This window comes from Mytilus trossulus, chromosome 5 (assembly GCF_036588685.1).
Source record: "Mytilus trossulus isolate FHL-02 chromosome 5, PNRI_Mtr1.1.1.hap1, whole genome shotgun sequence".
In the NCBI taxonomy this organism is placed as follows: Eukaryota; Metazoa; Mollusca; class Bivalvia; order Mytilida; family Mytilidae; genus Mytilus; species Mytilus trossulus.
Window position 1 is genome coordinate 21,486,362 of NC_086377.1, and position 144,179 is coordinate 21,630,540.

The 144,179-nt window shown below is 34.8% G+C and overlaps 1 protein-coding gene across 1 annotated transcript; it reads left to right on the top strand.

Annotated features, from left to right (window-relative positions):
* The first annotated feature begins 14,522 nt into the window (after positions 1-14,522).
* Positions 14,523-62,862, top strand: LOC134717740 (uncharacterized PE-PGRS family protein PE_PGRS54-like). The gene is made up of 25 exons (XM_063580234.1): positions 14,523-14,712; positions 23,862-24,009; positions 25,643-25,861; positions 26,639-26,842; positions 30,168-30,371; positions 31,149-31,367; positions 34,683-34,901; positions 35,679-35,897; positions 39,213-39,431; positions 40,209-40,427; positions 43,739-43,957; positions 44,735-44,953; positions 48,268-48,486; positions 49,263-49,481; positions 50,257-50,490; positions 51,265-51,483; positions 52,259-52,569; positions 53,256-53,439; positions 54,213-54,431; positions 55,207-55,425; positions 56,199-56,417; positions 57,191-57,409; positions 58,188-58,331; positions 59,191-59,425; positions 62,809-62,862. Exons 1-25 carry the CDS (start codon positions 14,523-14,525, stop codon positions 62,860-62,862), a joined length of 5,193 nt encoding a protein of 1,730 aa, XP_063436304.1.
* The last annotated feature ends 81,317 nt before the right edge of the window (positions 62,863-144,179 follow it).

The window sequence follows — 144,179 nt, forward strand, 5'->3', positions numbered from 1 at the left end:
TGTCTTTTGGCCAGTTACTCGAGTAAGGTCTACTTTTCTCTCCTCTCTCTCTATATATAGCCGAGATTTTGTCAGCGACTACGTTTGATTAAATATTGTTCCCCTTCTATTAAAGTAGACTGGTTAAGTATAAAATATAAATGTAGAATTTTATTAGGTAAAACTTTTCAATCTTTCACCGCAGTGTGTTCTTCTGATTCTAGATTTATTTAATAATTTTGCGATGTTAATTTATAAAGAGATTAGCCATATTCATTCAAGTGTCGCGGAGCACTCGACTTTCCATAGAAAGGGTGTTCCGATATTTCAACACTGATATTTAGATAGCTACACTTCTCTTCATATAAATTCAATTTAAAGATTTGCAAATTTTGTTTTTCGGTGCTCTTTTTTAGTTGTAAACAAAGTACCGATTTATTGAAGTTAAATTGAAGAAAACTGTTTATAGTTCTTTGCCTTTTTTTTACCCCCAAGGGCGACTGGGGTATAGAAATATGGTAACTTGGTCTTCTCCCGACCGGCAGTAAAACGCTTGCCGAAGTGGGGCGTCCGTTTGGCTGTGCGGGATGTATCAAGTTCGTAGTCACGTCCGGTCAGAAGGGGACGTTAAATCCGATGCCTCGTGTAAAGAGAGAGCCACACTTTTTGCACGTTAAGAACCCTTGCAACAACTCTTTGAGGGGTCCGTAGGTGGCCTGTTGCAAGGCAAAATTTCTGTCCTTATCCAATAAACCCTCCATTTTCGGTGGCAGTCCAAACTTCCCCGACCATCATCCCAGATGGCCTCTATTGTATCAACCTACCTATTTTATTTATTGTGAACTTGTTCTCGTCCTAAATATGCATGAAATATTTGCCAATGGACGTTAAGCAACCAACTATCAATCAATCAATCAATCTTTGCCTTTTTGATATAATAATATTTATTTTGGATCTCGTTTACATTTATATTTCTTTTCGTTTTGAGATTTCTTTCTATTTCTGTTGCGCAATACTGAGTAATTCGGTTTTCGGACTTTATATACTGTTTTACGCACCCTTTTCAAAATATCCATGCTTTTTGATGATGTTGACAAACAGGTGACAATCCTTAAACCTCAGCATCAAAACATGATTACCTACCATATTTTCACAACAACACTGACCAATTGAGAATTAAAATTTGACAATTATACGAAATTTATGCAAAAAAATGATAAAATCGTGCATAGAAGACTTAAGTTTAGGATGTTTATATGCCTTGATTCAAGAATTTTGTGGTATTTATATGTAACACATATGAAAAGGCCAGAATTATTCATTAAACTTCTTCAAGACAGTCATTTAGAATTATTTGTTTCTGTTTCAGTTACCTATGTGCAAAGAGTTCCATAATGCAGTATTGGAAGGAAGATGGAAATACACCCAGTAAGGATAGGGTTAGGGTGTCGACTTCCCGACTTCAGCCTATTGAACAGTTCTTAGCTGTGATGATGCGACTTCGTCTTGGATTGTATGTGAGGGATGTAGCGGATAGATTTTCAATTTCTGTTTCTTCTTATTCTAGTTATTTTACAACCTGGCTCAACCTTATTCATGCTGAACTTGAAATTATTAACGTTTTTCCACATAGAGATATCATTACCAGAACAATGCCAAATTCTTTTAAAGATCGATACCCATCTACCAGAGTGATCATTGATTGTACTGAAATTTTTATTCAGAAAGCTTCCAGTCTTTTAAATCAGAGTTTGACATATTCCAGCTACAAACACCATAACACTCTTAAATTTCTAGTTGGCATCACACCATCAGGTGTTATCTCATTTGTATCTGAAGGTTGGGGTGGAAGAGTATCAGACCGTGAAATAACAATTGAATGTGGTATACTTGATTTACTAGAGCCTGGCGATAGCGTTATGGCTGACAAAGGATTTACTATAAATGATTTACTTGTAAAACGTCAGTGTGCTTTAAATATTCCACCATTCAGAGGTATTAAGGACCAATTTACGACAGATGAAGTATTATAGACACAAGAAATTGCACAACTTCAAAAGCAGTCATCCGTCAACAGGAGAATATAACTATTACAAACAAGAATTGAAGATCGCCACCTTCGAACGAACGAAAGAGATGGTGGAAATGATAGAGGGTCGGGGCGTTTAGTTCATCCTCATCCACCCCGACCCCTATTCCTCTCCTGAAGAAGAGACTCGAAGGAGGGAGGAGGAGAAGACGAGGAAAAGTGAAGAAAAGAAAGAGAAGAATTTGCACCGCAAAAGAAGGGAGGCAGAGAGGCGGCTTCGAGGCAGGCCAGATCGCTCTGGCTCTGCCTGAGCCTCATTGTATAGCATGTACCGGACATTTTACATGAGTCTACCAATTACTGTGATTTTGTTTTCTTTTTAAGTTTATATTTTTTTACCAGTGTAGGTTTCTTTGGTTTATTATATGTATTTACATTTTTAAAATGTAAACAAATCGAAAGTGAAAGTAAAACAATGTTGATTGATTGATTGTTGGTTGCTTAACGTCCAGTGGCAAATATTTCATGCATATTCAGGACGAGAACAAGTAAACAATAAATACAATATGTAGGTTGTTGTAATAGAGGCCATCTAGGATGATGGTCGGGGAAATTTGGACTGCCACTGGAAAATGAGGGTATATTGGATAGGGACAGAAATTAAGCCTTGCAACAGGTCACCTACGAACCCCTCAAAGAGCTGTCGCAAGGGTTCTTAACGTGCAAAGAGCGTGGCACTCTCATTACACGAGGCAACGGATTTAACGTCCCCTTCTGACCGGACGTGACTGCGAACTTGATACATCCCGCACAGCCAAACGGACGCCCCACTTCGGCAAGCGTTTTACTGCCGGTCGGGAGAAGACCAAGTGACCATATTTCTATTCCCCAGTCACCCTTGGGGATAAGTTAAACAATGTGTAAATAAATGAAGGGAATGAATGATATTTCCTTCTATTGGACTTGACAATTGGATTATAAAATAAGCAAGAACCAGGTAAATTTGCAAATTCATCACATATGTTCATAATGGTCTGTCTCCATTATTCATTATTTCTGTAGTTTAGATACAATTGATGTTTGAAATTGTCGTACAAAAATGGCTACAGAAGGGTACAGAAACCTTAAAGATGAACCACTTTGCCGCAATGTATAATACAAAACAAAACAAATCACTGATCTCCGCAACAAGAAGATCATACATACGATTAGTGAATTTGTTAGCTCATCAGATGGTGAATTTTATGTAGATAACACGTGCTACTGGAAAATGAGGGTATTATGGATAGGGACAGAAATTGTGCCTTGCAACAGGCCACCTATGGACCCATCAAAGAGGTGTTGTGATTTTACTTTTTACATTAATTTGTAGAATCCTTTACTACAGATAATTAAGCTGATCTGTAACAATAACATCTCCATGCCTTATATATCATGTACTGCAGTACGTCGCTAGATAAAAACTGACGAGGAAAGGTAACACACGGCCACTGAGAAAGCTTTATTATTGTAGAGCCCAGGTGGTCGTATGGTCTAGTAATAGTAATCAATGTAGTAGTGGTGATAGTAATGATGAAGGATGGGCAAGACTCAAACCTGGTGCAAAAAAGATGGTGAAAACAAAAGCCGATGGCATAAAAAACAGGAAGCAGTCTTTGCGAATGCAAAAACGTAGGGCGATCAGAACATTCAGAATTAAAGAACACACTTCAAACTCAACAATTGTACGAACCAGTAGAGGTTCTTTATGTGATTTATGAGAAAAAAACTAAAAAAATCAAATATGATAGTTCTGGCTTTCTTTTGAAAGCGTTTGCAAGTGGCAAGCCTTTATCTAAAGGAATTCCAAAGAAAAACCTAAAGCAGAGAAGAGCAGTTGTAGACTAAGACATGAGTTGAAGTAAAGAAAAAGGGGTTGTTTTTTAACCCCAGATAAGTACAAGTTTTCCTTTGCACTGGGTGAGGCCAGATCAGATGAAAGGGATGAAGGTGTAATAGAAATAGATTTAGAAAAACGGTCATTAACTGAGGACCAAAGGCTGGACCTAGCAGCAATATCTATAGGTGGAGATGAGAAACGCATCCAAATGAAGGTGCCAGCAAAGATAAGGTAATTGACTGTTATTTAGGAACATGGACATGAACTATGAACTATGTTCTATTTAGTTTTTTGATAATGCTTTAATTTTTTTATTTAAAAAGCAAATGTAGTATAGACTATAGGACAACAGTTGACACAAGTTATTTTGTTGTTTTATAAATATACTCTGATTTTCAGTCAAAACTTGATAAAAATAGAAAGATGTGGTACGAGTGCCAATGAGACAACTCTTCATCCAAGTCACAATTTATAAAAGTAAACCATTATAGGTCAAGGTACGGGCTCCAACAAGAAGCCTAGACTCACACTTAATAGCAAGCTATAAATTAAAGGGTTCCAAAAATTACTAGGAAAACCAACAGTGGCCCCGTTTTTAGTTTCTTGTGTACAATTTGAAAATTAGAATGGCGTTCATTATCACTGAACTAGTATATATTTGTTTAGGGGCCAGCTGAAGGACGCCTCCGGGTGCGGGAATTTCTCGCTACATTGAAGAACTGTTGGTGACCTTCTGCTGTTGTTTTTTTATTTGGTCGGGTTGTTGTCTCTTTGACACATTCCCGATTTCCATTCTCAAATTTATAGTGTAATCTATATAAAAAAGAGAACCACTTAGGAAATACGTGAACAGACAACCACTAAACATCAGATTTAATTTTGTATATCAATTACAATTACGAGGAGGAAGCTAGTGGTAGATACATCAAAAGGAAGAGGCAGAGGTAGAGGAGGAAAAGGCAGAGGGGGAAAGATATCATAAAAGTAAGATTTTGAAATACTCAAAGCAATTTATGAACAAGAAGTTTGCCATCTATCAGCTTCTGTAAGTATAAAGAAAATGGTAATATTAAGATATTGCGTAAAAAACAAAATAACACCTTTGCAGAATACAACAAAAAACATAGAAGAGCACCTTTTAACTTTTTGAAACTTTGTTATCTAAATTGCCCTTGAAGAGATTAAATCTGTGAATGAGATTGAGATTTGAAGTATAAGAACAGTTGAACAGCTGAAGTGTTGTGGATCCTCTATATCTATGCTCTTTTTTTCAGAAGATAGAGGAATGAGTCCTCGTCAGACTCATCTGACAACAGTATGAATGAGAGGTAAGTTTTAATGAAAGTTTGCATTCTGGTAAAGTCAAGTTTTACTGTTAGAGTATTGTCAAAGAACGTCAATTGCCATGTGTCAAAGAACGTCAATTGCAATGAATCAATTCGAAGCAGGAAAAAACAACTTTTACATGATTATGAAAATAAGAAGATGTGACACGTGTGGTATAATTGATAATGAGTAAACTACTTGTCAAAATGTAAGGGACAAATATTAGAAATTGTATATAATAAGCTGGCCTTTAATGTGAATATAAAAAAGAAGATGTGGTATGATTGCCTATGAGACAACTATCCACAAAAGACCAAAAATGACACAGACATTAACAACTATAGTTATCATTTACCACCATAACAAAATAATTTAAACGTATCATTGTGTCAATATTGTTTAAGGAAGCCTCAGACATTATGTTACAACTAACTAAAGATGGTTTCAGACACGTACAGATCCCCAGAATAGTTATTACAAATGTTCTGAACGTGCTAAGGGGGGACACTCTCATAGCTTGATATATCCAGTTTCACGCCCCCTTCATGACAAGACGTGGCTCTGTACTTGCCCATCACCAATATCTAACCCAGCTTATGTACAGTAAAGGAAGGGGTAGTGGGTCTCGGAGATACTATTCTAGAGGCGTGTTATTTTGTGGTAGATCTGGGCATCATAAAAATATCTTAAGAATTGAAAACCACAAAAGGAATCTTATCATAGACATTTTTTATAAATATTGAATATTCATTTTAGTTGTTGCCTGGAGAGATACCATTATGACAAAATCAAAAACAAAAGAACAAACAGAAATGAACTATAATATAACAATATCCATTTTCATTGCATAGTCTAGAGACTAAATAATATCAGACAGAAACACTTGCTTATGTTTGACAAATTTAAGGATATATACCATTTAAGTATTGCTACGGATCATAGAATATTCAACATCATACATATTCAAAACTTGCTGATGTGTGACAAGTGTAAGGACAGTGTCCATGTAGGATTGCTACAGCTCATAGAATATTCAACAGCATACATACGCACACACATTGCTGATGTGTGACAAATGTAAAGACAGTCTATGTAGGATTGCTACGGATCATAGGATACTCAACATCATACATACACACACACATTGCTGATGTGTGACAAGTGTAAGGACAGTGTCCATGTAGGATTGCTACGGATCATAGATAACTCAACATCACAAGAAAAACTTGCTTATGAGTGACAAATGTAAGGATATATACCATTTTAGTATCGCTAAGGATCATAGATTACTCATCATCACAAGAAAACTTGCTTATGTGTGACAAGTGTAAGGACAGTCCATGTAGGAACGCTTCTGGTCATATAATACTCAATCCCATACAGACACAAAACTTGCTTCCGTGTTGCAAGTGTAACGACAGATTCCTTTTACGGATCGCTTAGGATAACAGAATGCTCAACCATCATACAGACACAAAACTTGCTCATGTGCGACAAGTGTTAGGACAAATTCAATTTAAGGATTGCTACGGATCATAAAATACTCAACATAATAAAAAGAAACTTGCTTAGGTGCGACAAGTAGAAAGACAAGAGTCTATTAGAGGCTTGCTACGGATCATAGCATACTCAACATCATGCAGACACAAAAGTTGCTTATGTGCGACAAGTGTAAGGACAGAGTCTATCAAGGATCATAGAATACTTAACATTAATGACATTGGAAAACCTGAGGGGTTAGAGGAAACAATCACATTCAGTGACGTCAAGTGTGAGGAACAGTCTGAACAAGATTGTTGTCTTTATTGTAATACTTGCAAAAAAACTATCCGTTACAAATAGGGAGCAGCTTTTTAAATGAAATATTTGCATTGATTGTAGTTTTAAATGTTAGTTAATTTTATATTTAAGTACTAAATTACTCATTATGACCTACGCCCCCAAAAAGATAAGAATATGTTGCACGATTCTAAATGAAACAACTCTGCCAGAATCGGAATGAGGTAGAAAGGCCGTGCGGGATAAGTTTGCACTTCAAATAATTTGCAATTTTGACGTTATTCAAGAAATAAAAAAATGTATCCTGTTTTTTTTTATTGGTTTTTTTTAACAGCAACTGTATTTAAAAGTTGCCGATGAGAATGAAAAGACGCTGATCGCCTTGTGTAATTAATAATCAGTGTTTATAATATTAAATATCAATATAGACATTATTTGCAATACTTATTATGTTTGACCAACTATGTAATACCATGAGCCTTACCCATTTATTGTTGATGAATTTGAATATGAACAGAGGAGTGGTGCCTCAATATGGGTCACGTCGTTGTCCATCATACAAACAGGTGTATCCACTTAAAAATGTTCTTTGTTTAATATGGAATAAACACAACTACACGATTAACGACGCCTTTGTGTCGCATAACTGGCCGGAAAACGTGATATACAAGCCGGGATAAATCGCATCACGTAGGGTTTACACATTTCGTATCGAGCAAGAAGACCGAGTGTTGCCCCGTCATTGACGATATCAGAAGTATAAATACAACAATATTGACCGCACGGGAATACATACTTCAACATCACGTGAAGTCATGTACTTTGGTCTGTTTATTTAGACTGCAGGGCTAATGTTGACAACGAATGACACAAAGATATATTTTAATGAACAGTGACTCTAAAATAAAACATATTTTCACGACAGGATATAATCAAATACAACGAGACATCACCGACCTTTTACTTCCTTCAAATTTGAAAGTCATCTTATAAGTTATAATATTGATATAGATAGACGTATATATGTAACGAACAAGCTTTGAAGTATTTAATAATCAAAATCTTAATTTACGACAAGCACTGGTTGACAAAAATATTTTAATTAACATTCGTAATAGGAAATATCCCTGCGCAATAAATATAGAACACATGTGTTACATCAAATAATTATGACTATACATCATTTCGAAAACTCAAATATTATGAGTGAGCTATTTATCAAAGAAATACGTCTCTGGCTCTAACAAATCCGTTTCGTCACTTAAATATTCTTGTCATATTGCGTATAGAGAGAACATTGAAATATTCTTGTCATTTTGCGTACAGAGAGAACAATGATGAGTTTTAAATAATCTATAAAAACAACAGCTCCAAGCGACTGCGAAGTGATTGATGTACAAATTGAGATTGGCAGTTTACGTGATTCCATGCGAACATTTGATAAAAAATGTCAATCATTAATAAAAATTGAGCATATCTCTTGAAAAGCAAAGCCCTCCTTGTCTAAAGTTTCTGCTTGTAAAAACTTCTTATCCTTTGTCTGGAGTAATTTCTTTAACAGCTAAGCCTACCTTGTCTAAAGTTTCTGCTGGTAAACACAATATGACGTGGAAGTATTGAGGCAAGACACTGACGATATCGACCAGATACCCATGACATTTACAGAGAAAGGATTCGACGTTTTAGATAATGACATTTGGAAGTCTTCCGAAACATTTCTCTCCGAAAATCCACAGAGTAAATTTGGTCAGCAAAAATTCGTCAAAAGTCAACAGGCCCACGTACCAAGAGGGATACACCAAAAGATACAATCATAGCAAAAGCTCGATAGTATGGTTGGAATGGATGCTGAAAGAAGAAAATATGTCTATTCAACATGTCTTGAATCGAGGGGAGTTCAATATTCCAAAGTATGAAAAAACTGTCAAATTAGTTATAAATAACACAAAATCCAGCTAGATAATAACAATGGCACATATTTCAGCGTTTATTGAGTAGAACACAAATCTAGGGTGCTCGCATAAGGTAGCTTAACTGCCTACGCATTTTAGTCTAAAATGACAAATTGCAATAATATAATTATTTACGAATTTACAGTATATAGAATTAATATTCAAATAAAAGCTTATCAAAGTGTTCATTAACATGATTAAATAGCCTTTTTATTGTTGTTGTTTTCTCTTTTTATAATTTATTAGTTTTGTGTATTTGTAGGTCAGACATCTTGGTTTTCATGATCATCAACAGGTCAATACTGAAGACTAAACTTAAAGTTGAAATTTGTGTACATTGTGTGCTTTTAGTATCAATGTGAAATTGAATGTTTTTTTTTCTACAATAGAAATAGAAAATTTAAACAGCCCTATCATGGTTTCACAAGAGCATTATCGTGAAAATGCAACAACATAAATATCAATTGATTGTTGATTGCTTAACGTCCAGTGGCAAATATTTCATGCATATTCAGGACGAGAACAAGTTCACAATAAATACAATAGGTAGGTTGATATGACAAGAGGCCATCTGGGATGATGGTCGGAGAAATGTGGACTGCCACTAGAAAATGAGAGTATCTTGGATAGGGACAGAAATTTTGCCTTACACCAGGCCACCTACGGACCCCTCAAAAGAGTTGTTGCAAGGGTTCTTTACGTTCAAAGAGCGTAGCACTCTCTTTACACCAGGCATCGGATTTAACGTCCCCCATCTGACCGGACGTGACTGCGAACTTGATACATCCCGCACAGCCAAACGGACGCCCCACTTCGGCAAGCGTTTTACTGCCGGTCGGAAGAAGACCAAGTGACCATATTTCTATACCCCAGTCACCTTTGGGGGTAAGTATCAATTGAAAGAAGGTAAAAATAGGGAAAAAAGGTGTATTATGTTGTTGAAATAGACTTGCTGAGTCCACTCATTTTCATCTCTCTATCCAATAAAGATGTACAGAGGAAGATCTTTGAAGAACAAATTGCAACCAGATGCTCCGCAGGGCGTAGCTTTATACGACCGCAGAAGTTGAACCCTGAACGGTTGGGGCAAGTAAGGACACAACATTCAAGCTGGATTCCGCTCTAAATTTGGATTGTGATTAAATAGTTGACACAGCATAGGTTTCTGACACAGAATGAATGTATTCAAATGAACTTAAAATTTTTGTTTTCTCTTGAATAGAGCAATTCACTATGCTGTTGAATATTAATCCTCTCAAAAAAATGTTTGAAGAAATTTTCTTTTTATTTATGAAATTTCAAATGAGAAAAATTTAACCCAATTTTTTATTCACATCCCCCTTTCCCTTATTCCAAAACTAATTTCAATTAAAATATTCTAATGGAGTTTGCAACAATTACTACTCATTTAAATACATGATGTAAAAAAACTGCTTGTTATCACTGAATGGTAAAGATTATTTAAATTTATCAGTTGGTAGTAAAAAGTGAATATACATTGTATATTGTATATAACAAAGATTTAAGTTGATTCTGGACAAAGAAAGATAACTCCAATTAAAAAAAAATCTTGCAGATATTTCTTGCTTACTATACTGGACAAAGAAAGATAACTCTTAATTAAAAAAAAATTTGCTATTTCACAATATTGTGAAAATAGATATTTCTTGCCATTGCACAATACTGTGCAATTGAAAAGACTTGCTATTGCACAATACTTAATATAATAATTTTAGATCCTGATTTGGACCAACTTGAAAACTGGGCCCATAATCAAAAATCTAAGTACATGTTTAGATTCAGCATATCAAAGAGGCCCAAGAATTTAATTTTTGTTAAAATCAAACTTAGTTTAATTTTGGACCCTTTGCACTTTAATTTAGACCAATTTTAAAACTGGACCAAAAATTAAGAATCTACATACACAGTTAGATTTGGCATATCAAAGAACCCCAATTATTCAATTTTTGATGAAATCAAACAATGTTTAATTTTGGACCCCGATTTGGGCCAACTTGAAAACTGGGCCAAATATCAAAAATCTAAGTACATTTTTAGATTCAGCATATCAAAGAACCCCAAGGTTTCAATTTTTGTTAAAATCAAACTAAGTTTAATTTTGGACCCTTTGGACCTTAATGTAGACCAATTTGAAAACGGGACCAAAAATTAAGAATCTACATACACAGTTAGATTCGGCATATTAAAGAACCCCAATTATTCAATTTTGATGAAATCAAACAAAGTTTAATTTTGGACCCTTTGGGCCCCTTTTTCCTTAACTGTTGGGACCAAAACTTCCAAAATCAATACCAACCTTCCTTTTATAGTCATAAATCTTGTGTTTAAATTTCATAGATTTCTATTTACTTATACTAACGCTATGGTGCGAAAACCAAGAAAAAAGCTTATTGGGTCCCTTTTTGGCCCCTAATTACTAAACTGTTGGGACCGAAACTCCCAAAATCAATACCAACCTTCCTTTTGAGGTCATAAACATTGTGTTTAAATTTCATTGATTTCTATTTACTTTAACTGAAGTTATTGTGCAAAAACCAAGAATAATGCTTATTTGGGCCCTTTTTTGGCCCCTAATTCCTAAACTGTTGAAAATAAAACTCCCAAAATCAATCCCAACCTTTATTTTGTGGTTATAAACCTCGTGTCAAAATTTCATAGATTTCTATTAACTTAAACTAAAGTTATAGTGCGAAAACCAAGAAAATTCTTATTTGGGCCCTTTTTGGCCCCTAATTCCTAAAATGTTGGGACCAAAACTCCCAAAATCAATACCAGCCTTCCTTTTATGGTCATAAACCTTGTGTTTAAATTTCATAGATTTCTATCCACTTTTACTAAAGTTAGAGTGCGAAACTAAAAGTATTCGGACGACGACGACGACGCCAACGTGATAGCAATATACGACGAAAATTTTTTCAAAATTTGCGGTCGTATAAAAATGTTTTCTCTAAGAATTGTAGGAATAATTCTAGTGGATGGAATAATTTATTTACTTGACTCGATCTTATATAGTGGACTGAATAATTGTACACAGCAAGTTGAAACAAGAAAACAAAAACCTAACATGAAAAGTGTAAATTTTAATAAATTTGCAAATATGAACATAATATTATGAAAACCACAAATGGTGCAAAATAAAAATAGTTTGCATATTCGTGTATTACTATGAAACATGAACAAAGGAAATTATACATCACGAAAGAGTAAACTATAAACTGTGCTTTGTCAACATATTCAGTCGGAATAAATAATATTTTTCACCTATATTTTTTTATCATTATAAAATAAACAAGACAAATTTTCAAAATAATATTTGTTTTCTTTTATTTCCCGACAGGTCATCATTTTATGTTAATTTACATAGTTAAAGGATTATATTCGATTGACTTTAAATAGAATCCTTCAAATCTTAGTAACATAGTGACTAGCATTCACTATTATATATAAAACCGTTTTAATACTACCATACAGAATTCATTGCAACATTCACATTACTGTATAATTATAATTTGAATAATAAAGGCAACAGTAGTATACCCCTGTTCAAAACTCGTAAATCTGTGGACATACAACAAAATTGGGGTAACAAACTAAAATTGAGGGAAACGCATTAAAAATATAAGAGAATCCCATTGGATATTGAAAATCCAATGTTTTTCTAAATCAAATTGCAAAGTCTGTTTAATAATAACAGTAGCAAAGTAAGGAATTAATAAAATCCCATGGTATTCTGCACTTTGCGGTTATAAACATGACAAGGTAGCATTAAGGAGAGGCGGCTGCAGATTTGCAAATGAGGGTTTAGCAAATTAAAAGTGTCCAGTGTTTGTTCATAAAGAGATATAATTGTAAAAAAAAATGTTTTGCTGTTGATCCTCTGCATTGAAATTATAAATGTAATGAATATTTTACCTTTGATAGCTATTTACACCACTGGGTCGATGCCACTGCTGGTGGACGTTTCGTCCCCGAGGGTATCACCAGCCCAGTAGTCAGCACTACGGTGTTGACCTGAATATCAATTATATGGTCATTTTTATAAATTTTCTGTTTACAAAACTTTGAATTTTTCGAAAAACTAAGGATTTTCTTACCCCAGAAGTAGATTACCTTAGCCGTATTTGGCACAACTTTTTTGAATTTTTGGGTCCTCAATGCTCTTCAACCTTGTATTTGTTTGGCTTTTTATCTGTTTTGATCTGAGCGTCACTGATGAGTCTTATGTAAACGAAACGCGCGTCTGGCGTTTTAAATTATAATCCTGGTACCTTTGATAACCAATTAAGAGACATTCTCTGTAAGCTTCTTATTCTTTAAGAATAAGTTGACTGTTGAATGAAACTTTGAAAAATAAGTCTAGTTTTGTATAAATGTCTCCTTGGTTACCATAGCAACCACATCAACAGTTGGTATAACTCAAAACGAAAGTAGAACATTTTTTAATTTTTCGTGTTACATACATTTTGTACACATTGCATAACTTTTCACACACACATTATGGTTACAAACAATCACACATACAAGTGTATGCAAAATCAAATTATCTGTACATGTATTTTGTTTATTTAAATGTGTATCAATATACACATGGTTTATTGTGTATCCATCTACATATGATTAAACATGTATTAAAGTGTATCAATATACACATGGTTCAACGTGTATCAATATACACATTGTTAAACGTGTACCAATACGCACATGGTGTTGTAAGGATTATAATGATGAGATTTTATTGGTTGTTACATTTTTACCTACAATGTTGGTACATGTCAATATTTAAAAAAAAAATTAAAACAATCAATACAGATTTTATTATTTTATGTCATATGAATCATTTAAAAGGAATTTTATCCATATATACCTATTGTGATTGATTGATTGTTGGTTGCTTAACGTCCAGTGGCAAATATATCATGCATATTCAGGACGAGAACACGTTCGCAATAAATACTATAGGTAGGTTTTGAAATAATAGAGGCCATCTGGGAAGATGGTCGGGGAAATTTGAACTGCCACTGCAAAATGAGGGTATATTGGATAGGGACAGAAATTTTGCTTTGCAACAAGCCACCTACGGACCCCTCAACAGTTGTTGCAAGGGTTCTAAACGTGCAAAGAGCGTGGCACTTTCGTTACACCAGGCATCGGATTTAACGTCCCCAATCTGAACGGACGGGGGAACCAATTGTGAAAAAGGCCATATATTCTGGTTGTTTTATTTATAGATGCCAACTCAGAGATCTAGAGTCAGGTGAAGGGTGGCACCTACAGATCTGAGGGATGTTGACCCTGTTCCAGTCATCCCTGACACATTTGCACCAAAGTCAAGATGGCGAAAGCGTGCAAGGGCTGATACCACCCAAGTACCAGCTGAACGACCCGTTCCCCCTGTGCAGCAACCAGCAGAATCAATACCAGATTCCTGTTACGGATCCATCAGCAGACCAAATGGCGGCTGCAATGATTAATCATCTAAAAGATTCATGTGTTCAACTTACCGTCAACAGAGAACCAGTACCGGTAACAACAAACTTTCTGGCGAATTATCTAACAGATGGGCTTTCACATGAGAACACTGGGAGAAGGGACTTACACAATGCAGAACCAATACAAATTGCAGAAAGTCAACCAAATCCATGTATTGGCACCACCACCAGTAACTGATCCTGATGTGTTAGCTTACACAGGTCAAGACGCAGTTGAAGGTCTATCACATGCTTTAGGCATTGACAATTCTGCAATGGGTAAAACAGCTACATATATTTTAAAGAACACTTTACCTCTAGGTTTTAATGTAGATGAAAAAATAAGGAGAGACATTTGGTCAATTTAACCAAAACACTATGTTGAAAAATTAAACACCAGTGAGGCCCGACAAGTTGTTAAATTTTCTGACACAGTTCAGAGCCCTGGTGAAACAGACTTAGATCAAGGATGGGCTTAGCGGAAAAAACGAAAAACCACTCGCTTCAATGATAAGCAAAAGACATTTCTAGATGAGAGGTTTAAACAGGTAACCGTAACAGGAAACAAAGCTGATCCTACTGAAGTCGCTAATGAAATGAGACATAAAAACTAGCAAACGGAGACAGAATGTTTGAAATTAGTGAATTCCTTTCTTTGCAACAAATATATAGCTACTTTTCTAGGACATTCTGGAATTTATAAAGCAGTTCAGATCAGGATCAACTAGCAGCAGCTCAGTTTGAATAAAATCTTACAAATTTAAATACTTCAGTCTTGTGCAACCAATGAAGGGCATACAAAACAGATATAAATTTTGTAGATTTATTTCCTACATAATTTTGACAAACCTTTCTTTATGATTTGAAATCTAAATAAGCGTATAAAAATATACATGACTAACTTTCTTTAGATATTACCATTTGATTTGGAATGTTTGTTGTTAAAAGGTAAAGAAAAGAATACTTCAAATCTTTGCTGAAAAAAATCAAATATTTCAAAGAAAAGAAAAAAATTCTCAGTATTTGGTGCATAAGACAGCAACCATTTGATTTTTCTGGAGGGGGCGATGGATTTTTTTCTGGACAAACTTTTTTGTAGCCTTCGGCGAAGAACATTTTTTTTTTTTTTGGCGACGAAGTAGAAAACAATTTTTTTCTTTCAATGTTAGCATTACATATATATAGTGGCAGCTGAGAGTGAAACCAAACTTTTTTTCTCAGGGTCAAAAACAAATTATTTTTTTCTCCAAAAACTTCCATTGCGCCCCCCCCCCCCCTCTTCCCTAGAAAATGAAATGGTTGCTGCCTAAAGAGTTGAGAATTCTTTAAATAGGCTTTTAAGAAAGTTTCAAAGTTGCAAATATATGAACAAGTTATTAATTCCCAAATTATATGTAAATTTGTTTATATACATCTAAGACCATTTATTATTTCCTATGTTGTCATTTGACACGACTTTCGTCTGTCATTTGTCCGCTTACCTTTTTATATTTTGCCATCTTTTTATGAAACCTTTAAGTACACAAAATGAAATCCACAAGGCTACATTAATTTTTTTTCTTCCAACTATTTATTTTTTTCTGGAAAGGGGGTGGGGTCAGGAAGATTGCCATTGTTATATTATTGTTCGTTTCTGTGTGTGTTGCATTTTAATGTTGTGTCGTTTGTTGTTTATCCCAAATTCATGTATTTGGTTTAGATGTTATATTGGTTATTCTCGTGGGATTTTGTCCGATGCTTGGTCCGTTTCTGTGTGTGTTGCGTTTCGGTGTTGTGTCGTTGTTCTCTTATATTTAATGCGTTTCCCTCTGTTTTAGTTTGTTACCCCGATTTTGTTTTTTGTCCATGGATTTATGAGTTTTTAACAGCATTATACTACTGGTGCCTTTATTGAAACATGAAAGGAGATGTCCTCACTATGTCAGTATATTTTGCTAATCTTAATTGCACTTAAATTTCCCTTCTATCTGTATAAACTTAAATTTGACAACACTTCATATACACCATACGTTTTAATTGGTCCTTTAAGTATCTGCACTAAAGAGAGAAGGTGGAGAGAGGGGACTTTTAGTTATCCAAAACTAATCAAGGCATTTAAGAAAACAAGCAAATGTTAATAGAAAGAAAAAGTTATTCATTTAATGATTATTGTGATATAAGATTGTTTTTTTTTTCTTGAAAAAATTGTGGTTTTTAAGGAAAAGCATACACGAAAGTTTGTATTGTGTACGTTGGTGGTAAAACAAGTTCTCCTCAGAAGAGCAGATATATGTTTGTCTTGTTTTTTCTATGTAATACTGTTATTTTTTAAATAATGCTAATTAAATATGACACATTTTCACGAAAATAAGACATATTTTAGCTTACAACTTTTATATCCTACAATATAAAAAAAATATCAATGCATGAAATTTTATACTAATGTCCTTGAATTTTATTTTTTTTAAATTGCTTTCATTCATTCTAATTGCATACTGTTTTTAGCTACATAAGTTCCACAAAATAATAGTTTTGTATGTCAATCCTTACTGTAATTAAAGACAATAAATGGAGTATGAGAGATTAAATTTGACTGAATTTTCTCACATTTCATGAAAATTCAATTTTTTCAAATTTTTGTAAAAAAAAATCAGTAAATTTACTCATTCTAATTTTTTTTCATATAATTGTTAAATATCTTAATTTTTACTGGGTTATTAACAATGTGACTGGAAAAATCGCGAAATGATTAATTTTTATTTTTGAAAATGGGTTATTTTTGGAATTTGGAGGTTCTTTTTACTTGTATGCAAAATTCACTGAATAATTTCCCATTTATAGCTTTCCATATTTCTTGTTGTTTTGGCATATTTCAGCAGACCTTATCTTATCTTTGCATTTGCAAACAGTATATTAATATTTCAGATCAATAAAATATGATAATTTCATCACAAAAATACTAGTTTTTTACTTTTTGACCATTTCTAAGCAAGTTTAAAAGGCAAAATTTAAGACCATGCGTAACCATAGCAAGCAACCACATTGAATTTGTTCAAATTTTTTTTTTGTATGTTTAAGTTAAGACCAATATATAAAACAAAAATAACTTAAATCTGAAAATATGAGTGGCCACCATATTCTTTATCCTTTGATGCTTACAGAGAATGTCTCTTAAATGATGATATAGAGTTCCATGCACATTTGAAATGATCATAGAGAACCTGAACCAATTACCATTTTGGCATCAATGAGTATTAAGGCAAACACATTATTACCGAGTATGTTGAGAAGATGGAAATGGCGATCCTCCTTTGAAATGAACAGATCAGTGGTGCTTAAATGTCGGTCACTTCGTTGTCCAACGTACAAACAAGATTATCCACTTACATGTGTACTTTTGTTAAAAATAAGTTAAAAAGAAATACACAATTAAAATGGTGATATTCAGATGTTTTTGTGCCACAACAATAGCAGGTGTCAAATGAATCTTTCATTGGGTTTCGGGGGGAAAAAATTGTCGGTTTAAATGCCACTAGTTTGAATGTGTACTAATTATCAAAAGTTTTCCTTGATTTTTATTTACCTTGCTCATGCGACCCTCTCCGAGTTGAGAGTACTTTGTAATGTCCAAATTATGACCGAACGAAAAATGCGTACTTCAAAATCCCCGAATTGGATACCTCTCTTGGCATGGGGTTGGAGAGAATGAAGGACAGAAAGTCTCAGGACAAAGAGTCACAATTTAGTTTTGAAATTAAAGATACTACCGACAACGACAAATCTGTTCATATTTAGCCCTTTTTCTCGAAATGTCTTCTACTGGTAGGTTGAATACCAAAACTAATGACAAACGCGATGATTTGAATTTTCCTATAATTAACTTTTCATTTCTGTGTAGCAACATCCCAGCGGCACCAGCATATGGAGTATATGTGTCTCAATTGGTACGTTACTCTAGCGCTAGATCAAAGTACGTTGATTTTGTTAAACGAGGAATACTGCTCAAAAGTTGTTATATAAACCAATCAAATTAAGGTCATCATCAAGAAATTTTACGGTCGCCATCATGAGCTGAGTGCCCAAGATGACAAAAGTGTGTCAGAAATTATATCTGATATTCTCCCTCAGTTGTAAGAGCCTTCCATCATTACCGAACTGAACAAAGAAATAACACAACGGGTGCCGTATACGGTGCAAGAAATGCGTACCCTTACTGAACTCCTGTTTTCACTCCCGGTTTTAGTGGAGTTCGTGTTGTTTCTTAATTATTATTAATAACTGGTGATGTAAAAAATAACTGTTGATGTAAATGTTCTTTTGTTTAGCGAGTCTTTGTTAGCTCCTTGGTTTTGATTGTTATTTTTTTTTTATTATTTTTCTATGAAAAAAAAAAAATATTTAAGAATATTTATATTTTGTTTTTTCCTTATCATATTATATTTGAAGCAACTTTGTATTGAAATTTATTATATGAATATCAATAATCAAGTAATTGTTATGAAAACAAAATGTCAAAGTGGCTTGGTACTTATATGGCTTCATTGTGCCAACAAAACACCTTTGAATGATTAAATTTAATTGAACTTTTCCTTTTAAAGGCTTAAGTTTCGTCCCCGAGGGCATCACCAGCCCAGTAGTCAGCACTGAGGTGTTGACATGAATATCAATTATACGGTAATTTGTTTAAATTTTTTAAAAATTTCCTCTACAAAACTAATAATTTTTCGAAAAACTAAGGATGTTCTTATCCCAGGATTAGATTACCTTACCGGTATTTGGCACAACGTTTTGGATTTATGAGTACTAAATGCTCTTCGTCTTTGTATTTATTTGACTTTTAACTATTTTGAACTGAGCGTCACTGATGCGCACTAAATTATTATCCTGGTACATTTGATAACCATAATGCACAATTTCCTTAACTTAAAATGAAGATATGTCATAAAAAGAAAATATTGGGACTGGTTTTTTATAAAAAAGATTATTACGTTTTTGTGCAATGCCTGTACAATTTTTTTTAATTTGGTCTAATGACGAAGATATCACATTTAGGACGATAACCAATAACCAGTTCGACAAAGTAAAGGCATGGGCTAAGTGAGCTAAAAGCTAAAGCTAAACACAGCCACCGCAAATGAAATTCTAGAGCTTGGTTTCACAGCATGGAGGCTGTTGCGTTGATAGAGAAGGAAGATTTGGACAATTCGAGCATTCCTATTGGACAACGAAAGTTATTATTGCAAGCAGTGGCAAAAACGTTCAAGAAAGATGGCGGCGCCCATGAACATCTAAACAATAGCGGAATACAAACAAACACAGAGGATGCTTACGTTAATGCTGTGTTGCATTAGCTTACCGGACAGCAAACATAATATATACATTTTTCCGGCTTATATGATGGACGTCAAAACCAGAACATTGCGGACAATTCGAATAAAAGTGATGTTGATAAAGATTTTCTTTTGCAAGGCATAAAAGATGGGTTCAACATTGTCCAAGACAATTTGGCTTCATCAAACATTTCACCTTTGAGCAAATCCTACAAGCTTTTATATAAAAAAGCTCAACAGATTTTAATTGAAATTGAAAATTATGAATTTGCTAAGTCCACACCTAAAATTATTAGCCCCTTTTTTTTATTATTCCAAAATGTGACTTGGGGGGTAAGGATAATTCACGAATGCAGCAGACCACTTGGATCTGCTGTAAATGATTTGTCAAATATTAGTCAACACATTATTTGTGAATGTTTGTCCAATAAAAATTGTGACTCTCTGTCCGTTTATCGTTGGAGACTACCGGTCTGCGGAAGACAACGAATGACAAAAATATTTTTAACCATTCACCTGTATGTCACATTTTAGGACCGCGCGTCAATAATTACATCCAACACTAACCAACCTAATTCGTGCCTTATTCACCATCCAAACTATATTTCTTCTTGTACTTGCTTGACCTTTAAATCTAAACCATTTATTAATTAAATTGTGTTATAATCGTAATAAACATCACGGAGCAATAACCTTTTATCAAATATAATCAACTTTGACGTTAGTTGACAAAAATATTTTTGGACTGACAATTGCATTGAGTTTAACATATATCTCTGTTTATGAAATGTAGGTAAATTTGTGATATGTTTAAACGCACATTTAATTTAATTTAAAAAATAATAATTTATTGTGTACCTAAATCATATTATACAGAGACTCCTTCATGAAATGAATTATGGAATCCCGCACGTGAGCAGTAACATCCGTTTCGTCATTACAAATTTCCTTGACACATTGTGTAGAGAGAGAACAGTACATTTATTTTAAATTGTCTGTATAGACAACAGCACTGGAGGAACTTTGAATGGATTGATCGGACAAATAGGACTCACGTAATCAACTTGATGTCAGAACAGGCAATTAAAAAGTTTTCCAAGATTCTATGTACAGAATGTATAAATGAAGGCCAGTTCGACCCTTGTTAATGTCATGTCCATTTTGGGAACAGTGATTCCATCTGCTGACATTCAATTCCAGGTTTCTGGAAGACACATGGTGTTTACATTGGATACACTGAGATTTAGCATTGGTTGTGTTTCCATGGCATTGTATGATTTAATGTTCTGTGTACTTAAGGTTCATCATAAGGAATTGAAAAATATGGCCGTGTTTATACCTCAAAAATTACTATGAGTACAGACAAACTGGTACATCCAGGAAAGTTAAAAGGCATGGCATGAACTAGATATATAAAATTTATATGAAGTCTACGTTTCAGAAAATTAAAAACTTACCTGCATTTTGAGGTGCATTTTTTTCCAGTTTGCAGAAGATAGCAAAATAAACAAACACCCGAATTTCATTTGATACGGTCCACTCAGTTACACAGTTTAAACCTGTTAAATCACCTATTGTTTACAGGTGTCTATTGTCCATCTATTGTCCATTTAAATCAATACTACTCACAACATTGATAATATGAGGGGAGCTTCTCAATCGTTTTCACTACTTAGTAAATTTTTGCACCTTCTGCAGGAACGAAAAAAAAATGGATAGCAAAATCTAGAAAAGTTTATAATTTTCTAAAACATAAAATGCATTTAATATTTATATATCTAGTTCCTGCCATCCCTTAAAACTGTTGCCGGTGTATAGGTTAGTCTGTACTCAGAGTAAAATTTGGGGTGGAAATACGGCCATTTTAGCCAAAAGGTTATGATGAACCTTAATGGACATAAATTTTAAACATGATCTGCTAGATTGTTAAACTGCTCAGCGAGGTTATTGATTCGTTAATTAGACCTTAGATTAATTCGCTGTTGTCTGTGGTGTAGACCTAAAAAATTAACAGTTCATATAAATATCAAGTATTCTAAAATGTTCAATAAATATGTAATAAATTTTTACCACGAATACAAAAAAATATACATCAAATACCAACGTTTCCTTGAATTGATAACGGTCTTCATGACAGTCTTTTCATCAAAATTGAATATTGATATTCTGCTATATGTTGTTAATTTGTTCTTGTCATGTACAACACTAACTACGTCACTGGATGTGACGCGATTAACTGTATATTTGCACTTAATAAATTAGATTGACGAGATGATTTAAACCCTGTCTTAGTTGTGCATATTTATGTTCATCATTGTCTTCGATTTACTTTCTTATTTCTTAGTTGCTGTCTTTTTAAACTGAACGAAATTTCTGACTATAATAAGAAACTTGAAACGTGATAAATTTAACATTAAAATTCTTTTAAGAATAATTAGTTATTAAAAAAATAAATTGCACCTCAGAGTGTGTCGGTACTATGTAGGGGGCCCGGGGGGGGGGGGGAATTTTTCATTTTAGCTTCTTTATAATCATTAATCAAGCTAAAAGTTTACACATTTTAGATCTTTAAAATGGCAAATTATGTTCTGATATTCCACGCTACTGCATTTCGAATACATTTCATCTACTCCATATTCCGGTTCAATGGTTTCAACACATCTGGCATTTGTATATGAGGAAGAGGTAAAGGGTTCTATAGGATCATTCAAACTAGCCTGACAACTTGTAATGGCTGAAAAGGAATTAAAACAATCAACAGCACACAAAGCAGTTTAGAAAACCAAAATCTGAGCAACACACACAACCTAATGTTATATTATGCAACACTCATTTATCATCTGCTTTCTTATTACGTTATCCCCCCAAGGGTGACTGGGGAATAGAAATATGGTCACTTGGTCTTCTCCCGACCGGCAGTAAAACGCTTGCCGAAGTGGGGCGTCCGTTTGGCTGTGCGGGATGTATCAAGTTCGCAGTCACGTCCGGTCAGAAGGGGGACGTTAAATCCGATGCCTCGTGTAAAGAGAGTGCCACGCTCTTTGCACGTTAAGAACCCTTGCGACAACTCTTTGAGGGGTCCGTAGGTGGCCTGTTGCAAGGCAAAATTTATGTCCCTATCCAATATACCCTCATTTTCCAGTGGCAGTCCAAATTTCCCCGACCATCGTCCTAGATGGCCTTTATTACAACAACCTACCTATTGTATTTTTTGTTAACTTGTTCTCGTCCTGAATATGCATGAAATATTTGCCACTGGACGTTAAGCAACCAACAATCAATCAATCAATCTTATTACGTTAGGACGTTAAGCAATATCACAATAGAAGGAACAATCTGAAATATCAAAGCTTAGTTGGATGCCTGGTAATTCTGCACTCAAAAAATCGTTATCAACAAACATATCATTGTTTATCAGCTTTGATTTAACATGTGGAAGGCTTATCAATAATTTTAATTACTAGTATTTCAACCTGAGCAGATGGTGTTGCATTGAACTGCAGATCTATATTTTGAAAATATGTGTAATTTAGTTTAATTTTACCTCTAATTGTGTTATTTCCTTATTTGGTGATAGCTTTCACCTTCATGATGGAAACCTTTTAAATTCATCACACCACCCTTGTTTCCACGTATTTGTTGATAGGTGTCACCTTCATGATGGAAACTGTTTAAATACATCAGACAACCCTTGTTTCCACGTATTTGTTGATAGGTGTCACCTTCATGATGGAAACCGCTTAAATCCATCAGACCACCCTTGTTTCCACGTATTTGGTGATAGGTGTCACCTTCATGATGGAAACTGTTTAAATCGATAAGACAACCCTTGTTTCAACGTATTTGGTGATAGGTGTCACCTTCATGATGGAAACCGTTTAAATCGATAAGACCACCCTTGTTTCAACGTATTTGGTGATAGGTGTCACCTTCATGATGGAAACTGTTTAAATCGATAAGACAAACCTTGTTTCAACGTATTTGGTGATAGGTGTCACCTTCATGATGGAAACCGTTTATATCCATCAGACGTATATTTTCTATGCGTTTTTTGTTTTATTCCGTTCATTTTTCTTACTCAGCTCAGGTATGAACTACATCCATCTTTTTTATTATCAGTCTCATCTCCACTATTGCTTGGCAAAAATGTACCTTTCATGTCCCTTCTAAAAGCTAACATTGTCTTGCAATCCCTTGACAGTGAAACAAAACTTTCACCATTCAAACTCACTGTTACGAAAACAACATGGAGTCAGAGAATCTCAAAGTAAGAAAGCTTTGATACCCCATTTGGTCTTTTAAGTATTGTTTGATGCCTAATCTTCCTATAAAATGAACGATACCTATCAATATATACATTTTGAGCAGGATAATATTCCCTTTCAAACTTTTTCTTGTAAATAATTAAGATAAATGGTAAAGTTTTATTCAACCGGTCTGATAAATCGGCCAAGTCATCGTCACAAAAATGTGATTATCTACTTATTTTGAACATATCGACGATACTAAAATGTTTTAGAAAATCCTTGCAGAAAGCTTGGAAATAGCTGTGCGGGATTTACAAGTCAGCAGCTACGGCCAGAATAAGGATGTTAAATCCAATGCCGCGAGAGTGCAACGCTCTCCCACTTAAATAAGCCTTGCAAGTTATTGTTCATAACACAATGTGATTATCTAAGATAACTTTTTTCTCCAATTTATCTAATAGTATTTCATTTGATGTCATTTTATCTTTATTATAGACTAATATATAGCTACTAATTTGCATTTTTTTTTTAAACTAGAAAAAATATTAAAAACAAATATAATATTGGATAAAAAATCCTTTCTTTGTTCCTTTCATTCATTAGTTAATTTCACAATGTCATTATTGCATCTTGCATGTCCTAGATAATTAGTATGTTGTGTCTAGCCTATGAACACAAAATGGAGCAACAAACACCCTTTTATAACACTATTTATTTATCTTGTACTCAATATTATTTAGCCTTATAAGACCATCTATTAAAACAGATCAATCAACAAAATCCATAATATCAAATGGTTAAGAATGAAATATTGTCCCTCTTTCGTCTAGAATTATGCCTGTATTACTTTCAAGCTTCTGTAGGTGATCATGTGATATTTCTAACAATGTGAGGATTACCTCGGTTTTATTCACAATCATTCCAGGTAATGACAATCTCATTATTTCCGCAGGATTAAAAAAAAGCATGAAGATCAAGCAAATGGTCTCTAGCATGCTGACCGAGCACTCTTTTATTAAGAAATTCAATCCCATACGGTTTAAACAGAGATTTAATAACATTAACGGTACCAACTTTCCTGCACCACATGCGCATTTCGACAATACCTGTCTCTTCAGTGATGCTCGTGGCCAAAATATTTGAAATACAAAGCTTCTATAAAAGATGCAGAGCTATAATCCAAAAGGTAAAAAAGTAAAGTTGATTTACTAAATTTATTTTTAGCATTAATAAATATAATAAATTTAAAATACAAATTTATTTCAAATTGATTCAATTAAATACAATAAATAAATGCACTTTATGTACAAATATGCATACTCTCAACTCACAACACTAAACTGGAATGAAACATCTAAATTTCATTAATAATTGTTCTAAATGACCTATCCCTTCCCAAACTATCAAAATCTTTTACCCAACCCAAAATTGTTTTCCCAATTACTCTCCCTTAAATATAAATTTAACATAACTAATTTCTAAAAGGATATAATTGTCCGAATATAAAAAAAACCTCTTCTAATGATAAAAATTGAAAGTCCATGTACTCTTCTTCTAAAGGTTAAGATTAAAAAAAAAACGAATTGGCTCCATTTGCAGTAAATCTAGATTGTTGTCAATGACCACCATGTCTTCAAAGTCTACAACTTGAAGTACAGCTGGAGTTGGTGCTGGTGACAGTGCTGCTGGTGATAGTGCTGCTGGTGATAGTGCTGCTGACACTGCTGGTGATATGTCCCGATCTAATTCTTTCCTTACACAACCATATCCTGTTGGCGATACACTACCTGTATACTTACCCGTCTTCGTTGCATTCTCAGCTACTCAGCAACAGGCATATGGAGGCTTCATAGGAACACTGGACGCGGGAGGGTGGGGCCATAAATCCCTCTGCAGGACATACTTCATCCCCAATAGCAGGCAATTCCAAATGTCTACTATCTCCCATAATACAAGTAGCTGTGGTTGGTTGCTCCGATATCATTATGGTTCTTTTGTGAGCTTTTCCACCGCTTGTCTAGTAGGCGAGTCAAATAGATCAACTAGTATTTTCTAACTGGTGACAGGAGCTATAATCCAGATGCGCATTTCGACAATACCTGTCTCTTCAGTGATGCTCGTGGCCAAAATATTTGAAATCCAAAGCTTCTATATAAGACGAAGAGCTATAATCCAAAAGGTCCAAAAAGTAAAGTTGATTTACTAAATTTATTTTTAGCATTAATAAATATAATAAATTTAAAATACAAATTTATTTCAAATTGATTCAATTAAATACAATAAATATATGCACTTTATGTACAAATATGCATACTCTCAACTCACAACACTAAACTGGAATGAAACATCTAAATTTCATTAATACTTGTTCTAAATGACCTATCCCTTCCCAAACTATCAAAATCTTTTACCCAACCCAAAATTGTTTTCCTAATTACTCTCCCTTAAATATAAATTTTAACATAACAAATTTCTAAAAGGATATAATTGTCCGAATATTAAAAAAAAACTCTTCTAATGATAAAAATTGAAAGTCCATGTACTCTTCTTCTAAAGGTTAAGATTAAAAAAAAAACGAATTGGCTCCATTTGCAGTAAATCTAGATTGTTGTCAATGACCATCATGTCTTCAAAGTCTACAACTTGAAGTACAGCTGGAGTTGGTGCTGGTGACAGTGCTGCTGGTGATAGTGCTGCTGACACTGCTGGTGATATGTCCCGATCTAATTCTTTCCTTACACAACCATATCCTGTTGGCGATACACTACCTGTATACTTACCCGTCTTCGTTGCATTCTCAGCTTCTCAGCAACAGGCATATGGAGGCTTCATAGGAACACTGGAAGCGGGAGGGTGGGGACATAAATCCCTCTGCAGGACATACTTCATCCCCAATAGCAGGCAATTCCAAATGTCTACTATCTCCCATAATACAAGTAGCTGTGGTTGGTTGCTCCGATATCATTATGGTTCTTTTGTGAGCTTTTCCACCGCTTGTCTAGTAGGCGAGTCAAATAGATCAACTAGTTTTTGGAAAGTTTGCTATAGCTTGCTATTGCTGCTTTCCATAGCCATCGGCCTCAAACTTATGGTGACAGATTATCGCCATTTATTCTGATCCGAGATAATTTAGTACTATTACTAGTGTTTGAATTATGAGTCTTGGAAGGTTCTTTTAACATTTCGAGTAACTACTCATTTGACACAGCTTTAATAAAAAATAATTGAATATTCACCGACGATTCAGATGAATTTAACTTCATTTTGAAAATGAGAATCTCAACACTATTTCGCGGATCTGCCATACGATGAAGAGAAAATCACAAGAAATCTACGCCAGATTGCGTCAGTTTCATTCATGAAAATTTCATGAATTTCATGAATGAACATTTTCCGCTCTACTTTTACCTGTTTACTATGGACGTACGTAAACGTGGTAAAAGCCCGAGAGTATCGAAAAAATCGGGAATGACTGATTAAAATGCGAGAGCAAGTTGTCATTTTGACTGCCAAGCCGTCGGATAATTGACAAGTGATGATGTTTTGTTAAACAAAACACAGGTGATAGAATATAAAATACTCAATAATTATATGTCTAATGTCTCATTAAGGGACGAGTACAGGTAAATACGGTACCACCGGCTTTCATAAAAAAAATTAAAATTAAATGCATTGTTTTTATCGAAACATCGATCGAAATGATTTGATGCCAAAAATCATTTGAAAACTTTTAATTCCGTTATTTAAACACATTCCAATGTGGATATAAGGGCCTTCACTCGTTCAGCATGATAAAGTGGATCAAACTGACAGCAGAAAAACATCGACCAAACGTCAATCTTCTTCTTACATCATACCACCTCTGGTGTATTATCGCAAATTCGTATCATATAGCATCCGTATTAAAAGCAACCGAGTGTCAGCATCTACTTCTTAGAATAACATAGCTCAAGGTATGAAGACAAGTGCTGTAGAAATGATTAAGGTTCGTGAAATTATGATGATGTGTACCCTTTGACTTAAATGGCTGCATTTTCACCTCAAAATTTATATAGATTACAGACAAACATGTGCATAGCATGCCCTATTTAAATAGAAATTTAATTGCTTTGTCATCCAAACACAGAGGCAATGATTACCATCAAACGAATGGCTTACAAAAAAATTCTATGAATCTAGCGTATATAAACTTTTTATTCCTTTGTTATACTCCCACCGTATTGAGTTTTATCCTTGTTCTTCTCTGAAAGTATGTACATTCTTCCCTTACTTATGTACCTCTGTATATCCCAAAATTCGTTTCTGTTTTCTTACTTTAGTTTGCCTGAACCAAATTGTATGAAACTGATACGCAATGCTTATAACCACAATTCACAAGTCAAGTTTGAATTTAAGTTGCGTATTTTTTACCATTCTATAGCGTTTAATGCTACTTTCCAAAAAGAAAAGTTGCTGGAAATTTTAGTTTCTGTTCTCTAAGTATAGTTTGTCTTAACCAAATGTTATGAAACTTATACACAATTCTCATTACCACAAACACTGATCAAGTTTGAATTTTGGTGGATTTAGTTTTACTGCTCTAGGATTGTGCCTTGTTAAATGGAACCAGATGCTCCGCAGGGCACCGCTTTATACGACCGCAGAAGTCGAAACCTGAAGTTGAACAGTTGGGACAAGTATGGACACAACATTCAAGCTTGATACAGCTCTGAATTTGGATCGCGATCAAATTGTTGACATAACAAATAGGTTTCTGACAGAAAACAAATGTCAAGATCTTACAATTCTATTGCGCAATACTGTATAATTAGGATGAATACACAATCATGAATGTTTATTAACCCATAATTCAGATCAAGTAAAAATTTTGGTAGTGTCACATTTACAGTTCTTGAGTTTATAACGTTAATGCTATAGCGAGGGCATCATTTGAGTCCCATGGATATGTTCCCTATTTTTGATAAAAGCCTATAATATAAATTGACTTTTTTTGCAGTTGTATTGATTTAAGTTACTGTAACTATTTATAAGTAAGGATGCAGTATTTTTTGCAAAGAACCAATGCTATTCAAAAGAGTTCAAAGAATGAAAATGTATTAATAACTATAGGCCACAATAAAGGTTGTCAAAAATGAGAAATGTTTGTACCATATACATGTAGAAAGCTTTAAAAGGCCCCGCCGGATATGAAACATGTGGAACAATTCAAACAAACAAAAAACTTGCGTGTTAATTTACTAAAAACAAATATGAAGGACCTAAACCAATAGAAAAATACTAATTCACAGGCCCTTGAAGTTGACATGGTACTTAAAGAAATTAAAAGAGCTTTCTGAATGTATTTTTCATTATTTTAGATCTACAGCTTAAAGTTGTAATCATGAGAAAATATCAAAACTTTTTATGATAAACATAAAAAAAGTGATTTTTTTTATCCTTACTGATGAGACAATGGTTTAGTTTAAAACATCAAAGCTGTGATGAAATACATATTTGAAATAATACACGTCTATAACCTTTTTTGGAATAATACACAGCTACAGTTGCAAACTTTCCAGAGGTGCTATCCAGCACTTTGATTTCTAACTGGTGACAGGAGCTATAATCCAGATGCGCATTTCGACAATACCTGTCTCTTCAGTGATGCTCGTGGCCAAAATATTTGAAATCCAAAGCTTCTATATAAGATGAAGAGCTATAATCCAAAAGGTCCAAAAAGTAAAGTTGATTTACTAAATTTATTTTTAGCATTAATAAATATAATAAATTTAAAATACAAATTTATTTCAAATTGATTCAATTAAATACAATAAATAAATGCACTTTATGTACAAATATGCATACTCTCAACTCACAACACTAAACTGGAATGAAACATCTAAATTTCATTAATACTTGTTCTAAATGACCTATCCCTTCCCAAACTATCAAAATCTTTTACCCAACCCAAAATTGTTTTCCTAATTACTCTCCCTTAAATATAAATTTTAACATAACTAATTTCTAAAAGGATATAAATGTCCGAATATTAAAAAAAACCTCTTCTAATGATAAAAATTGAAAGTCCATGTACTCTTCTTCTAAAGGTTAAGATAAAAAAAAAACGAATTGGCTCCATTTGCAGTAAATCTAGATTGTTGTCAATGACCATCATGTCTTCAAAGTCTACAATTTGAAGTACAGCTGGAGTTGGTGCTGGTGACAGTGCTGCTGGTGATAGTGCTGCTGACACTGCTGGTGATATTTCCCGATCTAATTCATTCCTTACACAACCATATCCTGTTGGCGATACACTACCTGTATACTTACCCGTCTTCGTTGCTTTCTCAGCTACTCAGCAACAGGCATATGGAGGCTTCATAGGAACACTGGACGCGGGAGGGTGGGGCCATAAATCCCTCTGCAGGACATACTTCATCCCCAATAGCAGGCAATTCCAAATGTCTACTATCTCCCATAATACAAGTAGCTGTGGTTGGTTGCTCCGATATCATTATGGTTCTTTTGTGAGCTTTTCCACCGCTTGTCTAGTAGGCGAGTCAAATAGATCAACAAGTTTTTTCTAACTGGTGACAGGAGCTATAATCCAGATGCGCATTTCGACAATACCTGTCTCTTCAGTGATGCTCGTGGCCAAAATATTTGAAATCCAAAGCTTCTATATAAGATGAAGAGCTATAATCCAAAAGGTCCAAAAAGTAAAGTTGATTTACTAAATTTATTTTTAGCATTAATAAATATAATAAATTTAAAATACAAATTTATTTCAAATTGATTCAATTAAATACAATAAATAAATGCACTTTATGTACAAATATGCATTCTCTCAACTCACAACACTAAACTGGAATGAAACATCTAAATTTCATTAATACTTGTTCTAAATGACCTGTCCCTTCCCAAACTATCAAAATCTTTTACCCAACCCAAAATTGTTTTCCTAATTACTCTCCCTTAAATATAAATTTTAACATAACTAATTTCTAAAAGGATATAATTGTCCGAATATTAAAAAAAAACTCTTCTAATGATAAAAATTGAAAGTCCATGTACTCTTCTTCTAAAGGTTAAGATTAAAAAAAAAACGAATTGGCTCCATTTGCAGTAAATCTAGATTGTTGTCAATGACCATCATGTCTTCAAAGTCTACAACTTGAAGTACAGCTGGAGTTGGTGCTGGTGACAGTGCTACTGGTGACAGTGCTGCTGGTGATAGTGCTGCTGACACTGCTGGTGATATGTCCCGATCTAATTCTTTCCTTACACAACCATATCCTGTTGGCGATACACTACCTGTATACTTACCCGTCTTCGTTGCATTCTCAGCTACTCAGCAACAGGCATATGGAGGCTTCATAGGAACACTGGAAGCGGGAGGGTGGGGACATAAATCCCTCTGCAGGACATACTTCATCCCCAATAGCAGGCAATTCCAAATGTCTACTATCTCCCATAATACAAGTAGCTGTGGTTGGTTGCTCCGATATCATTATGGTTCTTTTGTGAGCTTTTCCACCGCTTGTCTAGTAGGCGAGTCAAATAAATCAACTAGTTTTTGGAAAGTTTGCTATAGCTTGCTATTGCTGCTTTCCATAGCCATCGGCCTCAAACTTATGGTGACAGATTATCGCCATTTATTCTGATCCGAGATAATTTAGTACTATTACTAGTGTTTGAATTATGAGTCTTGGAAGGTTCTTTTAACATTTCGAGTAACTACTCATTTGACACAGCTTTAATAAAAAATAATTGAATATTCACCGACGATTCAGATGAATTTAACTTCATTTTGAAAATGAGAATCTCAACACTATTTCGCGGATCTGCCATACGATGAAGAGAAAATCACAAGAAATCTACGCCAGATTGCGTCAGTTTCATTCATGAAAATTTCATGAATGAACATTTTCCGCTCTACTTTTACCTGTTTACTATGGACGTACGTAAACGTGGTAAAAGCCCGAGAGTATCGAAAAAATCGGGAATGACTGATTAAAATGCGAGAGCAAGTTGTCATTTTGACTGCCAAGCCGTCGGATAATTGACAAGTGATGATGTTTTGTTAAACAAAACACAGGTGATAGAATATAAAATACTCAATAATTATATGTCTAATGTCTCATTAAGGGACGAGTACAGGTAAATACGGTACCACCGGCTTTCATAAAAAAATTAAAATTAAATGCATTGTTTTTGTCGAAACATCGATCGAAATGATTTGATGCCAAAAATCATTTGAAAACTTTTAATTCCGTTATTTAAACACATTCCAATGTGGATATAAGGGCCTTCACTCGTTCAGCATGATAAAGTGGATCAAACTGACAGCAGAAAAACATCGACCAAACGTCAGTCTTCTTCTTACATCATACCACCTCTGGTGTATTATCGCAAATTCGTATCATATAGCATCCGTATTAAAAGCAACCGAGTGTCAGCATCTACTTCTTAGAATAACATAGCTCAAGGTATGAAGACAAGTGCTGTAGAAATGATTAAGGTTCGTGAAATTATGATGATGTGTACCCTTTGACTTAAATGGCTGCATTTTCACCTCAAAATTTATATAGATTACAGACAAACATGTGCATAGCATGCCCTATTTAAATAGAAATTTAATTGCTTTGTCATCCAAACACAGAGGCAATGATTACCATCAAACGAATGGCTTACAAAAAAATTCTATGAATCTAGCGTATATAAACTTTTTATTCCTTTGTTATACTCCCACCGTATTGAGTTTTATCCTTGTTCTTCTCTGAAAGTATGTACATTCTTCCCTTACTTATGTACCTCTGTATATCCCAAAATTCGTTTCTGTTTTCTTACTTTAGTTTGCCTGAACCAAATTGTATGAAACTGATACGCAATGCTTATAACCACAATTCACAAGTCAAGTTTGAATTTAAGTTGCGTATTTTTTACCATTCTATAGCGTTTAATGCTACTTTCCAAAAAGAAAAGTTGCTGGAAATTTTAGTTTCTGTTCTCTAAGTATAGTTTGTCTTAACCAAATGTTATGAAACTTATACACAATTCTCATTACCACAAACACTGATCAAGTTTGAATTTTGGTGGATTTAGTTTTACTGCTCTAGGATTGTGCCTTGTTAAATGGAACCAGATGCTCCGCAGGGCACCGCTTTATACGACCGCAGAAGTCGAAACCTGAAGTTGAACAGTTGGGACAAGTATGGACACAACATTCAAGCTTGATACAGCTCTGAATTTGGATCGCGATCAAATTGTTGACATAACAAATAGGTTTCTGACAGAAAACAAATGTCAAGATCTTACAATTCTATTGCGCAATACTGTATAATTAGGATGAATACACAATCATGAATGTTTATTAACCCATAATTCAGATCAAGTAAAAATTTTGGTAGTGTCACATTTACAGTTCTTGAGTTTATAACGTTAATGCTATAGCGAGGGCATCATTTGAGTCCCATGGATATGTTCCCTATTTTTGATAAAAGCCTATAATATAAATTGACTTTTTTTGCAGTTGTATTGATTTAAGTTACTGTAACTATTTATAAGTAAGGATGCAGTATTTTTTGCAAAGAACCAATGCTATTCAAAAGAGTTCAAAGAATGAAAATGTATTAATAACTATAGGCCACAATAAAGGTTGTCAAAAATGAGAAATGTTTGTACCATATACATGTAGAAAGCTTTAAAAGGCCCCGCCGGATATGAAACATGTGGAACAATTCAAACAAACAAAAAACTTGCGTGTTAATTTACTAAAAACAAATATGAAGGACCTAAACCAATAGAAAAATACTAATTCACAGGCCCTTGAAGTTGACATGGTACTTAAAGAAATTAAAAGAGCTTTCTGAATGTATTTTTCATTATTTTAGATCTACAGCTTAAAGTTGTAATCATGAGAAAATATCAAAACTTTTTATGATAAACATAAAAAAAGTGATTTTTTTTATCCTTACTGATGAGACAATGGTTTAGTTTAAAACATCAAAGCTGTGATGAAATACATATTTGAAATAATACACGTCTATAACCTTTTTGGAATAATACCCAGCTACAGTTGCAAACTTTCCAGAGGTGCTATCCAGCACTTTGATTTCTAACTGGTGACAGGAGCTATAATCCAGATGCGCATTTCGACAATACCTGTCTCTTCAGTGATGCTCGTGGCCAAAATATTTGAAATCCAAAGCTTCTATATAAGATGAAGAGCTATAATCCAAAAGGTCCAAAAAGTAAAGTTGATTTACTAAATTTATTTTTAGCATTAATAAATATAATAAATTTAAAATACAAATTTATTTCAAATTGATTCAATTAAATACAATAAATAAATGCACTTTATGTACAAATATGCATTCTCTCAACTCACAACACTAAACTGGAATGAAACATCTAAATTTCATTAATACTTGTTCTAAATGACCTATCCCTTCCCAAACTATCAAAATCTTTTACCCAACCCAAAATTGTTTTCCTAATTACTCTCCCTTAAATATAAATTTTAACATAACTAATTTCTAAAAGGATATAATTGCCCGAATATTAAAAAAAACCTCTTCTAATGATAAAAATTGAAAGTCCATGTACTCTTCTTCTAAAGGTTAAGATTAAAAAAAAAACGAATTGGCTCCATTTGCAGTAAATCTAGATTGTTGTCAATGACCACCATGTCTTCAAAGTCTACAACTTGAAGTACAGCTGGAGTTGGTGCTGGTGACAGTGCTACTGGTGACAGTGCTGCTGGTGATAGTGCTGCTGACACTGCTGGTGATATGTCCCGATCTAATTCTTTCCTTACACAACCATATCCTGTTGGCGATACACTACCTGTATACTTACCCGTCTTCGTTGCATTCTCAGCTACTCAGCAACAGGCATATGGAGGCTTCATAAGAACACTGGACGCGGGAGGGTGGGGCCATAAATCCCTCTGCAGGACATACTTCATCCCCAATAGCAGGCAATTCCAAATGTCTACTATCTCCCATAATACAAGTAGCTGTGGTTGGTTGCTCCGATATCATTATGGTTCTTTTGTGAGCTTTTCCACCGCTTGTCTAGTAGGCGAGTCAAATAGATCAACTAGTTTTTTCTAACTGGTGACAGGAGCTATAATCCAGATGCGCATTTCGACAATACCTGTCTCTTCAGTGATGCTCGTGGCCAAAATATTTGAAATCCAAAGCTTCTATATAAGATGAAGAGCTATAATCCAAAAGGTCCAAAAAGTAAAGTTGATTTACTAAATTTATTTTTAGCATTAATAAATATAATAAATTTAAAATACAAATTTATTTCAAATTGATTCAATTAAATACAATAAATAAATGCACTTTATGTACAAATATGCATTCTCTCAACTCACAACACTAAACTGGAATGAAACATCTAAATTTCATTAATACTTGTTCTAAATGACCTATCCCTTCCCAAACTATCAAAATCTTTTACCCAACCCAAAATTGTTTTCCTAATTACTCTCCCTTAAATATAAATTTTAACATAACTAATTTCTAAAAGGATATAATTGTCCGAATATTAAAAAAAAACTCTTCTAATGATAAAAATTGAAAGTCCATGTACTCTTCTTCTAAAGGTTAAGATTAAAAAAAAAACGAATTGGCTCCATTTGCAGTAAATCTAGATTGTTGTCAATGACCATCATGTCTTCAAAGTCTACAACTTGAAGTACAGCTGGAGTTGGTGCTGGTGACAGTGCTACTGGTGACAGTGCTGCTGGTGATAGTGCTGCTGACACTGCTGGTGATATGTCCCGATCTAATTCTTTCCTTACACAACCATATCCTGTTGGCGATACACTACCTGTATACTTACCCGTCTTCGTTGCATTCTCAGCTACTCAGCAACAGGCATATGGAGGCTTCATAGGAACACTGGAAGCGGGAGGGTGGGGACATAAATCCCTCTGCAGGACATACTTCATCCCCAATAGCAGGCAATTCCAAATGTCTACTATCTCCCATAATACAAGTAGCTGTGGTTGGTTGCTCCGATATCATTATGGTTCTTTTGTGAGCTTTTCCACCGCTTGTCTAGTAGGCGAGTCAAATAAATCAACTAGTTTTTGGAAAGTTTGCTATAGCTTGCTATTGCTGCTTTCCATAGCCATCGGCCTCAAACTTATGGTGACAGATTATCGCCATTTATTCTGATCCGAGATAATTTAGTACTATTACTAGTGTTTGAATTATGAGTCTTGGAAGGTTCTTTTAACATTTCGAGTAACTACTCATTTGACACAGCTTTAATAAAAAATAATTGAATATTCACCGACGATTCAGATGAATTTAACTTCATTTTGAAAATGAGAATCTCAACACTATTTCGCGGATCTGCCATACGATGAAGAGAAAATCACAAGAAATCTACGCCAGATTGCGTCAGTTTCATTCATGAAAATTTCATGAATGAACATTTTCCGCTCTACTTTTACCTGTTTACTATGGACGTACGTAAACGTGGTAAAAGCCCGAGAGTATCGAAAAAATCGGGAATGACTGATTAAAATGCGAGAGCAAGTTGTCATTTTGACTGCCAAGCCGTCGGATAATTGACAAGTGATGATGTTTTGTTAAACAAAACACAGGTGATAGAATATAAAATACTCAATAATTATATGTCTAATGTCTCATTAAGGGACGAGTACAGGTAAATACGGTACCACCGGCTTTCATAAAAAAATTAAAATTAAATGCATTGTTTTTGTCGAAACATCGATCGAAATGATTTGATGCCAAAAATCATTTGAAAACTTTTAATTCCGTTATTTAAACACATTCCAATGTGGATATAAGGGCCTTCACTCGTTCAGCATGATAAAGTGGATCAAACTGACAGCAGAAAAACATCGACCAAACGTCAGTCTTCTTCTTACATCATACCACCTCTGGTGTATTATCGCAAATTCGTATCATATAGCATCCGTATTAAAAGCAACCGAGTGTCAGCATCTACTTCTTAGAATAACATAGCTCAAGGTATGAAGACAAGTGCTGTAGAAATGATTAAGGTTCGTGAAATTATGATGATGTGTACCCTTTGACTTAAATGGCTGCATTTTCACCTCAAAATTTATATAGATTACAGACAAACATGTGCATAGCATGCCCTATTTAAATAGAAATTTAATTGCTTTGTCATCCAAACACAGAGGCAATGATTACCATCAAACGAATGGCTTACAAAAAAATTCTATGAATCTAGCGTATATAAACTTTTTATTCCTTTGTTATACTCCCACCGTATTGAGTTTTATCCTTGTTCTTCTCTGAAAGTATGTACATTCTTCCCTTACTTATGTACCTCTGTATATCCCAAAATTCGTTTCTGTTTTCTTACTTTAGTTTGCCTGAACCAAATTGTATGAAACTGATACGCAATGCTTATAACCACAATTCACAAGTCAAGTTTGAATTTAAGTTGCGTATTTTTTACCATTCTATAGCGTTTAATGCTACTTTCCAAAAAGAAAAGTTGCTGGAAATTTTAGTTTCTGTTCTCTAAGTATAGTTTGTCTTAACCAAATGTTATGAAACTTATACACAATTCTCATTACCACAAACACTGATCAAGTTTGAATTTTGGTGGATTTAGTTTTACTGCTCTAGGATTGTGCCTTGTTAAATGGAACCAGATGCTCCGCAGGGCACCGCTTTATACGACCGCAGAAGTCGAAACCTGAAGTTGAACAGTTGGGACAAGTATGGACACAACATTCAAGCTTGATACAGCTCTGAATTTGGATCGCGATCAAATTGTTGACATAACAAATAGGTTTCTGACAGAAAACAAATGTCAAGATCTTACAATTCTATTGCGCAATACTGTATAATTAGGATGAATACACAATCATGAATGTTTATTAACCCATAATTCAGATCAAGTAAAAATTTTGGTAGTGTCACATTTACAGTTCTTGAGTTTATAACGTTAATACTATAGCGAGGGCATCATTTGAGTCCCATGGATATGTTCCCTATTTTTGATAAAAGCCTATAATATAAATTGACTTTTTTTGCAGTTGTATTGATTTAAGTTACTGTAACTATTTATAAGTAAGGATGCAGTATTTTTTGCAAAGAACCAATGCTATTCAAAAGAGTTCAAAGAAGGAAAATGTATTAATAACTATAGGCCACAATAAAGGTTGTCAAAAATGAGAAATGTTTGTACCATATACATGTAGAAAGCTTTAAAAGGCCCCGCCGGATATGAAACATGTGGAACAATTCAAACAAACAAAAAACTTGCGTGTTAATTTACTAAAAACAAATATGAAGGACCTAAACCAATAGAAAAATACTAATTCACAGGCCCTTGAAGTTGACATGGTACTTAAAGAAATTAAAAGAGCTTTCTGAATGTATTTTTCATTATTTTAGATCTACAGCTTAAAGTTGTAATCATGAGAAAATATCAAAACTTTTTATGATAAACATAAAAAAAGTGATTTTTTTTATCCTTACTGATGAGACAATGGTTTAGTTTAAAACATCAAAGCTGTGATGAAATACATATTTGAAATAATACACGTCTATAACCTTTTTGGAATAATACCCAGCTACAGTTGCAAACTTTCCAGAGGTGCTATCCAGCACTTTGATTTCTAACTGGTGACAGGAGCTATAATCCAGATGCGCATTTCGACAATACCTGTCTCTTCAGTGATGCTCGTGGCCAAAATATTTGAAATCCAAAGCTTCTATATAAGATGAAGAGCTATAATCCAAAAGGTCCAAAAAGTAAAGTTGATTTACTAAATTTATTTTTAGCATTAATAAATATAATAAATTTAAAATACAAATTTATTTCAAATTGATTCAATTAAATACAATAAATAAATGCACTTTATGTACAAATATGCATTCTCTCAACTCACAACACTAAACTGGAATGAAACATCTAAATTTCATTAATACTTGTTCTAAATGACCTATCCCTTCCCAAACTATCAAAATCTTTTACCCAACCCAAAATTGTTTTCCTAATTACTCTCCCTTAAATATAAATTTTAACATAACTAATTTCTAAAAGGATATAATTGCCCGAATATTAAAAAAAACCTCTTCTAATGATAAAAATTGAAAGTCCATGTACTCTTCTTCTAAAGGTTAAGATTAAAAAAAAAACGAATTGGCTCCATTTGCAGTAAATCTAGATTGTTGTCAATGACCACCATGTCTTCAAAGTCTACAACTTGAAGTACAGCTGGAGTTGGTGCTGGTGACAGTGCTACTGGTGACAGTGCTGCTGGTGATAGTGCTGCTGACACTGCTGGTGATATGTCCCGATCTAATTCTTTCCTTACACAACCATATCCTGTTGGCGATACACTACCTGTATACTTACCCGTCTTCGTTGCATTCTCAGCTACTCAGCAACAGGCATATGGAGGCTTCATAAGAACACTGGACGCGGGAGGGTGGGGCCATAAATCCCTCTGCAGGACATACTTCATCCCCAATAGCAGGCAATTCCAAATGTCTACTATCTCCCATAATACAAGTAGCTGTGGTTGGTTGCTCCGATATCATTATGGTTCTTTTGTGAGCTTTTCCACCGCTTGTCTAGTAGGCGAGTCAAATAGATCAACTAGTTTTTTCTAACTGGTGACAGGAGCTATAATCCAGATGCGCATTTCGACAATACCTGTCTCTTCAGTGATGCTCGTGGCCAAAATATTTGAAATCCAAAGCTTCTATATAAGATGAAGAGCTATAATCCAAAAGGTCCAAAAAGTAAAGTTGATTTACTAAATTTATTTTTAGCATTAATAAATATAATAAATTTAAAATACAAATTTATTTCAAATTGATTCAATTAAATACAATAAATAAATGCACTTTATGTACAAATATGCATTCTCTCAACTCACAACACTAAACTGGAATGAAACATCTAAATTTCATTAATACTTGTTCTAAATGACCTATCCCTTCCCAAACTATCAAAATCTTTTACCCAACCCAAAATTGTTTTCCTAATTACTCTCCCTTAAATATAAATTTTAACATAACTAATTTCTAAAAGGATATAATTGTCCGAATATTAAAAAAAAACTCTTCTAATGATAAAAATTGAAAGTCCATGTACTCTTCTTCTAAAGGTTAAGATTAAAAAAAAAACGAATTGGCTCCATTTGCAGTAAATCTAGATTGTTGTCAATGACCATCATGTCTTCAAAGTCTACAACTTGAAGTACAGCTGGAGTTGGTGCTGGTGACAGTGCTACTGGTGACAGTGCTGCTGGTGATAGTGCTGCTGACACTGCTGGTGATATGTCCCGATCTAATTCTTTCCTTACACAACCATATCCTGTTGGCGATACACTACCTGTATACTTACCCGTCTTCGTTGCATTCTCAGCTACTCAGCAACAGGCATATGGAGGCTTCATAGGAACACTGGAAGCGGGAGGGTGGGGACATAAATCCCTCTGCAGGACATACTTCATCCCCAATAGCAGGCAATTCCAAATGTCTACTATCTCCCATAATACAAGTAGCTGTGGTTGGTTGCTCCGATATCATTATGGTTCTTTTGTGAGCTTTTCCACCGCTTGTCTAGTAGGCGAGTCAAATAAATCAACTAGTTTTTGGAAAGTTTGCTATAGCTTGCTATTGCTGCTTTCCATAGCCATCGGCCTCAAACTTATGGTGACAGATTATCGCCATTTATTCTGATCCGAGATAATTTAGTACTATTACTAGTGTTTGAATTATGAGTCTTGGAAGGTTCTTTTAACATTTCGAGTAACTACTCATTTGACACAGCTTTAATAAAAAATAATTGAATATTCACCGACGATTCAGATGAATTTAACTTCATTTTGAAAATGAGAATCTCAACACTATTTCGCGGATCTGCCATACGATGAAGAGAAAATCACAAGAAATCTACGCCAGATTGCGTCAGTTTCATTCATGAAAATTTCATGAATGAACATTTTCCGCTCTACTTTTACCTGTTTACTATGGACGTACGTAAACGTGGTAAAAGCCCGAGAGTATCGAAAAAATCGGGAATGACTGATTAAAATGCGAGAGCAAGTTGTCATTTTGACTGCCAAGCCGTCGGATAATTGACAAGTGATGATGTTTTGTTAAACAAAACACAGGTGATAGAATATAAAATACTCAATAATTATATGTCTAATGTCTCATTAAGGGACGAGTACAGGTAAATACGGTACCACCGGCTTTCATAAAAAAATTAAAATTAAATGCATTGTTTTTGTCGAAACATCGATCGAAATGATTTGATGCCAAAAATCATTTGAAAACTTTTAATTCCGTTATTTAAACACATTCCAATGTGGATATAAGGGCCTTCACTCGTTCAGCATGATAAAGTGGATCAAACTGACAGCAGAAAAACATCGACCAAACGTCAGTCTTCTTCTTACATCATACCACCTCTGGTGTATTATCGCAAATTCGTATCATATAGCATCCGTATTAAAAGCAACCGAGTGTCAGCATCTACTTCTTAGAATAACATAGCTCAAGGTATGAAGACAAGTGCTGTAGAAATGATTAAGGTTCGTGAAATTATGATGATGTGTACCCTTTGACTTAAATGGCTGCATTTTCACCTCAAAATTTATATAGATTACAGACAAACATGTGCATAGCATGCCCTATTTAAATAGAAATTTAATTGCTTTGTCATCCAAACACAGAGGCAATGATTACCATCAAACGAATGGCTTACAAAAAAATTCTATGAATCTAGCGTATATAAACTTTTTATTCCTTTGTTATACTCCCACCGTATTGAGTTTTATCCTTGTTCTCTGAAAGTATGTACATTCTTCCCTTACTTATGTACCTCTGTATATCCCAAAATTCGTTTCTGTTTTCTTACTTTAGTTTGCCTGAACCAAATTGTATGAAACTGATACGCAATGCTTATAACCACAATTCACAAGTCAAGTTTGAATTTAAGTTGCGTATTTTTTACCATTCTATAGCGTTTAATGCTACTTTCCAAAAAGAAAAGTTGCTGGAAATTTTAGTTTCTGTTCTCTAAGTATAGTTTGTCTTAACCAAATGTTATGAAACTTATACACAATTCTCATTACCACAAACACTGATCAAGTTTGAATTTTGGTGGATTTAGTTTTACTGCTCTAGGATTGTGCCTTGTTAAATGGAACCAGATGCTCCGCAGGGCACCGCTTTATACGACCGCAGAAGTCGAAACCTGAAGTTGAACAGTTGGGACAAGTATGGACACAACATTCAAGCTTGATACAGCTCTGAATTTGGATCGCGATCAAATTGTTGACATAACAAATAGGTTTCTGACAGAAAACAAATGTCAAGATCTTACAATTCTATTGCGCAATACTGTATAATTAGGATGAATACACAATCATGAATGTTTATTAACCCATAATTCAGATCAAGTAAAAATTTTGGTAGTGTCACATTTACAGTTCTTGAGTTTATAACGTTAATGCTATAGCGAGGGCATCATTTGAGTCCCATGGATATGTTCCCTATTTTTGATAAAAGCCTATAATATAAATTGACTTTTTTTGCAGTTGTATTGATTTAAGTTACTGTAACTATTTATAAGTAAGGATGCAGTATTTTTTGCAAAGAACCAATGCTATTCAAAAGAGTTCAAAGAAGGAAAATGTATTAATAACTATAGGCCACAATAAAGGTTGTCAAAAATGAGAAATGTTTGTACCATATACATGTAGAAAGCTTTAAAAGGCCCCGCCGGATATGAAACATGTGGAACAATTCAAACAAACAAAAAACTTGCGTGTTAATTTACTAAAAACAAATATGAAGGACCTAAACCAATAGAAAAATACTAATTCACAGGCCCTTGAAGTTGACATGGTACTTAAAGAAATTAAAAGAGCTTTCTGAATGTATTTTTCATTATTTTAGATCTACAGCTTAAAGTTGTAATCATGAGAAAATATCAAAACTTTTTATGATAAACATAAAAAAAGTGATTTTTTTTATCCTTACTGATGAGACAATGGTTTAGTTTAAAACATCAAAGCTGTGATGAAATACATATTTGAAATAATACACGTCTATAACCTTTTTGGAATAATACCCAGCTACAGTTGCAAACTTTCCAGAGGTGCTATCCAGCACTTTGATTTCTAACTGGTGACAGGAGCTATAATCCAGATGCGCATTTCGACAATACCTGTCTCTTCAGTGATGCTCGTGGCCAAAATATTTGAAATCCAAAGCTTCTATATAAGATGAAGAGCTATAATCCAAAAGGTCCAAAAAGTAAAGTTGATTTACTAAATTTATTTTTAGCATTAATAAATATAATAAATTTAAAATACAAATTTATTTCAAATTGATTCAATTAAATACAATAAATAAATGCACTTTATGTACAAATATGCATTCTCTCAACTCACAACACTAAACTGGAATGAAACATCTAAATTTCATTAATACTTGTTCTAAATGACCTATCCCTTCCCAAACTATCAAAATCTTTTACCCAACCCAAAATTGTTTTCCTAATTACTCTCCCTTAAATATAAATTTTAACATAACTAATTTCTAAAAGGATATAATTGCCCGAATATTAAAAAAAACCTCTTCTAATGATAAAAATTGAAAGTCCATGTACTCTTCTTCTAAAGGTTAAGATTAAAAAAAAACGAATTGGCTCCATTTGCAGTAAATCTAGATTGTTGTCAATGACCACCATGTCTTCAAAGTCTACAACTTGAAGTACAGCTGGAGTTGGTGCTGGTGACAGTGCTACTGGTGACAGTGCTGCTGGTGATAGTGCTGCTGACACTGCTGGTGATATGTCCCGATCTAATTCTTTCCTTACACAACCATATCCTGTTGGCGATACACTACCTGTATACTTACCCGTCTTCGTTGCATTCTCAGCTACTCAGCAACAGGCATATGGAGGCTTCATAAGAACACTGGACGCGGGAGGGTGGGGCCATAAATCCCTCTGCAGGACATACTTCATCCCCAATAGCAGGCAATTCCAAATGTCTACTATCTCCCATAATACAAGTAGCTGTGGTTGGTTGCTCCGATATCATTATGGTTCTTTTGTGAGCTTTTCCACCGCTTGTCTAGTAGGCGAGTCAAATAGATCAACTAGTTTTTTCTAACTGGTGACAGGAGCTATAATCCAGATGCGCATTTCGACAATACCTGTCTCTTCAGTGATGCTCGTGGCCAAAATATTTGAAATCCAAAGCTTCTATATAAGATGAAGAGCTATAATCCAAAAGGTCCAAAAAGTAAAGTTGATTTACTAAATTTATTTTTAGCATTAATAAATATAATAAATTTAAAATACAAATTTATTTCAAATTGATTCAATTAAATACAATAAATAAATGCACTTTATGTACAAATATGCATTCTCTCAACTCACAACACTAAACTGGAATGAAACATCTAAATTTCATTAATACTTGTTCTAAATGACCTATCCCTTCCCAAACTATCAAAATCTTTTACCCAACCCAAAATTGTTTTCCTAATTACTCTCCCTTAAATATAAATTTTAACATAACTAATTTCTAAAAGGATATAATTGTCCGAATATTAAAAAAAAACTCTTCTAATGATAAAAATTGAAAGTCCATGTACTCTTCTTCTAAAGGTTAAGATTAAAAAAAAAACGAATTGGCTCCATTTGCAGTAAATCTAGATTGTTGTCAATGACCATCATGTCTTCAAAGTCTACAACTTGAAGTACAGCTGGAGTTGGTGCTGGTGACAGTGCTACTGGTGACAGTGCTGCTGGTGATAGTGCTGCTGACACTGCTGGTGATATGTCCCGATCTAATTCTTTCCTTACACAACCATATCCTGTTGGCGATACACTACCTGTATACCTACCCGTCTTCGTTGCATTCTCAGCTACTCAGCAACAGGCATATGGAGGCTTCATAGGAACACTGGAAGCGGGAGGGTGGGGACATAAATCCCTCTGCAGGACATACTTCATCCCCAATAGCAGGCAATTCCAAATGTCTACTATCTCCCATAATACAAGTAGCTGTGGTTGGTTGCTCCGATATCATTATGGTTCTTTTGTGAGCTTTTCCACCGCTTGTCTAGTAGGCGAGTCAAATAAATCAACTAGTTTTTGGAAAGTTTGCTATAGCTTGCTATTGCTGCTTTCCATAGCCATCGGCCTCAAACTTATGGTGACAGATTATCGCCATTTATTCTGATCCGAGATAATTTAGTACTATTACTAGTGTTTGAATTATGAGTCTTGGAAGGTTCTTTTAACATTTCGAGTAACTACTCATTTGACACAGCTTTAATAAAAAATAATTGAATATTCACCGACGATTCAGATGAATTTAACTTCATTTTGAAAATGAGAATCTCAACACTATTTCGCGGATCTGCCATACGATGAAGAGAAAATCACAAGAAATCTACGCCAGATTGCGTCAGTTTCATTCATGAAAATTTCATGAATGAACATTTTCCGCTCTACTTTTACCTGTTTACTATGGACGTACGTAAACGTGGTAAAAGCCCGAGAGTATCGAAAAAATCGGGAATGACTGATTAAAATGCGAGAGCAAGTTGTCATTTTGACTGCCAAGCCGTCGGATAATTGACAAGTGATGATGTTTTGTTAAACAAAACACAGGTGATAGAATATAAAATACTCAATAATTATATGTCTAATGTCTCATTAAGGGACGAGTACAGGTAAATACGGTACCACCGGCTTTCATAAAAAAATTAAAATTAAATGCATTGTTTTTGTCGAAACATCGATCGAAATGATTTGATGCCAAAAATCATTTGAAAACTTTTAATTCCGTTATTTAAACACATTCCAATGTGGATATAAGGGCCTTCACTCGTTCAGCATGATAAAGTGGATCAAACTGACAGCAGAAAAACATCGACCAAACGTCAGTCTTCTTCTTACATCATACCACCTCTGGTGTATTATCGCAAATTCGTATCATATAGCATCCGTATTAAAAGCAACCGAGTGTCAGCATCTACTTCTTAGAATAACATAGCTCAAGGTATGAAGACAAGTGCTGTAGAAATGATTAAGGTTCGTGAAATTATGATGATGTGTACCCTTTGACTTAAATGGCTGCATTTTCACCTCAAAATTTATATAGATTACAGACAAACATGTGCATAGCATGCCCTATTTAAATAGAAATTTAATTGCTTTGTCATCCAAACACAGAGGCAATGATTACCATCAAACGAATGGCTTACAAAAAAATTCTATGAATCTAGCGTATATAAACTTTTTATTCCTTTGTTATACTCCCACCGTATTGAGTTTTATCCTTGTTCTTCTCTGAAAGTATGTACATTCTTCCCTTACTTATGTACCTCTGTATATCCCAAAATTCGTTTCTGTTTTCTTACTTTAGTTTGCCTGAACCAAATTGTATGAAACTGATACGCAATGCTTATAACCACAATTCACAAGTCAAGTTTGAATTTAAGTTGCGTATTTTTTACCATTCTATAGCGTTTAATGCTACTTTCCAAAAAGAAAAGTTGCTGGAAATTTTAGTTTCTGTTCTCTAAGTATAGTTTGTCTTAACCAAATGTTATGAAACTTATACACAATTCTCATTACCACAAACACTGATCAAGTTTGAATTTTGGTGGATTTAGTTTTACTGCTCTAGGATTGTGCCTTGTTAAATGGAACCAGATGCTCCGCAGGGCACCGCTTTATACGACCGCAGAAGTCGAAACCTGAAGTTGAACAGTTGGGACAAGTATGGACACAACATTCAAGCTTGATACAGCTCTGAATTTGGATCGCGATCAAATTGTTGACATAACAAATAGGTTTCTGACAGAAAACAAATGTCAAGATCTTACAATTCTATTGCGCAATACTGTATAATTAGGATGAATACACAATCATGAATGTTTATTAACCCATAATTCAGATCAAGTAAAAATTTTGGTAGTGTCACATTTACAGTTCTTGAGTTTATAACGTTAATGCTATAGCGAGGGCATCATTTGAGTCCCATGGATATGTTCCCTATTTTTGATAAAAGCCTATAATATAAATTGACTTTTTTTGCAGTTGTATTGATTTAAGTTACTGTAACTATTTATAAGTAAGGATGCAGTATTTTTTGCAAAGAACCAATGCTATTCAAAAGAGTTCAAAGAATGAAAATGTATTAATAACTATAGGCCACAATAAAGGTTGTCAAAAATGAGAAATGTTTGTACCATATACATGTAGAAAGCTTTAAAAGGCCCCGCCGGATATGAAACATGTGGAACAATTCAAACAAACAAAAAACTTGCGTGTTAATTTACTAAAAACAAATATGAAGGACCTAAACCAATAGAAAAATACTAATTCACAGGCCCTTGAAGTTGACATGGTACTTAAAGAAATTAAAAGAGCTTTCTGAATGTATTTTTCATTATTTTAGATCTACAGCTTAAAGTTGTAATCATGAGAAAATATCAAAACTTTTTATGATAAACATAAAAAAAGTGATTTTTTTTATCCTTACTGATGAGACAATGGTTTAGTTTAAAACATCAAAGCTGTGATGAAATACATATTTGAAATAATACACGTCTATAACCTTTTTGGAATAATACCCAGCTACAGTTGCAAACTTTCCAGAGGTGCTATCCAGCACTTTGATTTCTAACTGGTGACAGGAGCTATAATCCAGATACGCATTTCGACAATACCTGTCTCTTCAGTGATGCTCGTGGCCAAAATATTTGAAATCCAAAGCTTCTATATAAGATGAAGAGCTATAATCCAAAAGGTCCAAAAAGTAAAGTTGATTTACTAAATTTATTTTTAGCATTAATAAATATAATAAATTTAAAATACAAATTTATTTCAAATTGATTCAATTAAATACAATAAATAAATGCACTTTATGTACAAATATGCATTCTCTCAACTCACAACACTAAACTGGAATGAAACATCTAAATTTCATTAATACTTGTTCTAAATGACCTATCCCTTCCCAAACTATCAAAATCTTTTACCCAACCCAAAATTGTTTTCCTAATTACTCTCCCTTAAATATAAATTTTAACATAACTAATTTCTAAAAGGATATAATTGCCCGAATATTAAAAAAAACCTCTTCTAATGATAAAAATTGAAAGTCCATGTACTCTTCTTCTAAAGGTTAAGATTAAAAAAAAACGAATTGGCTCCATTTGCAGTAAATCTAGATTGTTGTCAATGACCACCATGTCTTCAAAGTCTACAACTTGAAGTACAGCTGGAGTTGGTGCTGGTGACAGTGCTACTGGTGACAGTGCTGCTGGTGATAGTGCTGCTGACACTGCTGGTGATATGTCCCGATCTAATTCTTTCCTTACACAACCATATCCTGTTGGCGATACACTACCTGTATACTTACCCGTCTTCGTTGCATTCTCAGCTACTCAGCAACAGGCATATGGAGGCTTCATAAGAACACTGGACGCGGGAGGGTGGGGCCATAAATCCCTCTGCAGGACATACTTCATCCCCAATAGCAGGCAATTCCAAATGTCTACTATCTCCCATAATACAAGTAGCTGTGGTTGGTTGCTCCGATATCATTATGGTTCTTTTGTGAGCTTTTCCACCGCTTGTCTAGTAGGCGAGTCAAATAGATCAACTAGTTTTTTCTAACTGGTGACAGGAGCTATAATCCAGATGCGCATTTCGACAATACCTGTCTCTTCAGTGATGCTCGTGGCCAAAATATTTGAAATCCAAAGCTTCTATATAAGATGAAGAGCTATAATCCAAAAGGTCCAAAAAGTAAAGTTGATTTACTAAATTTATTTTTAGCATTAATAAATATAATAAATTTAAAATACAAATTTATTTCAAATTGATTCAATTAAATACAATAAATAAATGCACTTTATGTACAAATATGCATTCTCTCAACTCACAACACTAAACTGGAATGAAACATCTAAATTTCATTAATACTTGTTCTAAATGACCTATCCCTTCCCAAACTATCAAAATCTTTTACCCAACCCAAAATTGTTTTCCTAATTACTCTCCCTTAAATATAAATTTTAACATAACTAATTTCTAAAAGGATATAATTGTCCGAATATTAAAAAAAACCTCTTCTAATGATAAAAATTGAAAGTCCATGTACTCTTCTTCTAAAGGTTAAGATTAAAAAAAAACGAATTGGCTCCATTTGCAGTAAATCTAGATTGTTGTCAATGACCACCATGTCTTCAAAGTCTACAACTTGAAGTACAGCTGGAGTTGGTGCTGGTGACAGTGCTACTGGTGACAGTGCTGCTGGTGATAGTGCTGCTGACACTGCTGGTGATATGTCCCGATCTAATTCTTTCCTTACACAACCATATCCTGTTGGCGATACACTACCTGTATACTTACCCGTCTTCGTTGCATTCTCAGCTACTCAGCAACAGGCATATGGAGGCGTCATAAGAACACTGGACGCGGGAGGGTGGGGCCATAAATCCCTCTGCAGGACATACTTCATCCCCAATAGCAGGCAATTCCAAATGTCTACTATCTCCCATAATACAAGTAGCTGTGGTTGGTTGCTCCGATATCATTATGGTTCTTTTGTGAGCTTTTCCACCGCTTGTCTAGTAGGCGAGTCAAATAGATCAACTAGTTTTTTCTAACTGGTGACAGGAGCTATAATCCAGATGCGCATTTCGACAATACCTGTCTCTTCAGTGATGCTCGTGGCCAAAATATTTGAAATCCAAAGCTTCTATATAAGATGAAGAGCTATAATCCAAAAGGTCCAAAAAGTAAAGTTGATTTACTAAATTTATTTTTAGCATTAATAAATATAATAAATTTAAAATACAAATTTATTTCAAATTGATTCAATTAAATACAATAAATAAATGCACTTTATGTACAAATATGCATACTCTCAACTCACAACACTAAACTGGAATGAAACATCTAAATTTCATTAATACTTGTTCTAAATGACCTATCCCTTCCCAAACTATCAAAATCTTTTACCCAACCCAAAATTTTTTTCCTAATTACTCTCCCTTAAATATAAATTTTAACATAACTAATTTCTAAAAGGATATAAATGTCCGAATATTAAAAAAAACCTCTTCTAATGATATAAATTGAAAGTCCATGTACTCTTCTTCTAAAGGTTAAGATTAAAAAAAACGAATTGGCTCCATTTGCAGTAAATCTAGATTGTTGTCAATGACCATCATGTCTTCAAAGTCTACAACTTGAAGTACAGCTGGAGTTGGTGCTGGTGACAGTGCTGCTGGTGACAGTGCTGCTGGTGATAGTGCTGCTGGTGATAGTGCTGCTGACACTGCTGGTGATCTGTCCCGATCTAATTCTTTCCTTACACAACCATATCCTGTTGGCGATACACTACCTGTATACTTACCCGTCTTCGTTGCATTCTCAGCTACTCAGCAACAGGCATATGGAGGCTTCATAGGAACACTGGAAGCGGGAGGGTGGGGCCATAAATCCCTCTGCAGGACATACTTCATCCCCAATAGCAGGCAATTCCAAATGTCTACTATCTCCCATAATACAAGTAGCTGTGGTTGGTTGCTCCGATATCATTATGGTTCTTTTGTGAGCTTTTCCACCGCTTGTCTAGTAGGCGAGTCAAATAGATCAACTAGTTTTTTTAACTGGTGACAGGAGCTTAAACCAGATGCGCATTTCGACAATACCTGTCTCTTCAGTGATGCTCGTGGCCAAAATATTTGAAATCCAAAGCTTCTATATAAGATGAAGAGCTATAATCCAAAAGGTCCAAAAAGTAAAGTTGATTAACTAAATTTATTTTTAGCATTAATAAATATAATAAATTTAAAATACAAATTTATTTCAAATTGATTCAATTAAATACAATAAATAAATGCACTTTATGTACAAATATGCATACTCTCAACTCACAACACTAAACTGGAATGAAACATCTAAATTTCATTAATACTTGTTCTAAATGACCTATCCCTTCCCAAACTATCAAAATCTTTTACCCAACCCAAAATTGTTTTCCTCATTACTCTCCCTTAAATATAAAATTTAACATAACTAATTTCTAAAAGGATATAATTGTCCGAATATTAAAAAAAAACTCTTCTAATGATATAAATTGAAAGTCCATGTACTCTTCTTCTAAAGGTTAAGATTAAAAAAAAACGAATTGGCTCCATTTGCAGTAAATCTAGATTGTTGTCAATGACCATCATGTCTTCAAAGTCTACAACTTGAAGTACAGCTGCAGTTGGTGCTGGTGACAGTGCTACTGGTGACAGTGCTGCTGGTGATAGTGCTGCTGACACTGCTGGTGATATGTCCCGATCTAATTCTTTCCTTACACAACCATATCCTGTTGGCGATACACTACCTGTATACTTACCCGTCTTCGTTGCATTCTCAGCTACTCAGCAACAGGCATATGGAGGCTTCATAGGAACACTGGAAGCGGGAGGGTGGGGCCATAAATCCCTCTGCAGGACATACTTCATCCCCAATAGCAGGCTATTCCAAATGTTTACTATCTCCCATAATACAAGTAGCTGTGGTTGGTTGCTCCGATACCATTATGGTTCTTTTGTGAGCTTTTCCACCGCTTGTCTAGTAGGCGAGTCAAATAGATCAACTAGTTTTTTCAACTGGTGACAGGAGCTATAATCCAGATGCGCATTTCGACAATACCTGTCTCTTCAGTGATGCTCGCGGCCAAAATATTTGAAATCCAAAGCTTCTATATAAGATGAAGAGCTATAATCCAAAAGGTCCAAAAAGTAAAGTTGATTTACTAAATTTATTTTTAGCATTAATAAATATAATAAATTTAAAATACAAATTTATTTCAAATTGATTCAATTAAATACAATAAATAAATGCACTTTATGTACAAATATGCATACTCTCAACTCACAACACTAAACTGGAATGAAACATCTAAATTTCATTAATACTTGTTCTAAATGACCTATCCCTTCCCAAACTATCAAAATCTTTTACCCAACCCAAAATTGTTTTCCTAATTACTCTCCCTTAAATATAAATTTTAACATAACTAATTTCTAAAAGGATATAATTGTCCGAATATTAAAAAAAAACTCTTCTAATGATAAAAATTGAAAGTCCATGTACTCTTCTTCTAAAGGTTAAGATTTAAAAAAAACGAATTGGCTCCATTTGCAGTAAATCTAGATTGTTGTCAATGACCATCATGTCTTCAAAGTCTACAATTTGAAGTACAGCTGGAGTTGGTGCTGGTGACAGTGCTACTGGTGACAGTGCTGCTGGTGATAGTGCTGCTGACACTGCTGGTGATATGTCCCGATCTAATTCTTTCCTTACACAACCATATCCTGTTGGCGATACACTACCTGTATACTTACCCGTCTTCGTTGCATTCTCAGCTACTCAGCAACAGGCATATGGAGGCTTCATAGGAACACTGGAAGCGGGAGGGTGGGGCCATAAATCCCTCTGCAGGACATACTTCATCCCCAATAGCAGGCAATTCCAAATGTCTACTATCTCCCATAATACAAGTAGCTGTGGTTGGTTGCTCCGATATCATTATGGTTCTTTTGTGAGCTTTTCCACCGCTTGTCTAGTAGGCGAGTCAAATAGATCAACTAGTTTTTTCAACTGGTGACAGGAGCTTAAACCAGATGCGCATTTCGACAATACCTGTCTCTTCAGTGATGCTCGCGGCCAAAATATTTGAAATCCAAAGCTTCTATATAAGATGAAGAGCTATAATCCAAAAGGTCCAAAAAGTAAAGTTGATTTACTAAATTTATTTTTAGCATTAATAAATATAATAAATTTAAAATACAAATTTATTTCAAATTGATTCAATTAAATACAATAAATAAATGCACTTTATGTACAAATATGCATACTCTCAACTCACAACACTAAACTGGAATGAAACATCTAAATTTCATTAATACTTGTTCTAAATGACCTATCCCTTCCCAAACTATCAAAATCTTTTACCCAACCCAAAATTTTTTCCTAATTACTCTCCCTTAAATATAAATTTTAACATAACTAATTTCTAAAAGGATATAATTGTCCGAATATTAAAAAAAAACTCTTCTAATGATAAAAATGGAAAGTCCATGTACTCTTCTTCTAAAGGTTAAGATTAAAAAAAAACGAATTGGCTCCATTTGCAGTAAATCTAGATTGTTGTCAATGACCATCATGTCTTCAAAGTCTACAACTTGAATTACAGCTGGAGTTGGTGCTGGTGACAGTGCTGCTGACACTGCTGGTGATATGTCCCGATCTAATTCTTTCCTTACACAACCATATCCTGTTGGCGATACACTACCTGTATACTTACCCGTCTTCGTTGCATTCTCAGCTACTCAGCAACAGGCATATGGAGGCTTCATAGGAACACTGGAAGCGGGAGGGTGGGGCCATAAATCCCTCTGCAGGACATACTTCATCCCCAATAGCAGGCAATTCCAAATGTCTACTATCTCCCATAATACAAGTAGCTGTGGTTGGTTGCTCCGATATCATTATGGTTCTTTTGTGAGCTTTTCCACCGCTTGTCTAGTAGGCGAGTCAAATAGATCAACTAGTTTTTTTAACTGGTGACAGGAGCTTAAACCAGATGCGCATTTCGACAATACCTGTCTCTTCAGTGATGCTCGTGGCCAAAATATTTGAAATCCAAAGCTTCTATATAAGATGAAGAGCTATAATCCAAAAGGTCCAAAAAGTAAAGTTGATTTACTAAATTTATTTTTAGCATTAATAAATATAATAAATTTAAAATACAAATTTATTTCAAATTGATTCAATTAAATACAATAAATAAATGCACTTTATGTACAAATATGCATACTCTCAACTCACAACACTAAACTGGAATGAAACATCTAAATTTCATTAATACTTGTTCTAAATGACCTATCCCTTCCCAAACTATCAAAATCTTTTACCCAACCCAAAATTGTTTTCCTAATTACTCTCCCTTAAATATAAAATTTAACATAACTAATTTCTAAAAGGATATAATTGTCCGAATATTAAAAAAAAACTCTTCCAATGATATAAATTGAAAGTCCATGTACTCTTCTTCTAAAGGTTAAGATTAAAAAAAACGAATTGGCTCCATTTGCAGTAAATCTAGATTGTTGTCAATGACCATCATGTCTTCAAAGTCTACAACTTGAAGTACAGCTGCAGTTGGTGCTGGTGACAGTGCTACTGGTGACAGTGCTGCTGGTGATAGTGCTGCTGACACTGCTGGTGATATGTCCCGATCTAATTCTTTCCTTACACAACCATATCCTGTTGGCGATACACTACCTGTATACTTACCCGTCTTCGTTGCATTCTCAGCTACTCAGCAACAGGCATATGGAGGCTTCATAGGAACACTGGAAGCGGGAGGGTGGGGCCATAAATCCCTCTGCAGGACATACTTCATCCCCAATAGCAGGCAATTCCAAATGTTTACTATCTCCCATAATATAAGTAGCTGTGGTTGGTTGCTCCGATATCATTATGGTTCTTTTGTGAGCTTTTCCACCGCTTGTCTAGTAGGCGAGTCAAATAGATCAACTAGTTTTTTCAACTGGTGACAGGAGCTATAATCCAGATGCGCATTTCGACAATACCTGTCTCTTCAGTGATGCTCGCGGCCAAAATATTTGAAATCCAAAGCTTCTATATAAGATGAAGAGCTATAATCCAAAAGGTCCAAAAAGTAAAGTTGATTTACTAAATTTATTTTTAGCATTAATAAATATAATAAATTAAAAATACAAATTTATTTCAAATTGATTCAATATAATACAATAAATAAATGCACTTTATGTACAAATATGCATACTCTCAACTCACAACACTAAACTGGAATGAAACATCTAAATTTCATTAATACTTGTTCTAAATGACCTATCCCTTCCCAAACTATCAAAATCTTTCACCCAACCCAAAATTGTTTTCCTAATTACTCTCCCTTAAATATAAATTTTAACATAACTAATTTCTAAAAGGATATAATTGTCCGAATATTAAAAAAAAACTCTTCTAATGATAAAAATTGAAAGTCCATGTACTCTTCTTCTAAAGGTTAAGATTAAAAAAAAACGAATTGGCTCCATTTGCAGTAAATCTAGATTGTTGTCAATGACCATCATGTCTTCAAAGTCTACAACTTGAAGTACAGCTGCAGTTGGTGCTGGTGACAGTGCTACTGGTGACAGTGCTGCTGGTGATAGTGCTGCTGACACTGCTGGTGATATGTCCCGATCTTATTCTTTCCTTACACAACCATATCCTGTTGGCGATACACTACCTGTATACTTACCCGTCTTCGTTGCATTCTCAGCTACTCAGCAACAGGCATATGGAGGCTTCATAGGAACACTGGAAGCGGGAGGGTGGGGCCATAAATCCCTCTGCAGGACATACTTCATCCCCAATAGCAGGCAATTCCAAATGTCTACTATCTCCCATAATACAAGTAGCTGTGGTTGGTTGTTCCGATATCATTATGGTTCTTTTGTGAGCTTTTCCACCGCTTGTCTAGTAGGCGAGTCAAATAGATCAACTAGTTTTTTTAACTGGTGACAGGAGCTTAAACCAGATGCGCATTTCGACAATACCTGTCTCTTCAGTGATGCTCGTGGCCAAAATATTTGAAATCCAAAGCTTCTATATAAGATGAAGAGCTATAATCCAAAAGGTCCAAAAAGTAAAGTTGATTAACTAAATTTATTTTTAGCATTAATAAATATAATAAATTTAAAATACAAATTTATTTCAAATTGATTCAATTAAATACAATAAATAAATGCACTTTATGTACAAATATGCATACTCTCAACTCACAACACTAAACTGGAATGAAACATCTAAATTTCATTAATACTTGTTCTAAATGACCTATCCCTTCCCAAACTATCAAAATCTTTTACCCAACCCAAAATTGTTTTCCTCATTACTCTCCCTTAAATATAAAATTTAACATAACTAATTTCTAAAAGGATATCATTGTCCGAATATTAAAAAAAAACTCTTCTAATGATATAAATTGAAAGTCCATGTACTCTTCTTCTAAAGGTTAAGATTAAAAAAAACGAATTGGCTCCATTTGCAGTAAATCTAGATTGTTGTCAATGACCATCATGTCTTCAAAGTCTACAACTTGAAGTACAGCTGCAGTTGGTGCTGGTGACAGTGCTACTGGTGACAGTGCTGCTGGTGATAGTGCTGCTGACACTGCTGGTGATATGTCCCGATCTAATTCTTTCCTTACACAACCATATCCTGTTGGCGATACACTACCTGTATACTTACCCGTCTTCGTTGCATTCTCAGCTACTCAGCAACAGGCATATGGAGGCTTCATAGGAACACTGGAAGCGGGAGGGTGGGGCCATAAATCCCTCTGCAGGACATACTTCATCCCCAATAGCAGGCAATTCCAAATGTCTACTATCTCCCATAATACAAGTAGCTGTGGTTGGTTGTTCCGATATCATTATGGTTCTTTTGTGAGCTTTTCCACCGCTTGTCTAGTAGGCGAGTCAAATAGATCAACTAGTTTTTTTAACTGGTGACAGGAGCTTAAACCAGATGCGCATTTCGACAATACCTGTCTCTTCAGTGATGCTCGTGGCCAAAATATTTGAAATCCAAAGCTTCTATATAAGATGAAGAGCTATAATCCAAAAGGTCCAAAAAGTAAAGTTGATAACCTAAATTTATTTTTAGCATTAATAAATATAATAAATTTAAAATACAAATTATTTCAAATTGATTCAATTAAATACAATAAATAAATGCACTTTATGTACAAATATGCATACTCTCAACTCACAACACTAAACTGGAATGAAACATCTAAATTTCATTAATACTTGTTCTAAATGACCTATCCCTTCCCAAACTATCAAAATCTTTTACCCAACCCAAAATTGTTTTCCTCATTACTCTCCCTTAAATATAAAATTTAACATAACTAATTTCTAAAAGGATATCATTGTCCGAATATTAAAAAAAACCTCTTCTAATGATATAAATTGAAAGTCCATGTACTCTTCTTCTAAAGGTTAAGATTAAAAAAAAACGAATTGGCTCCATTTGCAGTAAATCTAGATTGTTGTCAATGACCATCATGTCTTCAAAGTCTACAACTTGAAGTACAGCTGCAGTTGGTGCTGGTGACAGTGCTACTGGTGACAGTGCTGCTGGTGATAGTGCTGCTGACACTGCTGGTGATATGTCCCGATCTAATTCTTTCCTTACACAACCATATCCTGTTGGCGATACACTACCTGTATACTTACCCGTCTTCGTTGCATTCTCAGCTACTCAGCAACAGGCATATGGAGGCTTCATAGGAACACTGGAAGCGGGAGGGTGGGGCCATAAATCCCTCTGCAGGACATACTTCATCCCCAATAGCAGGCAATTCCAAATGTTTACTATCTCCCATAATACAAGTAGCTGTGGTTGGTTGCTCCGATATCATTATGGTTCTTTTGTGAGCTTTTCCACCGCTTGTCTAGTAGGCGAGTCAAATAGATCAACTAGTTTTTTTAACTGGTGACAGGAGCTATAATCCAGATGCGCATTTCGACAATACCTGTCTCTTCAGTGATGCTCGTTGCCAAAGTATTTGAAATCCAAAGCTTCTATATAAGATGAAGAGCTATAATCCAAAAGGTCCAAAAAGTAAAGTTGATTTATTAAATTTATTTTTAGCATTAATAAATATAATAAATTTAAAATACAAATTTATTTCAAATTGATTCAATTTAAATACAATAAATAAATGCACTTTATGTACAAATATGCATACTCTCAACTCACAACACTAAACTGGAATGAAACATCTAAATTTCATTAATACTTGTTCTGAATGACCTATCCCTTCCCAAACTATCAAAATCTTTTACCCAACCCAAAATTGTTTTCCTAATTACTCTCCCTTAAATATAAATTTTAACATAACTAATTTCTAAAAGGATATAATTGTCCGAATATTAAAAAAAAACTCTTCTAATGATAAAATTGAAAGTCCATGTACTCTTCTTCTAAAGGTTAAGATTAAAAAAAAAAAACGAATTGGCTCCATTTGCAGTAAATCTAGATTGTGGTCAATGACCATCATGTCTTCAAAGTCTACAACTTGAAGTACAGCTGGAGTTGGTGCTGGTGACAGTGCTGCTGGTGATAGTGCTGCTGACACTGCTGGTGATAGTGCTGCTGACACTGCTGGTGATCTGTCCCGATCTAATTCTTTCCTTACACAACCATATCTGTTGGCGATACACTCCCTGTATACTTACCTGTCTTCGTTGCATTCTCAGCTACTCAGCAACAGGCATATGGAGGCTTCATAGGAACACTGGAAGCGGGAGAGTGGGGCCATAAATCCCTCTGCAGGACATACTTCATCCCCAATAGCAGGCAATTCCAAATGTCTACTATCTCCCATAATACAAGTAGCTGTGGTTGGTTGTTCCGATATCATTATGGTTCTTTTGTGAGCTTTTCCACCGCTTGTCTAGAAGGCGAGTCAAAAAGATCAACTAGTTTTTTTAACTGGTGACAGGAGCTATAATCCAGATGCGCATTTCGACAATACCTGTCTCTTCAGTGATACTCGTGGCCAAAATATTTGAAATCCAAAGCTTCTATATAAGATGAAGAGCTATAATCCAAAAGGTCCAAAAAGTAAAGTTGATTTATTAAATTTATTTTTAGCATTAATAAATATAATAAATTTAAAATACAAATTTATTTCAAATTGATTCAATTTAAATACAATAAATAAATGCACTTTATGTACAAATATGCATACTCTCAACTCACAACACTAAACTGGAATAAAACATCTAAATTTCATTAATACTTGTTCTGAATGACCTATCCCTTCCCAAACTATCAAAATCTTTTACCCAACCCAAAATTGTTTTCCTAATTACTCTCCCTTAAATATAAATTTTAACATAACTAATTTCTAAAAGGATATAATTGTCCGAATATTAAAAAAAACTCTTCTAATGATAAAAATTGAAAGTCCATGTACTCTTCTTCTAAAGGTTAAGATTAAAAAAAAAACGAATTGGCTCCAGTTGCAGTAAATCTAGATTGTTGTCAATGACCATCATGTCTTCAAAGTCTACAACTTGAAGTACAGCTGGAGTTGGTGCTGGTGACAGTGCTACTGGTGACAGTGCTGCTGGTGATAGTGCTGCTGACACTGCTGGTGATATGTCCCGATCTAATTCTTTCCTTGCACAACCATATCCTGTTGGCGATACACTACCTGTATACTTACCCGTCTTCGTTGCATTCTCAGCTACTCAGCAACAGGCATATGGAGGCTTCATAGGAACACTGGAAGCGGGAGGGTGGGGCCAAAATTTAGTAAATGTTTTGACTAGTTTGTGATATCGAAAACCCTGGTGTAATAATTTTTCAGTAATACATAAATTTCTCTCGTTAAAATCTAAAACATTGTTACATACACGAGCGAATCGTCCAAGTTGAGATATATAAACACCGTAAGATGGTGACAAGGGAACGTCACCATCTAAAAACGGATAATTAACGATAGGAAATGAAAAACCATCCCTTTTATCATAAATTTTAGTATTCAGCTTTCCGTTAGTGATATCATAGATATCAAGATCGAGGAAAGGGCAGTGGTCATTATTAGTATTAGCTTTATTTAAAGTAAGTTCAACAGGATAAATTTCATTAATATACATACTGAAGTCGTCATTATTGAGAGCCAAAATATCATCCAAATATCTAAAAGTATTATTAAATTTGTTTATCAGATGTTGTTTTGATGGGTCTTTGCTTATTTTTGTCATAAATTGTAACTCATAACAATACAAAAAGAGGTCCGCAATAAGTGGTGCACAGTTAGTCCCCATTGGAATTCCGATAATCTGACGATATACGGAATCCCCAAAGCGAACAAAAATGTTATCTAGTAAAATTTCAAGGGCATATATAGTATCAAAGCATGTCCAATTAACATAGTTTTTTTTGTTTATTGCTACTAAAAAATGACCTAAAAGAGTTTGAACATATATATTCACATTCTGATTTTTTGAATGCCCATTTAATTAGGTGCGTGAATTTTTCTTAATGAGAATGTGAGGCAATGTGGTATACAGGGTAGAAAAATCAAAACTTTGAACAGATTCAAAATGACCAATATAAGCATGAAATTCATCAAGTACTTCCAACGAGTTCTTGACACTCCAAAAGTAATTTATTCCACTATTTTCGAAGGCCTTATTTGAACAATTTATTATAAGGTTTTTAATTGTACCAAGTGTGCTGGTAAGAAGAATAGACAATTTAGTGGTTGAACAAAGGCTTGAAGACGAAATAAATCTATATTTGTAAGGGTTTTTGTGTAGCTTCGGAAGCCAATACATAGTTGGGACTTTCATTGTATTTGGCTCTGCTTGTAAAGCGGTGGCTAAAAGTTTATGTTTGTTACATATTTCGTTTTCTGAAAATGGAGTCAGTTGGAATGTTGGTGAATTGGTAATTTCCTTTTTCAGAACATCAATGTAAAATTTACGTCAAACAATAATAATATTATTAGCAGCTTTATCGGCCGGGACTAAAACAAATTCCTTGGCTAGTTCTTTTAGTTTATGTTTGATACGAGAAATAGGTTTATTGTGGTTATTTTTAATAGTAAAATGTTCTTTAAAATGTTGAATACGTATATCAACTACCTTCATTACTGAATTAAAAAAAGAGTCCAAAGATTTTTTTGGCAGCTTTTTTCCCGTTTCATCCATTTCATACAGTAAGTATGGAGTGAGTCGTGGATGATATTACGACACTCATTCCAATTAATAATTGAAGGGGGACGATATTTAGGTCCTTTACTGAGGAATGATTTTAACTCTCAGTCTTGAACGATGTTAAGATCTCCTGTTATAACATGGGAAATGGATCCATAAATATATTCGGAATTACTGCAATTACATGAAGTAGGTGTATTTTCACTGATATTAACATCTTTACACAATTGACTATAATTAAACACAAATTTCCGGGTAGATTTCTTGTAAATATAACAAATAAGAGGTAGCTCAGTATTGTCAAAATATCCAGGAATTTGTTCTTTAACAGAATGGTCATTAAATATACCGGCAATATTTACAAAATCAAAGCCTTTATTGACATACTTAATTTTAATAAAATGTTTTTTATGATCTTCAGGGCGATCAATTTTGGGAAATAATTTAGAATAACAATATGCCATAATAATTTGAACAATTTCATACTTAGGACTGCTACATGAAATTGTGTTGCAATCCTCCAAAATTTTATTTAACTTATTAACCGGTAGCGAACAGAGTTTTGTTAACAGATAATGTCTGCCGTTGTTTTTTGAAATAGAAATTTGGTTCGAAATATTGGTATGATTGGCACGAAATTTTCTATGATTGCGATTTGTTCTCCGACCGTGAGAACGGTTTTTACGAACAGTTTTAGAAACTATATCCAAAATGTTAACGGAATTGGTTCTAGATATATTACCAATTCCCATGATATTATCATTTAGACCGAGAGGGTAAACTGTCTGTAATTTTTTAATCCAATTTAATTCAATTATTTTCCGTGATCGTACAAACTTCGAATGCGATTCACCAGGCTGCTTATTTACTACTTCTAAAGGTTGAACTGCTTAATATTTAAAAGGATGGTTGTGCTTCTTAAGGTGTTGGTAAATGATACTTTTGAATTTATTTGGTCTTTAAAAACGATACAGATGTTCTTGAGTGCGGTTAGATAAATATCGTCCAGTTTCTCCTACGTACTGAATACCACACCCCGGTTTGTTTCATGTGAGTAAATAAATAGTACTGTTTGTTTTTCAAGTTATATCAGTTTCAAAATTTAAAGAAAATGTGCGACCATTAAACGTGGACCTTACCGTATTGTTGGTGGAAAGACGGGGACATGTAAGTCATTTTTTGGCATGACACTTATCGATAGAAGGGTAACCACGATTTTTATTGTTAAAAATGTTAGCGATGGTAGTATTTTTAGATAACCGGTTTTGAAGATTGAGACGTGTAGATACCCTTTGAACAAGTTTAGTTTTTAGTATTTTTCCATTTCTAAGCTTCATAATTGTTTTGTTAGTGAATTACATAATAAAGGAGCAAAGATTGGCGTCCAGAATATGAACCAGCATACAATAATTTAAGTTATGTAAAATTGATAAATTTTTGTTCGGCTGAAAATGTCAAACGCTATCAGAATAAATTACCCGAAAATGATAGTGTATATCAGGGTAGGACTGATGGCTGACTAAATAGTAGAATGGGGCTGAATATTGAAATACTACTTTTTGATAAATATTTCCAAAATAATGAACTAGAGCAGTTCTCGCTCGGACACACACTCCATAATCTAGTATATTATAAGAGCATAAACCTGAAGCACGGGGAGGCACTCTACTCTAAGAATTCTTTATAAAAGAACTGACATGACTTGTTATTGTTTTTTATGAATTCAAATTTATCGTTAGATATGTGCGTAATTTTCTCTGAAGTTGTGATTAAATTTTTCCAGTCTTTTGGTATCATATGCAGCAAAGAGTGGTATTCCAAGAAATTAATATTAAGATTATATTTTTCGCAGAATTCCTTTAAAGTAAAAAATTTGCTGTTTTCATCAAGTAAATCACCTATAAAGAAAACTCCTGATTCAACCCACCTCTGGTAAAAGATAGTTGTATTATTAATTTACAAACTCTTGTTTAGCCATATGGATTGTTTCATGATCCCTTCAGCAGTGTCATTAGTGACAGTATTTAGGATATTCCAGTTTAGTAAAATATCTTTCCAGAAATTAAATGGTTTTAAATTTAACACGTCAAAAACGATCGGGATGCATTTTTGTAACAAAAGAAAATTGCATCTTGATCCAGAACTAACTTTGTACGGCAACCCAATTAAAATGGTTGATGAAACCAAATTTCTTGGTTTACTTTTCGATAAAAAGTTAACCTTTCTACCCCATATCAAAATGTTAAAAGCGAGATGTTTAAAAGCTTTAGATATTTAAAAAGTTGTCGGCAGCACTGACTGGGGTGCTGATCGCAACATTTTACTCAATTTATATAGATCTCTAGTTAGATCTAAACTAGATTATGGCTCTATAGTGTATGGCTCTGCAAGGAAGTCCTACATACAGATTCTCGATGCTGTGCATCACCAAGGTTTGCGTCTTTGTCTAGGCGCATTCAAAACCTCACCAGTTGAGAGTGTATGTAGAGGCTGGTGAGCACTCACTCTCTGACAGACGTTTGAAGCTTGGACTTCAATATGCTGTCAAAATAAAAGCCCATTCAGATAATCCTGCCTACAGCTGTGTTTTTAATCCGATTTATGAAGATATTTTTGCAAAACATGAAAACAAAATTCCACCGTTAGGTATACGTTTAAAACCACATTTAGCTTCTTTTGATTTAAAATCTGTTGCTCAAGTTAAAACTTGCAAATGTCCTCCATGGGAACTTCCCAAACCAAAAATGATGTTTGATCTCCGTGAAAACAATAAAAATAAAACAAATCCTCTTTTAATTCAGCAACAGTATGCTGAAATTAAAGCCGATTATCTAGATTTTTCAACTGTCTATACTGATGGATCAAAAGATGGTGATAGAGTTGCATCTGCTGCTGTCTTCAGGGACAGAGCTGCAACCCTCCGTTTGCCATCTGATGCATCCATCTTTACTGCTGAAGCAGAAGCAATAATTTTGGCTTTGAAATTTATTGCTTCTTCAGATAAATCCAAATTTATTATTGTTCGGATTCACTTTCATGCTTACAAGCTATACGAAATACTAAAATTAAAAACCCAACAATCCTGAAAATTTTATATGTAATGAGGAATTTAAAAATTCTTCTGAAAGAAATAATACTAGTATTTCTATGGGTTCCGAGTCATGTTGGAATCCTTGGAAACACAGCTGTAGACCTTGAGGCAAAGAATGCCCTGGGTGACCCTCTATCTAACTGTGATTTACCATATACTGATTTTAAATCTAATATTAGGGAATATGTTTTTAATATATTGAAAAATAAATGGAGTAAAAAAGATGATAATAAATTGCATGAAATTAAACCTAATTTAGGCAAACCTTTTAGTAATATTATGTGCAGAAAAGATCAGTGTGTTATTACTAGATGTCGTATTGGTCATACTAGAATAACACACGAGTATCTTTTAAAAAATGAAGATGAACCACAATGTGTTCCTTGCAACTGCAAGTATACTATTAAACATGTTTCAATTAATTGTATTGACCTTGCTGATATTCGTATGAAGCATTTCAATGTCAATAATATGTATGATTTATTTAATAATGTTCCATTTAAATTGGAATTTATTATAGAATATAAAAATGTTATATTTAAATCGATTTTAATTTTTATCACGTTATTTTACTGTTGATTTTTATTTGTGTATACTCAATTTGCTTTAGTCAAGAATTTTAGTATATTGAAGGACTTTTTGTCTTATTTTAAAAATATGCTTTAAATTGTAAAAATATTCGAATTAGCTCTCGCCGCGATATAGCCTTTTTGTGCTAATGCGGCGTAAAGCAACCAACAATCAATCAATCTATCAGAAATTATTAAAATTTGAAGAAATCTTTTGGTTACCATCAGGGGTCATCAACCATATTTTGTCTGCTCCTAATCTGTTGTATTGATCTATTAATGTTTTCCATGGGAATATATTCAAGGGGTCTAAACGTTTATTTATCCATGTCATCTTTCAACTTTTAGACCCCTTGAATTTATATATCCCCATGGAAAACATTGTTAATAGATCAATACAACAGATTAGGAGCAGACAAAATATGGTTGATGACCCCTGATGGTATCCAAAAGATCCAGTCAGCAGGTATTTGGCCATCGTGGAAATGAACACAAATGGGCAGAGACATTAAATTTCATAAAAATATAAATGAAGTAAAGATTAAAATAATTGTTTTAGAAGGATAATACTGTAAAAAACAAAGAAACTAAATATTTTAACTCTTCAGAAAATAACGGGTTTGTTGTATTTAAGAAATGAATTAAAGTGGACAAGAAAGGACCAGCAGGTAAAGCAAAATTCTTGCTGACTGTAGTGTAGTTTGTTATATTAGTATTAGTATATATTATGGTTGCCCATTTACCAATGAAGCTATACATACAACACAATACAGTGAAACCTGAATAAACCGAACCCACATACAACACAATACAGTGAAACCTGAATAAACCGAACCCTGAATAAACCGGAAACCTGTTTAAACCAAACTTGTTCCGAAGACCAATCATATCACATTTTATGCATTGTGAACCTGTTTAAACCGAATACCTACAAAACCGAACTTTTTCTCAAGTCCCGAAGAGGTTTGGTTTAGTCAGGTTTTACTGTACATGTCTTGCTATAATAATATAGTTACTATGCGATGTAATTCAATTATTGATGCTCATTCATGCAAAGTGTAGGTTTTTTATAATGAAGTAGAAAAGATATGGTGAACATGGCCCTGACAGAAAATCAAAACATACACATAACCAAAGTTGCAGCACAGGAACAGCGCTTTTATTATTTTTTTGTATCTTAAAAATTGCAGAGCTCTCAACACAGTTTATGAGGAAGTATCTGTTTGCCTCTTACGATAAAGCTCCTTGTCTAATTCAGTCACTACATACCACATGAGGCCAAAATGAAAAAAATATTTGTGTATTTAAAAGGATTTCCTGCAATAGAAAAATCGTGTATCTACCATGTCTAATAAGCTAGGATTTTTATTTCATTTCACATTTATTTTATTTGTGTACATGGGAACAACCGTAATTTTTTTCAAAATTTATTACCATAACCGGTTAAAGTGCCCATAAAAACTCTAAGAGTAGGAGTTTGAGGCATATAAAACAGCAGGTAGGGAAACTTAACAATTTTTGTTTCGTTTTGGTACAACATGCATGACATCAAATAGGCCAGTTGCCAATACAGATTTGTGCAGTGCTAGTGTCATTATATTAGTTAGTTTTGTTAATTGAAAATAAGATTAGTTAGTTTTGTTAATTGAAAATAAGATTAGTTAGTTTTGTTAATTGAAAATAAGATTAGTTAGTGTTGTTAATTGAAAATAAGATTAGTCAGTTTTGTTTATTGAAAATAAGATTAAGTGCAGAATATACAGGCCTTAAGCACACTTCTAAAGTACAATATAAATCTACATCTAACGTACCTTGAGTCGTCTTCGCTTAGCAAAAACTTGGGAGAGGACAAATGGTGAACTGGAAACCTTCTGTGCTGTAATTGAATAAATATACATGGGTCTTTTAAGGTTTCTACACATCCCCCCCCATTTTTATTAGGGCCCCGCCTTTAGGCGGGTCGCCTTATAGTGATCAGTCTGTCCGTCTGTCCGTAACACTTTCGTGTCCGCTCCATATCTAGAACCGTTATGATTTCATACTTAACATGATTATTAACCAACACCAGAGGGTGTGTCATGTTTAATGTACAACTTACTAGGTCAAAGGTCAAGGTCAAAAACTTTGTTTCAGTTGACAACCCCGTGTCCTGTGGTGAAGATCGTGTCCGCTCAATATCTAGATAACCGTTATGATTTCAAAGTTTATACTTGACATCCATTTTAACCACCAGAGGGCGTGTCATGATGTATGTACAACTTCCTAGGTCAAAGGTCAAGGTAAAAAACTTTGGTTTCAGTTGACAACCCCGTGTCCTGTGGTGAAGATCTTGTCCGCTCCATATCTAGATAACCATTATGATTTCAAAGTTTATACTTGACATCCATTTTAACCACCACCAGAGGGCGTGTCATGATGTATGTACATCTTAGGTCAAAGGTCACATCACAAGAACTTTGGTTTCAGTTGACAACCCTGTCCTGTGGTGAACATCGTGTCCGCTCTATATCTTGAGAACCGTTATGATTTCAAAGTTTATACTTGACAGCCATTTTAACCACCACCAGAGGGCGTGTCATGATGTATGTACATCTTAGGTCAAAGGTCACATCACAAGAACTTTGGTTTCAGTTGACAACCCTGTCCTGTGGTGAACATCGTGTCCGTTCTATATCTTGAGAACCGTTATGATTTCAAAGTTTATACTTGACATCCATTTTAACCAACACCAGAGGGTGTGTCGTGGTGTATGTACCACTTCCTAGGTCAAAGGTCTGTCTGTTGGTCTATCTATCGCTAACAAATTTGATCCACACTATATTTTGAGAGGACAGCTGTTATTATTTCATACTTTATACCTGACAAACATTTTCAACTTAAGATATATATTAACCAACACCAGAGAATGTGTCATAATGTATGCATCCTAGGTCAAAGGTCAGTCCATCGGTCTGTCCATCCGTTCGATGTTCTTAACAAATTATGTCAGCTCTACCTCCCGAGAACCGTTAATATTTCATACTTTATACTTGGTGGGTCATAATATATTGAAGGCATAATTCTAAAAATATGTGAAAAATATCAATTGGGCAGCACCTTTAAACATATTGTTCAAACATCAATCCATATATCCAGCAGTCACCTTAGAGTAGTCAACAACGAGTTCACATCATGCAGTCATATCCCTATTATACTATGAAAGTAAGTTGAGAATATTTATCAGTTTTAACTTAAAATCTTAGATTAAAATCACACATGAGACTATGTTATAACTTCAAATAATGCTTCATATCAGATTATCCATACAACTTATTTACCCCACGTTATTAACAGCGGGGGCCACAGAGATGGTTCCCATCTCAATGATATCTAGTATGAATTTATATATAATGGAAACTGATAATTTGCTAAGACTAGTTTGTTTTTGAATTCAAAATAAGGGTATGAACAACAAAATTATGTGAGATCTCATGTTAAAGCAAATGCACCTTCATAATCCTCCGAACTGTATCTACATGCTCTGAGCAAGTATTTTTTTTCAGCTTGTGGAAAAATTAATATTCTTTTACCTGGTGATGGACCTATAATATCTGAGTCACTTTCATCACTTATTTCCCAAACTGTAATATCACTATCACTATCCGCAGTGTCTGAGTTATCCATCTGTAAAGAAAATTGCCAATACTGTCACATAATTATGAATTTTCATACAAGGTCCCTCAAACGTGGAGTGTCAAAAGCCAAGGTTGCAAATTAAACAGTCGTCAAACAGGAAGTTGATGTTGATTTAGTACAAAAACGTATCCCACAATAAAGCAAACATATATGCGGCTTGTAACTAATATCAAGCACCTGTGATGAAAAGTTGCAGAAAAAAAAATGACGAAAAATGTTCATGATGTTGTTTAAATGGACAGACAGAGATAAGAACGGATAGAGAGACAAACACAGTGACACATACCCCTCCCCTTTAAAACAGAAGTATAATAACATGTCAGAACAGAAATTATTTATTGAATTTATATTGCTTATACAGACTACAGCTGGGTACTTGATCTCTGCTTTTTACTATGACAGCCTGAGTCTTGGGGAAACATCAATGTACAGATAAATTCTGACAGCTATGAAGTATTTATTAAATGTATTATCATACTATTGTGTTGTTCTTCATATCAAATAATAACACAAACTGTAAATGTAATAAGCTAAGTTACATGTGCTTGAAGTGATATACTGGTATCGATCGAAAATGCACTCTTCAAAGTAAGAGTTGTGTTTGGCGACATACCATTTAGCCAGCTTCAAAGTTCAAAAGTTTTATTTAGAGACGTAATTCTACACAAAACAACACCAAACATGTTGTATTATATCCCTTTAAACCTTTTAATTACTTATTTCTCTTAAAATATGATATTTGAATAAGAAACCGGAAAAATGTAATGGGCGATAACTCGAGCCAAAAATTATCCGAAAAAAGGGTGTCCAATATTTTATGGCTCAGCGCAAAAAAGCGCATACTCAAAAGTGGCCAAACTTAAATTCATTCAATACGTCATTAATTTAAGTTTTTAATGATGTCTTCATTGTATTTCGTTATTTACATATATGTAAGAAACGATTTCACTAAGTATCGTAACACCTGAAGCATAATTTTTGTGTTTTACTTACCTTTTTCCAACAAATATCGTCTGTTCATATGCCATTTTTTTATTTTCCATCGGAAACCAATGTCTTTTGTAACACGCAATCTGATTGGTTGATATTTTTAAAGATATTTTTGATCATATGATTCCAGTCCAGTACAAAATAGTGGACGCGTTGACAGGATATAGCTTGACACCATCCAAACGATTGCGATTTTCGACATTTTGTAGGCTTTTTCGGTCATTTTCCTATTAAAAACCCTCCAAATTATAAATATAGATAATATCGGAAGTACGAAAAACAGTTGCAATACTAATAAAAATAAAGAATATTGAGGCCGAAGTGGGTGATTTTACCATTGTGGCAGATACGAATTTTCAAAATGGCGGACTTCTGTCATGGCTAATTGAGTACCAAAATTCCTAAATAATGTTTTACCAAATACAGCTAAGGTAATCTATACATGAGGTAGAAAAGCCTTAATATTTTTGATAACAGTTAATTTATAAATATATTCATCTTAATGATAATTCATGTCAGAATAAAAAAAGATCCTCCAAAAATGAAAATATTATAAATATTGATGAAGAACAATTTTTGCCGTAAGATATAACTAGAGGCTCTAAAGAGCCTGTGTCGCTCACCTTGGTCTATGTGAATATTAAACAACGGACACAGATGGATTCATGACAAAATTGTGTTTTGGTGATAGTGATGTGTTTGTAGATCTTACTTTACTAAACATTCTTGCTGCTTACAATTATCTGTATCTATAATAAACTTGGTCAGGTTAGTTTCAGTGGAAAATGATGCTGAAAATTTGACTATAAAGGGCAATAACTCCTTAGGCGGTCAATTGACCATTTTGGTCATATTGACTTATTTGTAAATCTTACTCAGCTGAACAATATTGCTGTAAAAAGTTTATCTCTATCTATAATAATATTCAAGATATTAACCAAAAACAGCAAAATTTCCTTAAAATTACCAATTCAAGGGCAGCAACCTAACAACGGGTTGTCTGATTCATCTGAAAAATTTAGAGCAAATAGATCTTGACCTGAATAACAATTTTACCTCTTGTCAGATTTGCTTTAGATGCTTTGGTTTTTGAGTTATAAGCCAAAACTTCACTTTACCCCAATGTTCTATTTTTAGCCATGGCGGCCTTCTTGGATGGTTGGCCTGGTCATCGGACAAATTTTCAAACTAGATACCCCAATGATGATTGTGGCGAAGTTTAGTTAAATTTGGCCCAGTAGTTTCAGAGGAGAAGATTTTTCTAAAAGATTACTAAGATCTACGAAAAATGGTTAAAAATTGACTATAAAGGGCAATAACTCCTAAAGGGGTCAACTGACCATTTCGGTCAAGTTGTCTTATTTGTAAATTTTTTTTTGCTGAACATTATTGATGTTTCAGTTTATCTCTACAGTATCTATAATAATATTTAAGATAATTAACCAAAAATAGCAAAATTTCCTTAAAATTACCAATTCAGGGGCAGCAACATAACAACGGGCTGTCCGATTCATCTGAAAATTTCCCCATGTCAGATTTGCTCTAAATGCTTTGGTTTTTGAGTTATAAGCCAAAAACTGCATTTTACCCCTATGTTCTACTTTTAGCCATGGCGGCCATCTTGGATGGTTGGCCGGGTTGTCGGATACATTTTTAAAACTAGATACCCCAATGATGATTGTGGCCAAGTTTGGTTAAATTTGGCCAAGTAGTTTCAGGAGAAGATTTTTGTAAAAGTTAACGACGACAGACGACGGACGACGACGACGGACGGCGGACGCAAAGTGATGAGAAAAGCTCACTTGGCCCTTCGGGCCAGGTGAGCTAAAAAAGAAGATGTAGTATGATTGCCAATGAGACAACTATCCACAAAAGACCAAAATGACACAAGCATTAACAACTATAGGTCACCGTACGGCCTTCAACAATGACCAAAGCCCATACCGCATAGTCAGCTATAAAAGGCCCGATCATATCAATGAACTAGTATATATATTTGTTTAGGGGCAAACTGAAGGGCGCCTCTGGGTGCGGGAATTTCTCGCTGCATTGAAGACCTGTTGGTGACCTTCTGCTGTTGTCTGTTCTATAGTCCGGTTGTTGTCTCTTTGACAAATTCCCCATTTCCATTCTCAATTTTACTTAAGAAATAAGTTATATTACAGCAGTCTTTTCCTTTGTGGTCAATTTCTAACACGCATATTTTCAAGTCAGTTGTCAATGGCGGTGGACGCAGGAGAATCGGGTAGGTCTTTATTATCTAATTTAATCGTAAATATTCCGCCGGTTGATATTGTAGCATTGGTAAATATGTTCATATCTGATAGAGGATTCCTTGATGACGTTGTGCTGACATTCGAGACTTGGCAGGAGAGGCCCTTTAACAGAGATCCATTTATACTTGTGGTGGCTACGGGACCTTGTGAAGTTGATCAAAGGGCACGCCTTTGTGCATCTGACAATTGCTGTATTACATGGTGATTAAAATTAGTACTGGGTGACAATCTTTTTCCATTTGTAAAATGGATTGGAAACCTTGGTGGTATATTGGTAATTAAAGAATGGGGTTCGATTCCCTGATAGGGTCAATCCATTTTATCAGAAATATGAAACAATTTTGTCAATTCAGTACAACAGTAAATAATAACCTATACTATATTTTATATTTGATCGTCGGAACATGTTTCAATTAAATTATTATATACAATGACATGCCTTTTTTACAGGAGAGATGAAACATGTTTTTCAGAGGGAGGGGTTTTGAAGTAAGAACAGCCAACATGAACGTTGCGGTATCTAGGTCAAATATGTCAATTACGAATTGTAACACATTGTTGTCATTGTAAAGTATAAGTAACAAAATGTGTATCATTTTAGCGTTTGAAAGTGTTTTAATTGATGGAAATACATTAAATGCATACCAATTTGATGAAATTTATTTTTCTGCCGTAGTCAATATACGCATGTGCAAACTAATTTTATTGGATAATAAAGTATGATTTCTTTACAAAGCTAAAGAAGCACGTCCTGTTAGAATAAAATATAATCTATAATACAACTGAGTAGCTTTGAGAAAACACACCAACAATAATTAACTTGAAACACAAAACAAGATCAACAATCATAACATTTTGGCATGAATGGATCAACACAGAAATTTCTAAAAATTAACTCTTTATCTTCTCGACATTAACACAATGAATATTGGAGAAACTCGTGCAGTTTCGAACACAACTTTAAATTTGAAACAAAAAGGACAATAGTTAAAGCAAGATTTTTTACTGCTACTTGAGTGCCTCTAACAAAATTGCAAATAGAAAATACTAATTCAATCTGTCCTATTTGCAGAATTGTAGACGAAAACCTCATCCACTTCATCACAAGATGTTCTGTCCTTGACGGTATCCATGGAAAACATAATGGATTTATCAAGCAACAGAATGAAAACAAAATGGGAAACAAATGTTGGAATAGAAAGTTGGTGTCTTCTTCCAAAGTCGGCGAAAGTGAAGACATTGCGCTAAAATATTTCCTTTCAAAGATATCTAGATTTATTCAAACACGAGTGTATACATGTTCTTACAAATCATTTGTAAGCAATGCTTTGGATAGTCCGTTTAAAAAGCAGTTCCCGACACCTTTGACTGAAATCGATCATCTTGATTTTGAAATTTCATTTTTTTTGTAAAAGGAGACCATTCACGCAGTCAATAGTTATCAAACGTACCAACCATTCACGCAGTCAATAGTTATCAAACGTACCAACCATTCACGCAGTCAATAGTTATCAAACGTACCAACCATTCACGCAGTCAATAGTTATCAAACGTACCAACCATTCACGCAGTCAATATTTATCAAACGTACCAACCATTCACGCAGTCAATAGTTATCAAACGTACCAACCATTCACGCAGTCAATAGTTATCAAACGTACCAACCATTCACGCAGTCAATAGTTATCAAACGTACCAACCGTTCACGCAGTCAATATTTATCAAACGTACCAGGATTATAATTTAGTACGCCAGACTCATCAGTGACGCTCATTTCAAATTAGTTATAAACCAAACAAATACAAAGTTGAAGAGCATTGAGGATCCAAAATTCTAAAAAAGTTGTGCCAAATACGGCTAAGGTAATCAAGCCATTTCTGGTAAAATGGTGTTTTGGGTGGTCATGTGGCATTAACACTGCTTCTCGCTACGTAGAAAGTCCTACAGCTTTTTTTCAGGATTACAGCTCTATATCTATTAAAACCAAAGGCTGACTCGGGACTAGAAATATATTCATCGTAAGTCTTTGTCTAACCGGCAGTGAAACCATGTCAAAGTGGAGTAAACGTCTTGCCGTGCGGATCAAATTCGCCGTCACGTCCAGGTAGACTGGGTACGTAAAATCCATCGCCTCGTGGCAATTTTAATTAACGGTGCATATGCTGGTCGGCTTGTTTGTTAAATCTGCCTTTTGTTTTGTATTTTGAATGTATTCTCGTCGTGTATGTGAATGAAATAAATACCACTGAATTCAACCCAGCAACCACCAAGCAATATTTTGATCCCCAAATTAAGTACAGATTAGCGCAACACAAATTATCTGTTGATCAAAACGGCTCCTGTAGGATGATAAACACATCCCCAATAACACGAATAAATGAATTGAACACACTCGGAATTAAAAAATGCGTCGAATTCACTGTAAAGGGTGTTTGGAGTATGTCCCGGACCTACCATGTGATGAATGACATTACACTAAAATGTAATTGTATTACGCAGTGATAGAAACGAAATAAGCACACTGATGTTAATACTGTTATCAGTCCAGAAACAATAATATTAATACAAAACTTAAAACTTAAATACATTTTACAACGTATATTCATTAATACCTTGTCACATAAATATATGACTCTGAGTGTCTATACACATGGTCACGTCTTTTCAATATTGAGTTATAAATTATGAAGTTCAAGATTTGGGATTTTATCATTAGACTTATTCTTACCTGTATTCTTGAGCTATATTACACTTACAACTAGTATCGATAAAACTGTTGACACGGACGAAGGCAGATTACTGAACCGAAATGTTTGTCAACACGATTTTATTTAAATAAGCTTCTTCAATTTTTTGATTTTGTAATAGTGCCGTTGTATAATGTTTAGACATTGTAACAGGAGACGGTTTGACCTATGTATATTTTCTATGTGTGACCTTTTTTTATGACTTTTGATATCTGGCTGTTTACTTGGTAAAGTCTGTAATATTAGCTCAGTGCCTTAATCTACACGCGTTATCCCCATTGTACTGATGAACTTCTATTTTAAACATATATACTATCTACTCCAACTGTATGTATGCCTGCGACTCGAACACACCATTATCTACAAGTTCACCGACAAATCAATATTATAATAATACGTATCACGGACCTTTTAATCTCTATATATCTTAAGTTAAACGCAATTAAAGACCTACAATCGGACAATTATATTTAACCAAGCTAAACTGATTTTTTTGTTTCAACTTCATACATATTTTTAATCTGATCTTACAAGTTATGGTCCTAATTTAAAGTTTACGTACATTGCACAACTGTTAGGAGTTATTGTCACTCAACAGTATCTTCTTCCAGGTTTACCAAGGCCATAACTTGTTCGTCCATCACTGCTCGACGAAGTTTTGGTACCTGCAATTAGATGTTAATCTGATGTTAGTCGAGTCATTTAAGGTCCGATTAAAACGCTGTGTTTCTCGTTCCTTGTTCTTAATATTGGATGGATTCGCCCATTTGAATGGATTTACACTCGTAATTTTTGCGACCCTTTATAGCCTGCTGTTCGGTGCGGACAAAGTTTCCGTGGAGACTGTTCTTTGATCTATAATGGGCTTGCTTTTCTTAATTGTGATTTGGATTAAGACTTGTCTCTCATTGACAATAATTCCGAATCTTATCTACAATAACAACTATAATAAATAAAGACAAAATGAATGAATGGATACGTAACTGACATATTGGTTGAAACTTGTCTTTTGCTTTTCAGCTGCTTCAACTGTAATTGGGAAGGGGAAATGAAACTTTGGTGACACCTGACAGAGGTTATCGGTTTCCACCACCATGCGCTTTCCATCTACGTTGCGAATCGTTGACCGACAGAAAAACGTTTGCCAAAGATGGGCGTCCGTTTGGTTGTGCGGAATTTATCAAGTTCGCAGCAAAGTCCGTTCAGAATGGGGACGTTAAATCAAAGGTCTCGTGAAAAGAAAGCGCCACGACCTTTGCACGCTAATAACCCTTACAACTATATTAGGGGTCCGTAGGTGGCCTGTTGCAAGGCAAAATTGCTGTCCCTATCCAATATACCCTCATTTTACTGAGCAGTCCAAATTTCCCAGACCATCATCCCGGATGGCCTGTTTCATTACAAGAACTACCATAGTATTTATTGTTAACTTTGTTCTTGTCCTGAACATGCACGACATATTTTCCACTGGACGTTAAACTATCAATCAATCACTTGAACTTTATCCGACCGCCAGTAAAACGTTTGCCAAAGTGGGTCGTCCGTTAGGGTGTACAAGTTTGCAGCAACGTCCAGTCAGAACGCTGAATCCGATACCTCGTGGAAAGAGTTCCGCAATTTCCGCACGCTTAGAACCCTTGGAACAGCTCTTTGAAGGGTCCGTAGATAGTATATTACAATATCATTCTGAAATATATCCTCGTCTTCCAATCGCAGTTCAAATTTCCCCGGCTGCATCCCGGATGACCTCTATTACTAGACCCACCTATTTTATTTATTAATTCGTCATAAACATGCATGAAATATTTGCCACAGGACGTTAAGCAGGCAAAAATCAATAATTCGACGATGTCATCTTAATCGGCACGAGCTGCACCTGTTATATAGCAATCATCTTCGGGAGGACCACCCCACCAGGTTCCTTGAACAGTAGGTTTGGGCACAGTGAGGGTGATCATTTCTTCTAGTATCTATGATCCCACACAACGGACCGTTTGAAACCATTTTTGTACAAAATGGACATGCATGCTTAACATTGTATACTCTACAATGTGTTTTTCTTTTACCAGTTTTTGAGGTTGAGCTCTTCTCGACAAGCCTCAAGTTCATACTACCGTTTCCATTGGCGGACAAGCAACCAAAGCAACATGATGTCCTGTACTGCAGGATGCCACTGGACAAGGCATACCAATGAGCGGATAATTGGGCCTTGAAGTACTATTTATACAGACGTACAAAAGTCAAATATTGAGAAACACATTATTTTCTTGTCGCCCAAATACAAACCTGTGAGTACCTATATCCGCACACGATAGACGTTATATAGTTAAAATTATGATATTCAAGATTTCGGTTCGATTCACTAAGGATTTTTACCTGTACTGTCCAGCATTGAACCCTAACAATTGTAATGATAAACTTATTGACACTGACGAAGGCTAATTGTTCAACGGAACTATTGGAAATTGAAAATTCAATTTACAGGATTATGAGCATAGTAAGCACAATGATGTAAATTCAGTAATTACGTTATTAACGTCTGTCTCTTGGAGGCAGTTTTTGAGATCTGTGCCATCTTGGTGGATGGTGGATATTAAGAGTTGGGACTTGTATGCGTTCTCAAAATATAGTCAGCAAACTTTAAGCATCTGCTTTCTAACGGCAATTCATTTATAATGTTATCTACAAAGCATTCTTCAATCAGATACGGTATATATGGTAACCCAAAATGACGACAACCATTAAGCAATAGTGTTGGTCTTATCTTTTTGAAATTTTTATGTTGTGTTTCTGTTGTGTCGTAGTTCTCTTACATTTGATACGTTTCATTCAATGTTTGTTTAGCATTCTTGATTTTTGCTGGAAGCAATACATACACTAGTGGCACATAGTTTCCATTTTACATCACTTTAGTTTGTTCATTTGGAAAGATACAAAGGACAGGATTTTAAATTACTATTTACAAATACATGCATTTTGCACATGATTAGAAAGGTTGTGTTTCAATGTTTCAAAGGCTGTTTGACAATTTTATATTAATTCATTTTTGTGTCTTACTTCATGCAGTTACAGTAATTTTTTTTATTGTGTATGGATAATGATTTCTAAGGTTAATATCTAGAATATATCGCTGTAGTTAGGTGTGTTACTTAGGATGCTAAATTTATCACATCTGTATAAAACATAATTAAACATATGTCAGATAATGCATATGTTAAGGTTTTATTTTGTATGGTCGATCTTTCGTTTGATCAATCCTGACACGCCGTTGTGTGTTCTACAAACAAATCATTTAAATATGCATTGTCTATAACGAAAAATTAAATAAATTGGTATTGTATTTAATTTCAAATATTAAATATAAACATGTAAAAATACCTTGATAAAATAAATACAAAAAGATTAATACACATGCTATAATGATTAAAAACTATCTTTATTGTTAATTTATCTAGTATAAATTCTTGGTTAATGTGTACACCAAGTATATCTAAAACCTGTTTAGCTACATCACCAACTTGTTCAGTATCAATTAATGTTTGAACCTATATTATAACCATACACAATAAAAGTATACAATTATCATACTATGTGAGGCTGTTGAAACAAGTTGTAAATGATATCTGTTCATGTTGTTCTGTAGACATATTTTCCCTTTTACTCTGCCAAGGTTTTGGTTTAGACTCCTGAACGTTGATTCTGTGAATTCACATTTTTCTTGACACACCTGTTATAATATCTTTTCATTTACTGTTTTCTTTTGACAATCGTTTCTAGTAGCTGTGTGGTGACCTTTGCAATTGGCACATTTTGCCTTACGTTTGCATTATTTATCTTTGTTGTCTTCCCCACACCTTACATATTTTACTTTGTTGCTAATTCCCTCTGCATGTGTCCAAAGCCCTAACATTTTAAAAAAAGCGTTGGTTTTGGTACAAAGAATTTTGTTTTATGACTTAACCCAAGTCATACCCTAACAGGTAGCTGAACTGCATTGCAAAATAGCTTGAGAGTCTTTGATAGTATCATAGTGTTATATACTAGCTTTAAAAATATTTTGATATGAACGTCATTGATGAGTCTTATATTATTACTTTTGTCAAAATTAATAAGTCTCTGAAATCGAATTTCTTGTTTCTCTAGTTCTTCATGTAAATCTTATTCGTCTATCTCTAGCGAAACATTATCAATACAATCACCAGTAGTATTTAGTGATATAGGTTGAAGACAAGACATTGACCATTTTCCTAATTATTTAGTTCTGATAACTGAGTGAACTGGCGTTCAGCACGCTTTGTTCTAAATTAAGTGCCATTTACTTCGAAGGTTTAAAAAATCATCAAGGAACTTTTCTAAAGAATATCCGTCCGTCCTTTTTCCATTTCTTTTAAAACATCTGTAAGGAATGAGGCGTAAACAAGACATTGTATTTAATAGCTATGCATTTGCCCTCTCGAAATCAGTATTGGCATCATCAGCAAATAACACTAAGGTATTGTGGTATAATAAACTTATCATAGATACCAGGACTAAATTCAGTTTATACGCCAGACTCGCGTTTCGTCTACAAAAGACTCATCAGTGACGCTGAAATCCAAAAAAATTAGTCCAAATAAAATACGAAGTTGAAGAGCATTGAGGACCAAAATTCATAAAAGTTTTACCAAATACAGATAAGAAAATCTATGCCTTAGGTAGAAAAGCCTTGGTATTTCAAAAAGTTCAAAAAATTGTAAATTTTTCATATATATTTTTGAAATAAGTCATCATTTTTAGATATAACCGATTATTGATATTGGTTTGCTTTACCATTTGCCTTGCCATAGTCACGATTTAAAACTTAAGATAAACATTCACTAGAGCTCGCCAAAGAGAAAAGTCAAACCTGGGATTTATGATGAGTTAATTATGAATTAACCAATCTATTGATTTTATTTACATTTAAATACTGTTAAATAATCTTAATTAATCTTGATATTTTCTATTCGCCGAAGACTGTTAATTTTTTATTTAGGTTTTTCCCATTTTATTGACTATTATTATTGTTCAAATGAAATCTAAAATGATTATTGAAGGGTGCCACAACTCATTGTCATTAAGCATTAGACAAATGCATCGTGTGTCAGAAAATCAGCTTGCAAAAATCTCTGATCCGTGTGGAAGCGGAGGCAGTCATTGTAGCCATAATCAGAAAGACTTTCATTTGTCATAAGTACACGATAATTAAATTCAACTCGATATGCGGTAATTCTTCCTTTTTGGTGCAAAACGCCTTCTTAACATTTCTTTTATCAAAGAATAACTTTGTAATGTTTCATGTCGAGCATCAACTAACAACTTTAGAGCTGTGCCGCGAAGACTCGTGCAGAGTGTTGCACCATATTGACTTCACTCCACTGATTCCAAGGAGTCGTCTGTTGAAAATGAACAATGTAATCTTGCCAGTCTACATTTTCCCTATCAAATTTACCTGGCTCTTTTTATCTACACATGATTGAATTTTGTTTACGGAAAGAACTTAACTGAGTGGAGCCGTACTTAAATTTGTTATTGCTGGCTTACTTGTAATATTTTTTTAATAAAAATTAAAATGGCGTACTCCTAAAAGCCTTATCAAGCAAAGCCTATATGTAATTCCGAGAAACGACACACTCTCTAGATAACAGCAATTTACACACGAGAAGAATTTCTAAAACATTGTATGAAAATACAGCAAATTATGGCTGATAAGTTGTTTAAAAAGTAAATCTAAGGAACTCTCAATGTCCTGGTAACTTAATTTTCATAATGGGAAATTCAAAAATAAAAACAATAGGGTTTGATATTTTCATATATGTGTTTCATTAACAACTTGTTTGTGTTTTTTGTTCTAATGCAGTAAGTCAAATATAAAAATTGAGACTGTAACTTTTTATAATTTTATTTATAAAATAACAAAAAGAATACACAATGAATTACACGAATATATTACCAAAAAAATCAATATAAACCAGTCACGTTCATTAGGTCTGCAGCTGTAAGCAAGGTGATTCTCATCTGGTCAATTGTCTTTGTGTCCATTTCTGTATGCTGACGCATTATCCTTTTGTTCCATAGCTTTCCTTTTCTGTTTTCGTACTGTTTTTCATGTATGTGCCTTTTTCTATTTACGGTTTGGCCATCCCGTGGATTTTCTGTTGGTACCTGTAATGCTCTGCTTTTGTCATGTAGGTTGTACACGGAATAGGATGGAACCATTTGTAGTTTATTTGTTCCACACGTGGAACAAAGGACAAATACTTTTCAAATGTGTTAAATTAGCGTCTGAGGCCGTGTCCACACTGACCTAAATGCGGTGTTGTGTTAGTGTAACTCACACGTAAACAAAACATAATTGCGTTCCCATTGATAAAACTCAATGTTTACATGTAGTTTAAATCATGTTTTATCTACACACAGTCGATAGTCAATGTAGGCCTTATGTGGGTTTAGTGTACATAAAACAAGATATTTAAAACACGAATTGTAACATGCAGTCTATTTAAAGAAGAAACGTTTTCTTGATAAAAATATTATTTATATCAATTGTTGATAAAGTTCTTTACAAAATTATGTGTTTAAAGTTGATATTCTTTTGTTTTATATATAAAGGCTATTTATATATATATATAAACACTTTAAGCATCTTTATTAACCCCTTATCAAGACCCAAAGCATCATTATTGCCACATAATTCATTTGAAAATGTCTTCCCGAATTGACTGGACGTTTGCAGGAAGAAGCCAATTTGGGAAGACATATCAAAACAGTTAAAGATAAAGGGTATTGACAGAACGGGAAAGCAATGTGAAGTAAGAATTCACACAATGACTACAAAATACCGGAAAATTGTAAAGGCAAACGAGGAGAGTGGGGCTTCACCGAAATTCTGTCCCTTCTTTGAGCAACTGGATGAAGTGTTGGGAACAAAAGCCAGTACAGCTCCACCCTGCTTGATTGACTCAGGAATAAAAACATCTGGTAAGAACTTCACAATTTTACATTTACTAGTTTTATAAGTACATATAAGAAAATATGCGTGAAATATTTGCCACTGTTCTATATACCTAATCAACGATTCACGAATAAAAGCGTATTCGGTGATTTTTTTTTTTGTTTGGCTTGTCTTGCAGATTCCAGAAATTCTCTTACAAAAAAAAAGTCAGCAGTAATCTACATTGTATGAATTTTTTTAACATCATAATCATAGAGAAATTATTGGGTATGATTTCCAATGACACAGTTCTCCACGAGATATAAAAATGAGACAGAAATTAACAAGTATAGGTAACCGTACAGCCTTCAATAATGAGCAAAGCCCATACCGCATAGTCAGCTATAAAAGTCCCCGAAATTACCATGTAACATATTTCAAACGAGAAATAAATGTTTAGACGTATCTGCAAGGAAGTATCGGGACATTGCTCTTGGTTCTAACTCCTGATCGTTTTATTCAACCAAAAGTAATGGATTGAGAAAAACGCAAATAAGTTTCTCAAAATCATCAACTCGCTATAATATATATTTTGCTAAACTTGTATATGTGTATGCTAAGCATATTGTATAATCCTATATTTCCTTTTTTAGTTCCTGAAATGGTTGACGACAACAACAATGAAGTGCCTTGTGAGATGAATGCCGGTTCGGTAACTGTAGTTGACAAAAATGATAACGAAACAGATTGCCAGAAAACAGAAATCAGCCCAGAAAAAAATACAACAACCCAGGCCCAGGATGATAAAGGCAATACTGTATCCAATCCTCGCAGGTAAACTACTGAAAACTAAGCATGGCATTATAATTTTAAAGAGCATACTCTTGTCCGCATAAAAGACCTCTATTTCAATGGGGAACATTTTACGTAAAATTCAACAGCAAATAGGTGAGATATAGTTCTGTATTCTGCATTTGTGGCTAATCGCCATAAAGTAATTGCGACCCTTTTCCTTACAGTTATGCATTTCCTGAAGTTTGTGTTTCTTTTCTCGATGTGGATCTCAAGTTCCGTGCACCAAAAAAATAGAACGTTTGCTTTGATAGCCTGAAGTTTTCACGAAAGTCATTCTCCTTCCAGGACCCATTTACAACATGTTCCCACCAGTTGTCACTCCTTTGTCTTTGCCCAATACTCCTTGGAGGAGAAATGCCATTGGAAACAAACAAAAATGATAAAAATGCAGTTACCCTTCTTTGCTGCAATATCCTGAACATCTCTATTCTTCTTCTTTTTCTATAAGCCCGCTCCTGCAGCCTACGTTTTTTGTTGCGTAATTGAGAAATCTTTTGTATCTTTAAAGAACTGTATATCATCAAAATGGCTTTCATGACTGCTAGATAACTCGTCCGATAAATATTTATTGAACATTTAAATGACATATAGTTTACAAGTGTGAACAAATCTCATGTACAAGTAACTAAACAATGTGTATAGATGTGAACAAATGTAATGTGAAACTAGTGTACACTTCACTAAACTAATTGTAAACATGTTTACTCTACATAGCGTTTGGTGTGAACACGGCCTGAGGGTTTGATACATCCCTTTTCTTAGTTTTGCGTTTCACATCAAATTTCTGATTAGGCCAACCTCATGGTATTATGTAGTAACATATTACCATTCGTATACAACGAAATACGATACTGACTAGCGTCAGATTCTTTCTGTTCGTCGAGTGCACATTATTCAAAGAGCGTACAGCTATAGGGTTACAAATACTTTTAATATGTATCCCACTTTTTAATACAACAGAAATAAAAACATATGTATTGAATCACGTGTGGAAAGTCAAAAAATATATGACAGTGTTGAATTGAATGACATTGGTGGATATAACTATTGCTATAGGTCACTCACGATTTTCCTGTGGCTGCACGAGGTGTCAATCTCGTCAACGTTGCTCATTTCCTTGTCCTTGTCCTTGAATATGTTTTCTTTCAACAAACGTGGATTCGTTTTCAAGAAGCCACGGTGATTCAACAATGAGAGAGCATTAGGCACAACTCATAAAGGCAATAATAGATCATTATCGAGTATTGTTTCCCGACGAGTGCATATCACAAAACCTACGGGTCAATAAATCTGAAATATGTTAATTTACAAATTGAAAAGACATAACACAATTTTTATTCACGTTAACATAAACATTTATTTTAATGTGTAGTTCTTTCGTCACTTCCTGGTTTGTGTGCACATTACCGCGAATAATTTCACATGCGTCTCGTCGCATTGTCTCGCTTGTTCTTTTGTATTCCCTTGCAGCATCAAACCAGTGTTTAGTTACCTCTGAAATACTTTGTTCATCAATACCACATTCATACCACCGGGTTGCAGGTGTTTCACGAAATGAACGGTTTGATCTAAATTCACCGAGCCCTGGTTTTGTGTACTTTTTTACGACGGTTACTGCTAGTGAGTTTGTACCAATTGGTCATGTTGGTTGTGCTGTGTATCAAATGATTTCCTTTGGTTGAGTTGCTTATAAGTCATGTATTACAATATATATATTTGAAACGTAAATTCTACAACATATAATGATATTATTTTATCGACTTCTTCATAATACGCCAATTAATCCTTTCCATGTTTTCCAATCACTCCCTATATATATATATGAATGATAAATTATTTTGATTGATTGATTGGTGTTTAATTTTAGCACTATTTTCTTGTTCGTAAGTGGCAGAGGAAGCTGGAGTTCATGTAGGGAACCACCGACCTTTGTTAGGAAAACTGACAATTTTACTCAATAAAACATGCCAGGTGCGGGATTTTAAATAGGATAAGAAAGTTTCTTTACAAAATCAATACATAATTTGTTTTTAATGCTAGCAATGATTTCCGCAAATACTTTACTGAGTAAAACAAAATCAGCAACGTATATTTTAACTAAAAAAACATTATTATATTAACTAGAGGCTCTAAAGAGCCTGTGTCGCTCACCTTGGTCTATGTGCATATTAAACAAAGGACACAAATGGATTCATGACAAAATTGTATTTTGGTGATGGTGATGTGTTTGAAGTTCTTACTTTACTGAACGATTTTGCTTCTTACAATTATATCTATCATGAACTTTGCCCATTAGTAACAGAGAACTATATTTGGTAAAAATTTACATAAATTTACCAAATTAATGAAAATTGTTAAAAATTGACTATAAAGGGCAATAACTCCTTAAGGGGTCAATTGACCATTTAGGTCATGTTGACTTATTTGTAGATCTTACTTTGCTGAACATTATTGCTGTTTACAGTTTATCGCTATCTATAATAGTATTCAAGATAACCAAAAACGGCAAAATTTCTTTAAAAATTACCAATTGGAGGGCAGCAACCCAACAACCAGTTGTCCAATTCATCTGAAAAATTCAGGGCAGATAGATATTGACTTGATTAACAATGTAACTTCTTGTCAGATTTGCTCTTGATGCTTTGGTTTCATAGTTATAAGCAAAACACTGCATTTTACCCCTATGTTCTATTTTTAGCCGTGGCGGCCATCTTGGTTGAATGGCCAGGTCATCGGACACATTTTTCAAACTAGATACCCCAAAGATGATTGTGGCCTAGTAGTTTCAGTGGATATTTTGTAAAAGATTACTTAGATTTATGAAAAATGGTTAAAGATTGACTATAAAGGGCAATAACTCCTAAAGGGGTCAACTGACCATTTTGGTCATGTTGACTTATTTGTAGATCTTACTTTGCTGAACATTATTGCTGTTTACAATTTATCTCTATCTATAATAATATTCAAGATAATAACCAAAAACAGCAAAATTTCCTCAAAATTACCAATTCAGGGGCAGCAACCCAACAACCGATTGACCGATTCATCTGAAAATTTCAGGGCAGATAGTTCTTGACCTGAAAAACATTTTTCCCATGTCAGATTTCCTCAAAATGCTTTGGTTTTTGAGTTATAAGCCAAAAACTGCATTTTACCCCTATGTTCTATTTTTAGCGGTGGCGGCCATCTTGGTTGGTTGACCAGGTCACACCACACATTGTTTAAACTAGATACCCCAAAGATGATTGTGGCCAAGTTTGGATTAATTTGGCCAAGTAGTTTCAGAGGAGAAGATTTTTGTAAAAGATTACTTTAATTAACGAAAAATGGTTAAAAATTGACTATAAAGGGCAATAACTCCTAAACGGGTCAACTGACCATTTTGGTCATGTTGACTTATTTGTAGATCTTACTTTGCTGAACATTATTGCTGTCTACAGTTTATCTCTATCTATAATAATATTCAAGATAATAACCAAAAACAGCAAAATTTCTTCAAAATTACCAATTCAGGGGCAGCAACCCAACAACCGATTGACCGATTCATCTGAAAATTATAGGGCAGATAGATCTTGACCTGATTAACATTTTTATCCCATGTCAGATTTCCTCAAAATGCTTTGGTTTTTGAGTTATAAGCCAAAAACTGCATTTTACCCCTTTGTTCTATTTTTAGCCTTGGCGGCCATTTTGGTTGGTTGACCAGGTCACGCCACACATTTTTTAAACTAGATACCCCAAAGATGATTGTGGCCAAGTTTGGATTAATTTGGCCAAGTAGTTTCAGAGGAGAAGATTTTTGTAAAAGATTACTTTAATTAACGAAAAATGGTTAAAAATTGACTATAAAGGGCAATAACTCCTAAACAGGTCAACTGACCATTTTGGTCATGTTGACTTATTTGTAGATCTTACTTTGCTGAACATTATTGCTGTTTACAGTTTATCTCTAACTATAATAATATTCAAGATAATAACCAAAAACAGCAAAATTTCTTCAAAATTACCAATTCAGGGGCAGCAACCCAACAACCGATTGACCAATTCATCTGAAAATTTCAGGGCAGATAGATCTTGACCTGATAAACATTTTTACCCCATGTCAGATTTGCTCTAAATGCTTTGGTTTTTGAGTTATAAGCCAAAAACTGCATTTTACCCCTATGTTCTATTTTTAGCCGTGGCGGCCATCTTGGTTGGTTGACCGGGTCACGCCACACATTTTTTTAACTAGATACCCCAATGATGATTGTGGCCAAGTCTGGTTTGATTTGGCCCAGTAGTTTCAGAGGAGAAGATTTTTGTAAAAGTTAACGACGACGGACGCCAAGTGATGAGAAAAGCTCACTTGGCCCTTCGGGCCAGGTGAGCTAAAAATGTTCAAAATTACGGAAACTTTGAACATGTTAAGGTAAGTTTTTTCTTTAACGACTATGTCTTAATATCTATCTGTAGAATGATGTTTTCTTTTAAAATGTAAACTCTACAAATGTGTTGCTTACTGTTTTTACTGACTATACTATATATAAGTTAATACAAATGTTCAGGAAATCTTCAGAGAATATTGTTTTTTTAAAGGAGCTGGAATATATTATAAAATAGAAGAATGTTATTATATTTAAAACGAGTTTGATTTTTATCACGTTAAACATTCGAAGTAACTCTCGCCGCGATAAAGCCTCGTTGTGCTAATGCGGCGTAAAACAACAAACAATCCAGGCTCCATAGAAATATAGCAGTACAGACCATTTAAACTCAGTAGCATAGTAACACATTTATTTAACAATGATAATCTACCATCTCTTTCTTTTATACTAATTTTACAATGCCTTATGATTTCTAGTTCTCCAGCACAACTGATTCATAATTAGATGTCTAAACTCCACAGCCTTTATATTTGTTAACTCATATTTAAGCTCAGATAGAGGCCAGTTTATCTTAATTTTAACTTTATCATGTGGTCTATCTTTGATACCTTATCTAACCTTCTTTTTCTTATGCCTATTTGTCTTATGTGTAGTTTAACTATCAGAGTCAGAACTAGACAAACAATCTGACCCTTACTACTATAAGAACTTGAACTAACTCTCATAGAAGAATCAGACTCTGAAGTAGACTTCTATGGCTAGCATTTGTTTCATATGTATATCTACAATTATTTTAGTTTTTGTATCTTTTCTCAAATATTTACTACTTAAATAAGAAATTTCATCACCTTAGCTGTCTTTAATTGAGTCTTTGTCTTTAGCTGTACCATTACCTTTATCTTTGCCTGTATGTTGGTGTGACCTTTATCTTTGCCCTTTTTGGACTCCGTTATTTTTTTCTTTTTAGTTGTTTGAGCTCGGGCAGAGGTAAATGTTTTCAAGATAAGTTTCCTGAATGCAATAGAAAATTAAATTTTCTAAACTTGTAAGTTTACACAATCTGTATATCTATATCTTTATATAATATTAGCTGGAAAATAAATGACTGTAGTCACATTAAGTTATTAAGTTTAAAAATTAATAACTATCAGTGCTCAATAAATAAATGCATGTGGGTAACACCATTAGACTAACTACCAATGATAACTAATCTAACTGACTGATGTTTGGTTTTATCGTCCGGATAGATATTACGGACTACAATAACCTATTCTTGCAGTGTTGGATTAGTTATTATTTTTACCCTCATCTTGCTCCTACCGGTTGGTTGAGGTTGGTACGAAGTGCCCTGTCGCTCTTTAAGGCAAAGTTGCATGATCTCAATCGGTGACAACTACAGGAATTAACAATGGAATCCGTAAACTTGCTTTGAATAGTGTAGTGCAACATTTCCAGACTGATTGGATATATTCCAAATTTCCATAACCGATTGAATGTAGTAACAAATTATCATTTGTATACACCGAAATGCGATACAACCTAGAGAAAAATTGTGTCCGTTTTGAAAGTCAATTTTGAAATACCTACAAAAATGTGGATTTTTACTTCTAGCTTCTTAATACAATTATTTACGCATATTTAGATTTTATGATTTAATAAGGTTGTGTGTAAATGATATATAACCTGAATATAACAATCCCACACTTGTCATTTGGTCATCTATCTGGTCGTGGGGACTTCCGATTAGCAAAACAACTAGGTTACTAGCAGCTAGTCACATGCCAGCTCTAGACCTCAATCAAACCGATTGAAAAATGAGTCTTTTTCAATACCTTCACTTATGGTGAGCATTAAAGTCGCCGCACATAATCATTTTAAAACATATTCTGCTTCTGTAGAATCAGTCGCACTGTCATAAATATTAACTACAGTAATGGTTTTGTTATGTAATTTGATATCAATACTACTGGCTTTCAGTTTTGATTTTATGTTTCCCTTTGGTGTATTTAATATTATCTATACAGTTAATAGCGGTGCCACCACCTTTTGTGCTTCTTACTGAATATGATGCCAGCTTCTTGCCCTTTATTCGAGTGTGTTCTTCTGGTTTGCCATGTCTCTTGTAGACATATGATATAGGATAGTAAGTTTGATTTGCGCAATGGCCTTAAATATTCAGGAACATGAGCATTTAAAACTTTGCATTTCCAATGTATTATATTAATCCTGTTTGTCATTATTTAACTTAATTTTAAGATGCATGATGAATATAAATGTTTTATATCCAAGACTTCCCCTTCAAGTAATATCGTTCAGTCAATTTAAAATAAGTTTTTTTCAATACCTAAATGACTTCCATTCTTAGAGTGACAGAACTCCAGTATAAAAGGTTTTGATCCTCTGTAATGAATAATTTCTTTTCTCCTTTGTTACTTTTAATGCCAATATAATACATGTACCACTCTCGAAATTCTGGGTTCTCTTTTAATGCAATCAATAACTGTAAATATAAATGGAACAATCATCATTCATTTTTTAAAGTTCAAGTGATATTTTTTATATAAAAAAAGTTATTGGTATATTTGTGATATTATAACAGTTCCAGGAATATTTGTTATAGTACACAAAAATCCCCGGAATTTTTGTCATATTATAAAAGTAACATGCGTGCAGGGATGTTTGTTATATTTATAATTGTAATAAATAGATTAAATCCGAGATGAAATCATCGAAAGAAATGCAACCTACATACACTCGAGTGCCAAAAATGTATCAAATGGATAAAACCAGAGAGACTGTTCGACAGTCTGCTTAAAGTGAAGCATATTGTGAACGGACACCCTTCTCGAATTGAACTCGTCAACGGTGGTACCTCTTCACTTGGTGGTGGAAGGGAACTTAGTTGTCCAGGACAGTAGTCGTGGAAGACGTGGTACTTTCTGGTCGAAAAAAATCGATGATCGATAGTGAAAAAGCAAATGATTTTATACGGAAATTTAGCGGATTGAAAATTGTAAAACGTTCGTATTGGTTGAAATGTGTTTGACCAATCAGAGGTCGACCTTTTCTACGTGTTTCGATGGTCAAACTATTGACCATTCCATCCTTTTTTTTGTAAATGCAACTATAACTTAAAAATTAATATTTTAGAAATTAAAACATTTATTGCTATTTATTTTGAAAAAAAGAGACTTAAATGGAAAAAATCGGTCGACAAATAAAAAAGATAGAATTTATTCCATGTTGTACCGCGAGGAAAATTATTCCTTTTTTCATCTGACAAGGCATCGTTAATGTTATTGACCCATCAGAACAAGCTTGTTCGTATCTTTTTAAGACAGCAAACCGTTTGCATATATCTCTTATAATAATTTTAAAACTCCGGTATGTATTGTAATTCATACCGAAGGGGGTACCCCGGCCAAGGCGTTCATAACTTCTTCATCTGACCAGGTATCTTTGATAACCGATTGGCAATACGACGTGAAAGCATATATGGTGACTTCGAACCGACTTAACTCGAAGAATTGCACGCTTATGTCATTTTCTTCCATCTGTAACAGAATCGAAGAGGGCTGATAATGATCTAGAAGCTGGCAATTCTTCACATAAGCAAGCAACCTTTCCAGTATGGCCCCGGACTTTCAATGAAAACAAACGGATGTCTTACCATGACTCGGATAGGGTGCAGCGAACGGAAACGGATTTGACAGGTGGTGGATAAATTTGCAGCCAAGAACTAGGACGGTCTTCTTGTGGGGCGATGGACGTCTATGCCGGTTACGCAGCTGCGCTAGTAACAAACCGAAGGTGTTCTGTGGGTGACGGTGGTCACTGGAATTGAACCCCAAAACGAATCGGGAATGGGATGGTCGATGTAGCCAACGGTGGTCATGAGCTGGTGGCGGATGTTAACGCAGTTGTCAAACTTGTGGTCGAGGAGTTGGCGCATCATGGTCACTCTGTGGTTTTGCAAGGTTGCAGTGGGGACGATGTGTCGGGCAAGTTGTTTGGCTCTCGTGGCTGTCGGGGCATGCATTATCTGGTCTGCTGTGTGTGAGTCGTTGTGGTGTAACGCTTTCTGGTACTGGTAGATATGCTATGTGGAACGGAAGTGGAGACCGCTGTATACACAAGGCCATGGGTAGAAGTTAGACAGCACGCAGCCGGCACCTAGGACAGTGGTCGTGGAAGACATGGTACTTTCTGGTCGAAAAAAAATCGATGATATTTAAAAAGCTAATGACTTTATACGCAAATTTAGCGGATTGAATTTTTTAAAACGTTCGTATTGGTCGAAATGTGTTTGACCGATCAGAGGTCGACATTTTTCACGTGTTTCGATGGCCAAAACTATTGACCATTTCATTCTTTTTTTGTAAATGCATCTGTAACTTTAAAAATAATATTTTAGAAATTGAAACGTTAATTGCCATTTAATTTGGAAAAAAAAGAGAGACTAAAATGGAAAAAGATCGGTCGACAAATAAAAAAGATAGAATTTATTCCATGTTGTACCGCAAAGAAAAATTATTCCTTTTTCATCTGACAAGGCATCGTTGATGTTATTGACCCATCAGAACAAGCTATAGGCCGACCACGTACACACCTTTTATTCGCAAAAGTAAGGACCAACGCCGCTCACTGGCTTTAATTTTAATACAACTTTAATTCTTTTTGAAACAATTGGGTGGCCCTGCAAAGGGCCTTTCTAACTTTGCTGATCGATCTGCCATCAGTATTCTTCATTCGCCTGTTTGAATAATTTCTTTATCTTTTCTGTCAACCGTTGACGAAATCATGATTTACCATATCTAGTACCGTTTGTAAATGAGACCCCCCTCTGGAAACCGCCTCGTATCCCCTGTCATATGAAAGAAACTAACGGATAACCCACAAAGGGGACGGCACACCCGTAGAAACAAGCTGTCTTCACTCTCCGGTACAACACTACCGGGCACATCTTTATCGGCATATAGCTCATAAAAATTACTGGTGTCTGCAAATGTGGATCTTTGTGGCGGCCATCGTATCGATACCATCACATCTCCAGTTATGTATTTTCTCTTCATAACAAACATCTTCTTTCGTGTCCGGTACGATACCAATTGGCTGCCCGTATACACACCAGTGTTTTTTTTTATACCGGTCCTTCTCGTCGAGACAATCACATCGATTTCCATTGTAAAAAAAAATAGAATTTATTTTTTCATCTGACAAGGAATCGTTGTTATTGACCCATCAGAACGAATCTTTGTCGCGTCTTTTAAGGCGTCAAAACGTTTGCAGATATCTCTTTTAATGAAAAAATTATTAATCAAACTTCAGGGAATTTATTTTAAAACTCAGGTATGTATTGTAATTTATACCGAAGGGGGTGGCCAAGACACTAATTTTTTTCTTCATCTGACCAGGTGATCACTAGAAATGGTACCCCAAAACGAATCGGGAACGGGATGGTCGATGAACCCAACGGTGGTCATGAGCTGGTGACGGAAGGGAACGCAGTTGTCAAACTTGTGGTCGAGGAGTTGGCGCATCATAGTCACTCTGTGGTTTTGTCAGGTTGCAGTGGGAACGATGTGTCGGGCAAGTAGTTTGGCTGTCGGGGCATGCATTATCTGGTCTGCTTTGCGTGAGTCGTTGTGGTGTAACGCTTTTTGGTACTGGCAGAGATGCTCTGTGGAACGGAAGTGAAGACTGCTGTATACACAAGGCCATGTGTAGAAGTTAGACAGCACACAGGCAGTACCTAGGACAGTAGTCGTGGAAGAAATGGTACTTTCTGGTCGAAAAAAAATTCGATGATCGATAGTGAAAAAGCTAATGACTCTATACGCAAATTTAGCGGATTGAATTTGTTAAAACGTTCGTATTGGTCGCAATGTGTTTGACCAATCAGAGGTCGACCTTTTCCACGTGTTTCGATGGCCAAACTATTGACCATTCCATCCTTTGTTTTGTAAATGCATCTATAACTTTAAAAATAATATTTAAGAAATTGAAACGTTTATTGCCATTTAATTTGGAAAAAAGAGACTAAAATGGAAAAAAATCGGTCGACAAATACAAAAGATAGAATTTATTCCATATTGTACCGCAAAGAAAAATTATTCCTTTGTCATCTGACAAGGCATCGGTGATGTTATTGACCCATCAGAACGTGCTTGTTCGTATCTTTTTAAGGCAGCAAACCCTGGCATTGTTCATCTGACCTTGACCTCATTTTCATGGTTCACATTTCCAAACTCTCAGATCATGCAACAGATTTTGAAATCATAAAATTTACCAACCTTATCTCAAAAAGAAAGTTGTCGTTCGTAGTGTATAGTTTGTTCCAAAAACAGTTTTTTTACAGGTTTTTTTTATGAATTATAAAGTTATTTTAAATAAATGAAAAGGTTAGCTTCTGTGTGATTTTTTGAAAATTAGTAATTTTGTACATAACCCGCCCCCTATTCCATAAGGCACCTCTCTCTGGGACATTGAGGGGGTTATATATTCCCAGTAGCCTCTCTACAACTCTTGCTACTGTCCACATAGATCCATTGATATAAATTATGTTCCTTTGCGCTTCCATTTTTTGTCGAGCCTGCAACTTTTGTTGCAGAAAGCTCGACATAGGGATAGTGATCCGGCGGCGGCGGCGTCGTTAGCGTTAGCTAACTTCTTAAAAGCTTTATATTTTAGAAGGTATAAGACCTGGATGCTTCATACTTTGTATATAGATGCCTCATGTTACGAACTTTCCGTCAGTCACATGTCCAATGTCCTTGACCTCATTTTCATGGTTGTTACTACTTGAAAAAAAAGTTAAAATTTTTTGTAATGTTTAATTCTCTCTTACTATAAGTAATTGGATAACTATATTTGGTATGTGCGTACTTTGCAAGGTCCTCATTCCTGTCAGACAGTTTTCACTTGACCTCTACCTTAATTCATGGATCAGTATCAAGGTTAAGTTTTGGTGGTCAAGTCCATATCTCAGATACTATAAGCAATAGGTCTAGTATATTCGGTGTATGGAAGGACTAAGGTGTACATGTCCAACTGACAGGAGTCATCTGACCTTGACATCATTCATACCGAAGGGGGTACCCCGGCCAAGGCGTTCATAACTTCTTCATCTGACCAGGTATCTTTGATAACCGATTGGCAATACGACGTGAAAGCATCTATGGTGACTTCGAACCGACTTAACTCGAAGAATTGCATGCTTATGTCATTTTCTTCCATCTGTAACAGAATCGAAGAGGGCTGATAATGATATAGAAGCTGGCAATTCTTCACATAAGCAAGCAACCTTTCCAGTATGGCCCCGGACTTTCAATGAAAACAAACGGATGTCTTACCATGACTCGGATAGGGTGCAGCGAACGGAAACGGATTTGACAGGTGGTGGATAAATTTGCAGCCAAGAACTAGGACGGTCTTCTTGTGGGGCGATGGACGTCTATGCCGGTTACGCAGCTGCGCTAGTAACAAACCGAAGGTGTTCTGTGGGTGACGGTGGTCACTGGAATTGAACCCCAAAACGAATCGGGAATGGGATGGTCGATGTAGCCAACGGTGGTCATGAGCTGGTGGCGGATGTTAACGCAGTTGTCAAACTTGTGGTCGAGGAGTTGGCGCATCATGGTCACTCTGTGGTTTTGAATAGAATTTATTTTTTCATCTGACAAGGAATCGTTGTTATTGACCCATCAGAACGAATCTTTGTCGCGTCTTTTAAGGCGGCAAAACGTTTGCAGATATCTCTTTTAATGAAAAAATTATTAATCAAACTTCAGGGAATTTATTTTAAAACTCAGGTATGTATTGTAATTTATACCGAAGGGGGTGGCCAAGACACTAATTTTTTTCTTCATCTGACCAGGTGATCACTAGAAATGGTACCCCAAAACGAATCGGGAACGGGATGGTCGATGAACCCAACGGTGGTCATGAGCTGGTGACGGAAGGGAACGCAGTTGTCAAACTTGTGGTCGAGGAGTTGGCGCATCATAGTCACTCTGTGGTTTTGTCAGGTTGCAGTGGGAACGATGTGTCGGGCAAGTAGTTTGGCTGTCGGGGCATGCATTATCTGGTCTGCTTTGCGTGAGTCGTTGTGGTGTAACGCTTTTTGGTACTGGCAGAGATGCTCTGTGGAACGGAAGTGAAGACTGCTGTATACACAAGGCCATGTGTAGAAGTTAGACAGCACACAGGCAGTACCTAGGACAGTAGTCGTGGAAGAAATGGTACTTTCTGGTCGAAAAAAAATTCGATGATCGATAGTGAAAAAGCTAATGACTCTATACGCAAATTTAGCGGATTGAATTTGTTAAAACGTTCGTATTGGTCGCAATGTGTTTGACCAATCAGAGGTCGACCTTTTCCACGTGTTTCGATGGCCAAACTATTGACCATTCCATCCTTTGTTTTGTAAATGCATCTATAACTTTAAAAATAATATTTAAGAAATTGAAACGTTTATTGCCATTTAATTTGGAAAAAAGAGACTAAAATGGAAAAAAATCGGTCGACAAATACAAAAGATAGAATTTATTCCATATTGTACCGCAAAGAAAAATTATTCCTTTGTCATCTGACAAGGCATCGGTGATGTTATTGACCCATCAGAACGTGCTTGTTCGTATCTTTTTAAGGCAGCAAACCCTGGCATTGTTCATCTGACCTTGACCTCATTTTCATGGTTCACATTTCCAAACTCTCAGATCATGCAACAGATTTTGAAATCATAAAATTTACCAACCTTATCTCAAAAAGAAAGTTGTCGTTCGTAGTGTATAGTTTGTTCCAAAAACAGTTTTTTTACAGGTTTTTTTTATGAATTATAAAGTTATTTTAACTAAATGAAAAGGTTAGCTTCTGTGTTATTTTTTGAAAATTAGTAATTTTGTACATAACCCGCCCCCTATTCCATAAGGCACCTCTCTCTGGGACATTGAGGGGGTTATATATTCCCAGTAGCCTCTCTACAACTCTTGCTACTGTCCACATAGATCCATTGATATAAATTATGTTCCTTTGCGCTTCCATTTTTTGTCGAGCCTGCAACTTTTGTTGCAGAAAGCTCGACATAGGGATAGTGATCCGGCGGCGGCGGCGTCGTTAGCGTTAGCTAACTTCTTAAAAGCTTTATATTTTAGAAGGTATAAGACCTGGATGCTTCATACTTTGTATATAGATGCCTCATGTTACGAACTTTCCGTCAGTCACATGTCCAATGTCCTTGACCTCATTTTCATGGTTGTTACTACTTGAAAAAAAAGTTAAAATTTTTTGTAATGTTTAATTCTCTCTTACTATAAGTAATTGGATAACTATATTTGGTATGTGCGTACTTTGCAAGGTCCTCATTCCTGTCAGACAGTTTTCACTTGACCTCTACCTTAATTCATGGATCAGTATCAAGGTTAAGTTTTGGTGGTCAAGTCCATATCTCAGATACTATAAGCAATAGGTCTAGTATATTCGGTGTATGGAAGGACTAAGGTGTACATGTCCAACTGACAGGAGTCATCTGACCTTGACATCATTCATACCGAAGGGGGTACCCCGGCCAAGGCGTTCATAACTTCTTCATCTGACCAGGTATCTTTGATAACCGATTGGCAATACGACGTGAAAGCATCTATGGTGACTTCGAACCGACTTAACTCGAAGAATTGCATGCTTATGTCATTTTCTTCCATCTGTAACAGAATCGAAGAGGGCTGATAATGATCTAGAAGCTGGCAATTCTTCACATAAGCAAGCAACCTTTCCAGTATGGCCCCGGACTTTCAATGAAAACAAACGGATGTCTTACCATGACTCGGATAGGGTGCAGCGAACGGAAACGGATTTGACAGGTGGTGGATAAATTTGCAGCCAAGAACTAGGACGGTCTTCTTGTGGGGCGATGGACGTCTATGCCGGTTACGCAGCTGCGCTAGTAACAAACCGAAGGTGTTCTATGGGTGACGGTGGTCACTGGAATTGAACCCCAAAACGAATCGGGAATGGGATGGTCGATGTAGCCAACGGTGGTCATGAGCTGGTGGCGGATGTTAACGCAGTTGTCAAACTTGTGGTCGAGGAGTTGGCGCATCATGGTCACTCTGTGGTTTTGAATAGAATTTATTTTTTCATCTGACAAGGAATCGTTGTTATTGACCCATCAGAACGAATCTTTGTCGCGTCTTTTAAGGCGGCAAAACGTTTGCAGATATCTCTTTTAATGAAAAAAATATTAATCAAACTTCAGGGAATTTATTTTAAAACTCAGGTATGTATTGTAATTTATACCGAAGGGGGTGGCCAAGACACTAATTTTTTTCTTCATCTGACCAGGTGATCACTAGAAATGGTACCCCAAAACGAATCGGGAACGGGATGGTCGATGAACCCAACGGTGGTCATGAGCTGGTGACGGAAGGGAACGCAGTTGTCAAACTTGTGGTCGAGGAGTTGGCGCATCATAGTCACTCTGTGGTTTTGTCAGGTTGCAGTGGGAACGATGTGTCGGGCAAGTAGTTTGGCTGTCGGGGCATGCATTATCTGGTCTGCTTTGCGTGAGTCGTTGTGGTGTAACGCTTTTTGGTACTGGCAGAGATGCTCTGTGGAACGGAAGTGAAGACTGCTGTATACACAAGGCCATGTGCAGAAGTTAGACAGCACACAGGCAGTACCTAGGACAGTAGTCGTGGAAGAAATGGTACTTTCTGGTCGAAAAAAAATTCGATGATCGATAGTGAAAAAGCTAATGACTCTATACGCAAATTTAGCGGATTGAATTTGTTAAAACGTTCGTATTGGTCGCAATGTGTTTGACCAATCAGAGGTCGACCTTTTCCACGTGTTTCGATGGCCAAACTATTGACCATTCCATCCTTTGTTTTGTAAATGCATCTATAACTTTAAAAATAATATTTAAGAAATTGAAACGTTTATTGCCATTTAATTTGGAAAAAAGAGACTAAAATGGAAAAAAATCGGTCGACAAATACAAAAGATAGAATTTATTCCATATTGTACCGCAAAGAAAAATTATTCCTTTGTCATCTGACAAGGCATCGGTGATGTTATTGACCCATCAGAACGTGCTTGTTCGTATCTTTTTAAGGCAGCAAACCCTGGCATTGTTCATCTGACCTTGACCTCACTTTCATGGTTCACATTTCCAAACTCTCAGATCATGCAACAGATTTTGAAATCATAAAATTTACCAACCTTATCTCAAAAAGAAAGTTGTCGTTCGTAGTGTATAGTTTGTTCCAAAAACAGTTTTTTTACAGGTTTTTTTTATGAATTATAAAGTTATTTTAACTAAATGAAAAGGTTAGCTTCTGTGTTATTTTTTGAAAATTAGTAATTTTGTACATAACCCGCCCCCTATTCCATAAGGCACCTCTCTCTGGGACATTGAGGGGGTTATATATTCCCAGTAGCCTCTCTACAACTCTTGCTACTGTCCACATAGATCCATTGATATAAATTATGTTCCTTTGCGCTTCCATTTTTTGTCGAGCCTGCAACTTTTGTTGCAGAAAGCTCGACATAGGGATAGTGATCCGGCGGCGGCGGCGTCGTTAGCGTTAGCTAACTTCTTAAAAGCTTTATATTTTAGAAGGTATAAGACCTGGATGCTTCATACTTTGTATATAGATGCCTCATGTTACGAACTTTCCGTCAGTCACATGTCCAATGTCCTTGACCTCATTTTCATGGTTGTTACTACTTGAAAAAAAGTTAAAATTTTTTGTAATGTTTAATTCTCTCTTACTATAAGTAATTGGATAACTATATTTGGTATGTGCGTACTTTGCAAGGTCCTCATTCCTGTCAGACAGTTTTCACTTGACCTCTACCTTAATTCATGGATCAGTATCAAGGTTAAGTTTTGGTGGTCAAGTCCATATCTCAGATACTATAAGCAATAGGTCTAGTATATTCGGTGTATGGAAGGACTAAGGTGTACATGTCCAACTGACAGGAGTCATCTGACCTTGACATCATTCATACCGAAGGGGGTACCCCGGCCAAGGCGTTCATAACTTCTTCATCTGACCAGGTATCTTTGATAACCGATTGGCAATACGACGTGAAAGCATCTATGGTGACTTCGAACCGACTTAACTCGAAGAATTGCATGCTTATGTCATTTTCTTCCATCTGTAACAGAATCGAAGAGGGCTGATAATGATCTAGAAGCTGGCAATTCTTCACATAAGCAAGCAACCTTTCCAGTATGGCCCCGGACTTTCAATGAAAACAAACGGATGTCTTACCATGACTCGGATAGGGTGCAGCGAACGGAAACGGATTTGACAGGTGGTGGATAAATTTGCAGCCAAGAACTAGGACGGTCTTCTTGTGGGGCGATGGACGTCTATGCCGGTTACGCAGCTGCGCTAGTAACAAACCGAAGGTGTTCTGTGGGTGACGGTGGTCACTGGAATTGAACCCCAAAACGAATCGGGAATGGGATGGTCGATGTAGCCAACGGTGGTCATGAGCTGGTGGCGGATGTTAACGCAGTTGTCAAACTTGTGGTCGAGGAGTTGGCGCATCATGGTCACTCTGTGGTTTTGAATAGAATTTATTTTTTCATCTGACAAGGAATCGTTGTTATTGACCCATCAGAACGAATCTTTGTCGCGTCTTTTAAGGCGGCAAAACGTTTGCAGATATCTCTTTTAATGAAAAAATTATTAATCAAACTTCAGGGAATTTATTTTAAAACTCAGGTATGTATTGTAATTTATACCGAAGGGGGTGGCCAAGACACTAATTTTTTTCTTCATCTGACCAGGTGATCACTAGAAATGGTACCCCAAAACGAATCGGGAACGGGATGGTCGATGAACCCAACGGTGGTCATGAGCTGGTGACGGAAGGGAACGCAGTTGTCAAACTTGTGGTCGAGGAGTTGGCGCATCATAGTCACTCTGTGGTTTTGTCAGGTTGCAGTGGGAACGATGTGTCGGGCAAGTAGTTTGGCTGTCGGGGCATGCATTATCTGGTCTGCTTTGCGTGAGTCGTTGTGGTGTAACGCTTTTTGGTACTGGCAGAGATGCTCTGTGGAACGGAAGTGAAGACTGCTGTATACACAAGGCCATGTGTAGAAGTTAGACAGCACACAGGCAGTACCTATGACAGTAGTCGTGGAAGAAATGGTACTTTCTGGTCGAAAAAAAATTCGATGATCGATAGTGAAAAAGCTAATGACTCTATACGCAAATTTAGCGGATTGAATTTGTTAAAACGTTCGTATTGGTCGCAATGTGTTTGACCAATCAGAGGTCGACCTTTTCCACGTGTTTCGATGGCCAAACTATTGACCATTCCATCCTTTGTTTTGTAAATGCATCTATAACTTTAAAAATAATATTTAAGAAATTGAAACGTTTATTGCCATTTAATTTGGAAAAAAGAGACTAAAATGGAAAAAAATCGGTCGACAAATACAAAAGATAGAATTTATTCCATGATGAACCGCAAAGAAAAATTATTCCTTTTTTATCTGACAAGGCATCGTTGATGTTATTGACCCATCAGAACTAGCTTGTTCGTATCTTTTAAGACACTAAACCGTTTGCATATATCTCTTTTAATGAAATAATTATTAATGAAACCGCATGGAAATAATTTTAAAACTCCGGTATGTATTGTAATTCATACCAAAAGGGGGTAATTCATACCAAAGGGGGTACCCTGACCAGGTATCTTTTATAACCGATTGGCAATACGACGTGAAAGCATCTATGGCGACTTCGAACTGTCTTAACTCGAAGGATTGCATGCTTATGTCATTTTCTCCCATCTGTAACAGAATCGCAGAGGGCTGATAATGATCCAGAAGCTGGCAATTCTTCACATAAGCAAGCAGCCCATCCAGTGTGGCCCCGGACTTACATTGAAAACAAAAGGATGTCTAACCATGACGCTGATAGGGTGCAGCGAACGCAAACGGATTTGACAGGTGGTGGATGAAACTGCGGCCAAAAACAAGAACGGTCTTCTTGTGGGGCGATGGACGTCTATGCCGGTTACGCAGCTGCGCTAGTAACAAACAGAAGGTGTTCTGTGGATGACGGTGGTCACTGGAAATGCAACCCCAAAACGAATCGTGAACGGGATGGTCGATGTACCCAACGGTGGTCGTGAGCTGGTGGCGGAAGGGAACGCAGTTGTCAAACTTGTGGTCGAGGAGTTGGCTCATCATGATCACTCTGTGGTTTTCACAGGTTGCAGTGGGGACGATGTGTCGGGCAAGTAGTTTGGCTCTCATGGCTGTCGGGGCTGTCGGGTCATGCATTATCTGGTCTGTTGTGCGTGTGTCGTTGTGGTGTAACGCTTTCGTGTACTGGTAGAGATGCTCTGTGGAACGGGAGTGGAGACCACTGTATACACAAGGCCATGTGTAGAAGTTAGACAGCACACAGCCGGCACCTTGGACAGTAGTCGTGGAAGACCTGGTACTTTCTGGTCGAAAAAAAGTCGATGATCGATAGTGAAAAAGCTAATGACTTTATACGGAAATTTAGCGGATTGAAATTTTTAAAACGTTCGTATTGGTCGAAATGTGGTTGACAAATCAGAGGTCGACATTTTCCACGTGTTTCGATGCCCAAACTATTGAACATTTCATCCTTTTTTTGTAAATGCATCTATAACTTTAAAAATAAAAGTTTAGAAATTGAATTGTTTATTGCCATTTTATTTGGAAAAAAAGAGACTAAAATGGAAAAAATCGGTCGACAAATAAAAAAGATAGAATTTATTCCATGTTGTACCGCAAAGAAAAATTATTCCTTTTTCATCTGACAAGGCATCCTTGATGTAATTGACCCATCAGAACAAGCTATAGGCCGACCACGTACCCACCTTTTATTCGCAAAAGTCAGGACCAACGCTGCTCACTGGCTTTTATTTTATTACAACAACTTCAATTCATTTTGAAACAATTGGGTGGCCAAGAAAATGGTCTTTCTTACTTTGCTGATCGATCTGCCATCAGTTTTCTTCATTCATCTGTTTGAATAATTCCTTTATCGTTTCTGTCAACCGTTGACGAAAGCATGATTTACCATATCTCTGCAAGTGCCGTTTATAAATGAGACCCCCCTCTGGAAACCGCCTCGTATTCCCTGTCATATGAAAGTAACTAATGGATAACCCACAAGGAGTCGGCACACCCGTAGAAACATGCTATCTTCACTCTCCGGTACAACACCACCGGGCACATCTTTATCGGCATATAGCTCATAAAAATGACTGGTGTCTGCACATTTGGATCTTTGTGGCGGTCATCTTATCGACACCATCACATCTCCAGTTATGTATTTTATCTTCATAACAAACATCTTCTTTCGTGTCCGGTACGATACTTATTGGCTGCCCGTATACACACCGGTGTTTTTATGCCGTTCCCTCTCGTCGAGACAATCGCATCGCTTTCCAACGTAAAAAAAAATAGAATTTATTCAATGTTGTACCGCAAAAAAATCATTTTTATCTGACAAGGCATCGTTGATTTATTGACCCATCAGAACGAATCTTTGTCGTATCTTTTAAGGCAGCAAACCGTTTGCAGATATATCTTTTAATGAAATAATTATTAATAAAACCGCAGGGAATTAATTTTAAAACTCCGGTATGTATTGTAATTTATACCTAAGGGGGTGGCCAAGACACTCATTTCTTCTTCATCTGACTAGGTATCTTTGATTTTATTACGGCAGCGGAAAGATCGGGTTCAGATCTTTTTAAGGCAATAAACCGTTGGAAGCTGAAATAAATATTCAATATTAACAAATATATATATAAAAACATTCAAAAAAGTAGCAGGGAATAAAATAAAGACAAACATTTTTTTTAAACCGAACATGATAGCTATAAAAACATTGTACAGCTAAGTGGATGATAGTGTGCTTAAATTGAAACATAATGTGAACGGACTCCCTTCTCGAATTGTACTCGTCAACAGTAGTACCTCTGCACCGAAGTCGCTTCCAAATCCCCATGAGCATCATGTTGCATCCAACCGATTGGCAATACGACGTGAAGGCATTCTATGGTGACTTCGAACCGACTTAACTCGAAGGATTGCATGCTTATGTCATTACCTCCAATCTGTAACAGAATCACAGAGGGCTGATAATGATCCAGAAGCTGGCAATTCTTCACATAAGCAAGTAACCTATTTCTGGAACATATCTTGTAGAGTATATTGTTGACTGGGAATAAAACCTTCCGACATCCAGTAACAAATGAAAAGCAACATGTTCAGTAAATATTCCATCAGATGGATTTCAATACAGAAATGAAGTCTTCGTATCGCCCTATCTCTCTTAGTTTTGCTTAAATATTTGGCAAAAGTTTCATAAATATAAAATAAAAAACCTTCTGAAAAATAGTCAATACTTCAAAATCTAGTAAATGAATGATTATTAACTAAATATTCATTATAAAAAATATATACTGTGGACTCATTAATATTTGTTGGATACACCAAGATGTTATCTCCATTTAATGGATGCGCCAAGATGACTTAAATAGAAAGACAACAAAATAAGACAAGCATTTTTGTTTATCTATATCAAACAGAATAATTTTGGTAAAGTTTTCTGAATAGATTACAGGGTCTTAGTATTCACCTTTCTTCTTCATTTTTAAGTCTTTCTGCTTCATGGTTTTGTAGGTACATGTGAACCACGAAATTAAATTTGTTCATCTTTTGATTTTGATTTTTTTTTGTGTATGCTGCAATATTCTTTTCTTGGTTTAGTGGTCACGACATTCAAGAATAAGTACTCATGAAAACATTTTGTTTTTAATTAGAAATAATGTCTTTCATTTCTTAGACATGTTATATGATTAACCTTGAGTGTAAGCTAAAGAATTTAGAAAAAAATGATAATTTTGACAAAAGTATGGCTACAATCAGCGAATTATTCCCCAAATGTATAAAATAACAAATAACAGAAATAATGCACATTGTCAAGTGAACGTTTGCCAAGAGGAAATCAGTTTTACAATGTAATACGGTAAAAGTAGAGACGCCACTATTACTGACGACATTAACTCTCTCTAGCCTAACTTATATTGCTTTTATAAAAAAAAAAGATAAAGAGATGTAGGGTGATAGCCAATGAGACAACTATTAACCGAAGTACAAAAATAAAGTAGATGTAACAGTAAGCAATAATAGGTAACAGTGCAACCGTCAACAATGAGGAAAAACCAATACTGCTACATGTATAGAAGACAATGTCGTGTATCAATTAAAAAAAGAAAAAATAAGAAAAAATAAAAAATATATGTGCGGTTCCAGTTTCCCTACCTACTCTACCTTTTAGTCTTAATAACAGCCTATCCTAAAGTGTGTTTTTTTTTGTCATTTCTTATTACGCACTGTTAAAGTCTGAATGTTGTTTCCATAAGACAAACAACATAAAGTAAAAAAAGATATGGCTTACATACATTAACTGTTGTTTTAAATGTAACTGGAACCACACATACCATCTTATTTGGCCTAGCAGCTGAATTTATAACAAAGTAATTAAAGAAAAAAGTCACATTAACCAAGGACTTACACTGATCTCTAGACTCCTGAATTTGGACAGACACACTTAGAATGTGAAGGGAATAACCATGCTTGAAGCTGCAAAATCTCTCCAATAAAAGTGTTACAGTACAACATAAAGACAAACTATAAAAATCAGTTGAAAAGGCCTTAACTCATCGTGTAGATACAAAACATAAATAAACATCTAACAAAAACTTGATTGTTGTAAGCACAGTGTTTGTAGTCTGTCATCTATTTTCCTGTACTTGCTCCTTCTTGGAACACGCCTCCCGCCTGCTCTGTACTGGGTATATGTAAGAGCATAGAAGATTTGTTTTTGTCTCAACAACTTGGTTATACTGAAGATATTTGGTTGAGGTGCCTTTACTAACTTCTTCAGTTTACTACGCCAACCTTTTACGTGGTTTATTGTTCTATGATAGTCTGGTGCATAGTGGTTCCACAGGCTTTGGTTATTCTCAACACAGAAGTAGGTTTCAAAGTCTGTAAATGTAAGGATTGGTGAATCAGTATCTACCTTATTGATGTCCTCTAGTGCGTTAAACTAATCATCTTCAATTGCATTAAAGGTGACAGAACTGCAGCTATGTGAACAAGTTGTTGATTATCTCCCTTTTCATTGTATTCAGTCTGCGACCCATGCTTCTGTGCATTTCGCCAGTTACAATAAGTGTAGTGGAAAAACACACTTTCATGTTCAATCTTGGAATGTTGATGTGTGCATTTCTGATGATTATTTTGTGGTTGAGGATCATTTTGGCTGGTTGTAGAAGAATGTTGAATTGGTTACATAGATCTCGAATAACAGTGAGAAGCCTAGTGTACATCGGCTGATCTGTATTGGGTAGGAAACTGTAAACCAGTGGAAGCATAGTTCCATCTATTCTAGCGTGGAAAGTGAACATCTAGTAGAACTGTGTTGGGCAGACATAAAACATCACAATAGATTTTGTCTGCTGCTGCTATTGTCTGCTAGATGTTAGAGGTTCTCTTTGGTACTGAATACAAGCATTCGCCCGTTTGTGTTATCATCTGCAAATAGGAACGGTTGTCAAGTAGTAGTTTGACCCCATTCACCATCTACTGTTGTTGCTAGTGCTGGTAATAGCTTGTGTCCCTCGTTGTAAAGCTTGTTTTTGCATGAGTAGAAGGTTGATATGTGTTCAACTTGTTGGTGTGTGTTATCATTTCATTCCCGTACTCGTAGTTTTACCAATTATTCTCCAGAAATAGTAGGAACTGCGTTCTAATACATGGTCTATTCCGAGTTGCATTTTGTCTGAGTGTTGATTGTGATTAGCATCCACTTTGATTGATTTTGTTGTTTGTGTTGATATGCAGGGCAGCTATGAGCAGAGCGGTTCCAATAACATATGTCTCAATGGCTTGACTTTATTTGGAACTTGAAAATATCATTTAGGGCAAAACAATATTTTAACGAATAAATGAAATTAATTTGATTTATTATTAACTATTGTTCATTATAAAAAAAAATCTTACTTTGCATTAGCCATGATGAACTGAGAATCATCATCACATTATGATGTGTATGTTTTGCCGTCTGGATATTGCAGATTTACTTCTACGTATCGTGCGGTTATAGTTCTTATGACCGTGTTGCTTTTACTTTACATCGAGGAGTATGGTATGGTGTATCTGGCCGTTCCAAGATGATCGATAGTGCTTTTGTTACTGCCTCTGGATTATCTGGCGATGTATGTGATGGTTTCCAGAGTAACTCGTCGTAGTCAATTCGCCATCGCTTGCCTCTGTCGCTGTTTTGTTGAAGATAAAATTGGCGATGGCATGCCCTTCTGGGGTTAATCGGACTAATAACGATGTCTGTTTTGATAACGATGCACAAAAATAAATAATGACTAAGCATATGTACATTTAATACTAATTTCTACTAATGTTTATGTCTAGACCGGATGAGTTGCTGCTTTGCTGCTGGTCTCCTTAAATACTCGTTGCGTTTGGGTAAAAATGATGTCCTTTCATGCTCCTAGCTCTAATTTACCTGGATAAAAGTAAAGAATTTATCTTTGACAGACAGTCTTTCTCTCATACGAAAGCTCGGTCTTGTGACATTTGCCACCACCATGGAATGAATGGCGGAGCCTGTAATTATGGGAAGTGAATAGTTCTGGAAACAGACGTTTCCACAGTTAAGCAGCAACATGTACTGAGCATTTGATGTGGGTATCTATGTAGTTTAGGTCTGCCATTGTAATTATGTACACCTCTGGGATATGTAAAGCAGGTTGTTTCCGTATAACAATCAGATTTTGAACTAATATACATATAAGAATCAAACTCTGAAGTAGACTCTATTGCTAGCATTTGTTTCATATGTTTATCTACAATTAATTTAGTTTGTGTATCTTTTCTGAAATAGGTACTTCTTAAATTAGAAAGTTCATCACCTTTGCTGTCTTTAATTGAGGCTTTGTCTTTAGCTATACCATTACCTTTATCTTTGCCTGTATTTTGGTTTTACCTTTATCTTTGCCTGTATTTTGGTTTTACCTTTAGCTTTGCCTGTATTTTGGTTTTACCTTTATCTTTGCCTGTATTTTGGGTTTTACCTTTATCTTTGACCTTCTGGGACTGTTTTCTTCTTCTTAGAAGCCACTTTTAAAAGTTATTCGCTTTTGTGTCTTGATGGTTCATTTTGCCATCTGAAATGCAAATAACCCTATGGTAGGCAACGTTCCGGCAAACAATTTTTTTCTTTTTCCTCCGTCATTTTTTTCTTTTTTGTTGTTTGAGTTCTGGCAGAGGTATATGTTTTCAAGATATGTTTCCTGGCTGGGCATTTGTACTCTGGATTTTCAGAATTCCTTAAATGATGTAATGTTCAAGACTCGGCTGACCAATTTTATAGAAATTTATAAGGACATGATACACAGACCCCTCTGCATTTACGGCTGTATATAATTTCTTGAGACACCTATTTTCACCGAAGTCATTCTTAAAAACATTGCTTTCTGTAATTTTTTTTTTTTATTATGCAATTTTTCATTAGATTGACTAGAAGAGGACACAGAACTATTTTTTGGCTAATTGATTGTTCAATTATTATTTTTTTTGGAGCGATGCTCTGTGTGGAAGGAAGACTGCCATCGAATCCAACAATTCTGGAGCGGGGTTTTTAATCGACTGTTTAACATTAAGATTGATTTACAATTCGTGTGATTCATCCAGTCCAAGTTGTTGTCAGTTTCTCTGTGTAATTGTGGCAGAAAATCCACCAGCTTTCATCTGGGGAATGATAAGTGTAGGCATTGAAAGGATATAAAACAAATGTTTTGGATTTATTCTAAAATGACGATCGTATGCATGAAAAAAGATCTGTAGAAAGATTCCAACATGTGAAAAAGAAAGAAATGAGTTTTTCTAGTTTGTGCATTGCTGTAGAATTGTAAATAGGCCATCGAATTTTAAGAATATGCCAGTCACAAGGTAAAGGTAAGACCAACGAAAGTTCGTCTGCACATTCAATGTTAACCTGCAAGACAGATCATGATTTTTTCAAGCGTGTCTGATCGTGTCAATGTTATAACAAGGTGCATCAATAACATCAAGGTAGACACAATTGACATTCTCTGTGGTTGAAAAGCTGCCATATTAGATTTAAAATCTGGAATACTAATATCCCCATCATCAGATGCAAGCTTTAGGTACTGAAACCTCGATTTTTCAGTTTGTGACATGGCATCTCTTTCTGTCTCGGATAGTGAAAAGTTCAGAAGTTCAAATCCTTGTTCATTGCATTAGAACGAGACTTAACATCAATATTTTGAAATTTTGTAGTGTATAGACCAAATTTAAAGTTGTCTACAGCTACTATTGTGAAAGCGTTCAGGTTTACGTCATCGATAAATTTTGAGGATAATTTTTTGTTCACAATAACAAAAATATATTCGTTGGATGGTTTTTTTAGAACAGACAATACCAACTATATTGATCCGTTTAACTAGCTTAGTCGAGACACTGATGGAATCTAGAGAATCGGAAAAGCGTGTTGACATTCTCCGGCACTGGCTTGATATACATTGTGACAAATTGAAAATACCGTCCTCGAAGTTCTTTGATTTTTGTTATCATTCACCATGTCTTCTGGAAAAAAAACCATTTTAATATAGGTGAAGAGAGCTCATGGGTCTTCTTTCTCGACCTATTTGGGAGCTTATGAAACGAAAGTTCCAAATGAATGGGTCAACAAATTCAATTATGGAGTTGAAATCAAATTAAACTTGGGTCTATCTCTGTGAAATGAGATTGGAAATATGAAATTTGCTTTTGACATCTGTCATTTGAATCAATAATTACATTTTCATATATCAGGGGCAAATCTTGCTCGTGGGCAACAACAAAAGTTCGTCCCGTATCATAAAATAGGCAACACACTTCAGCATTTCATTTAATACAATTGATTCGATATTTGTAATTGTGTCTGAAGACATAAACGATTGGCCTCTTGAAAATCATCCAGCTTTGAGTTGAGAAAAGTATTGGTGTCTATATCCCTGTCACGATCGGAAATTAACAGAATCACCTATACTGTCTTCATCGATCTAAACTAGCTTTCAGTCTGAGCAGAATCATATAACGCTCTTCGCAAAAAGAACTTCTCGTCTTATTGAGAATATTGGTGTTCATTTGAATCTTCGAAAAAGTGTTTGACGAGGTACAAATGTTCTACTTGATCGGTTTTCACAACCCCGCATGTCGCATGTTGGATCATGGAACCTCACCACTCTCACGTCATCGACTACTAGTATAATATTGTCGAAACAAGTTTACAGTTATTTATTTTTTTGACATTTAAGAGAGATGTTAATGACTTGGATAGCCATTACTCTAAAAAATTACTGAGGATTTAAAATTTCGGCAACATTATCAGCTATATTATCTGGTGATTTACCATCAATCTGGAAGCTTGCAACCGTCGTGCCTATTCCAAAACCAAGTAAAGATCATACGGATCCTATTAATTATCGACCAATTGCTCTTACCAGTTGCGTCTGTAAAACACTCGAACGGATGGTCAATGATCGCCTTGTTTGGTTCCTGGAATCCAATGGGCTATTAGCCAATATCCAGTGTGGATTCCGACAGGGTCGCAGTACTCTTGATCATCTTGTTCGATTCGAATCATTTGTCCGTAATGGTTTTGCGAAAAATGAGCATGTGGTGTCGGTCTTTTTCGAACTTGAGAAGGCCTATGATACTGCATGGAAATATGGTATTTTAAAAGATCTATTTGATATGGGGTTGAAAGGCAATATGCCTAATTTTATTTCTAATTTTCTCTCTAACAGACAATTTAATGTTAGAGTTAATTCGACCATGTCTGATCTTTATGATCAAGAGATGGGTGTCCCTCAGGGCAGTATTTTATCTGTTACATTATTTAGTCTTAAAATCAACAGCCTTGTTGAAGTTTTAAAAAGTAATATTGAAGGTTCATTGTACGTTGATGATTTTTTAATATGTTACAGAGGCAAAAATATGAATAACATTGAAAGACAATTACAATTATGTCTTGGAAGAATTGAAAAATGGGCCTTGGAAAATGGTTTTAAATTTTCCACTTCAAAAACGGTCGGGATGCATTTTTGTAACAAAAGAAAATTGCATCTTGATCCAGAACTAACTTTGTACGGCAACCCAATTAAAATGGTTGATGAAACCAAATTTCTTGGTTTACTTTTCGATAAAAAGTTAACCTTTCTACCCCATATCAAAATGTTAAAAGCGAGATGTTTAAAAGCTTTAGATATTTTAAAAGTTGTCGGCAGCACTGACTGGGGTGCTGATCGCAACATTTTACTCAATTTATATAGATCTATTGTTAGATCTAAACTAGATTATGGCTCTGCAAGGAAGTCCTACATACAGATTCTCGATGCTGTGCATCACCAAGGTTTGCGTCTCTGTCTTGGCGCATTTAAAACCTCACCAGTTGAGAGTCTGTATGTAGAGGCTGATGAGCACTCACTCTCTGACAGACGTTTGAAGCTTGGACTTCAATATGCTGTCAAACTAAAAGCCCATTCAGATAATCCTGCCTACAGCTGTGTTTTTAATCCGATTTATGAAGATATTTTTGCAAAACATGAAAATAAAATTCCTCCGTTAGGTTTACGTTTAAAACCACATTTAGCTTCTTTTGATTTAAAATCTGTTGCTCAAGTTCAAACTTGCAAATGTCCTCCATGGGAACTTCCCAAACCAAAAATGATATTTGATCTCCGTGAACACAATAAAAATAAAACAAATCCTCTTTTAATTCAGCAACACTATGCTGAAATTAAAGCCGATTATCTAGATTTTTCAACTGTCTATACTGATGGATCAAAAGATGGTGATAGAGTTGCTTCTGCTGCTGTCTTCAGGGACAGAGCTGCAACCCTCCGTTTGCCATCTGATGCATCCATCTTTACTGCTGAAGCAGAAGCAATAATTTTGGCTTTAAAATTTATTGCTTCTTCAGATAAATCCAAATTTATTATATGTTCGGATTCACTTTCATGTTTACAAGCTATACGAAATACTAAAATTAAAAACCCAACAATCCTGAAAATTTTATATGTAATGAGGAATTTAAAAATTCTTCTGAAAGAAATAATATTTCTATGGGTTCCGAGTCATGTTGGAATCCTTGGAAACACAGCTGTAGACCTTGAGGCAAATAATGCCCTGGGTGACCCTCTATCGAACTGTGATATACCATATACTGATTTTAAATCTAATATTAGGGAATATGTTTTTAATATATTGAAAAATAAATGGAGTAAAAAAGATGATAATAAATTGCATGAAATTAAACCTAATTTAGGCAAACCTTTTAATAATATTATGTGCAGAAAAGATCAGTGTGTTATTACTAGATGCCGTATTGGTCATACTAGAATAACACACGAGTATCTTTTAAAAAATGAAGATGAACCACAATGTGTTCCTTGCAACTGCAAGTATACTATTAAACATGTTTTAATTAATTGTATTGACTTTGCTGATATTCGTAAGAAGCATTTCAATGTCAATAATATGTATGATTTATTTAATAATGTTCCATTTACAAATATTGTTGCTTTTTTAAAAGAAATTGGAATTTATTATAGAATATAAAATTGTTATTATATTTAAATCGATTTTAATTTTTATCACGTTATTTTACTTTTGATTTTTATTTGTATATACTCAATTTGCTTTAGTCAAGAATTTTAGTATATTGAAGGACCTTTTGTCTTATTTTAAAAATATGCTTTAAATTGTAAAAATAGTCGAATTAGCTCTCGCCGCGATATAGCCTTTTAGTGCTAATGCGGCGTAAAGCAACCAACAATCAATCAATCAATCAGGGCAGTATTCTATCTGTTACATTATTTAGTCTTAAAATCAACAGCCTTGTTGAAGTTTTAAAAAGTAATATTGAAGGTTCATTGTACGTTGATGAATTTTTAATATGTTACAGAGGCAAAAATATGAATAACATTGAAAGACAATTACAATTATGTCTTGGAAGAATTGAAAAATGGGCCTCGGAAAATGGTTTTAAATTTTCCACTTCAAAAACGGTCGGGATGCTTTTTTGTAACAAAAGAAAATTGCATCCTGATCCAGAACTAACTTTGTACGGCAACCCAATTAAACTGGTTGATGAAACCAAATTTCTTGGTTTACTTTTCGATAAAAAGTTAACCTTTCTACCCCATATCAAAATGTTAAAAGCGAGATGTTTAAAAGCTTTAGATATTTTAAAAGTTGTCGGCAGCACTGACTGGGGTGCTGATCGCAACATTTTACTCAATTTATATAGATCTCTTGTTAGATCTAAACTAGATTATGGCTCTATAGTGTATGGCTCTGCAAGGAAGTCCTACATACAGATTCTCGATGCTGTGCATCACCAAGGTTTGCGTCTCTGTCTTGGCGCATTTAAAACCTCAACAGTTGAGAGTCTGTATGTAGAGGCTGATGAGCACTCACTCACTGACAGACGTTTGAAGCTTGGACTTCAATATGCTGTCAAACTAAAAGCCCATTCAGATAATCCTGCCTACAGCTGTGTTTTTAATCCGATTTATGAAGATATTTTTGCAAAACATGAAAATAAAATTCCTCCGTTAGGTTTACGTTTAAAACCACATTTAGCTTCTTTTGATTTAAAATCTGTTGCTCAAGTTCAAACTTGCAAATGTCCTCCATGGGAACTTCCCAAACCAAAAATGATATTTGATCTCCGTGAACACAATAAAAATAAAACAAATCCTCTTTTAATTCAGCAACACTATGCTGAAATTAAAGCCGATTATCTAGATTTTTCAACTTTCTATACTGATGGATCAAAAGATGGTGATAGAGTTGCATCTGCTGCTGTCTTCAGGGACAGAGCTGCAACCCTCCGTTTGCCATCTGATGCATCCATCTTTACTGCTGAAGCAGAAGCAATAATTTTGGCTTTGAAATTTATTGCTTCTTCAGATAAATCCAAATTTATTATATGTTCGGATTCACTTTCATGTTTACAAGCTATACGAAATACTAAAATTAAAAACCCAACAATCCTGAAAATTTTATATGTAATGAGGAATTTAAAAATACTTCTGAAAGAAATAATATTTCTATGGGTTCCGAGTCATGTTGGAATCCTTGGAAATACAGCTGTAGACCTTGAGGCAAAGAATGCCCTGGGTGACCCTCTATCTAACTGTGATATACCATATACTGATTTTAAATCTAGTATTAGGGAATATGTTTTTAATATATTGAAAAATAAATTGAGTAAAAAAGATGATAATAAATTGCATGAAATTAAACCTAATTTAGGCAAACCTTTTAATAATATTATGTACAGAAAAGATCAGTGTGTTATTACTAGATGCCGTATTGGTCATACTAGAATAACACACGAGTATCTTTTAAAAAATGAAGATGAACCACAATGTGTTCCTTGCAACTGCAAGTATACTATTAAACATGTTTTAATTAATTGTATTGACTTTGCTGATATTCGTAAGAAGCATTTCAATGTCAATAATATGTATGATTTATTTAATAATGTTCCATATACAAATATTGTTGCTTTTTTAAAAGAAATTGGAATTTATTATAAAATATAAAAATGTTATTATATTTAAATCGATTTTAATTTTTATCACGTTATTTTACTGTTGATTTTTATTTGTATATAATCAATTTGCTTTAGTCAAGAATTTTAGTGTATTGAAGGACCTTTTGTCTTATTTTAAAAATATGCTTTAAATTGTAAAAATATTCGAATTAGCTCTCGCCGCGATATAGCCTTTTTGTGCTAATGCGGCGTAAAGCAACCAACAATCAATCAATCAATCAGCTATATTAGGACATATTTGTCAAGTGTCCGACCTTAGAAGATGGGAGTTTGCCATATGTTCTTTCTAAAGTAATATTACAACTTCGATAGTGACAGTCCAATAGTTTTAAGCTATGGTTGTCTTTTAACCAACAAAATAAACTCCGATGGCTTGTTATTATTTTATGGTACCAACTGTTTGCTTTTATTCATCATTTGGAACACTCTTGACTAATTTTTCCCCGATGAGCTGTTGGCTAGTTGAACCATTATAATCGTCTATTTAACTCTGAGTGATATAGTATAATCAGTTGGTGCTTGTATCCATATTGTGTCTCTTATGATTGTGTGAGAAGACCGGTCTATCGGTCTCTGTTTTATGCCCCCTTCGATACTCTATGAGATATCATCGGAATATCTTCGGCAATTCCCCCCGGTGGATCGCTATCCTTGCCGTGGTCGGAGGGCTTGCGTGTTTCAGTGACCCCAAGAACTATGCCAGCTGGAGCTTCGTCTCCTGGAAGGGTCACCCATGCTGGACAGGTCGAAGGGTAGAGACCAGACTAAAGTGATCCGAACATCGTGAGATGCCCGATGTTTTGAATAAAATAGGCTCTCCAACCCGTTTGCCGTGGGTTGCTACCCGTGTCGGTGGTTGACGAGATCCTTGTGGATGAGGGCTATAACCAGACTCCTTACGGTCAGAAAATACCCGGACGGACGAGACTATAGTTCAATAAGCTGCTTTGGCTTCGAAATCATCTAAACGGGAGGTCGGATGGACCCGGTTCGATCATTCGGCTGGTCATGTCGAGCCCTTCAGTTAATCCTCAACAATAAGCTTTCTTGTAACAATTTTCATAATATACACAAGTATTTTAAAATTAAGCTATTTATATTTCGGATAACTGAAGAAGGCGATGGCTCATGGGTCAATCACGTGGTACGCTTTCTTTTTCGATTGATGGATACGCTCTGCTTGAGTATACTATTCTTGGAACATCTGGTACTTTCCGCAGTGGATCTTGGGTTCTGATTTTGAGGACCAGCCACATTATATTTGGAGCTCGTTTTCAGCATTAGCACTTGATCCCGGTTCGCCCCGGAAACACAGCATCGCCCTTGTAGGCACTCCGAGGTGGGTGGATGACAAGAATGGTGAATCTTTCTCCTCTCATATGGCACAACAAAACAAACCCTCTAAATCAGCTTTCATACATAAAAAAAGAAAATGTGATGATTCAGAGCCCTGTCGGGAAGATGACAGTTGGCCCAGATTTATTGTAATAGATGGAACAGAAGAAAAACCAATTTCAAAAATATCGCCCTTTGTAATTCACAAACAAATTCAAAGCGTTGCTGGTACTGTTAAAAAAGTTTCAAAAATGAGAACTGGCAATTTGTTGGTTGAATGTTCCAACAAAAGTCGATCAACAAATTTACTTACAATGTCTACAATATCAAACTTTCCTGTTTCTCCCTCTCCTCATAACAGTTTGAACAGCTGTAAGGGGATCATTCGAGACAGAAGTCAATACCTTGGTGATCTTACCGTGGAAGAAATCGGTGAGGAACTTTCAAGCCAAGGTGTTACTGATGTTATTAGATTTCAAATTAAAAAGAATGGAAATATAAGTAAATTAAATACATACCTTTTGACCTCCAACTCCAATGCTTCAAGTGTTCTGACGAAGGACACGAGGGAACAAACTGTAACTCTTAATCTTTTAAATGTGTAAACTGTGGTGAATCCCATTTTTCATCGTCTAGGGACTGCCCTGTTTACCTTAAAGAAAAAAATATTATTAAAATTAAAACAGAAAGAAACATCAGTTACCCAGAAGCTAAACAGATAGCTTCTGTTTCGAATGTTTCGAATGGTCTCCTTGTTTCAAAAAGACCATCGTACGCCAGCAAAGTTTTCCGCTCCTTCAGTCATGAGAATACACAAACTCGCATGACGGCCAATTGATGCGGACAATTTTAAAATGCTGCCTGTTGAAACAGAACCTACCGATAAAATATTAATTCCAAGAAAATCTTCCAAAACCAGTACTCAGTCAACTCAATCTTCCCTACATAGCTCACTATCATCACACAAAAAAATGAGAAAAAGAAATCAAATAAAAAAGAAACAGTGGAAATTCACAATTGGAGCGGTGAATCTGTCTGGGATCTTCCTTGTGACATAGATGATTCTTCCACCCCCAATAGTCTTCCTTCAAGTTCATCTAAGAAGTTATCTTCTTCGTCCAGTACAAAGTCTTCTATAGCCCCATCTCCCCTTCGTTCTCCAGAAAAGAAGGATGTCCAAAAGAAGCCAGTAAATACATCCTATCAGAAGTCTTCTGATTCGAGGTCGCGGGGTAGAGGTCCAGGCGGAGTAAAACCAGCTGCGTGTGGTCCTGGAGATCGACGACTCTCCTCGCACAAGAGATTTTCAACACTTGTCGACGAAACTGAAATGGAAATCGAAAGTGTTCCGCCACCCGAAAGATCACGATCTCAGGGTGAACGAAATAAGAATGCTGGCAAACTCGACAGCATTCGCCCTTCTTTTATTAAATAATGACCAATATCATCCAATGGAATTGCCGAAGTCTTAAAATAAATCTTCTCGAGTTAACACTTCTAGTTCAGTTTTTTTTACCTATTGCATTTTGTCTTCTAGAAACTCATCTAAAAGAAAGTGACAATGTATCTTTAAAAGGATACAACATGTATAGCACATTTTCTAAGGTAGATGAACGTGCTACAGGCGGATCATCCATTTTTGTGAAGGACAACGTCATTCATAGCATAGTCCAACTCACAACGGTTCTGCAAGCAGTTGCGATTCGTTTATCATTAGACAAAACATTTAAATTATGTTCGATATATATTCCACCCAATTCAATTATCGATAAAGCAAAACTCAAAAACCTTACTGATCAATTACCCTCACAATTTATACTTATGGGCGACTTCAATGCCCACAATCCATTTTGGGGTAGCAAGACTCATAATGCCAAAGGTAAGATCATTGAGGACTTTGTCTCTCAAGAAGGATTATGCATTTTTAATGATGGATCTAATACGTATCTTCATCCTGGAAACGGGTCTTATTCTTCTATTGATATCACTATTTGCGATCCCTCTCTGCTTCTGGATTATTTATGGCGTGTTCATGATGATCCATGTGGAAGTGATCATTTTCCAATAGTACTTGAACATCTTTTTAATTCTGCCCAACAGAAAGTACCACGTTGGAAACTTGACAAGGCGGACTGGTCCTTGTTTGAGAATCTCTGCCAAGCGGAACTTCAGTCAAAGATGTTTGAGACTGTGCAAGATCCAATTTTAACTTTTAATACAGTTCTAACGTCAAATGCTGACAGAACTATTCCTAAGACCTCGGCAAATCCAAAACATCCCATTAAACCATGGTTTGATGACGCTTGTGATCAAGCCATAGATGACCGTCAAAAATCGGAAAGACGGTTCAATCAACAACCAACGACGGAAAACTTGAGTAATTTCCGTATTTTTCGCGCTAAGGCACGGCGGACTTGTAGGCAAGCCCGACGAACATCCTGGAAAAAATTTGTCTCGGGGATTACATCTCGCACTCCGATGACAAAAGTTTGGAATATGGTAAATAAAATAAAAGGTAAAAATTCTTTTAAAAGATCTAGAACTAACTTTGTACGGCAACCCAATTAAAATGGTTGATGAAACCAAATTTCTTGGTTTAATTTTCGATAAAAAAGTTTACTTTTCTACCCCATATCAAAATGTGTAAATCGAGATGTTTAAAAGCTTTAGATATTTTAAAAGTTGTCGGCAGCACTGACTGGGGTGCTGATCGCAACATTTTAATCAATTTATATAGATCTCTTGTTAGATCTAAACTAGATTATGGCTCTATAGTGTACGGCTCTGCAAGGAAGTACTACATACAGATTCTCGATGCTGTGCATCACCAAGGTTTGCGTCTCTGTCTAGGCGCATTTAAAACCTCACCAGTTGAGAGTATGTATGTAGAGGCTGATGAGCACTCACTCTCTGACAGACATTTGAAGCTTGGACTTCAATATGCTGTCAAACTAAAAGCCCATTCAGATAATCCTGCCTACAGCTGTGTTTTTAATCCGATTTATGAAGATATTTTTGCCAAACATGAAAATAAAATTCCTCCGTTAGGTATACGTTTAAAACCACATTTAGCTTCTTTTGATTTAAAATTTGTTCCTCAGGTTAAAACTTGCAAATGTCCTCCATGGGAACTTCCCAAACCAAAAATGATATTTGATCTCCGTGAACACAATAAAAATAAAACAAATCCTCTTCTAATTCCGCAACGCTATGTTGAAATCAAAGCCGATTATCTAGATTTTTCAACTGTCTATACTGATGGATCAAAGGATGGTGACAGTGTTGCATCTGCTGCTGTCTTCAGGGATAGAGCTGCAACCCTCCGTTTGCCATCTGATGCATCCATCTTTACTGCCGAAGCAGAAGCCATTATTTTGGCTTTGAAATTTATTGCTTCCTCAGATAAATCCAAATTTATTATATGTTCGGATTCACTTTCATGCTTACAAGCTATACGAAATACTAAAATTAAAAACCCAACAATTCTCAAAATCATGTTGGAATCCTTGAAAATTTTATATGTAATGAGGAATTTAAAAATTCTTCTGAAAGAAATAATATTTCTATGGGTTCCGAGTCATGTTGGAATCCTTGGAAACACAGCTGTAGACCTTGAGGCAAAAAATGCCCTGGGTGACCCTCTATTGAACTGTGATATACCATATACTGATTTTAAATCTAATATTAGGGAATATGTTTTTAATATATTGAAAAATAAATGGAGTAAAAAAGATGATAATAAATTGCATGAAATTAAACCTAATTTAGGCAAACCTTTTAATAATATTATGTGCAGAAAAGATCAGTGTGTTATTACTAGATGCCGTATTGGTCATACTAGAATAACACACGAGTATCTTTTAAAAAATGAAGATGAACCACAATGTGTTCCTTGCAACTGCAAGTATACTATTAAACATGTTTTAATTAATTGTATTGACTTTGCTGATATTCGTAAGAAGCATTTCAATGTCAATAATATGTATGATTTATTTAATAATGTTCCATTTACAAATATTGTTGCTTTTTTAAAAGAAATTGGAATTTATTATAGAATATAAAATTGTTATTATATTTAAATCGATTTTAATTTTTATCACGTTATTTTACTGTTGATTTTTATTTGTATATACTCAATTTGCTTTAGTCAAGAATTTTAGTATATTGAAGGACCTTTTGTTTTATTTTTAAAATATGCTTTAAATTGTAAATATAGTCGAATTAGCTCTCGCCGCGATATAGCCTTTTTGTGCTAATGCGGCGTAAAGCAACCAACAATCAATCAATCAACGTATTGGTCATACTAGAATAACACACGAGTATCTTTTAAAAAATGAAGATGAACCACAATGTGTTCCTTGCAACTGCAAGTATACTATTAAACATGTTTTAATTAATTGTATTGACTTTGCTGATATTCGTAAGAAGCATTTCAATGTCAATAATATGTATGATTTATTTAATAATGTTCCATTTACAAATATTGTTGCTTTTTTAAAAGAAATTGGAATTTATTATAGAATATAAAAAAGTGTTATTATATTTAAATCGATTTTAATTTTTATCACGTTATTTTACTGTTGATTTTTATTTGTATATACTCGATTTGCTTTAGTCAAGAATTTTAGTATATTGAAGGACCTATTGTCTTATTTCAAAAATATGCTTTAAATTGTACAAATATTCGAATTAGCTCTCGCCGCGATATAGCCTTTTTGTGCTAATGCGGCGTAAAGCAACCAACAATCAATCAATCAATCGAATTAGCTCTCGCCGCGATATAGCCTTTTTGTGCTAATGCGGCGTAAAGCAACCAACAATCAATCAATCAATCTTGACGAAGTGGGGCGTCCGTTTGGCTGGGCGGGATGTATCAAGTTCGCAGTCACGTCCGGGCAGAAGGGGGACGTTAAATCCGATGCCTCGTGTAAAGAGAGTGCCACGCTCTTTACACGTTAAGAACCCTTGCAACAACTCTTTTGAGGGGTTCATAGGTGGCCTGTTACAAGGCAAAATTTCTGTCCTTATCCTATATTCCCTCATTTTCCAGTGACAGTCCAAATTTCCCTGACCATCACCCCTGATGGCCTCTATTATATTAACCTACCAATTGTATTTATTGTGAACTTGTTCTCGTCCTGAATATGCATGAAAAAATATTTGCCACTGGACGTTAAGCAATCAACAATCAATCATTGTTCAGATGGTAGCCAGTAGACGCCATAATACGAAATTTTCGGGGAAACAAAACGGCCTATGACCAAAAACAATGTTTGCACAAGGACTGCATTCAGTGCTGGTCGTGTTCCAGTACGGGGTTGCTTCTTATATCCTTATAAGCTGGGTACGCATATTCTGCAGGGTAACTTAAACCGACAGACATACAGAGATTTGGTGCCTTAAAACATTGTAGTCCCTCATTTTAATAATCCCCCAATTGTGTCTACATTGCCAAGCCCCTTGTACATGGACAACAACGTTAGGGCACATAGGGCACGGATTTTAACCGTGTCCAAGGAGCAACAAGCCATTTACACTATTTGTTTGCCTTCCATGTCCCAATACATAAACCCTATCAAACATGTCTGAGATGCCATTGGCGGAAATCTCAATCACAGAGATCCATCTTCACAATATTTTGTCGATTTAAAAGTGGTATTTGTTGTTTAATGCAACAGATTTTCCTAAACTAAAGCTTGAAGGATTGCACCGAGATTGATACGTCCTGTTATGAAACTGTACCGGAAGTTTAGTTGTTACACATGCTATTGACTCAAATATTGACATTAAATTTGCCGAACATACCAAAGCTTATGTGCAGAAAATTTGAATAATATTGGGTGATCAATTGTTGAAAAAAAAAATCACAGCGAAACTTAAATTCTGTTTCTTAATTGTGTAATTTACACTATTTCTATGAACGGAAAACCTACATGCATAGAACCTTCATACGTGACTAAAATTACATTTCTGGTTTGTTTATGGTACACATTAGCAAAATTGCTACATGATTGTTTTCTTTTTTTCGTTGAAAAATTGATTTTTTTAATCTGAAAAAAAATCTTTGCAATAAAAATAGGTGGTGCTTAATTTTTGGCGGACTGCTTTTTTAAAAGAAATTAGAAATTTATTATAGAATATAAGAATGTTATTATATTTAAATCGATTTTAATGTTTATCACGTTATTTTACTGTTGATTTTTATTTGTATATATAATCAATTTGCTTAAGTCAAAAATTTTAGTATATTAAAGGACTTTTTGTCTTATTTTAAAAATATGCTTTGAATTGTAAAAATTATTGGAATTAGCTCTCGCCGCGATATAGCCTTTTTGTGCTAATGCGGCGTAAAGCAACCAACAATCAATTAATCAATCGTCAACCGTAATGAACACTGTTGTACACATCCAGTTAACACCATCTTGCTTCAAGACAACACCTCGATGCCTGTATCATTTAACTATAATTTAGATTCTCAGAGGGAAGGTACTACTCCTATAACATTAAGCTCTGTAAATTTATTCAAGAACTTATTGCCTTAAGCATATCATGTTAATGAAAAAATTAGAAATATTATTTTCAATAATGAATATGCAGATTTTGCTGCCTAACTGCAACAAACTCAATCCACTGAAGAAATTCATGTAATTGCCACTGGTGTCAAACTTGTGACAACTTCTTATTCAAACCCAAAAGCAATTTCAAGCATGCACCAGTGGAATAACGCGTTTGATATATTTTAATCAATTAATCTTACTAAGTATCCGTACATGATGTTAAATCTGATAAAATATGGAAATAATATGAGAAAACTTTGTTATGAGAGTGGCTTTCAGGTAGTAAAACTAAAGATGATGAGTACTGTGCTGTTACTGTTTGAAAAGGAATGTGATCTTATATCGATCTGATTACATGTAGTTGACAAAATCACTACACAAAAACACTATCTCAGCCGAACAAGATACTTATCGTGTCAATGTTCATTTAATGCACTTCACGTCTTTTGTGCTGTTATGTTAGTATGTGGTTCTATATATAAATAAGAATAAGTATTATAATAAATCAAATGTATGGTCCTTAGTTTTGCTTTTTTTGTTGAAATAATCTTTAAATATATATATATATATATTTATATCCTTGGATGTTTGTGATTTAGTTGTCCCTATCAAACCAAAACTATTCTCGATTATGATGTTATGAGTTCAAACCCAAACAAACTAAAAAAACAAACACAACATTCTAAAAAGGCACATGTGATTGTAATTATACAAATGTCTTGAAGCTTAATTAGGACCAGTCTTCTTACACGACTGCGTAACAGATACATTGATAGATCGAAATATCTGAATTCGCCATGACATCAAACACATAACAACAGAGCTGTACAATGTTTATTAACACGTAAACGATATATATCAAAAGTATATATATATAACATATCAAACGCATACTTGAATACAGCGAATCATTTTTCTACAACACAAGCATGAATAGAAAAAGCTTTCATAGAAATAACATGAAATTATATGACAAAGCTAAGACTAGCATATGCATAATATACATAAAATTGAGAAAGGAAATGGGGAATATGTCAACAATCCGACTATAGAGCAGACAACAGCCGAAGGCCGCCAATGGGTCTTCAATGACGTGAGAAACTGTAGTACCCGTAGGTGTCCTTCAGCTGGCCCCTTAAAACTTAGGTATATTAGTAGAGTGAAAATGGACGTCATTCTTAACTCCGAATTATTCTCAAGAAACTAAAATTAAAAATCATGCATACAGTCATGGGACAAAAGTGAGTTCCCAGTCCAAAAAAGTCCTATCATTTCAACTAAAATCGATATTTTTCAAAACAATTACGAAGTAACTGTATAAGCGATTTTTAGATACCAAAAGATGTAAAAATGTCTGAAGTGCTATTGTGTATTTACCCGAAAACAGGTATTAGCTCGTGTCTGCTCCATGGGCGGGTTGTTGTCTCTTAGACACATTACCCATTTCAATTCTCAATTATTTTTGTAGAGAAATCTATACTGGCTATCCTCTTACTTATTTTACTGTCAACTAGAATGAAAGCATTTTACTATTGCCTTCAAAGTGGACACTCACAATTATAATTCATAAGATTAGAATACATATTTAATTTCAATAAAGGGTTTTTCAGAAACATATATAGTATGTAATGTATTAAACGTGCATGATTCAAGGATTGTGTCATTTCTGTAAAAGTTGTACTGGCTTATATGTACATGATAAATGCTTCTTGAGTTATACAAATATAATGATCCTTTATTTGCTGATATTGGATATTCAGAGACAATATATTTGAAAAAAATACATTATATTTTTAATAAATAGTAGTCAACATTAAAAAAAACTCAAAACTACATTCTGACTTTGGAAACTTAATTATACTTTAATTACTACTCATCAGGGGTATATCAAACAATGATTCAATTTTATTTATTTAGTCATTTAATTTTGTAGAATATTTTTTTCAAATATGGACATTTCAATGCATAGTCAGCTAAAAAAAAAAGGTCCGAAATGACAAATATAAAAAAGAAGATATGGTTTGATTGCCACAAAAGACCAAAATGACACAAACATTAACAACTATAGGTCACCATATGTCAACTAAATGTCAAACAATGCAAACGAGAAAAGTGATTTATGTACACAATAATGACAGAAAGGATATATAACACAGCAACAATTGCCAAACACTGAATTACAGGCTCTTGATTGTTTACGTGTAAATACAGAATGAGGCGGGGTTAAACAAGTTTCGAACGCCAATCCTCCCCTAACTTTTGACAGTAGTGTTACAGTTCAACATGAGAACAAAAGTGTTTTTATACAAATCCAAAACAAAAATACTGAGAGAACTCACAGATACTGGCAGCTAGTTCAAAGCCAATTACAACTAATACAAACAATCATGCATCTAAGACTAAATTATCAAACAGTATGCATCCACCATACAATGTGTTTTGTTGGATATGTAACGAAATCTCTGACTTGATAATTTACCAGTATCTTGTATCACGTATACAATTCATTCAAATTCAAAATGCCACAACATACAGGGGCATAGGGAACGAGTTGTGATAAATACACACCATTAGATGGTGTCAAAGAAATTAAACTGTCCAGTAAACGAAAATATTTTGGAACACAAAGTCACCCCTTTTGTCGTTAGTTTTAGGACTGCTATTACCGTTTATATTTTATTAGTTCAGGTTCACTAATTTCTTGTAAATTTTGGCAGGATATTCAAAAAAATCTCTGTTATCAATATCATCATCGATTTGGTTTATAAACTGTGAATTAGACCAGTTAAATAATAACAAGTAAGCTTATAAAGGGACACACTTATAATAGGGATTCCTACACCTGTCGATAACTTTATAGCTGAAACATACATAAATGCTGCCAAGAAGAATAAGAACAGATTTAATAACTGCATCACACCTCCACTAAGCATATTTATAGATACTTAAATTAGATTGGCTGGTAGAATGTCTTCCCTTTGTTTACACTTCGATAAATCATATAGCCGTAAATAGAAAATGAAAAATAATTAACATAATGGTAATTTTTTGTCATGAAAAGCAAAATTATATAATGCATAACAAACTGTGCCCCTCTACTTGCTGACTTGTTTCTTTATTATTATGAGGCTGACTTCATGCAGGAACTTCTTAGGAAGAAAGATAAGAAGTTAGCAATATCCTTTAACTCTACTTTCCGCTTTATAGATGACGTTCTTTCACTAAACAATTCAAAATTTGGTGACTATGTGGATCGCATCTATCCCGTCGAATTGGAGATAAAGGATACTACAGATACAGTTAAGTCGGCTTCATATCTTGACTTACATCTAGAAATTGACAATGAGGGTCGGTTGAAGACAAAACTTTACGACAAAAGAGATGATTTCAGCTTTCCAATTGTGAACTTTCCATTTCTAAGTAGCAACATTCCAGCAGCACCTGCATACGGGGTATATATCTCCCAATTGATACGATATTCCCGTGCTTGCATTTCCTATCATGATTTTCTTGATAGAGGGTTACTGCTCACAAGGAAGCTATTAAACCAAGAGTTCCAAATGGTGAAGTTGAAATCATCCCTTCGTAAATTTTACGGACGCCATCACGAGTTGGTTGACCGTTATGGAATAACCGTTTCACAAATGATATCGGATATGTTCCTTACGTCGTAACTACAATCCCCTTCCCTTTCATGAATTTGACCTACCGAATTAGACTATTTACCGGATTTGTAATCACATAAGCAACACGACGGGTGCCGCATGTGGAGCAGGATCTGCTTACCCTTCCGGAGCACCTGAGATCACCCCTAGTTTTTGGTGGGGTTCGTGTTGTTTATTCTTTAGTTTTCTATGTTGTGTCATGTGTACTATTGTTTTTCTGTTTGTCTTTTTCATTTTTAGCCATGGCGTTGTCAGTTTGTTTTAGATTTACGAGTTTGACTGTCCCTTTGGTGTCTTTCGTCCCTCTTTTAAAGCCTTTAAAATGTATCGAAAAAAGTAAAATAACAAAAATCCAAAAAAAAATCGAGATTCCTTGGACATTCCGTGTATATCTGCGTTCAATTGTTTTTCGTTTTGAAATATCAAAACCAAAAAATGAAAGTGTTTTCATTTTTCGTTTTTGCATTTCTTAAAAACCAAAATGGAAACAAAAGTGTTTTCGTTTTCCGTTTTTGATTTCACCAAACAAAAAACGAAAAACAAAAGTATTTTCAATTTTGATTTCTCAAAAACTTAAATCGAAAAATGAAAGTGTTTTCATTTTTCATTTTTGATTTCACAAAAACAAAAAACGAAAAAACGAAAGTGTATTTATTTTATCTTTTTAACACTGTTTATTTGTCATTTAAAAAATGACAATGTTGTCATTTGTCATTCATTTAAAGGTCGTTAAAGTATACATGCACAACGGTTATCAGATCAATACTACTTTACGAAGATAATGTCGAAGAATGCAAAAGTCTTTATCAATCTAAACAATAGGTTACAAGGACGTAAATACAGTTCTGTGCGCCACCTGGTTTTTACATCAAACATAAAGCCAAGAAGTAAATATAATTTGTTTTTTATGAATATGTATGATATTTAAAGAAATGACTTTGGTGGAAGAAAGTTATGTATTTATGCAACATTATGTATGCATTTAAATAATTTTATTGAATCAGCAACAATTTTCTTAATCTATCTGTTGTAGAGGTGAACGTCCCAATTTTTGACACAAAAATCAGGTTCAAGCCAGACGGTAGTTATTTAAAGTAAAAAAAGCTGCGGCACCATATGTTTTTTTGGTACTGAACAACACCCAAAGGTATGATACTCTGTGATTCAAAAGTCAAATTCCTCCTTAATGCTAGGGTAAGTGAGTGAGAGGGAGAAATGTTAACATTGTCGGCAATGCAAATAATTACTTCATTTTAACCAATAAGGGTGCGTGATCTTTACTTTTAAATTTGGAGAGGTTAATCTAAGATGATAATACTGAAGCGTAACTAGCCTGTTTTACAAATAAAGCAGACTATATATTGTTGGCGACGGAAGGGCTCAAGAACCACAGAAGAACTGGAAAAAATGATACAAAATCTTTCAAACCCTTTCTTAATCTAAAGCGCAGGTTTTAATTTATCTATTTTATTATGTTCTGGTCTCGGAGCAAAATATATAGATACAATGAAGACTTTTATTATTTACATGTAGTCTATGAACAATATCAAAAGACATATGTAGGAGGATGAAAAAAATAATGTTATCCACAAAGTCAAGCGTGTGGCTATTGTTAGTTTAACTAAACATATTTATTAATAGTGGATTTGAAATTTTCTCCCCGGAAACGGAGATCGAACCAGGAACTTATGTTTTTGCATAGTTCGATGCACCTACCTATGTTACTTTTGTATAATGAGGATCAATGGTCTAGTTCCTATTTGAAGACCCTCCAGCTCCTTTCATGATGAAGAACAGGAATAAAAGCCCTGTTCATTTATTATTTGTTTTTTTTTTCTATATATTGTGTACGATTTTGTCCCATGTACATTTACTCCACATCTCTTTATTTTCTATTTCGGACCTGGACACGGCTCAATGCTAGTTTAGCCCTCCAATGTTAAAGGTCATATGTTTTTTTTTAAATTATTTGATGCCGTGAGATTGGGATTTTTAGCTTTAATGTAAACCATGTCCGGTTTTTAACTTGTATTTACAGCAAAGATAGCCAGTTTTGTGTTCTGTAATATAATGTAACAGTTTTATTTTCCATGTCCGGTATTGTAAAACATTAAATGAGTTAACCAAATTTAAAATTAGTGCCCATGAACTTGAAATAGAAAAGGGAAGACATAAGGGAATACCCCCAGATAAAAGATTTTGTAAATTATGTAATAATGACATTGTTGAGGATGAAATTCATTTTCTTCGTCAATGTCCATCACTTAAAATTGAAAGTTCCAGTTTTATTTCAGATTTATCCTCTAAATTTACTAATTTTAAAACTTTAAATGACCAATCTAATTTGTATGGTTGATGTCAAATGAAGATCCATTTGTTAAGAGTCATTCTCTGTAAGCATCAAAGGATTTCAAAGAAAATGAGAAATGCATACTCATGGATATCCTTTATTTTCAGATCATGGGTTAGTAATAGTGCACTGACAACAAAAATAATAATCATTTAAAAATTTGAAGTGTTGGTTGCCATGGAAACAAGTTGCTCTGATTTTGGTTGAAAAACGCCAAAAATGCTTGATGAAAACTCCATTTTTACCCTTTTTTACCGCTTTTTTTCCAATACACTGGACACATCTATCCCCAATTTTCTTTTGCTCTACAACAATAATCTATTAGTGTTTCAAAATACATTTGAAACTTTCGAAAGTTTTTCCATCTAAAGTAAAAAAATCGAAATTTAAAATTTGATGTTTTTCAAAAAATCAAGATTTGCAAAAAATCACAAAATAGCCGAATTTTATGGCTTCAAAATTTTTTTTTCCAGATTTTTTGGCATCAACGAAGATGATCATTATAAAATATTGCATATGATGCATTCCTGACAAAAATATCTCAGAGGGTATATTTTTTAATTTTTTTTAAATTTTGTTTGAAAAAAGGTCACTTTTGAATTTTTGGATCTTTTTTTTTAATTTTAGGGAAAAAAATACAGGCATAACTGTTATTATTGCAATCCTTAATATCAAATCAGATGATTAGTTATGATCAAATAATAACATGAAAATAAACTACACACATTCTGATACCTTTAATACATACATGTAGTCAATGAAAAAAAAAAATGAGATATAAATATCATGTTTTTTATACAAAATGACAAAAAAAATCCTTCGAATGATATTGTCTTAACTTTTTTCATACATTCCCTGATTAGACAACTGAAATCTACATTTTGCATGCCAGTTGTTAAAAACTGATAACTTTATAATGAACGACTGAATTGCAAGCTTTCAATTATCTGCCTTTTCTTTTTACATAGTATGTGTCGCAATTGTTTTCATAACCATACTAAACTATTGCTATCAAAACTTATGTTTCGATAACTTGACGTGATGGAACTAACTTGCATTATTTATTGTGCTATTGACAACAGATCTCTGTTAAATAATGCATACATTTGTTGATCCAAATACTATAATAGGTTTAAATCCAACATAGTAAGATTAAGATATTGTAGTTTTTATTCATAGAAATATTTTTAATTTCTACAAAGTTGGTACAGCAATGATTATAGTAAGATAAGAAGTAAATGAAGCAAAGAATGATAACGAATAAGCTAAGTTGTTATAACGAGTGAAATTAGCTAAGTCGTTATAACAAGTTAGCTAAGTTGTTTAAACAAGTTAGCTAAGTTGTTTAATCAAGTAAGCTAAGTCGTTAAAACAAGTTAGCTGAGTTGTTATAACCAGATAAATATGCTGAATCGTTGTAACAACTTATCTAAGTTGTTAAAACAAGTAAGTTAAGTCGTTAAAACAAGTTAGCTAAGTTGTAAAAACAAGATAAATATGCTAACTCGTTAAAACAAGTTAGCTAAGTTGTTATAACAAGATAAATATGCTTACTCATTATAACAACTTAGCTAAGTTGTTTAAACAAGTAAGCTAAGTCATTAAAACAAGTTAGCTAAGTTGTTATAACAAGATAAATATGCTAAGTCGTTGTTATAACGACTTACCATATGTATCTTGTTATAACAACTTAGCTAAGTCGTTTAAACAAGTTAGCTAAGTTGTTATAACAAGATAAATATGCTTAGTCGTTATAACAACTTAGCTAAGTCGTTTAAACAAGTTAGCTTAGTCGTTATATGGACTTAAAAATAAAACTCTACCCTGACACTAACCGGCTTCCCTAGATTTGTTTACCCTAAAACAGACACATTTTCCCTCGGACACTGACCTTAGGGGGAAACATGGTGAACAAATTAACATATCTCCCTTGGGCCAGGGAACCAATTGTAATTTGTATAATATTCAATGTTGATTCTGGTTGTTTGAGAACTGATATTCAGGACATCTAATTGCATCCAAAACGTCTCGAAATATCACAATATTGCTGAAAGCGGCATACAAACCATCAATCATTGTTAACCTAATTAATTTTATAATGCTTTAAATGATAAATTGATCTTTCAACCTTTTCAAAAATTAACAGTGGGCAAATTATACATTTAATCTTCAGTAAAATTATGAATCAAATCTACAGATATAAATATAGAATACAAATTCATCACCGGTCTTCGTCCAAATATGGCGATTTTTAGGAAATGTTTAGCGCAAAGTGTAACATGAAAGCAATGTTCCGTTATTTAAATGAATTCTATTAGACACATATAATGACCTCGCTTGCATAAAGTTATAATAAGACATAATTGAGAGATGTTGAAAGTGATGCAATGTGTACTTGGTCCGATTTTGTGGCAATAAGCATTGAGTATACAATTCATAACATTTTGTTTAGGTAAAATTACATATAAGTTGGAGAACTGAATTGAAAAATTTAGAAATTCTTCTATATGTAAAAGAACATATAACTCGCAGTCTCTGCACTAAACTACATGTAAAATTCTTCTATTCCAACTAAACTTTTTAAATAATTAATCTCCGGCTTGTAGTCTCAAAAGTTTAGCATACAGGAAAACTCTTGAAAAGTTAAAGTGACATCACAAAAATTCAAACTTGATCTGCATTTTGTAGTAATTATCATTGTGTATAAGTTTTCTCACATTTGGTTGAGGCTAACTTTAGAAAATGGAAATACATGTCCTGACCACATGATACGCTCGTCACGTTTTCAAAGCATAAATATCAATAACAGCTGTTTAGTCAACAACAGAATTGTGCTACTTTTTATACGCCTATTTACAGGATGTATTTTGGTATACTGCATTGTACTTTGGATTATGAGAATAAAGATATATATTGACGACCCATTGCTGGCCATCAGCTTTTGTCTACTCTATGGTTGGGTTGTTGTCTCTTTGACACATTTTCAGTCTCAATTTCATTATCCGTCCGTCATCAACATTTGGGATATTTAACTCAAAAACGCTTTTATCAATTCGCATTAAACTTTGGTGAATTGTTTATATTTATTGACTTGAGCTCCCTTTCGTTTTTAAATTTTTTAGATTTTACCTTTCTAAGTTTATAGGGTTTTATTCATTAAAAAAGGAGAATTTTCCAGTTTTCGGACAAAAATCAAAAATGCCTTTACCAACTTGCACATAATTTAAGTGAATTGTTTATATCTTTTGACATGGACTCCTTTTTGTTTTTTAATTCTAGATTTTACATTTCCAGTATCATACCTGTTAACTTTTCAAAATGCCCATTGCAGTTTAGCGTGCAATATTGCTTTTACAGTCTTACAAAACCATCAAGGGGGCCTTACTATATATTTTAATATTGTTTTTAGGCTTCTTCATTCTGCTACAATCCTATAGCCCTTGTAAAATCAAATGTTTTGTTTAAAATTGTGAACAAAATTGCTCTTTCAAAATTTCCATTTAGGAGCCTTCATGGGGGAAATCCCCCGCAAATAGTGACAGTTGGCAGGTATGCAGTATACAGGATTTTATTCATAAAACTAGAGGCTCTAAAGAGCATGTGTCACTCACATTGGTATATGTGCATGTTAAACAAAGGACATAGATAAATTCATTACAAAATAGTGTTTTGGTGATGGTAACGTGTTTGTAGATATTACGTTACTGAACATTATTATTACTTACAATTATCTCTATCTATAATGAACTTAGCCCAGTAGTTACAGTGGGAAATATTATGGAAATATTTTTAAAAATGTATACAATTCATGAAAGTGAATATAAAGGGCAATAAATCCTTAAGGGGTCAATTGACCATCTTGGGTATGTTGACTTATATTTCGGTCTTACTTTGCTGTTCATTATTGCTGATAACAGTTTATCTCTTTCTATAATAATATTCAAGATAATAACAAAAAGCTGTAAAACTTTCTTAAAATTACCAATTAAGGGACAGCAACCCAACAACGGGTTGTCCAATTCATCTGAAAATTTCAGTGTAGATAGAACTTGACCTGATTAACAATTTTCCCCCAGGTCGATTTGCTCTAAATGCTTTGGTTTCAGATATATAAGCAAAAATCTACAGTTTACCCCCAATGTTGTACTTTTAGTCATGGCGGCCATCATGGTTGGTGGGCCGGGTCACCGGACACATTTTTTAAACTAGATACCCCAATGATTATTGTGGACAAGTTTGGTAAAATTTGGCCCATTAGTTCAGAGGAGAAGATTTCTCACCACTTGGCGTCCGTCGTCTGTCGTCGTCGTTAACTTTTTACATTTTGAACTTCTTCTAGAGAACCACTGAATGGAATGAAACAAAACATGGCATGAATGTTCCTTATGAGGTGCTGACCAAGTGTTGTTACTTTGTAGCCGATCCATCATCTAAGATTGCCGCCAGCGGGGGACTAAGTTTAACATGGGACCCTATGGGAAATGCATACAAATGACTTCTTTTAGAGAACCACTGAATGGAATGAAACCAAACATAGCATGAATGTTCCTTATGAGGTGCTGACCAAGTGTTGTTACTTTTTTAGCCGATCCATCATACAAAATGGCAGCTAGCTGGGGGACTTAGTTTAACATAGGACCCTATGGGAAATGCATATGAAGGACTTCTTTTAGAGAACCACTGAATGGAATGAAAGCAAACATAGCATTAAAGTTCCTTATGAGGTGCTGACCAAGTGTTGTTACTTTGTAGCGGATCCATCATCCAAGATGGCCTTCAGAGGGGGGGGGGGGTAGTTTAACATAGGATCCTATGGGAAATGCATACAAATGTCTTCTTTTAGAGAACCACTGAATGGAATGAAACCAAACATGGCATGAATGTTACTTATGAGGTGCTGACCAAGTGTTGTTACTTTGTAGCTGACCCATCATTTAAGATGGCCGCTAGTGGGGGGACTTAGTTTAACATAGGACCCTATGGGAAATGCATACAAATGTCTTCTTCTAGAGAACCACTGAATTGAATGAAATCAAACATAGCCTGAACGTTCCTTTCCTTCTCTTCTTTTAATTGTCTACATGTTTGGTGTGTTCCAATTTCACTCAACACCATGCACAGAGTTTTCCTTTTCCTTTCTCCATTAAATGGCATTTTGCATGAGCAATTGTTGGGAATATGTTTAAACATTACAAAAAAATCATTTGTAAAATTTCAACTAAAATAATTTAGGACAATAACCAATTGATGGAATGATTTCATTTTCACAGGTTCAGTAGAGCACCGGGAATGTTTTCAACAGTCTTATTTGTGATTAAACCGAGAGCGGTAAACAAAACTCATTCTATTGTGTTTATAGTACTTTAAATACATTAGTCATGGTCATACAATTGGAATTGTTTTCTGTAGACAAACAAAAACGTTTTTATATATAAAAAAAAGAAGATGTGGTATGATTGCCAATGAGACAACTATCAACAAAAGACCAAAATGACACAAACATTAACAATTATAGGTCACCGTACGGCCTTCAACAATGAGCAAAGCCCATACCGCATATAGTCAGCTATAAAAGGCCCCGATAAGACAATGTAAAACAATTCAAGCGAGAAAAGTAACGGCCTTATTAATATAAAAAAATGAAGAAAAACAAATATGTAACACATAAACAATCGACAACCACTGAATTACAGGCTACTGACTTGGGACAGGCATATAAATAAATAATGTTGCGGGGTTAAACATGTTAGCGGGATCCCAACCCTCCCCTAACCTGGGACAGTGGTATAACAGTACAAAATAAGAACGAACTGTAAAAATCAGTAGAAAAAGGCTTAACTCATCAGATAGACAAACAATAAAAGTGTCTTCTTGTCTGAAGAGTAATTCAGGGGAAGCTACTCCTGATACACAGGAATAACTAAAAGGGGCTTTAAATTGAGCTTTTAGAGTTCAGCAGTTGTTATATTTAATTTTGATAACATGTATTTTTTTCTGAGATCAAGATTAAGTATTTGCAGACATTTAAAGCATTTTTGTCAATTTCAATATTATTTTTGTAACAATATGAAAAACAGTAATTTCGAAAAACCATGTTTTCAAAAAATTGAATTTAGCAAAATTTTCAAATATACCCCTCCCAATTTTTTGTATTTTGATTAAGCAATGGTTAAACTATTCAAAAATTATTTAAACCATATTGGGAAAATCTGGGTTGAAAATTTTCGAAGTTTTCAAAACAGGGTAAAATTGGATTTTCAATACACCTGGAATTTGACCCTTTTTGGAGCTAGGATCATGACATACATGCTTTTTAATATATTTTTTTAAATACAATTTTTATATAAGTCGTTACCATACTTATTCATAATAGCAAACAAAAATTTTCTTTTTTATTCTCTTGAAGGCCGTATTCATGTAACTAAAATAGCACATTTTTAGCTTTTTTCCTTGCCAAAATTGACCAAAAAGAGTTCAAGCCGTTACCATAGCAACCACAAAATTTTTAACGAAACTGGTTGTATTTTTCAGTATATCTCAACTGTTAGATCATTTTTACAAATTTTGAACTAATTCTGTGACATGTCATTTCCACATGATTTTGATGCTTACAGAGAATGACTCTTAATAACATAATGATTAAATTTATAGATAGTTTAATAAAAACTAGAAAAGTTAAATTAAGCATTAACACATGAGTAGTCAACATCTCTTCTTCTTATTATAAAACAGTACTGATTGTGTTCACTCACTCATTATCTTTGAGAATATATACTGTATTTGTTGTCTCCCTTCTCTTATATAATATTGTTTTAGTTTTATTGTCATGTATTGTAATTTCAATGAAAAAAATCAACACAATTATTTGTACACTTTAATTTAAACTGTAATTGAACTGCTTCTCGGGGCGTCTTAATTGACAAATAAAAATTGTTGTTGTTGTTGGTAGCATCATAATTTCTCAAAACACCTTCCTAACAATATCTGGACATCGGTGTCGTGGGCATGTACAATTGTTAAACCACCTTGAAGTCTTGTTGAGTCTACGACAAGCAGAACATGATATTTTATACCATTAAATATTGAAGCCAAAGTCATGAAGATCGATTACTTAATTGGTGTTCCGTTAACGTAGCCGCAGAACAAAAACGCGAGAGCTACTTTTATTAAGATATTTGTTTTTACACTTTTTAGCTCACCTGGCCCGAAGGGCCAAGTGAGCTTTTCTCATCACTTGGCGTCTGGCGTCCGTCGTCGTCTGTCGTCGATAACTTTTACAGAAATGTTCTCCTCTGAAACTACTGGGCCAAATAAAATCAAACTTGGCCTTAATCATCATTAGGGTATCTAGTTTTAAAATTGTGTCCGATGACCCGGCCAACCAACCAAGATGGCTGCCATGGCTAAACATAGAACATAGGGGTAAACTGCAGTTTTGGGCTTATAACTCAAAATCCAAAGCATTTAGAGCAAATCTGACATGAGGTAAAAATGTGAACCAGGTCAAGATCGATCTGCCCGTAAATTTTCAGATGAATCTGACAACCCGTTGTTAGGTTGCTGCCCCTGAATTGGTAATTTTAAGGAAATTCTGCTGTTTTTGGTAATTAGCTTGAATATTATTTACTTCATATTCCTTTATTTTCTATAAAGGCGACTGTCCTGACAGTTAGTTGACACGACTTAATACAAGTTAAACCCTTAAATTGTAAGACACCAGATGGAAATACTCAAAAAGGAGAGCCAGTTTGGTATTCTTTAATGTTAGAGTTCAATTTTTCATCAAGAAACGACTATATTTTTTTTTGTATTCAGCATAGAATCATATCTTCTAAACTATATGTTTTCGCACAATGTCTGGATATTGGTGGACATGCATTATTGCGAAACCAGACATTTACAAAATAAAATTAACACTTAGACTATAGCCATTTAGTAGGACAGTAAATGAACAAAAGACAAGTTATTCAGAAACATGCATGGATCACGCAAAATTATGCAGGGACGACACCAGAGTAATGGGAGTTTGCTTCTTGCAAAACGTTCGCCATGAAAACAATTTGATATGAAGACAAGCCTTCGTTTCAACTTTGTTTTAAAATTTCAAACATGAGGCTGTTATGGCTCTGGTCAATGTTCTTAAGCAACATATATTTTCCTTTCATTTTGTTGTTAGCTTTCTGAAATAAATGTTTACATATTATAGACTATTTTGATTTTCTTTTTTTTTCAATTTCAGTTAAACACTATTTCTGATTTGCTTTTTCATAAATTTTATCATGTTTTTTATCTCCATCTTTTTTGAAACCCTGGTTTTGTATTACCACTGACCAGTTCAGTGAAGAAACAGCTGCTTCATGTTTGAATAAATGTGTTTGTAAACAATCTAACATGCTATTATTTCCTTATTTTTTATTCCGTGTCTATAAATAGTCTTGATCGGGGAGGCAAGATTTATTTTGTCTGTTGGTTGCTTGGCTGGCGTAAGCTAATCGATTTACCTCACATTTTGAAGTTGGATGGAGATAGTTTTTAAATAAATGCCGTACCTTTGTACTTTGGTTTCCTGTCGAATTTTTCTCAATTTTAAATTGGGAAGTTTTATCATTTGTTTTGCATAATATTCAGTCAGGGGCATTACTTAAACAAGTAACAATTAAAATAACTTATACAAGTACTGTTGAAAACGAGGCTACTTTAAATATAACTTATAAAAGTAACTTTTCGGAATAATATTTTTATAGGTGTCCAATAATACAGATTTTACTAACTTTCACAAATTTTCACAGTCATCTGGGTATTTTTCCCATGAAATATAAAATCTTATTCTTCTGAAACACTAATTAACTTTCTGACGCACTTATCTTTTATACCAACGCTTCTTGGTCAAAGATTGGTCTCTTGGGACTATTAAATTATCATTTTCCTCCAAAATCTTGAAGGTAGACTGATATAAATAGACAGTTACTTGAGATTTAATTAAGACTTGAAGTTATTTATACTTTGTAATCAAAATCAATCACATTAACTATATGTGTTTTAGCTTGAAAGGTATATATCGGCTTAAGAAAGCTAAACACAGAAATTATAATCATGTAATGACTCAGTGACGTTCAATGATTTGATAAACTGGCGTAAGAAAATATAGTCATCTCTACCACATTTCAATTCCTGGCGTTCAATTATAAAATAAGAACTTCTTGTGAATTTGGTAGTATGCTTATTTCATGAGTCAGATTTTGTACAAACAGTCATTATAAAGCATGATACTTTATCAATTTAGGTCTTGATCGTGTGACATATTCTCGATCACGACCGACCTTCTCCGAGATATGGCTTCCCTTCTCTTAAGTCACCCACAGGTGGCAATTGATTTTGAAAATGATAATTTTACTGTACGTAAGACCAGAAAATATTTTTCTTATAACACAATTGATCAGACAAAAACAGAATAATGCAAATGTAAAGATCGATTTATTGTCATAGGTTTAACCGAAGACCTCATTAAAACGTATTGATGGTAGCTAGACCAGAAGTCAGTAGACTATCAGATAAATTTGCAAGATTTGAAAGATACTTTCCAGCTACCCCTTGTAAGCATGGAGAAGCAGATATTCGAATGTTTGTCCATGTACGGCCTGATTATGAAAATTGTTGTAGGACGGTAATTCAAGGTAGCACCGACACAGATGTAGTAGTATTAAGAATTGCAGCACTCCAAAAATATGGTGGAACAAACTGTGAATAGGTTTTGGCAGGAATGAAGACTTTTGATGGCTTCCTGTACGTGAGATAGTAAATGCGTTTGGTCCTCGTGTAGCTACTCTTCTTTTCAATCATACATTCAGTACATGTGACACTAAGGGAATAGGTCAGTTTGGATGACATAGGAAGTATTCCAACATGTAAGGGACGTACTTATTTCTTTGCTGAAGTATAAAGACACGTACAAGGACATAAAAGAAGCATTTGTTTGCATCATGTATGACAGAACAACATCACCATTTGCTGTTAACGAGGCACGATGTAAATTTTTACCCAGGAAGCAGCGGCATTGTGATGTAGTTCCGCCTACAAGAGGTTTTTTTTTTTTCGGAGCACATCCAAAGAGCAGCGTATCAAGGAGGATAAGTTTGGGCTCAGCCTGATTTATGTACCAATTCATGAACACTGGGGTTGGATGAAAGAAAAAAAATCGAGGACTTCTTCGGCTACCGTTCAAGTTGCATCCTCCTGTCGGGAACTTTTGAAATGAGGAGGCGAAAAATGAAGTTGTGTTGGTGACTGTAAATGCTACCGTTCTGTCCTTTCTTGTACGCCCTCCGGTGGATCGCTATCCTTGCCGTGGTCGGAGGGCTTGCGTGTCTCAGTGACCCCAAGAGCTATGCCAGCTGGAGCTTCGTCTCCTGGTAGGGTTACCCATGCTGGACAGGTCGAAGGGTAGAGACCAGACTAAAGTGATCCGAACATCGTGAGATGCCCGATGTTTTAAATAAAATAGGCTCTCCAACCCGTTTGCCGTGGGTTGCTACCCGTGTCGGTGGTTGACGAGATCCTTGTGGATGAGAGCTATAGCCAGACTCCTTACGGTCAGAAAATACCCGGACGGACGAGACTATAGTTCAATAAGCTGCTTTGGCTTCGAAATCATCTAAACGGGAGGTCGGATGGACCCGGTTCGATCAATCGGCTGGTCATGTCGAGCCCTTCAGTTAATCCTCAACAATAAGCTTTCTTGTTACAATTTTCATAATATACACATGTATTTTAAATTAAGCTATTTATATTTTGGATAACTGAAGAAGGCGATGGCTCATGGGTCAATCAAGTGGTACGCTTTCTTTTTCGCTTGATGGATACGCTCTGCTTGAGTATACTATTCTTGGAACATCTGGTGCTTTCCGCAGTGGATCTTGGGTGCTGATTTTGAGGACCAGCTACATTATATTTGGAGCTCGTTTTCAGCATTAGCACTCGATCCCGGTTCGCCACGGAAACACAGCATCGCCCTTGTAGGCACTCCGAGGTGGGTGGATGGCAAGAATGGTGAATCTTTCTCCTTTCATATGGCACAACAAAATAAACCCTCTAAATCAGCTTTAATACATAAGAAAAGAAAATGTGATGATTCAGAGCCCTGTCGGGAAGATGACAGTTGGCCCAGATTTATTGTAATAAAAGGAACAGAAGAAAAACCAATTTCAAAAATATCGCCCTTTGTAATTCACAAACAAATTCAAAGCGTTGCTGGTACTGTTAAAAAAGTTTCAAAAATGAGATCTGGCAATTTGTTGGTTGAATGTTCCAACAAAAGTCAATCAACAAATTTACTTACAATGACTACAATAACAAACTTTCCTGTTTCTGCCTCTCCTCATAACAGTTTGAACAGCTGTAAGGGGATCATTCGAGACAGAAGTCAATACCTTGGTGACCTTACCGTGGAAGAAATCGGTGAGGAACTTTCAAGCCAAGGTGTAACTAATGTTATTAGATTTCAAATTAAAAAGAATGGAAATATAATCAAATTAAATACTTATCTTTTGACCTTTAGAACTCCAACTCCTCCTCCATCTATTACTTTAGGTTGCTTCGGAATCAGAGTTGACATGTTTATCCCAAACCCAATTCGATGCTTTACTTGTCAAAAGTTTGGTCATGGAAGCAAACAATGTCGTGGTAAGCAGAGATGCTTCAAGTGTTCTGACGAAGGACACGAGGGAACAAACTGTCACTCTGAATCTTCTAAATGTGTAAACTGTGGTGAATCCCATTTTTCATCGTCTAGGGACTGCCCTGTTTACCTTAAAGAAAAAAATATTATTAAAATTAAAACAGAAAGAAACATTAGTTACCCAGAAGCTAAACAGATAGCTTCTGTTTCGAATGATCTCCTTGTTTCAAACAGACCATCGTACGCCAGCAAAGTTGTCCGCTCATTCAGTCACGAGAATACACAAACTCGCATGACTTGGCCAATTGATGCGGACAATTTTAAAATGCTGCCTGTTGAAACAGAACCTACCGATAGAATATTAATTCCAAGAAAACCAATATCTTCCAAAACCAGTACTCAGTCAACTCAATCTTCCCTACAGAGCTCACTATCATCACCAAAAAAAAATGAGAAAAAAAATAAAAAGAAAAAAGAAACAGTAGAAATACACAATTGGAGCGGTGAATCTGTCTGGGATCTTCCCAGTGACATAGATGATTCTTCTACCTCCAAAAGTCTTCCTTCATCTGCATCTAAGAAGGAATCTTCTTCGTCCAGTACACAGTCTACCAGAGCCCCATCTCCTCTTCGTTCTCAAGAAAAGAAGGATGTCCAAAAGAAGCCAGGAAATACATCCTCTCAGAAGTCTTCTGATTCGAGGTCGCGGGGTAGGGGTCGAGGCGGAGTAACACCAGCTGCGCGTAGTCCTGGAGATCGACGACTCTCCTCGCACAACAGATTTTCAACACTTATCATCGAAACTGAAATGGAAACTGAAAGTGTTCCGCCACCCGAAAGATCACGATCTCAGGGTGAGCGAAATAAGAATGCTGGCAAACTCGACAGCATTCGCCCTTCTTTTATTAAATAATGTCAAATATAATCCAATGGAATTGCCGAGGTCTTAAAATAAATCTTCTCGAGTTAACACTTCTAGTTCAGTCTTTTTTACCTATTGCATTTTGTCTTCAAGAAACTCATCTAAAAGAAAGTGACAACGTATCTTTAAAAGGATACAACATGTATAGTACATTTTCTAAGGTAGATGAACGTGCTGCAGGCGGATCATCCATTTTTGTGAAGGACAACGTCATTCATAGCACAGTCCAACTCACAACGGATCTGCAAGCAGTTGCAATTCGTTTATCATTAGACAAAACAATTACATTATGTTCGATATATATTCCACCTAATTCAATTATCGATAAAGCAAAACTCAAAAACCTCACTGATCAATTACCCTCACCGTTTATACTTATGGGCGACTTCAATGCCCACAATCCATTATGGGGTAGCAAGACTCATAATGCCAAAGGTAAGATCATTGAGGACTTTGTCTCTCAAGAAGGATTATGCATTTTTAATGATGGATCTAATACGTATCTTCATCCTGGAAACGGGTCTTATTCTTCTATTGATATCACTATATGCGATCCCTCTCTGCTTCTGGATTATTCATGGCGTGTTCATGATGATCTATGTGGAAGTGATCATTTTCCAATAGTACTTGAACATCTTTTTAATTCTGCCCAACAGAGAATACCACGTTGGAAACTTGACAAGGCGGACTGGTCCTTGTTTGAGAATCTCTGTCGAGCGGAACTTCAGTCAAAGATGTTTGAGACTTTGCAAGATCCAATTTTAACTTTTAATACAGTTCTAACGTCAATTGCTGACAGAACTATTCCTAAGACCTCGGCAAATCCAAAACATCCCAGTAAACCATGGTTTGATGACGCATGTGATCAAGCCATAGGTGACCGTAAAAAATCTGAAAGACGGTTCAATCAACAACCAACGACGGAAAACTTGAGTAATTTCCGTATTTTTCGCGCTAAGGCACGGCGGACTTGTAGGCAAGCCCGACGAACATCTTGGAAAAAATTTGTCTCGGGGATTACATCTCGCACTCCGATGACAAAAGTTTGGAATATGGTAAATAAAATAAAAGGTAAAAATTCTAAAGCCACTGTAAAACATTTGAAAGACGGCAATAATTTATTAACATCTGAAAAGGATATTGCCAACAAACTTGGTGAAACTTTTGCAAAGTCTTCTTCTTGTAACAACTACAGGGAAGACTTTAAAAAAGTTAAAAAACAAAAAGAAAAAATTAAATTAAACTTTAAATCAAAAAATGGTGAAAATTATAATAAACTATTTTCTCTTGAAGAACTTAAAACATCTCTGTCAAAAGCCCATGATACAGCTTGTGGGCCTGATAATATTCACTACCAACTCTTAAAACACTTGCCAGATTCCTCGCTAGAAGCTCTCTTGCAGCTCATGAATAACATCTGGGAATCTGGTGATTTACCATCAATCTGGAAGCTTGCAACCGTCGTGCCTATTCCAAAACCAAGTAAAGATCATACGGATCCTATTAATTATCGACCAATTGCTCTTACCAGTTGTGTCTGTAAAACACTCGAACGGATGGTCAATGATCGCCTTGTTTGGTTCCTGGAATCCAATGGGCTATTAGCCAATATCCAGTGTGGATTCCGACAGGGTCGCAGTACTCTTGATCATCTTGTTCGATTCGAATCATTTGTCCGTAATGGTTTTGCGAAAAATGAGCATGTGGTGTCGGTCTTTTTCGACCTTGAGAAGGCCTATGATACTGCATGGAAATATGGTATTTTAAAAGATTTATTTGATATGGGGTTGAAAGGCAATATGCCTAATTTTATTTCTAATTTTCTCTCTAACAGACAATTTAATGTTAGAGTTAATTCGACCATGTCTGATCTGTATGATCAAGAGATGGGTGTCCCTCAGGGCAGTATTTTATCTGTAACATTATTTAGTCTTAAAATTAACAGCCTTGTTGAAGTTTTAAAAAGTAATATTGAAGGTTCATTGTACGTTGATGATTTTTTAATATGTTACAGAGGCAAAAATATGAATAACATAGAAAGACAATTACAACTATGTCTTGGAAGAATTGAAAAATGGGCCTCGGAAAATGGTTTTAAATTTTCCACGTCAAAAACGGTCGGGATGCATTTTTGTAACAAAAGAAAATTGCATCTTGATCCAGAACTAACTTTGTACGGCAACCCAATTAAAATGGTTGATGAAACCAAATTTCTTGGTTTACTTTTCGATAAAAAGTTAACCTTTCTACCCCATATCAAAATGTTAAAAGCGAGATGTTTAAAAGCTTTAGATATTTTAAAAGTTGTCGGCAGCACTGACTGGGGTGCTGATCGCAACATTTTACTTAATTTATATAGATCTCTTGTTAGATCGAAACTAGATTATGGCTCTATAGTGTATGGCTCTGCAAGGAAGTCCTACATACAGATTCTCGATGCTGTGCATCACCAAGGTTTGCGTCTCTGTCTTGGCGCATTTAAAACCTCACCAGTTGAGAGTCTGTATGTAGAGGCTGATGAGCACTCACTCACTGACAGACGTTTGAAGCTTGGACTTCAATATGCTGTCAAACTAAAAGCCCATTCAGATAATCCTGCCTACAGCTGTGTTTTTAATCCGATTTATGAAGATATTTTTGCAAAACATGAAAATAAAATTCCTCCGTTAGGTTTACGTTTAAAACCACATTTAGCTTCTTTTGATTTAAAATCTGTTGCTCAAGTTCAAACTTGCAAATGTCCTCCATGGGAACTTCCCAAACCAAAAATGATATTTGATCTCCGTGAACACAATAAAAATAAAACAAATCCTCTTTTAATTCAGCAACACTATGCTGAAATTAAAGCCGATTATCTAGATTTTTCAACTGTATATACTGATGGATCAAAAGATGGTGATAGAGTTGCATCTGCTGCTGTCTTCAGGGACAGAGCTGCAACCCTCCGTTTACCATCAGATGCATCCATCTTTACTGCTGAAGCAGAAGCAATAATTTTGGCTTTGAAATTTATTGCTTCTTCAGATAAATCCAAATTTATTATATGTTCGGATTCACTTTCATGTTTACAAGCTATACGAAATACTAAAATTAAAAACCCAACAATCCTGAAAATTTTATATGTAATGAGGAATTTAAAAATTCTTCTGAAAGAAATAATATTTTTATGGGTTCCAAGTCATGTTGGAATCCTTGGAAACACAGCTGTAGACCTTGAGGCAAAGAATGCCCTGGGTGACCCTCTATCTAACTGTGATATACCATATACTAATTTTAAATCTAATATTAGAGAATATGTTTTTAATATATTGAAAAATAAATGGAGTAAAAAAGATGATAATAAATTGCATGAAATTAAACCTAGTTTAGGCAAACCTTTTGATAATATTATGTGCAGAAAAGATCAGTGTGTTATTACTAGATGTCGTATTGGTCATACTAGAGTAACACACGAGTATCTTTTAAAAAATGAAGATGAACCACAATGTATTCCTTGCAACTGCAAGTATACTATTAAACATGTTTTAATTAATTGTATTGACTTTGCTGATATTCGTAAGAAGCATTTCAATGTCAATAATATGTATGATTTATTTAATAATGTTCCATTTACAAATATTGTTGCTTTTTTAAAAGAAATTGGAATTTATTATAAAATATAAAAATGTTATTATATTTAAATCGATTTTAATTTTTATCACGTTATTTTACTGTTGATTTTTATTTGTATATAATCAATTTGCTTTAGTCAAGAATTTTAGTGTATTGAAGTACCTTTTGTCTTATTTTAAAAATATGCTTTAAATTGTAAAAATATTCGAATTAGCTCTCGCCGCGATATAGCCTTTTTGTGCTAATGCGGCGTAAAGCAACCAACAATCAATCAATCAAACCTTTCTTGTACGAGTTTTGTTATTGGCCTATGTCCGATAATTTTAAGATGAGGAACCTATATCTAACAAAACTAGGCATTTAATCTTAACAAAGAATGTGATATCACTTGTTAAATTGATGAAAATTTTACAAAAATACATTTTCAAAAATTTTGCCGCAATTTTGAAACCGGAAATCACTCTTTTGTGTCATTTATGTGTTGTTTGTCCGTACTTTAGGAACTGTAATTTACGCTCAATAAAACCTTACATTGAATTATACCTATAACACAACTTTCAAAGATTTACAACTGGATATGACGCCATTTGGAAAATGATCGGTGGCCATCTTGAAAAATGGAATTTTTTTATGGCCAGCACCTGATTTCTTCTAATTATCGTTTAGTCCACCTGTATACCAAATTTCATGCTTGTATTTCATGATTGTGTTATTACATGTTAAGTTGATGAAAATTATTAAAATATTTTTTACGTATTTGCATCTAATTAGGAACCGGAAACCACTATTTTTCTTCACTGATGTGTTGTTTTGTCGTACTAAGGAACTGTTTTGTACGTTTTATCATATCTTACATTGAATTATACATAACACATCTTTCAAGGATTAAAATCCCTTGTAAAATTGCTTGAAAGTAAAAAAAATCGAAATTTTTGACTCGTTAGTCGATATTTTGAAACCGGAAGTCACCTTAAGTTACATTAAT

Bases quoted from the DNA above. Each gene is read 5' to 3' on its own strand.
- LOC134717740 (XM_063580234.1), top strand. From the start codon at position 14,523: ATGGGCTTTCACATGAGAACACTGGGAGAAGGGACTTACACAATGCAG. The intron at 54,432-55,206 runs GTGGGGCCATAA...TACAACTTGAAG, and splicing joins GGAACACTGGAAGCGGGAGG to TACAGCTGCAGTTGGTGCTG. The intron at 59,426-62,808 runs GTAAATGTTTTG...ACTCTTGTTTAG, and splicing joins GAGGGTGGGGCCAAAATTTA to CCATATGGATTGTTTCATGA.